Here is a 144,179-nt window from a genome sequence, read left to right as displayed (position 1 = left end):
TTCTAAGATGGAAAGGAAATGAGAGGTTCTAAGAGGTGGGCTAGCAGCTTGTAACCTACATGGAAGAGGTTATGAAATGACGACAGAATAGAAGGGGCCTGTGAGGTGGGAAGAAGATATTTTCCTTGTTCCAAGAACCATTTGCCTTGTGTGGGAAGAGATTGATAGGTGGAAGTTTCAGTGGGGGAGTAGATGGGAGTGACCAGATGAGAAGGAGAAAAACTGCTGTGAGGGATAGAACTTGGAACGCTAGCTGCTTTTTTAGCTACCATATCAGCATAAGCACTGCCCTGAGCAATGGGATCTGATGCGTTTTGATGGCCCTTGTAGTGAATGACTCCAGTTTCCTTTGGAAGTAAAGCGACCTTGAGAAGAGTATTTATTAAAGAGGCATTAATGTTGGAGGACCCTTGTGTAGTGAGGAAACCGTTTTCTGCCCATATAACAGCATGGTGGTGCAGGATATTGAAGGCATATTTAGAGTCAGTATAAATATTGATACATAGTACTTTTGCAAAAGTGAGGGCTCGAGTTAAGGCAATGAGTTCAGCTTGCTAAGAGGTAGTGGAGGGGGGCAGAAAGTATATGCATCAGGTATGAGGAAGAAAATAGATTTTGGAAGTTATGAGAACTGTAGAGAGTGAGGTGAGCCTAGTTTGTGATTTTGAGGGCCTCTAAAAGTATTAAGTCAGTGGCAGCTGCCGCACGCAGACATGAGGGCTAGGCTAAAACAATAAGTTCAAGTTCTTTGGATAAAAAGGCCACAGGGCACAGTCCCGGTCCTTGTGTAAGAATTTTGACTGCACAGCCCTGCACTTCAGCTGTGTGTAATGAAAAAAGGGTTGGGATGAGTCAGAGAGAGCTAGTGGGAGAGAATTCTCTAAAGCTGTCTTCAAGGAAAGGAAAGAGGAGTGGGGAAAGGATTTAGGATCTATGGGGTCAGCTAGGTTTCCTTTTGTGAGTTTATATAATGGTTTTGTTACGATGGCAAAATCAGGTATCCAGAGGCAAAAATACCCAACCATGCCCAGGAAGCAAAGGAGTTGTTGTTTTGTAGAAGGGGTTGGGATTTGAGAGATCAGTTGGACACGATTGGCAGGCAGAGCACATGTGTTTTTATGAAGAATTGTGCCGAGATAGGTAACAGATGAAGAAATTTGGGCTTGACTGAAGTAATGGGGGCTATGAAGCCTTGGGGCGGTACAGCCTAGGTAATTTTCTGAGTCTAATGGGTGTCAGGGTCAGTCCAAGTGACAGCAAAGAGAGGCTGTGATGAAGGGTACAAAGGAATAGTGAAGAAAGCATGTTTGAAATCCAGAACAGAATAATGCATTATGGAGGGGTTGTGGAGGGAGGTGGCTTTGGCATCATGGGTTGGATAGGCAAGACAATTTGGTTGATAAGGCGCAGATCCTGAACTAACCTATAAGGCTTGTCTGGTTTTTGGACAGGTAGAATGAGGGAATTGTAAGGAGAGTTTATAGGCTTTAAAAGGCCATGCTGTAACAGGCGAGTAATAATGGACTTTAATCCTTTTAAAGTGTGCTGTGGGATGGGATATTGGCGTTGATCGGGGTAAGGGTGATTAGGTTTTAATGGGATGGTAAGGAGTGCATGATTGGTGGCCAAGTAGGAGTAGAGGTGTCTTATGCTTGTGGATTAAGGTGGGGAGATACAGGGGAGGATGTGAAGGAAACTTTGAACTGGGGAAAAGGGTGGTAATGAGGTGTGGCTGTAGCCTAGGAATAGTCAGGGAAGCAGATAATTTAGTTAAAATGTCTTGACCTAATAAGGGAGCTAGGAAGGTGGGGATAACTAAAAACGAGGGCATAAAAGAATGTTGTCCAAGTTGGCACCAGAGTTGGGGAGTTTTAAGAGGTTTAGAAGCCTGGTTGTCAATACCCACAACAGTTATGGAGGCAAGGGAAATGGGCCCTTGAAAAGAAGGTAATGTGGAGTGGGTAGCCTCCATATTGATTAAGAAGGGGACAGACTTACCCTTCACTGTAAGAGTTACCTAAAGTGTCTGTGATGGTCCTGTGGGCTTCCGAGGTGATCAGGCAGTGTCAGTCTTCAGCCGCTAAGCCGAGAAGATCTGGGAAGAAGTCAGTCAGAGAGCCTTGGGCCAGAGTTCCAGGGACTCTGGGAATGGCTGCTGGGTTGGACAGTCCAATTTCCAGTGGGGTCCTACGCAGAAGGGACATGGCTTAGGAGGAATCCAGGGATGCGGGTATTCCTTGGTCCAGTGGCCAGATTTCTGGCACCTGAAGCAAGATCCTGGGCTAGGTGGTCCTGGAGGAATGCCTGGCCACTGCGGTTCATGTGTTTGGAAGTTCTTATGTGCTGGAGATGTGACTGGGGTTTGTCTCACAGTGGAGGCAAGGAATTGAAACTTGGAAATACATTGCTACTTGGCTGCCTCTACTCTATTATTGTACACCTTGAAGGCAAGGTTAATTAAGTCCTGTTGTGGGGTTGAGGGTTGGAATATGATTTTTGGAGCTTTTTTTTTTTAATGTCAGGAGCTGACTGAGTGATAAAATGCATATTGAGAATAAGACGGTCTTCTGGCCTTTCTCGGTCTAGGGCTGTAAAGCATCTCAGGGTTGCTGCCAAACGTGCCATGGACTGGGCTGGGTTTTTCATATTTGATGAAAAAGAGCCTAAACATGAACTTATTTGGGAGAGGTTGGACAAAGAGGAAGGAGTATTAACCTTCACTATGTCTTTAGCTCAGGCCACCTCTTTAAGAGGAAATTGTTGGGCAGGTGGGGAAGGGCTAGTTGTGGAATGAAACTGTAAGGTGGACTGGGTGTGAGGAGGCGAGGTGATAAAAGGATTATAGGGTGGGGGAATGGAGGCAGAGGAAGAATTGGGACCTGGCTCAGCCTGGTGAGGAGCAGCCTGGGGAGGAGGGGAGAGGTCAGATGTGTCCATAAAAAAGGAAGATTGGAAAGACTAGTGGCACTTGGGGTTGGGACTGAGGGGACAGGCGGGAGGGAAGGAAGATTTGGGACCAGTTGCATTGGGAACAGAGACTAGGTAGGGACTGATGTGTAAAAGAATGCCTGAGCATCAGGTACCTAAGACCATTTGCCCATTTTACAACAAGAATTATCTAGATCTTGTAGGATGGAAAAATCAAAAGTGCCGTTTTCTGGCTATTTGGAACCATTGTCAAGTTTATATTGGGGTTAAGCAGCATTGCAGAAGAAAATAAGGCATTTAGGTTATAGGTCAGGTGTGAGTTGAAGAGGTTTTAAATTCTTGAGAACACAGGCTCGGGGAGAGGAAGGAGGAATGGAGGGTGGAAAGTTGCCTATAGTGAAGGGGGCAAGTCCAGAGAAAAGAGAGTGTAGAGACATGGAGAGAAGGGGTGGCGGGGGGTGCTTGCCCCCAAGGAAAATGGAGAAGGGGTGGGGGGTACTTGTCCCCTAGGAAAGTGGAGAGAAAAGAGAGGGTACAGACATGGAGAGAAGGGGTGGCCGTGCTTGGCCCCCAGGAAAGTGTTGCTTGCCACTAAGAGTGAAGGATCAAAGCAGGCGTCCCCGTGGTGATCAGACACTTCTGAAACGTGGGTGAATAATCAAGCAGGTGTCCCTGCAGTGATTAAACACCTGCTTGATTATTCACAATCAAGACAGTCTTCCCGACTCCATGACTGGCGCCGGAGTTTTGGGTTCATGTATAAAACACGTCTCCTCTGTCTCTACCAGAAAAAGAAAGGAACTGAAATTAAGAGAAGGGAGAGATTGAAGTGTGGCGCCAGGTTTGAAAGGAGAAAGGGGTTGAGGGATAGTGAGAGAGGTTGGAGAAGACAGTAGGGAGAGGCCACTTAACCGATTTAAAATTGGTGAGATGTTCCTTGGGCTGGTTAGTCTGAGGACCAGAGGTTGTAGGTGGATCTTTCTCATGGAGCAAAGAGCAGGAGGAGAGGGGATTGATCTCCCAAGGGAGGTCCCCCCATCCGAGTCACAGCACCAAACTTGAGGCGCATCCATGTGAAAAGACCACCACACAGGCTTTGTGTGAGCAGTAAAGTTTTTTAATTACCTGGGTGCAGGTAAGCTGAGTCTGAAAAGAGAGTCAGCGAAGGGAGATAGGGGTGGGGCCATTTGACAGGATTTGGGTGGGTAGTGGAATTATAGTCAAAGGGGGTTGTTCTCTGGCAGGCAGGGGCAGGGGTCACAAGGTGCTCAGTGGGGGAGCTTCTGAGCCAGGAGAAGGAATTTAATAAGGATAATCGCTCAGTTAAGGTGGGGCAGGAACAAATCACAATGGTGGAATATCATCAATTAAGGCAGGAACGGGCCATTTTCACTTCTTCTGTGAATCTTCACTTGCTTCGGGCCATCTGGACATATGTATGTGCAGGTCACAGGGGATACAATGGCTTAGCTTGGGCTCAAAGACCTGACAGCAACCTTAAGAAACCTATCTTGCAGGTAGGTGTACAACAAATAATAAAAATTAAAGTATTAAAAGCGTTATTTTTAAAAAAGAAGATCTAATAGAGTTTTTAAATTTTAAACACATTTTGGAAAGCAGATGAATAGTTAACAAAAGTGTCATTCACTTGGCTCCATTACCTCCCAATTAAGTTTGTCTAAAGAAAGGGCAGAGAAAAGATAAACAGGCTCAGACGATTAGGGGAATCTCTGTTTATTATGTAAATAAAGTTTTATTGAAACACAAAACACACTCATCCATTTGTCTATGGCTCCTCTTTTGCTACAACAGGGAAGTTGAGTAGTTGTTAACAGAGACCAGTTGGGTTGCAAACCTTAAAGTATTTGCTATCTGCCCTTTACAGAAAAGATTTGCTTACTCCCGATCTAATTAACAGAAAAACATCTGGTTTGAGTCATCACAATGGAGAATCATGGCCTCTAACCCAGTTGCCAGACCTAAGCCAATTTATAGCCCCAGAGTCCCTTGGTTGATAGAATTGGACTCCGTAGCATTGTCACAATATATACAGTAAATATTACTCTGAGATTTTCCACAGAGAAGTCCTCTGTAGACATATACATTGTCTACAGAGAAGACATCTGTAGTCATTGACTAGAGTGACCAAGCCCTGGAGAAAAAGAATCACCCAGACTTCTAAAGGATTATGAGACACTGGTTCTAAATTGATGCTAATTCCTTAGGACCCAAGATATCACTGCATCTCATCAGTCAAAGTGGGAGCTTATGTTGCTCCTGTGATAGATGGCCTTGGCCAAAACTCCACTCACAGTGGACCTGTTTGGTTCAAAGACCCACCCTGTGGCTATTCTCCCAGATCCTAAATGTATAATCAGAATCAATGTACTCAGAAACTGGAAGAATCCCTGCGTTAGCTCTCTGACCCATATTATGAGGGAGATTTGAATAGGAAGAGCTAAATGGAAGCTCCTAGAACTTCCCTTCTCCATCAAGTTACTAAGTGAGAAGAAACGTCACATCCCAGGTGGAAATGCAGAAATCAGTGTCACTATCAAAAACTTGAAACAAGAATAGCGATATATTTCTTATCTCCATGCCTGTTGGGGCCATGCAAAAATTGGATGGATCTTTCGGAATGACTCTGGATTATTGTAACTTAATCAGTTGGAAACTTTGATTGCAGCCACTGTCCCAGATGTGATTGGCATATTTACTGGAGCAAATCAACACAGCCTCTGGCACTTGGTATACAGCTATGGTCCTAGTTAGTGTTGTTTTTGCCCTCCACAACAATTTGCAAAAGATAGCTATAAGTAGATTGCTTTTACTTGGCAGAGCCAGGTAAAAAGACAGTACACTTTCACAGTCTTGTCTCAGGGCCACATCAACTTTCCTGCTCTCTATCATAATACAGCCCAGAGAAATCCCAATCATTCAGCAATCCACTAAACATAACAATGGTTTACTACATTTATAACATTATGCTGATTGAATCTGCTAAGCAGGAAGTAGCAAATAATTTAGATAATTTTGTAAGATATACATGACCCACAAGCAAAAGATAAATACCACGTAAATTAGAAGCCCACCAGCTTAGTGAAGTTACGGGTAATCCAATGCTCTGCAGCATGTTGAGATGAAAGGCAAGATACTGAGCCTTGCACCACTTACCACAAGAGGAAGAAGCAAAATTCTTGGTGGTCTTCTTTGTATTTTGGAAGCACCATGCGTCCTGATTTTGAACTAAGTCACCCATTAGGCTGACAGTTTTGAGTAAGGATCAAAACAAGGGAAAGTTCTTTAGCAAGTCCAGACTGCAATGCAAGCTGCTCTTCCACGTACCTTGTTATCCAGTGGATCCAACGATTTTCTAAATGTTTGTGGAAAATAATGTGCTTACAGCCTCTGGCAAGCACCCATAGAATAATCACAATGCAGACATATCAGGTTTTTAAAATACATCTATGCCCTCTTCTGCAGATAATCATTCTCCTTTTTGAGAAATACTTTCTGGCTTGCTACTGGCTCTGGAAAAGATTAAACATCTAATCATAGTGTTATGGGATCTTTGAAGTGTCAATTTTCTTCCCAGAAACCTCTGTAGTCAGTGGTGCCTTTGCCCGAGTTCTTGTCCTGCATCTGGGAAGAATGAGGTAGCAGACAAGTAAAGGGTGAAGAAGATGAAGAGGAGCTTTATTTAGCGTTAGAACAGCTCAGAGGATACCTGTAGTGGGTATCTTTTCTCTGTAGGCAGGTTGTCCCATCAAGTATTCAGCTGTCAGCAGAGAGGAAGCCTTGGGGAGGGTGGCTGCTCTCTGCAGGTAGGTCATTCAGAGGTCTCTGCAGGTATCTGAAGCTCTCAGCAGAGAGGGCAGTTCCTCTATACAGCTGGTCATCCCATCATCTCTCAATCTTCTGCCCTCTGTCTCACTCTGGATGAGGCTGGGGCTTTTATGGACCTCAGAGGGGAGGAAGTGCATGGTCCCTGGATGGCCATGGGCAGCCTGAAATGGGCACCACAAGTCCCAACTCCACTCCTCAAGACTGGCAGCTTGGCCCCCAGCCTTCAGGCCCTCTCTGGCATGAAGGAGGTGCCTTACCAGGGACCTACCCCCTTCTATCCAGGAATCTGTCTGCCTCCCACTGCCATTCATGGCCCCCAGGCTTGGCCTTAGCCACACATGACATTGGAGCAAGCACTAGGAGAGCAAAGTGGCCAGGCAGTGGTAAGTAATATTCCTTTGATATAGCACCTCCTAAATTAACTCCTCTCCCTCAATTCAGGCCTGTGGCCTCATGGAGAGTTCCATTAGCCCAACTGCCTTAGGAATAAAGAACTACAGACTGGTTTACAGATTGGTCTGCATCATATATTGACCACACAAAAGTAGAAAGCTGCAGCATAGGAGGTTCCAAGATGGCCGAATAGGAACAGCTCCAGTTTACAGCTCCCAGTGTGAGCAATGCAGAAGACGGGTGATTTCTGCATTTCCAACTGAGGAACCAGGTTCATCTCACTGGGGCTTGTTGGACAGTGGGTGCAGCCCATGGACCATGAGCCGAAGCAGAGCGAGGAATTGCCTCACCTGGGAAGTGCAAGGGGTCAGGGAATTCCCTTTCCTAGCCAAGAGAAACCATGACAGATGGCACCTGGAAAATCAGGTCACTCCCACCCTAATACTGCACTTTTCCAGTGGTCTTAGCAAATAGCACATCAGGAGATTATATCCCATGCCTGGTTCGGAGGGTCCCATGGCCACAGAGCCTTGCTCACTGCTAGCACAGCGGTCTGAGATTGAACTGCAAGAAACCAGTGAGGCTAGGGGAGAGGTGCCCGTCATTGCTGAGGCTTGAGTAGGTAAGCAAAGCAGCACGGAAGCTCAAACTAGGTGGAGCCCACCACAGCTCAAGGAGGCCTGCCTGCCTCTGTAGACTCCATCTCTGGGGGCAGGGCATAGCTGAACAAAAGGCAGCAGAAACTTCTGCAGACTTAAACATCCCTCTCTGTCAGCTTTTAAGAGAGTAGCAGTTCTCCCAGCATGGAGTTTGAGATCTGAGAACGGACAGACTGCCTCCTCAAGTGGGTCCCTGACCCCTGAGTAGCCTAACTGGGAGGCACCTCCCAGTAGGGGCTGACTGACACAGCTGGATGCCCCTCTGAGACAAAGGTTCCAGAGGAACGATCAGGCAGCAACATTTGCTGTTCTGCAATATCTGCGGTTGTGCAGCCTCCGCTGCAGACACCCAGGCAAAGAGCATCTGGAGTGGACCTCCAGCAAATTCCAACAGACCTGAAGCTGAGGGTCCTCACAGTTTGAAGGAAAACTAACAAACAGGAAGGACTTCCACACCAAAACACATCTGTACTTCACCGTCATCAAAGACCACAGTTAGATAAAACCACAAAGATGGGGAGAAATCAGCACAGAAAAGCTGAAAATTCTAAAAATCAGAGTACCTCTTCTCCTCCAAAGGAATGCAGCTCCTTGCCAGCAACGGAACAAAGCTGCATGGAGAATGACTTTGACAAGTTGAGAGAAGTCTTCAGAAGATCATGACAACAAACTTCTCCAAGTTAAAGGAGGATGTTCAAACCCATTGTAAAGAAGCTAAAAACCTTGAAAAAAGATTGGACGAATGGCTAACTAGAATGAACAGCGTAGAGAAGACCTTAAATGACCTGATGGAGCTGAAAACCATGGCACGAGAACTACATGACACATTCACAAGCTTCAGTAGCTGATTTGATCAACTGGAAGAAAGGGTTTCAGTGATTGAAGATCAAATGAATGAAATGAAGTGAGAAGTTTAGAGAAAAAAGAGTAAAAAGAAATGAACAAAGCCTCCAAGATATGTGAAAAGACTGAATCTACGTCTGATTAGTATACTTGAAAGTGAAGGGGAGAATGGAACCAAGTTGGAAAACACTCTGCAGGATATTATCCAGGAGAACTTCCCCAACCTAGCGATGCAGGCCAACATTCAAATTCAGGAAATACAGAGAATGCCACAAAGATACTCATCGAGAAGAGTAACTCCAAGACATATAATTGTCAGATTCACCAAAGTCGAACTGAAGGAAAAAAAATAAGGGCAGCCAGAGAGAAAGGTCGGGTTACCCAGAAAGGGAAGCCCATCAGACTAACAGCAGATCTCTCGGCAGAAACTCTACAAGCCAGAAGAGAGTGGGGACCAATATTCAACATTCTTAAAGGAAATAATTTTCAACCCAGAATTTCATATCCAGCCAAACTAAGTGTCATAAATGAAAGAGAAATAAAATCCTTTACAGAAAAACAAATGCTGAGAAATTTTGTCACCACCAGGCCTGCCTTACAAGAGCTCCTGAAGGAAGCACTAAACATGGAAAGGAACAAACAGTACCAGCCACTGCAAAAACATGCCAAATTGTAAAGACCATCAATGCTATGAAGAAATTGCATCAACTAATGAGCAAAATAACCAGCTAACATCATAATGACAGGATCAAGTTCACACATAACAATATTAACCTTAAATGTAAATGGGTTAAATGCTCCAACTAAAAGACACAGACTGGCAAATTGGATAAAGAGTCAAGACCCATCAGTATGCTGTATTCAGAAGACCCATCTCATGTGCAGAGACACACATAGGCTCAAAATAAAGGGATGGAGGAAGATCTACCAAGCAAATGGAAAACTAAAAAAGGCAGGGGTTACAATCCTAGTCTCTGATAAAACAGACTTTAAACCAACAAAGATCAGAAGAGACAAAGAAGGCCATTACATAATGGTAAAGGGATCAATTCAACAAGAAGAGCTAATTATCCTAAATACATATGCACCCAATACAGGAGCACCGAGATTCATAAAGCAAGTCCTTAGAGACTTACAAAGAGACTTAGACTCCCACACAATAATAATGGGAGAATTTAACACCCCACTGTCAACATTAGACAGATCAATGAGACAGAAAGTTGAAAAGGATATCCAGGAATTGAACTCAGCTCTGCAGCAAGCAGACCTAATGGACATCTACAGAACTCTCCCCCCCAAATCAACAGAATATACATTCTTCTCAGCACCACATTGCACTTATTCCAAAATTGACCACATAGTTGGAAGTAAAGCACTCCTCAGCAAATGTACAAGAACAGAAATTATAACAAACTGTCTCTCAGACCACAGTGCAATCAAACTGGAACTCAGGATTAAGAAACTCACTCAAAACTGCTCAGCTACCTGGAAACTGAACAACCTGCTCCTGAGTGACTACTGGGTACATAACAAAATGAAGGCAGAAATAAAGATGTTCTTTGAATCCAATGAGAAAAACGATACAACATACCAGAATCTCTGGGACACATTTAAAGCAGTGTGTAGAGGGAAATTTATAGCACTAAATGCCCACAAGAGAAAGCAGGAAAGATCTAAAATGGACAACCTAACATCACAATTAAAAGAACTAGAGAAGCAAGAGCAAACACATTCAAAAGCTAGCAGAAGACAAGAAATAACTAAGATCAGAGCAGAACTGAAAGAGATAGAGACACAAAAAAACCCTTCAAAAAATCAATGAATCCAGGAGCTGGTTTTTTGAAAAGATTAACAAAATTGATAGACCACTAGCAAGACTAATAAACAAGAAAAGAGAGAAGAATCAAATAGACGCAATAAAAAATGATAAAGGGGATATCACCACCAACCCCACAGAAATATAAACTATCATCCGAGAGTACTATAAACAGCTCTACGCAAATAAACTAGAAAATCTAGAAGAGATGGATAAATTCCTGGACACTTACATCCTTCCAGGACTAAACTGGGAAGAAGTTGAATCCCTGAACACAGCAATAACGGGCAGGCTCTGAAATTGAGGCAATAATTAAGAGCCTACCAACCAAAAAAAAGTCCAGGATGAGATGGATTCACAGCTGAATTCTACCAGAGGTACAAAGAGGAGATGGTACTATTCCTTCTGAAACTATTCCAATCAATAGAAAAAGAGGGAATCCTCCCTAACTCATTTTATCAGGCCAGAATCATCCTGATACCAAAGCCTGGCAGAGACACAACAAAAAAAGAGAATTTTAGACCAATATACCTGATGAACATCAATACAAAAATCCTCGACAAAATACTGGCAAACCGAATCCAGCAGCACATCAAAGAGCTTATCCACCATGATCAAGTGGGCTTCATCCCTGGGATGCAAGGCTGGTTCAACATATGCAAGTCAATAAATGTAATCCATCATATAAACAGAACCAAAGACAAAAATCACATAATTATCTCAATAGATGCAGAAAAGGCCTTCAACAAAATTCAACAGCCCTTTATGATAAAATCTCTCAATAAATTCGGTATTGATGGGACGTATCTCAAAATAATGAGAGCTATTTATGACAAACCCACAGACAATATCATACTGAATGGTCAAAAACTGGAAGCATTCCTTTTGAAAACTGGCACAAGAAAGGGATGTCCTCTCTCACCACTCCTATTCAACATAATGTTGGAAGTTCTGGCCAGGGCAGTCAGGCAGGAGAAAGAAATAAATGGTATTCAATTAGGAAAAGAGGAAGTCAAATTGTCCCTGTTTGCAGATGACATGATTGTATATTTAGAAAACCCCATCATTTCAGCCCAAAATCTCCTTAAGCTGATAAGCAACTTCAGCAAAATCTCAGGATACAAAATCAATGTGCAGAAATCACAAGCATTCCTATACACCAATAACAGACAAACAGAGAGCCAAATCATGAGTGAACTCCCATTCACAACTGCTACAAATAGAATAAAATACCTAGGAATCCTACTTACAAGGGATGTGAAGAACCTCTTCAAGGAGAGCTACAAATCACTGCTCAACGAAATAAATGAGGACACAAACAAATGGAAGAACATTCCATGCTCATGGATAGGAAGAATCAATATCATGAAAATGGTCATACCGCCCAAGGTAATTTATAGATTCAATGCCATCCCCATCCAAGCTACCAATGACTTTCTTCACAGAATTGCAAAAAAACTACTTTAAAGTTCATATGGAACCAAAAAAGAGCCTGCATTGCCAAGACAATCCTAAGCCAAAAAAACAAAGCTGGCCCATCATGCTACCTGACTTCAAACTATACTACAAGGCTACAGTAACCAAAACAGCATGATACTGGTACCAAAACAGAGATATAGACCAATGGAACAGGACAGAGCCCTCAGAAATAATACCACACATCTACAACCACCTGATCTTTGATAAACCTGACAAAAACAAGAAATGGGGAAAGGATTCCCTATTTAATAAATGGTGCTGGGAAAACTGGCTAGCCACATGTAGAAAGCTGAAACTGGATCCCTTTCTTACACCTTATACAAAAATTCATTCAAGATGGATTAAAGACTTAAATGTCAGACCTAAAACCATAAAATCCCTAGAAGAAAACCTAGGCAATACCATTCACGACATAGGCATGGGCAAGGACCTCATGTCTAAAACATCAAAAGCAAAAGCAAAGAAACCAAAATTGAGAAACGGTATCTAATTAAACTAAAGAGCTTCTGCACAGCAAAGGAAACTACCATCAGAGTGAAGAGGCATCCTACAGAAGGGGAGAACATTTTTGCCATCTATCCATCTGACAAAGGGCTAATATCCAGAGTCTACAAAGAACTTAAACAAATTTACAAGAAAAAAATCAAACAACCCCATCAAAAAGTGGGTGAAGGATATGAACAGACACTTCTCCAAAGAAGACATTTATGCAGCCAACAGACACATGAAAAAATGCTCATCATCACTGTCCATCAGAGAAATGCAAATCAAAACCACAATGAGATACCATCTCACACCAGTTAGAATGGTGACCATTAAAACCAAACATGGCATGTTCTCACTTACAGGTGGGAATTGAACAATGAGAACACTTGGACATAGGGTGGGGTACACCACACACTGGGGCCTATTGTGGGGTGGAGGGATGGGGGAGGGATAGCATTAGAAGATATACCTAATGTAAATGACGAATTAGTGGGTGAAGCACACCAACATGGCACATGTATACATATGTAACAAACCTGCAAGTTGTGCACATGTACTCTAGAACTTAAATAATAAAAAAAAGAAAGCTGCAGCATAAGACTCCATTAAGGGATGATCTTTGGCAGGGTGGGCGGGGGAATAGGGAAGGAAAATTGTCCAAGTAGGCAAAATTTTGACCAGTATATTTGGTTGCCCAATTTGCTATACTAAGAGATGGCTAGAATTAAATATCTACATGACTCATGAGCAGTTGTTAACAGTTTGTCTGGATGGCACGGGACTTAAAAGGAACCAGACTTAATGATTGGTGGCAAAGAACTCTGAAGAAAAGGTATGTGGAAGGAACTCTCAGAGTCAGCACAGAGGATGAAGATATTTTTATCATACATGAATGCTCACCAAATCAGACATCCACTACAAAAGAAGCTCTCAAGAATTAAGTGAACAAAATGGTGCACCGTGTTGGTCAGTTAGCTATGTTCCTCAGCCAACCCATTGATTGCTCAATAGGACCCGTGAATATAGCAGCCATGGTGGGAGAGATAGAGGGTATTCATGAGCTCAACAATATGGACATCCCCACTGAACTGAACATGCTTCTGATGGGTGCCTAATCTACTAACAGAAGATACCAACACTGAGGCTCATATGGAGCTATTCCCAGGGACCAGTCAGCCACCTGATGGCAGATTGATTACTCTGGACTTCTCCCACCATTGAGAGATAGAGATTTTTCCTCACTGCAATAGACACATCTATTGGATAAGGATTTAACTTTCCTGCCTTAAATGTTTCTGTCAGCACCACTCTCTGTAGACTCATGAAATATCTCATTAACTGTGCCTGATCAAGGAGCGAATTTTACAGTAAAGGAAGTATAGCAATAGGCCGATGCCCATGGAATCCTACCACAATACCCCATCATCCAGGAACAGCTGGCTTAATTGAAAGACTGACTCACTGAAAATTCAGCTATGCTGTCAATTGGGAGAACACACCCTGAAAGAATGTGGTCTGTCTTACAAGCTGCAGTATGCTTTGAACCAGAGACCGCTATATGGTGTTATCTCCCACACAGCCAAAACATATGTATCTGGGAATCAAAGTTGAAAGTGAGAGAAGCACTTCATTATACCTAGTAAAACACTAGCAGAATTTTTTCATCCCATTCAGCAACCTAGAGTTCTTCTGGTTTGGAGGTTGTAGTTCCCAAGAGGAAATTAAAGGATATAATAATGGTTCCATTGATTTGGAAGACAGACTGCCACTTGACCATTTGTGGTAGGTTACACCACTGAACCAATATGATGAAAGGGTTACTTTACTAGCCAAAGTGATTGATCACAATTGTCAATGAGAAATAGGGTTGCTGCTACACAATGGGGGACAAGGAGAGCTATATCTGGAAGCCTGCATACTTTTCATGCCAAATAGTAAAGTTTAGTTGAAAACTACAGCAAGCAAAAGAAAAAGTCAAGACCCTTGGGGAGTCCCACCCTTCAGAAATGATGGTTTGGGTCACCCTACCAAGATAAGAACCCCATCTAGTTAAGTTTCTGGATGAGGACAAATAAATGAATGGGAAGTAGAGAAGGAAGACAGAGATAGCTACTGTGATCTTATAAATAATTACAAAGATTGCAGTAGATTTATATACTTTTTGTGTATATACTTATTTGTATACAGTAACTATTTTCTTCTCTGTTCTTCTTTCCCTGATTTTATACACAAGTTGTTGAAGGTTAACTTTACAATTCAGTTATCAGGTAACACATTTTCAGTATGACTGTGACTAAACTTGGAATTACTGAATATAATCAGCAATGAATAATGTCTTTTGGGAGTGATTGCCTCCATTTTGGGGAAAGTGTGAGAACTTCTTTGCTTGTACAAAGGACAGCTGGAGCTTGTTTCATTGTTGACTGTTCAAATGTGTGTAGAAGGACATATATGGAAGTCGAGTGACCAAAAATGTAGACTGCCAGTTATCAACATATTGCCTCTCAGCTCCAAATCTACCCTTTCTTGCCCTGTTTTGGATACTGGAACTGGACCCTGTAAACATTTCTCCTTTGTCAGATGAACTGATGTTAGAATTTGCCAATAGATAATACTGGAAGGACAGTAAGAGGTAATAGTAGAAACAAGGGAATTCCTTCCAGTGTGCTAATTTTTTAGGGCAGCAGTTGGTTCTCTGGTGTGCAGGACACTTGATAGCACTCATCTAAGTTGTTCTTGTGGACCACATCCCACCTATACCCTCTGGCAAGTTGCTCTAACCCACACATTCTGGCAAGTTTCCTAATCATCTGAATCCATGCCATTCTTAGTTCCTTCCTCAGTCCAAGATGTAGAAGCTGCTTCCTGCAGTTGCTACTTCTGGATGCCTTAAAGTCCCTTTTTTCCGCTTTGAGTCATTACTTTTTACTAGTTAAGTCTTTGTGTTACATTCTCCCTACTTAAATTACTGGTGAGGTTTCTGTTCTCACCAGATGATCTCCATTCAGTAGGGCCATTGAACACTGATCAATACACCATCTCAAGGTAAGGGACCTTGTTGTTCCCTCTGCCTGGAACAATCTTCGACTAGACAAGTAAATGCTCAAATATAGCTGCTGACTGACTGCTTTTGCTATCCAAACTGTCCTTCCTTTGTGGTTAATCTGAAGCATCTGAGGTAGCCTCCATCTATCCATTGAAACAAGATGGTACAGTCTCAATGACTGGGAACCATTGCCTGCAACCAGGAAAAACCCAGGGAGAGTGACTGTGAAAGGTTTACTTGTGATATAAACAAGACATTTGAGTTTGACTCTTAGTGAACTTGCCTGAGAATAGCATTACCATGACCTACAAGCCCTAGAAACATCAGGATTCTCTGAGAGCCTATGGTTACAGTCTGTGTGCCCCCAAAATATTTATTGAGCCCCTATTATGTACCAAAAATTAATTCTAGGCATTAGGTATATAGCAACATTTGGCTCTGATTCAGCCCTAAAGTGTCCCACAGCTCTGAGAGGTAACCTGTCTTCTACAGAACTACAGACATTCATTGGGTAGAACTTCACCCACAGGGTATTGGCCTTCCCACAAACCCAACTGAGTTTCAAAAAGAGGCCTCCCAGGGTCCTTCAGATAGTTGTGTGCAGCTTACTCAGTGCACAAAGATGCCTAGCCTAGGATGAGCGCTGAAGTGGCAGCAAGCAACTGTTGAGCCTTGTGCCTGCTGAGATTGTGGAGTCCATCAGGTCACTTACTTGTAATTGCATATGCAATTGATGGTTCTGGGACTTCAGGTCCCACCTTGCTGAGCCCAAATCCAAAACAGGATGGATCTATTCAGAACCATGAGCATTTTTCCAGGGCTGAGAATGCAGGAGCTTTCTTATCTAGGGAGAAGAGGCAGAAGCCACAGCAGCAGTGGTCTCTGTCTCAAGCACTCTCTGCTAAAACATACTTAGACCTCCTAAAGTATGGTTGGGCCAGATCCTGCAAGAAGTCAAGAATTGTCTCCATGTATGCCTAATGCTGAGGTTACTCAGCTTCCCTTGACTCTTGTACCATTGTACTGGCTCCAGAGTCAGTGCATTAGTTTTCCAATGCTGTGTAACAAATTTCCAAAAACTTAGCAGCTTGTAACAACTCATATATCATCTCACAGTTGATATGGAAGACAAAGCATGGGTCCTTTGTCCATGGTTTCACCAAACAATAATGAAGGTATACACTAGGCTGTATGGTGAAGGAAAGACATCCTTAGCCATATCCTATTGGTTAGAAGCAAGTCACAGTCTCTGCCCACACTCAAAAGGAAAGGAGTAGACAAAGGCATGGGCACAGGAAGCGTATACTCATCTGCAGGCTTGACTGGGGAAGAATCCACTTCAAAGTTCATTAAAGTTATTGGCTGAAGTCAATTCCTTTGTAGTTCTATGACCATCATCCCCATTTTTCTCCTGGCTGTTAGCTGGTGATCACTCTCAGCTATAAGAAGCTGCATGAACTTCCTTGCCATTGGCCTTCTCATGACATGGCAACTTACTTCTTCAAAGCCAGTGGAGGAGAGTCTTTTGCTCTGGTCTGCTGAAGTGGACTTCTACATAACATACTGGGAACACAGGAATGACATCCTTTGCCATATCCTGTTGGTTAGAAGCAAGTCACAGTCTCTGCCTGCACTCAGAAGGAAAGGATTAGACAAAGGCATGGACACAGGAAGCATAAAATCACTGGGTGCCATCTTGTGGTCTTTATGGCACAGTCAGCTTCAAGACAAAGACTACGCTAGAGGAAAATCCCAAATACATTCAACTAGGTGATCTGGGAATATCATGTTCACCTGGGCAGCACAGAGTGTACCCAGCAAGGCAGGGTTCCTGGGTGCCCCCTGCTGTACATCTCATCCCGACTCCCTGGAAGGATCCTAATCCTCAGGCACAGGATAGGCACTTAAATTACTTTTGGAGTTAATATACGTAGTACAGGATGAGGTGACTGACGATATTATCTTTGCAACATCGTCATTCTAATTCCCATCTTTGCCCCTATCCAAATGTGTGTTTTGAAAAAAAAAAAAAAAAGGTTTTAAGATTCCATAACAAGAACTTTGTACTTCTTTATCTTCATCTTCATAGGCCTCCTCTTCCTTATGGAATTCTTCATGGCTCAGTTTCACCGTAAACAGGTCAAGGGGAAGTCAGTGGATTTGGGGGTAGGTGAAGAGGGCGGCTCCATAGTGGTGATGCAGGAACACATCACTTTTCTGAAGAAATCCACCCTGAACTTTCATATGCTCTTGCTTTTGTACCTCCTTTACTTCCTCCTGCAGGTTGGCAGCTGGTGGGTGTTTCTGTTCTTTCTGTTTCAGCACCTGCTTATGGTGAACCAACCCAGAATCTGCTGCAGCAGCCATGGCTTCCCTAACCTCTATCTCTGCCTAATATTGGCAGCCATGGGGAAGCAGATGTCCGTCTACACCCCCACTTTGTCCTGTGTGACAATCCTCTTCTGCTCAGGTTTCTTCATGTACAGTACCTACCATTACCTGTTAACAGGACTTTCAAGTTTCAAGTTTTGAACTAATTGAAGTTTGGGAGGAGCAACACCCTTCTTAAAGTCTTTTCTCCCTCATACTATGATGTTTGTGTCCCTCTAAATATTGTCTCTGGGACAGGGCCTACTCCTGATTACCTTAGTTCGTTTTCTCGTTTAAAAAATAAACACTTGCAGTTGGGCGTAGTGACTCATGCCTGTAATCCCAGCACTTTGGGAGGCTGAGGTGGGCGGATCACAAGGTCAGGAGTTTGAGACCAGCCTGGCCAATATGGTGAAACCCCATCTCTACTAAAATTTACAAGAATTAGCTGGGAGTGGTGGCGTGCGCCTGTAGTCCCAGCTACAGGAGGTTGAGGCAGGGGAACTGCTTGAACCCGAGAGGCAGAGGTTGCAGTGAGCTGAGATCATGCTACTGCACTGCAGCCTGGGTGACAGAGTGAGACTCTGTCTCAAAAACAAACAAACAAACACTTGCTGTTCTAGTTTTCTCTACATATAGTGATGCTAAGGTTGTCTATGGGTGGGTGGCATGCAGTTGATAACATTGCAGAGCTCTTTCACACAGACTATGTAATTTGGCCCTCACCAGAAGACTGTGACATTGAGCTTTCTTTCAGTATCTTCAAATCTGGAAGAGTTTTCAGAATCTTAGAACTAAGAGTTTGAGAGTTATTTAATTGTACTCTGGTTTCTCCAGCACTAATCCTGAATACAGAGAAGATAATTCTTCTCCAAAGGAAAATTCTTAGCCAGACTTGCTGGGTAGGTTGACCTTGGTTCTGCCCTGTGGGATTCCCCAAGCTCCTAGGTGTGGGCTCAGTCTTAACACCTCACTTGAATCTCCAACGGGGACTAAAATAAATCTGGATGAGTCCCAGTGGGAAGAGAATGGTGTGGCCAGTGCCACTAGGAGAGGATGAGGTTCAGTGGAAACACACCACTGAGTTCCACCGTACCTAGAATCCTGCCTTGCTCCCAGAACTGACCCATCTATCTTGAGGTATGCTGCAGCCAGCCTAGGTCTACACGTAGAGGTCTACCAAGTCTACCACTCTTGGGGGCTCCCTACTGAGTCCTGTTGTTTGGACTTGTGAGCACAAGGGACTTTGACCAGACATGGCTAAAGCTCTTCAAATTTGGGGTGAATCAAAAATGGCTGAAGCTCTTCACCTTCAAAGCAGCAGGGGATGTTGCCATGGCACCAGAAATCTTCATGGATGTGAGTTCAGGGATGCTGACCACATGCACCACTGCTGCGCACATGGCAATTAAGCCAAATCACTGCCAAACTACTGCTACTGCCCAGTGTAGCAGCAGATTTGTCACCGTCCAAGCACAGCACAGGGATGGATCCAGCCACTGCTCCTGCAGCCATCTCCTGAGACTCTCAGGAGAGGAACACACTCAGACCAGGAGAACTCTGACAGCACCTAGGAGGGAAGGAAAGTCAGAAAATTTGGAGTCAGAAAGGGAGAATGGCTGCCAAGAAGCCTGCTCAAGATTAGACCCATACCGGCTCTCAGCTCCATATCCCTCCTTGTGTTCCCATGATGTGGTTCTTCCTCCTCTAGGTTTCAGCCTCTGATGAAAGTTCTCCACCTTTGGACACCACACAGCCCTGCTGTCCCGTTTCTCTGGGACTGGATCCTGCCTGGCCCACTGAGTCCCTGCCCCAGTGCTGCAGCTCTGAGCCTGGCGGGTTCCCTCCTCTCCCATGAGGCCTCGCGCCCAACGGAAATGCTCAACAGAAATCCTTGTCCAGTCCACTGCCTCTCCTCCCCTCAGACTCTTCCGGAGGGGTGCCATTGGCTGCACCCTCTGCCTGTCTCCAGGGTCTCCATGAATCACCAGTCTCAGAAAAGCAGGTGCAGGAGAATCTGCAGCCCAAGTCTACAGCAGTTTAGATGGCAGCTTTTCATGGGGGTCAGGAGACTGCTCTGAAGATTGGGCCAAGGCCCTGGGGATACCCATGGCCCAATCTATCTTTTTCCTTCAGTCCGCTCCAGGGTTCAGATTTCCAACCGTCTAAACTCGGCATAGATCATCAGCAGATTCAACAAAGGAGCATGGGAACCTTTGCTATCCCTTTCAAACCTCCAACCCCTCTCTCCCACACTCCCCTTCATCTCCTACTTTAAACAGAAAAAAAAATAGACGTTGTTAGCCAGGAAACACCTTCGTTTTCCTTCCAAATCCACAAACCTATTTTCATCTGTGTTTATCTTCCCTCTTGTCACAAGGCAGAAGGGCAGCGACTCTTCGCATGGGGGGAGGCCAGTCTTCCCGTGTGAGTTCCCGATCCCACCCCCAGGCCATCTCAGGGACCCTGCCCCACGAGTTAGCCCCTCTGCTCCCTGAATCCTGTTACTGACTCTCCAACGGGACCTTGCCTTCTGCATCCTAACAGTGTCTCCCTTCTAACCGCCCCTCCCCACCACAACACACTCTGTCCTCTTCACAGTCAAGCCCTTTGAAGAGCAGACACCTGCCCACACGTGCTACCTCCACCTCTCCACTTTGGAGTCACCTTGCACTCCTACTATTTGATGAGGTCAGAATTTTCATTTCAATTAGGAGAATGATGTGCATGCTTTAATCAAGCAATGAGAATAATTCACTATTTGTTTGTCTTGGCTGAAATCTCATTGCTTCATATTTAGTTAGAGTAATTCTATTGGACTAGGTTCATGGTATATTTATTTTTATTTTCTGATACTTTTAATTTTATGGTTTGATACTATAGATCATATTATAATCTACCATAAATTCTTTAGAGCTAAAATTTCTATGAAGACAAACACCTGGCTCAATTTGTGTTTAACTCAAAAAGCAATTTCAAGGAAATGATTATGTAAAGTATGGTAAAAAAAAAATTGTGAAAAAATGGTATGTACTTATTTAGCTCTAAATTCTCAGTGACCAGCATAGAGTAGATCTCAATAAGTGTTTGTTGAATGTGTGACTGAATGCTATAAAGCCAAGAGGTAAAGCTGCAAAATGCTATGTACTTGATAACCACAACATTGCTTATCTATGTATGCTCACCACCAGAAGCTAGAAATGAAAAAAAGGAAAATAAGTGAAGCATTGGGATGAGGGAGTTGTAGGTGGATTCTTTCCTTTTAATTTAATAGTATTACAGTGAATACAAACTGGAGGGGGCTCTACACTAGAGCTCTCTATAATACAATTCTACACTCTTCATGCTTAATTTGGCAGAAGATGTGGTTTTGGTTATCTATTGCTGCAAATCAAGCCATTTCAAAACCTTGTGATGACTTAGAACAGCAATGATTATTATGACCCAGTGATTCTCTGGGTCTGGGTAGGACCTGGTTGGCCTGCTCTGTCCCACGTGGCGTCAGGCTGGTTGTCTTATGAAATCATGGTGGAGGACAGCTGGGCTGAGCTGGAAGGTCATTCACACAGCAAGTGTTCAGCTTCCCACATGGCCTCCCTCACCGCATGTGCTGCCTCTTCATTCAGTCTTTTACCTTGAGCTTGTTCATCGCATGGCACCTGGCTCCCCTGGAGAGCACAAACACTATCATGACATTGCCTTGGAAGCCTACACAACATCACTTCTGCCATCTCAGACTCAGGGGAAGAGAAAGAGATGCCACCCCTCGATGGGAGGAAAGACAAGGTCTCCTTGCAAAAATCCTGCAAGGTGGGAGACAGAGGTATTGACATCTTTGGAAACAGTCTGCTGCTGGATGCCTTAATGATGTTTCATTCCTGAAGTTACAGAGAAGCCTATTTCAACGCACTCCTACTTAGCAGACAGCGTAGTGACTATACTGTAAGGGTAGAGTTTCCTATAAACCTGAATGTTCATTTTAAATATCTCAATTGAAATAAACTAAAAAATGAAAAGCAGTGTCTGGAGCAGGTGTGAGGGTTACCTGAGGCTGTCCAGAGGCAATGAGCCTGACTAAGGCAGGAGCCTTTACCTGACCTGCCCACCATGGGTTCCTGAATCTTGATCACAGTCACCGGCAGACACCCCACTGATCCATTTCTCTCTCTCTACAGTACTACCTGGAGGTTTTATTTTTTTCACTTGGAATATCATAAGCAATATTTTTAGTGTGGCCATTTTTATTGTGGTAAAATACACATAGCATACAATTTACCATCTTACCCGTTTTTAAGTTTACAGATCTATGACATTCACCACCATATGCCTCTAGAACATTTTCACCTTCCCAAACTGAAACTCTCTACCTATTAAACATGAACTCCCCATTCTCTCTTCCCCACAGCCTTTGGCAAACATTGTTTACCTCTCTATCTCCATGAATTTGACGACTCTAGGAAGCTCACGTAAGAGGAATCATACAGTGTTTTTCCTTTACTGCCTGGCTTAATTCACTTAGCATAATATCCTCAAGATTCCTCTATGTTGCAGTGTGTGCCAGAATTTCTTTCCTTTCTAAGACTAAATAATATTCATGTATATCCATAGCACACTATGTTTATCCATTCATCCATCAGTGAGCTGTTGAGTTGTTTCCATCTTTTAGCTATTGTAAATAAGGCTCTTGTGAACATACATTCACAAATATTAAAAATGATTTTAAAATGATAATTCATTCAACCAACATTTATTGAACATCTGCCATGTGTCAGGTGCTGTGCTGGGTGCTGGGGATACAACAATCAGTAAGACTGCAGACAGACACAGCTGCCCTGCCTCCCAGATCTTAGTGTCTAATGTGGGAGACTACAGGCAACTTCAGTATAGTGGAATAACTGTCAGCAGAGGAGGAAGAGGCACCTGTGAGCACATGGGCTAGATCCCACCCAACCTCCAAAAAGAGGTTTTCCAAATTGTGTGGCTTGTAACCTGAGCTCCGGAAAGTGAGTCTGGTGTAAGAGTGTGGGAGCAGACCGGAGCAGGCAGAGCAGCATGGGCAGAGACCCAGAGCCATCTGGGTCAGAGGATAAAAAAAGGTAGAGTTGGCAGGCACTCAGGCAGAGGGACATGCAGGAGCTAGAGCAGACAATGTTGGCCCTGTGAACCTGTTATCAAATTTGGATTTGTCTTAAAAATAGGAAGTCACTGAAACCCTTCAAGTAGGAAAGTGACAGGATCTAGTCTACATTTTACACAATCGGCCTGTCTGTAGTGTGAGAGTGGATTGGACTGGACAAAGATGAGAGATCAAACAGGAAGCTACTCTTCAAATCCAAGCCATCAAAGATGGAGGTCTGAACTAAACAGATAGCCGTGAAGGCAGGTAAGGCACATCTGGCGGCTGATTGAAAGTAGGAAGAGAGGGAGAAGGTGGCATCAAGAAAAGAAAACCACAGATAGTTATTAAACAGTGAATTCAAGTATAACTAGAGGTGCAGCAAAACATGGATACTGCCAAGTAGGGGTTCTGGTGTTGACGTTCAGTCCTTCTCCAGAGATCAGGGGATTTACCTTTGTCTTGGTCTCTTCAGATTTTCCTTCGTCAGCCTGATTGCTGCAACCTTCTTGACCTCATTATGACCCACATCAAAAGTGCTACCATCTTCAGAGCATGATCTATGTTCTGCCATCCTCAAAATACTGTTATGTATTTTGTTTTTTGTTTGTTTTTTTGAGATGGAGTTTTGCTCTTATTGCCCAGGCTGGAGTGCAATGATGCGGTCTCAGCTCACTGCAACCTCCTCCTCCTGGGTTCAAGTGATTTTCTTACCTCTGCCTCCTGAGTAACTGGGATTACAGGCATGCACAACCATGCCCGGCTAATTTTTGTATTTTTAGTAGAGACGAAGTTTCACCATATTGGTCAGGCTGGTTTCGAACTCCTGACCTCATGTGATCACCCACCTCAGCCTTCCAAAGTGCTGGGATTATAGGTATGAGCCACTGCACTGGGCCTATTATGTATTTCAAATTCATATGTTGAAGCCCTAACCTCTAATATGACTATTTGAGATAGGGTCTATAAGGAGGTAATAAAGGTTAAATGAGGTCAGAAGTATTGGCCCTTAATCTGATAAGGCCTCTTAATCTATTGGGCCTTAATCTGATGTCTTTACAAACAGGGGAAGAGGCATCAGAGATCTCTTTTTCTACCTGTGCACAGAGAAGAGGCCATGAGAACACACAGCAAGAAGGCAACCATCTGCAAGCCAGGAAGAGAGCCTTCACCAGAATCCAACCCTTACAGGACCTTGATTCTGGACCTCCAGCCTTCAGAACTGTTGTTTAAGCCACTAGTCTGTGATATTTTGTTCTGGCAGCCCGAACAACCTAATACACAGTCTTAAGAGGTAGATGTCATCCCCATTTATATTTGAAGAAACTGAGGCTCAGAGGGTTTGACAGGCAGCAAGCCACTCTAAGCACGTCTTGGATGTAGTGCCATACCCTGTAATGCACCATCCAATGAGACCAGGACCCAACTGGGCCTTCACTTGACCAAAGGATGATATATAGGCCTATCATTGATATGTTAGTGTGAGCAACAAATGCCAGAACCAAATGATACCCGTTGCAAACAGTAGATCATAGCCAGGAGAGACCATTTCATGTCATGACATCACTGTCTTGTTTGAGTGAATGCTGCAGCTACCATTGTGGGACATTGTTAGGGACCGTGTCCTGGCATGTGGGAAACTACAACTATTGCCCCAGTCAAGGAACTTAATTCATCCTCCTCAATGTGCAGGATTGGCTGCGTCTCTGGACACAGTCTGGACTTTCTACCATTGTACCATCTATAAGAGGCAGTGGGGCAAATAAAAGATAGAAATTAAAGAGAAGGCCAAAGTATCACTTGACATTAGCATAAAATAAGTCAAATCAATAAAAAGGCAACTCATTTAAAAATAGGCAAGTTACCTGAATCTATACTTTATTCCTTTGAGACAAGCACTTTATAAAATATTACATTGCTCAGTTATCAAAATGGCTATATGAACCTGGTATTGTTGTCATCCCATTTTTCCAGAGAAAACTGAAGTAGAGGGAAATAAGTCCCTGAGTGCATGTGGCCAACAAGAGAACCAGGATCTAGAAATGAAAGACACAGAAGTGCAGAGCTCATGCTTCTAACCTTTAAGGACTATGAAGTAGCAGAGAGGGATTGGGATGAGGTAGTCACAGGAGTGGCTGAAGGAAGATAAAAGACGGAAAAATTTCTCCTCTAAAGGAGTAGAACAGCGTTGCTTAGATCTTAGCCCTGACTACACTTCTCTCATTACTCTGCACTTAACCTTCCTGCTTAGTTTCACCTCTTATCTTGCCCTCAGACTGGTCCGTTACCAACTGAGTTGACAAATTCATGTCCACTCAGAACCTCAAATGTGACCTAGTTTGCAAACAGGGTCTTTGTAGATGTAACCAAACTAAGGGAAGTTTATAGTGGATTAGAGTGGGCCCTCCCAAATCCAATGTTTGCTGTTCTTAAGAAAACACACATACACACACACACACACACACATGGCACACACACACGGAAAAATGTGTCATGTAAAAGTGGAGGCAGAGATTGGAGTGATGTATCTACAAGGTAAGGGACACTAAGGGTTGCCAAGAACCACCAGGATCCAGGAGACAGCTATGGAACAGAATCTCCCTCAAAGCCTCCAGTAGAAACTAATCCTGCTAACATCTGGAGTTTGTACTTCCAGCCTTCACAGCTGTGAGAAAATAAATTTCTGTTGTATTAAGCCAGCCAACTGAGGTGTGTTATTACAGGAGCTCTAGAAAACCAACCCACTGATTTCAAGTGCTCCTTGAAAGTATGGCATTTTCACAATATTGATTCTTCTTATCATGAGCATGAAAATTTTTTTATTTGTTTGTGTCCTCTCTGATTTCCTTGAGCAGTTGTTTGTAGTTCTCCTTGAAGAGGTCCTTCACATCCCTTGTTAGCTGTATTTTATTCTCTTTGTAGCAATTGTGAATGGGAGTTAGTTCATGATTTGGCTCTCTATTTGCCTGTTACTGGTGTATAGGAATGCTAGTGGTTTTTGCACACTGATTTTGTATCCTGAGACTGCTAAAGTTGCTTATCAGCTCAAGAAGCTTTTGGGCTGAGAAGATTGGGTTTTCTATACATAAGGTCATGTCATCTGCAAACAAAGATAATTTGATTTCCTCCCTTCCTATTTGAATACCCTTTCTTTCTTTCGCCTGATTGCCCTGGCCAGAACTTCAATACTATGTTGAATAGGAGTGGTGAGAGAAGGGATCCTTGTGTTGTGCTGGTTTTCAAGGGGAATGCTTCCAGCTTTTGCCCATTCTGTGTAATATTAACTGTTGGTCTGTCATATATGGCTCTTATTACTTTGAGGTATGTTCTTTCAATACCTAGTTTGAGAGTTTTTAACATGAAGCGATGTTGAACTTTATCAAAGGTCTTTTCTTCATCTATTGAAGAAAGATGTGGTTTTGTCTTTAGTTCTGTTTTATGTGATGAATCACACTTACTGATTTGGGTATGTTGAACCAACCATGGGGAGAAAACCAAGCTGATCATGGTGGATATGCCTTTTGATGTGCTGCTGGATTCAGTTTGCCGGTATTTATTGAGGATTTTTGCATTGATATTCATCAGGGATATTGGCCTGAAGTTTTATTTGTTGAACTCTGCCAGGGTTTGGTATCAGGATGATGCTGTCCTCATAAAATGAGTTAGGGATGAATCCCTCCTTTTCATTGTTTTGGACTAGTTTCAGTAGAAATGCTACCAGCTCTTCTTTGTACCTGCGGCAGAATTCGGCTATAAATTTATCTGGTCCTGTGCTTTTTGTGGTTGGTAGGCTATTTTTTACTGCCTCAATTTCAGAACTTGTTATTGGTCTATGTAGGGATTCAATTTCTTCCTGGTTCAGTCTTGCCAGGGTGTATGTGTCCAGGAATTTATTCATTTTTCTAGATTTTCTAGTTTATGTGCATAGAAGTGTTTATAGTATTCTCTGATGGTTGTTTGTATTTCTGTGGGGTCAGTGGTGATATCCCCCTTATCATTTCTGATTGTATTTCTTTGATTCTTCTTTCTTTTCTTCTTTATTAGTCTGACAAGCAGTGCTTCTATTTTATTTATTTATTTATTTTAAAAAAACAGCTCCTAGATTTGCTGATTTTCTTGAAGGATTTTTTTGTGTCTTCATCTCCTTCAGTTCTGCTCTGACCTTTGGTTATTTCTTGTCTTCTGCTAGCCTTGGGGTTTGTTTGCTCTTGGTTCTCTAATTCTTTCAGTTATAATGTTAGTATGCTAACTTGGGATATTTCTAGCTTTTTGATGTGGACATTTAGTGTTATAAATTTCTCAACATTGCCCCAGCTGTGTCCCAGAAATACTGGTATGCTATCTCTTTGCTCTCATTAGTTTCAAAGAACTTCTTGATTTCTGTCTTAATTTCATGGTTTACCCAGGAGTCATTCATGAACAGGATGTTTAATTTTCATGTAGTTATGTGGTTTTGATTGAATTTCTTTTTCTTGATTGTGCCATGTCTGAGAGACTGTTTGTTATGATTTTAGTTCTTTCGCATTTGCTGAGGAGTGTTTTACTTTCGATTATATGATCAATTTTAGAGTAAGTACCATGTGGTACTGAGAAGAACGTATATTCTGTCGTTTTTGGGTAGAGAGTTCTGTAAATATATATCATGTCCACTTGATCCAGAGCTGATTTCAGGTCCTGAATATCATTGTTAATTTTCTGTCTTGATGATCTAATTTTGTAAGTGGGGTATTAATGCCTCCTACTATTGTTGTGTGGGAGTCTAACCCCTTTGTAGATCTCTAAGAACTTGCTTTATGAATCTGGGTGTTCCTGTATTGGGTATGTATATATTTAGGATAGTTTGCTCTTCTTGTTGAATTGAACCATTTACCATTATGTAATGTCCTTCTTTGTCTTTTTTGATCTTTGTTGGTTTAAAGTCTGTTTTGTCAGAAAATAAGATTTTGACCTCTGCTTTTTTCTCTTTTCCATTTGTTTGATAAATTTTCCTTCACCTTTTTATTTTGAGCCTATGTGTGTCTTTGAATGTGAGATGGGTCTCTTGAGAACAGCATACCGATCAGTCTTGGCTCTATCCAGCTTGCCATTCTATGTCTTTTATTTGGGGGCATTTGGCCCATTTACATTTAAGGTTACTATTGGTATGTGTGAATTTGGTCCTGTCATCATGATGCTAGCTGGTTATTTTGCAGACTTGTTTATGTGGTTGCTTCATAGTGTCACTGGTCTGTGTAATTCAGTGTGTTTCTTTAGTGACTGGTACTGGTTTTTCCTTTCTATATTTAGTGCTTCCTTCAGGAGCTCTTGCAAGGCAGGCCTGGTGGTGACAAATTCCTTCAGCATTTTCTTGTCTGAAAAGCATCTTATTTCTCCTTCACTTATATGAAGCTTAGTTTGGTCAGATACAACATTCTGGGTTAGAAATTCTTTTATTTAAGAATGTTGAGTATTGGCTCCCACTTTCTTCTGGCTTGTAGGGTTTCTGCTGAAAGGTCTGTTGTTAGTCTGATGGGCTTCCCTTTGTAGGTGACCTGGCCCTGCTCTCTGGCTGCCCTGAACATTTTTTCTTTCATTTTCATCTTGGAGAATCTGATGATTATGTGTTTTGGGGTTGATTTTCATGGAGTATCTTGCTGGGGTTCTCTGGATTCCCTGAATTTGAATGTTGGCCTGTCTTGCTAGTTGGGTAAGTTCTCTTGGATGACATCCTGAAGTATGTTTTCCAACTTGGTTCCATTTCCCACCCCCCACCTCTTTCATGTACCCTAATCAGTCACAGGTTGGGTCTTTTAACATAATACTGTAGTTCTTGGAGATTTTGTTAATTTCTTTTTATTCTTTTTTCTCTATCTTGTCTGCCTGGCTTATTTCAGATAGATAGTTTTCAAGCTCTGATATTCTTTCCTCTGCTTTGTCTATTCTGCTATTGATATTTGTGGTTACATTTGAAGTTCTCCTGTTGTGTTTTGTCAGCTCCATCAGGTCAGTTATATTCCTGTCTAAACTGGCTATTCTGGTTATCAGATCCAGTATTGTTTTATCATGATTCTTAGCTTCTTTGCATTGGGTTACAACATGCAACGTGCTTCTTTAGCTCATTGAAGTTCATTATTACTCACCTTCTGAAGCCTACTTCTGTCAATTCAGCCATCTCAGCCTCAGACCAACTCCGTGCTCTTGCTGGAGAGGTGTTGCAGTTATTTGGAGGAGAACTAGCACTCTGCCTCTTTCAGTGAGTTTTCAGCGTTTTGGTGTTAATTCTTTCTCATCTTTGCAGGCTTATCTACCTTTGATCTTTCAGGTTGCTGACCTTTGAATAGGGTTTTTGTAGAGTCTTTTTGTTGATATTGTAGTTGTTGTTGTTTTCCCTTTGTTGTTTTTCTTTTAACAGGAAGGTCACTCTTCCTTAGGGCTGCCGTGGTTTTCTGAGGGTTTGCTCCAGACCTTTCTTATACTTGGAGGTATGACCAGTGAAGGCTGCAAAATAGCAAAAGTGTCAACCTGCACCTTCTTATGAAAGCTCTGTCCCAGTGGGTATGACATGCTGCTGGCCCAAATGCTCTTGTATGAGATGTCCAGAGACCCCTATTGAGAGGTCTAACCCAGTCAGGAGGAATGGGATCAGGGACCTGCTTAAAGAAGCGGTCTGGCTGCTTTTTGGTAGAGCAGGTGTGCTGCATTTGGGTCAGGGGGCACTTCTCCTCATCTTGACCACCTAGACTCTCCAGAGCTGGAGGGGTGGAATGGCTGAGTTGACCAAACCACAGAGATGGTGGCTGCCCCTCCCCATAGGAACTTGGTCCCATCTTAGGGAGTCTCTGGCCTGTTGCCACTGGCTGGCTGGAATTCCAAGCCAGCGGGTTTTAACTTGTGAGGTTCCCTGGAAGTAGGGCCTGCAGAATGACACTGCTTGGCTCCCTGGATTCAGCCCCCTTCCTAGGGGAATGTATGGACAGATCTCCCACCTTGCCAGGATTCCTGGGGCTGGAGTACGTAAAACTCCTGGGTCTCTGTGTGTGCTTGTGCAGCTGCTTTGCTGAGACTCCACACAACTCTGTGTATCAGACCCAAGGACCTGGTGATGTGGTCTCATGAGGTGATCTCCCAATCCACAGGTTGCAAAGATCCGTGGGAGAAGCATGGTTTCCTGGGTGGGGTTGCACAATCACTCACTACTTTCCTTGGCTTGGGTTGGAGGTTCCTTTGGCTTTGTGCCGCTGCTGGGTGGGCCGTTGCCCCACCCTGCTTTTCTTCGTTTTCTGTGGTTTGAGTTGTTTGCCTAGTCAGTCCCAATGTGGGAACTTGGATATTTCAGTTGAAGGTGCTGAATTCACTCGCCACTTTCATTCCTCTCTGTGAGAGCTGTGGACTGCAGCTACTTCTAATAGGCTATCTTGGCTCCTCCTCACTGGGTATAAGAGTTTGATAACAGCACGAGCAACATAGTGAGACCCCATCTGTACAAAAAATAAAAAATTAGCTGGATGTAGTGGTGTGTCTGTAGTCCTGGCTACTCAGGGGGCTGAGGTGGGAGTATTTCTTGAGCCCAGATGTTCAAAGCTGCACTGAGCCATGATCGTGACATTGCACTCCAGACTGAGCAACAAAGTGAGACCCTGTCTCCAAAAGAAATAATAAAAACAAGAAAAGGCACTTCTTTCTTTCTGGGGCTTTGACACCGGAGCTTTGAGGAAGCTACTGATCATTTGGTTCAGCCAGGAAGTAGGGGCAAACTAGGTGCTAGCATCCATGTCAACCTTTTTTCAGGATGGCATTGACCAAACATGGGATAGGCTCTAGAGAATCATTCTTCACACCTTCAGGAGCTAAAACCAGAAGAGGGTCAACTCAGACTACAGAACCCTAAAGACTAACTATCCAACCCCATTCTGTAACACCCCACATATCAGGTCATTATTGTAGAATTCCATTGAGAATAATTTTTGACACTACAAAAGTAATACTTGTTTCATTGTATGAAATATTTAAAATACAATTTTTTTTTTAAAGGAAGAAAAATCTTTCACTCCCAGAGATAACACTGATATTTTGATACCTATCCTGGTAGTATATATTTTTTAAATACCTAATATAGGCAGAATTTATTTTTACAAAAATAAGATTAACAATTTTTTTCTTCCTGTAAAATATTTCTCTATACAGCATAATCACCAATCACAGGATTCTATCAGTTTTTTATTTTTATTTTTTTAAGAAACAGGGTCTCATTTTGTCACCCAGGCTGGAGTGCAGTAGTGGGATCATAGCTCATGGTAGCTTTAAATTCCTGGGCTCAAGTGATCCTCCCACCTCAGTGTCTAGAGTTGCTGGAGTTCCAGGCCTGCACCACTGTTATCAACCACTGTTTCTTAGGCTCGTATGCAATAAAAATTGACATGAGGCTCAGAAAGTTTCCCAGACAAGGCTTTATTAAGACTTATGCTCAAGCACAAGGGAGACAGCATAGGAGCAAGAGTTCTCTGGCTGGCTTTCTGAGGACAGGTCTTTGTGGTGTTTTAGGAAGGGCGACATGAATAAACATGAGGTATATGAGCATCATTACATTTGCAGGGCAGAGTGCAGGGTGCATAGATGCAGTGGGAAGTCACGTTAGTATGTACATTGCAAGATCAAATAATGGCAGAAAAGCCCCTCCTGGGGTGAGGATTTTATTATAATGAGGCAAGAGGTTAAGATCTATAATTTTCCTGGACTTACATACATGAGGGCAATAGGGTTAATTCCCTTCAGTAAGATTTATGGTGCAATGCTTCTTATTTCAGTTTTCTCACATAGTTTGTAAGGTCTTGTGATCAGCAGGTATGGTGCCAATGGGGTAGTGCCAGGTCTGGTGGTTAGTCAGTATGTATGGAAAGGTACTGTAGTAGGAGTGGAGCTGAGTCCCATCCCTGCTGTCTCACTATCATGCTTGGCTAATTTTTTAATCTATATGTTTTGTAGAGATAGTGACTTGCTACATTGGCCAGGCTGGTCTCTGTAAACCAAATAAAACTCTAAGCCCTCCAACCAATTGAATGGACTCCCCTCTTGGCCATTGGGATCCCTAAGAAATCTGAGAAACCAGTTCAGGCCATGATAGGAAGTGGGTGTTGGTCATGACTCGTTATACCCTCCTCTCTTTTATGTTTAGTCACAACTGACTTGAATTAACATTAAAACAGAGATAATAAGACTGACAAAATAGACTCTATGTAGCAGTAAGATACCCAGCTCCAACATGACTCTGGTATAGAATCACACGACAGATAGCAGACCCTGAAAAAAATAAAATATTTTACCCCCAAATATACTTTCTTTGGCATATTTTGAAATGGCCCTGCAAAGCCATCTCTTGTGGAGGAAATTTCATTCTTCATAAAATCTCCTTCCTTTACTAGTTCTTTTCCAGACAGTCTGACACCATTTAAGGTTGACAAGAGACAACATCTATTCTCTCTGAAGCCTGTTAATTAGAGGCTTCATCTAAATAACTAGAACCTTGGCTTCCATAACTCTTTTTATCTTAACTCAAACATTTCTTTCTGTTGCCTTCAACTCTTTAGGCAAAGCTTAACTCTTTCAACCAATTGCCAATCAGGAAATCTTGGAATCTGCCTTTGACCTAGAAAACCACCCTCCCCGCCCATTCATGATGTCCCACCTTTCTGGGCTGAAGCAATGTATACCTGACATGTGTTGATTTATGTCTTTGCATATAACTTCTGTCTCCCTTTTATGCATACATTTGATGTATAAAACCAAGCTGTAACCCAACCACTTTGGGCACATGTTCTCAGGACCTCCTGAGGCTGTGTCACGGGCCATGGTCACTCATGTTTGGCACAGAATAAACCTCTTTAAATATTTTGCAGAGTTTGGATTTTTTCATCAACATATTAAACTCCTGGCCTCAAGTGATCCTTCCACCTTGGCCTTTGAAGTTGCTGTGATTACAGCTGTGAGCCACTATGCCTAGCCAATTCTGTCATACTTTTTTTGATGAACCCCCATTAGTGAATAATTAAATTGCTTACAGTTTTTCTCTGTCATAAATAATAATCATGAATTCCTCCAGCAACTATTTATTGAGTACTTACTATCACTAGGCACTGTGCTAGGTTCTGGGATATGGGGTGTACTAGAAAGACAGACTCTCCACCCTCAAGAAGTGAATATTCTGCTGCAGGAAAGACAAACAAGTAAATACTAATTACGTACAAAGAAGAAAACTGAACTGACTACTGAGAGAGAGTAACCGGGAAGTCTCCTTCAGACAGGCTGGCCAGGGAATGCCTCTCTGAGAAGGTGACATTCCAGCTAAGATCCAAAGGGCAAGAGCTAGCCTGAGAGCCAGCCTTGTGTAGGGTAAGAGCAGAAGCCATTCCCATAGGAAAGGGGTCTCTTCATGTTGGAGAAAGAACCAGTATGGCTGTAGCTTCCAGGGACATAGAAAGTGATGTAGGCTAAAGGTGCAGAGGTCCTCAGAGGCCTTGGGGGTGAGTATATGGGACCAGATTTAGACCCTAAGAGCAAGAGGAAGCTATTAAAGCATTTAAAGCAAGGGGTGGCATGGTCCAATGTACATGTTTTAAAGAGAGTCTGGTTGCTAAGTGGAGCATCAGGTAGAGAAGAGGAAGAGGGTATTGGGAAGTCATTAAAATGGTCCCATTAGGGAAGGGTGAGGGTTTAGATCAGGATGGGAGCAGAAGGGATGGAGACAGGAGATTCCTTAGCATGGAAAATATATAGATAACAGGAAGAATCAGGGCTCAACAAAAATCTTTTCACTGTGGGCCTTCAAGCCCATCAAAGTCTATAGCATAATGCTGACTTTATTTACATTTAGAACAGATAACAAGAACTGGACTTAAGCTCTAACAGAAAAGATGTAAGACATTTGAAAAAGCATTTCTTGGTCATAAGGTTTCTTGGGCACTAGATATGCGTGTAAGTGTTCCTAGAATTTCCTTCCTGAGGAAAGACTTCCTGCTATCTGGGTGATTTAGACAGTCTTTATTAGAGGTTGGGTGGGATGAGGAAAGGAAGATGAACTCTTTGGTAGACTGAGGAATCTAGGATATTCAGCAGGGACCTCAGTTTCAAAAACAAGGAGGGAAGTGTTCAGAGGTACGGAATGGCAGGGTCAGTATTGAAGCCAGGGTTAGAGCCCAAAGGGGACAGATACCACTGCCCAGTTATTAGTGTTCTAGAGGGGGCATGGCCACACTCAGGGAAACAGCTAACAAATTTGGTTTTCCCTGACCACAGCTATAAGGACATTCCCTACCTGCCACCCTCAATCGCATCCGTCACCCTCACCCAGAAGCTTCACTCAATGCAACACAAATGTGTTCTAGGACATCCATGTGCTGGCCAAACCTCAGTGCTTTATGGGCATTTTTATTCAATACTCAGAACAACATGCAAGATCAGCACTATTTTCCTCATATGCAGATGCAGAAACTGAGGCATAGAGGTTAAAGTGACATACCCAAGTTCCTAAGACTCCCACTTATAGAGCTAATATTTGAGGATGGTCTGGCTGATGCTGGAGCCCACACTATTTCATTACACTGCTGACACTGAGGAAAGAAAGAACCTTTAAACATCATTTAGTTCCACTTGATTTTCTAGATAAAGAGCTGTGAAGGAACCATAAAAATAATGAGTTGTTCATTTCCTGTTGTCTGCTAGGCATTTCCTCTGAGGTATCATTCACCATGAACTCAAAAGCGCCATATCCAAAATATTATCTCTGATCAGGCACTGGGATACTTTAATGGGGTTCAAACCAGAGTCAAACACCCTGAGGACAAATATTTACAACACTAAAATGGCAACAATAGCAAAGCTGTAATGTTCAAGTCATGATAGTCAAATACACACATACATTCTTCAATACAAAATGACTTAGAAGCATGATCTGTAAAAGCAAACATTCTTTTTCATTTGTCTACATCAAAGAAAGGAAATTATGGCATGGAAAATAGTGAAGAACAAATAATTCAATGGTCATTTCCATTTGCTACTAAAATGAACAGCCCCACACTTGATCACAGGCACCCTTCACCCCACTCCCCCCACTTAGAGGAGTTAAGAACTGTGCTTCAGGGAGGTCCCATGCCACTCAAAGTAAAATCCTAAATCTTGACCATGCCTAGAAGAACCCAAGATGATTCTGGCTTCACTGCTATTCTCTAATCTCATCTCCTGTTCTTCCTTTTACTTTCTCCATGATCATCACACTGACCTCTTGTTCCTTGAACATACCAAATCTTCTTCCTTTAGACAGTTATATGGTTTATTTCCTCACTTCCTTTAAGAGTGAAAAACATAAAATAAAATGTCAGGACCCTCAAAATTTGTTATGCCAAGGAAGAGATTAAGCCCTGGATCTGAGCCACACAGCATGTTTGCAATTCTGCTTCTTACATTGTAGATAACTCTCTTCCTCATTGTTCTTGTTCTGTAAATGACTAGGAGAGATCAGAGACCATATCTTCCCCATTCCAATCACTGATCTTTGTTACAGATTAACTGCTTCCTCTGTTGTCCTATACAGAACTCAGACCAGATGGTGCCCAAGACCCCAAGACTGTTGTATTTTCAGTGTGAAATGTTAAATATACTTTTCCCAAAAGAAAAAGACCACTTTGACTAATTAGATTGTTGTAACTGTGTGTTAATCCTTACATATAAAGATGCTGAAATTTTTGTCTGTGTAAATGATCCTAAAGTTTTGTCTATGTAAATGATCCCAAACTTCTACACTTTGGAACACTGACTTCCATTCTTTGAAATCTGTGCTTCCTGGGTGGCCTGTTCTCAACCTCTGTGCTTGAATAAACTCTCTTCAAGCTGGATTCTGACCTTTTTGACTCTTTCAGGTTGACACAGGTTTCTGTTTAAATGCTGCCTTATCAAAGAGGCCTTCTCTGTCATCTCACCCTCATAAACTTCTTATCCCTTTACCTTGCTTTATTTTCTCCATGGCACTTATCTAACATATATGTATTCTTTTTAGGGCAGGTTTCCTCTCCCCCACCAGAATGTAAGCTTCATGAGGTTAAGGACACGAGTGCAGTATCTCCAATGCTTAGAAAAGTACCTGATACACAGTAGGTTTTCAATATAAAATGATTTTCATATAAGCAGCAAGGGTAGGGAGTTGGCAGAAGTACATTCTATATCAAACATAGATATTGATGTTTGGCTACTGTAGCTAACAAAGGCTGTGAAAGGTGAGGTCAATTTTTTCTTCTACTATTCTTTGGAAATATCTGCTTTTCTTTCTCTGTAGCCTCAACTCCTTACCTCTTTTCTTTCTCAGGACAAAAGTTGTTAAGACTAAAGAACAATGTAGGGAATGTGGGTTACAGGGAAGAGCTCTCAATTGGAAATCCTCCTCCTATTTCTCCCAGTAATTCACTCTATGACCTTGGACAAATGATTCAGCCTCCGAAATGAGTTGAAATGTAAATTAGAACTAGTAAATGCTTCTTTGAAATGCTCCTAATTTCAGAGGCAGAAAAGAGTAAACCAGCAGCCTTAAGGGTCTGGATAAATGGCCTCAGGTTCCTCTGTTCTACACATTTTGGGAACCTCTTTTATCTTTAAAATTCATGCATAATTTGTATTTTAATTTGTAGTATGTATAGTATAATTTTCTAATGTTTTAATTTTAAAAGAGTATGATTTGGAAATTTGTATGAAAATATTTATAGAAAAAAAAAAACAATATAAAGTCTGGTATTTGATTTAAAATAATCCTGGCAGGGAAAGGGTGTAGAAAAAACAAGGATGGTCATGAGTTGTTGACCATCCTTGGTCAACAGAAGTATACAGAAGATGAGACTTCATGATACTATTTTATATACTTCTGTAAAACACTAAAAACAGTCAAAAAAGTGTTTTTTTTTTTTTTTTGGTTTTATTTTGTTTTTGAGAAAGGGTCTCACTCTGTCACCAGGCTAGAGTGCAGTGGCATGATCATGACTCACTGCAGCCTTGACCTCTTGGACTCAAGTGATCCCCCTGCCTTAGCTTTCCAAGTAGGTGGGACTACAGGCATGAGCCACTATGCCTGGATAACTGTCGAATTTTGTAGAGACAGGATTTCACCATGTTGCCCAGGCTGGTCTTGAACCCCTGGGCTCAACTGATCCTCCTGCTTTTGCCTCCCAAAGTGCTGGAAATACAGGCATGAGCCACTGCACCCAGCCACAGGTAAAAATCTTAAAACAGCCAGAGAAAAAAGATAGATCACCTAAAAGGGCCAAAATTTAGAATGACTTCAAGTTTCTCAATAGTGACAAAGAAAGCCAGAAAACGGTAATGTGGTATCTTCAGGGTGCTAAGAGAAATAATTGTAGTTGTCTAGAACTGTGTCACCAGTAAAGCCATCTATCAAGAATAAGAGTAATATAAAATCATTGCAAACAAACAAAAACCAGGAGAGTGCACCATCAAGATACCAGCACTAAAGATATTTCTAAAAGTTGAATTCCAGGATGAAGAGAGATGATCCTCAAAGAGAGTGAGAGATGCAAAAAGGAATTGATGAGAATGTATGTAAATCTAATGAGTTTGTAGAAAATAACAATAATAACAGCATCTAAATTCTGGGTTAAAGAAAGACAAATGAAATATTGGCTAGCAAAAGCCTGTAAGTTAGGAAGAACAGTGGTGGGAATTAACATCAAGATAGGAGGAGGGATGGTTAAGATGTTTTACTTTACACTCTATTAAGCTTCATTTGCATAACAAAAGTCTACTTTTTGGTATCTAGCCTGGAGAAACTTTTACAAATGTATATAAGGTGGTATATGTAAGAATGTTTGGAACTGGGCAAGATGGCCCACTAGACACTGCCAGGTGGGACAGCTGCCACCGAGGGACTGGGCTAACTGGCACACCCTAACAGACCTTCAGAGGGAAGGCACTGAGAGTGGGTGGAGTGAAGTCACAGAAGCTGAGCTGAAGGGGAAGCTGGGAACCCGGCATGGGGCTACCGCACACTGGAACTCATTCCTGGCCCGCAACGACCCCAGGAGGATGGGTGAGTTATACTGGCAAGGAGCAACCTGCTCTGGCCATGGGCCTCTGGAATCCCAGCAGGAGGAGACCCCTTGACCACCACGGACACTTGAGTTGGCAGGAAGAGCTGCTTAGAGGAGTGGTAAGGGCAGCACTCCAGCCAGTGTAGATCCCAGAGTGTTTGGTGCCAGAGCGTCTGTAGTGGGGCACAGCCAGGAATGGCCATCCTCCTAGACTTGACTTACTCCTGTAGGAGACTTTAGTCCTAGGGGAACTGTTGCACCTGAATTCTGCAAGGCGGTCTTGCCCATCAGATGAGGCCAGACATTTGCCAAATCTAAGTTATATATTTTTTAAATCATTACCAATTTGATAGGTGAAAAATAATATCTTGTTACTGTTTTGATTAATATTTTTCAATCATCAGTGAGGTTAAACATTTTTTCTGTTTATTGGCTATGTGTATTTCATTTTTGCTAATTAATTGCCTCATGCCCTTTGTCCATTTTTTGATTGGTGTAGGAACCACATACAATTTAACATGTTGGGCTGATGCTCTATTTCTCACCTCTGACAATGATTTTTGGATCACAGCTACTCTGAGGGGTGTTCTTTTACTAAGTCACTGACATCTAGGCTACAAGGAATCTTGGGAGTAGATAATGATTCCATCTTTGGCAATAAGCATCAAAATCCTTAAAATGTTACATATCCTTTGAGTCCAGTGGCTCTACTTGAAATTTATCTTAATGAAATAATCATCTTGGCATGCAAAGATTTAACCACTGCATCCCTGTTTATAAAACAAAAAGAGGAGAATCAACGTCAGAACCAACGTCATTATCAGTATGTTAGCTTTTTATTTTTCAATGAGTGGCTCCTACAAGAACTTCTGTTGAGAGTAAGTGGGGCAGTGTATGCTACATCTGTATACAGTAGGAAAGGCATGTGGGACCTGCTCTGTGTGCTGCTTCAAGTAGTTAAGTCTCCTTTCTTCTGCTCTTTGGTTATCTCAGCCTTGCACCAGTCCCTTGCCCTAACCCAGAACCATTAGTTAAGCTCCCAGAGTCCATCCTCAGCCCCAGCCTATATTGTTCTCACCTGATTGTCAGGACTTAGGGGCATACATCATTGATGAATGAATGTAGTTGCTTGGAGATGCTGCAGAAGAACAGCTTGATGTCCTCTTCCTGCCTGTGGCAGATGATGTTCCACAGGTTCTTCACTACCTGCATCGCCATCCACACCTCACTATGTAGTTTTCCTTGCAAGGACGGAACAATGCTCTGCCTATCTGGAAGAAGGTAGAGGTGACTCACCACCCTGGGGATCATGCAACACTCTGGGAACAGGGTTTTGAGAGCATAGATGGTGCCTAAGAGAAACTGACATGAGCAATCTAGGGGCTGGACTTGCTGCAGAGACAGCAGGCTCAGGACGTTCTGGCCACTTGCAGATGGATCTACATAGATCTACACACTGGATGCTGTAATGCCCCCAGAATGAGGAGTTAGGGATATAATAAGGCCTGGCTAACCAAGAGACCCAAGGGAGGGAAATAAAGTGCTCCAGGGACTCACGTCACATTTGGTCCTCCCCATACTCTTACATTTCCTAGGTGGAGTTCCAGGTTACTGAATCTCAGGAGACCAATTTCCTTCATAATGAAGTTGGCTCCTTTGTACATTTGAGTAGATTTCCCAGAAGTCTTGCCCCAGAGTCTGTATCACTGATCAATGTCAGAGGAGCTGTAGAAACAGCAGACAATGTCCATGAAAAGAGGAAAGGTCATGGGAACCCAGCGCTCCTCTAGGACTTCCTCAGGCCTCATGCTCCGGCAAAGACTGTGTCCAGCTGAGAGCAATGGCAGATCTGCTCACATGGGATGGAGATAAAGGAGAAGGAATTGGGGGGTAATTCTGACAAGGCTTGAATTTCAAGCCAGATGCTGGGACCATGGATCATTTCGGGAGGACTAGACCTGCTTACCTCCTCCGCATTCTTTCCTATCCACCTTTAACCAGGCCCCTGAAGTTCCAGGAAGGGAGCCCTATCTTTTTATCTCCTTTCTGGTGCAAGTTAGTCAACATCCTGTTAACCAGTTAGTTCCTCAGCTACAGGAAATGAATGGCTGGAGCTGCTGACCTCTCCCCTACTCTTACCTGTTCATAGAAGACCCTTGCCAGGATCTTCCTACACTCATCCAAGCCATACTGCAGGTTGCAGATACAGTTTAGGATTCAGTGCAGAATGAAGAGTTCACAGTTCTTCACAATATCACTGGGATGGGGCACAGGAAGCCAGGAGTTGCAGTGGGGCAGGTAGTCACGAGAGATCATTTGCACAGAACAGGAAGATGTGAGAGCTGAAGAATCAAGAGACTAGAGGGCTAGGTGATGGGGAAGGGAGAGTTGAATGCTGGGACCTGGGAGACAATGTCAGGGGCCAGAGTGGTGCCAACATTACTGGAAAAGAGGTCCCACCTTATCAGGTTCATGTTCTCTGTGTAGTAAGATCTGGAGGTGGATGGAAGTTCCCAGCAGTGATGTTACCTTGTATAGAACATCACTTTATCATACAAAGCTGCCAGTAGCACCATCTTCACTACTTCCAGGGCACAACTGAAGGCCACCTCCATTGGGTTTGTGAAAAGGACAAAAAGATGGACCAGATGTTATGCCCTGGTTTGCACCCTTCTGCTGGCAAGCTAGGAGACAATTCTCAGCCCTTTCATGATTGGGTTCTGCTGTCCTGATGATAGAAAGTAATGGCTCTACAGGAGCCATCTTTAATTACCAATCCACTCACCCTTTCACCCTGCCCCTCATCCAGCCACAGAGTGGGCTAAGAGGGGCAATGGAGGTATCCTAGTGCCATGGTTTTCAAATTCTGCTCTCTGGGGCACAGCAAAAGGGTTAGAATCTCTCTTCACTTCCACAGCCACCTAATCAGAATGTCTCTGATTTATTGGTTCCATTCATTTTCATTTTTATTCAAGGTTTCATTTGAATTGAATGTTCTGAATTTTTTTTTTTTTTTTTGAGACAGAATTTCACTCTTGTTGCCCAGGTTGAATGCAATGTTGCAATCTTGCCTCACTGCAACTTCTACCTTCTGGGTTCAAGCGATTCTTTTGCTTCAGCTTTCCCAAGTAACTAGGATTACAGGCATGCACCTCCCTGCCTGTCTAATTTTTTTTTGTATTTTTAGTAGAGACGGGGTTTCTCCATGTTGGTCAGGCTGGTCTGGAACTCCCAACCTCAAGCGATCCTCCCACCTCAGCCTCCCAGGGTGCTGGGATTACAGGCATGAGCCACCGCACCTGGCCCAAATGTTCTAAATTTTAAAGAAGGAGTGATAACCACTTATTTAGGACTCCCATTTTACAGATGAGGAAATGGAATTCTATCAGCAACTCATATAAGAAGATGCAGCTAATGGCAAAACCAAGCCAGAGGCCAAAAAGGCTGACTCAAGTGGCCAAAACTTCATGGAGAGAATGACACAGCCTTGCCCCTGTCTAATTGAATCTCTTATGTGTAGAGTTATGAACATGGATTAAAAACCATTGTGTGGGTCAGTAGAAGAGTGAATGTAATACAAGGATTCATGAAATTGGTCCACTGCCCATACCACCCTGAACATGCCAGATCTCATGATTTCGGATGCTAAGTAGAGTCAGGCCTGGTTCGTCCTTGGACGGGAGGGTAATGGGATTCATGAAATTGGAACACCTGTGAGAGTACTCCAGTGTACGATGGTGCAGCACCCATGCCATAGCCCACTCTTCTCTTCCTTGCCTCCCTGAGGGACCCACATCTGGTTGTCCAGGGCCCTCAGGAAATTGCCTCATTTCCTTTCTCTATTCCCTGGTGGTTAGGCTTACCTAATGGGGTCAGAGTTGATTTTGCTTCCCAGGGGCCCCTCCTTGTTGTGTTCTGTCATCTTCTGGAGAGAGCATTTTGCTAAATCACCCAGCAAAAATGACAAAGCACAGTCAGCAGCAGCTGTAGGTAGAGCTCCTGGACTGCCTCCTGGCACAGGAATCCTGACAACATCTGACACAAGGCCCACAATACCTGGGAGGAGGGAAGTGGAGTTGAACAGACCTGGGCCATGATCCCTGACACTGGAAGCCCAGGCTAGAATCCCACCCTGTCTTCCCAATAGGCACAGCTCACTCTAGCTCAGTCTGGTAAGAAACATCCAAAGACTGAAAACCCACACCTTATCCCTAGGGAAATGAGGAGGGTATGCACATAATCTGCTTTCTCTTCTGTTGATTTGACATTCAAAAGGAAAAGGGGACCAGCTGTAAGTTTTCAGTAGAAGATGATTTCTGGCATACTTTTGTCTGTCCCAATTCCAGGCAACTAAACCTCCTCCCTTCCCATCCCCCATGTGATACTACCAGGCCTTCAATAAAATGACTCCAGCCCCAGAATCAGGAGAGGAGACAGCTGATTGTTCCTGCATGCCAGTTGCCTTGTTAAAAAAAAAAATGGGATTGGTCCCTGCCCTTTCTCCACCATGCAATTCTTAGATCAGTTCTTAGCTCTGGCCTGGGCTCCTGGTCAATCCCTCTCCCGCTACCAGCCTGTCACCCACACCATGTGAAAAACCCAGCCCTTCCAGGTGCAGCCACCCTGTCTCCAGGGACAGGACAGAAACTTCCTATCTAGGCTGCAAGGTGAACGGGATACCAGGGCTGGGTCTGGAGGGGATGTGGGGCTGGGGAGGCTGGCTGAGGCCAGTATTTGTCTGCATTTCCTGAACTAGGGGATTAGAGGCCATGCTGTGACCTTATAATTTGTACTTTTCTGTGTCTATATCTACGAAGAAAGATAATTTTTAAACAGTAAAATGACAGATTCTGGATCTGTCTGGACCTTTAGAAGTCATAAGGGCCTCTACCAATTGATTATTACAAAGATTGAAGGACATGCAGACTTTCCTTCTGGAACATACATGTGTGTCTAAGGGAGGAATGAATGAATGAGTGACCCAAGGACAAAGTCATTGTTTGCTGACCTTGAGGACAACATCTAACAATGTGGGTGCTGCATGTGGTTTTCCCAGTGGAGCTTAAAACCCCAGTGAAAAAGCCACATTTCCTGGGAAGTGTTATGGATTCTAAGATAGCGTTACATTTTATAAGCTATTAATACCCAATTCACCATGTTCAAAAACAGAGTTCTTAATGATTCACTCCTCCACTCCAAACCAGCTTTGCCTCTCTTCTTCATCTAACTAAAGGATCCCACCATCCACCCAGAGTTGCTCAGCCCAAAATCCTAGAGGTCCATCCTCAGTTCCCTTCTCCTGCCTAACTCACATCCAATCCACTATAGCGTCTGTCAAGATGACCTCTGAAGCATTTCCCAAACGGATGCGGTTCCCCACCTCTCCACTATGTCCAACCTGGTCAAAACTACCATTATTTCCTGTCTGGAGTACTACAGAAGCCTCTTACTTGGGCTTCATGTTTGTACTCTCTTCCCCTTTGGGTGTTCTCCATAGACTATCTGGAGTTATCTTTTTAAATTTAAGTTGATCACATCACCGTCCTGGTTAAAACTTACCAAGGGCTGTGCATCAGATTTGCAATGGAATTCGGACCCCTCTCCCTAGTGGTTGCAAAGGGCCTGAGTCCTGCCAACCTCATCAGCACCTGCTCTTGCTTCCCCCACCTTCCCGCCTGGATGATTCAGTCATGGTTGCCTTTCTGTCTGTCCTCCAAGTTTGTTCCTACCATAGGGATCTGCATTAGCTTTCTTTTCTGCAATGCATGCCACCAAAGACAATGGACTTCTTTTAATTGTGTGAGTTCCACCTAAACATCATCTCTTTACACCCAATCTAAGGGTTCCCCCACAATTCGATCACATCTCCCTTTTATACTTTCCATATGTTATGTAAAAGGCAATCTAAAAGTCTTCAAGCATTTCTGTGCATGTATAGAAATGGCCAGCGATGAAAGGTTCATTGTCCTATTTCCTCCTAGCCTGGAACCCAGGCAAGGATTTGGGGTAATTTCCTTTTTTATGTTTTTTTTTTTTTTTTTTTTTTTTTTACAAATGTACTATGGAGCCTTTTTTCCAGCTGTTCTGGGTCAAGGAAAGTTGTATTTCCAGATGCCCCTGTCCTGCATGCAGTGCGGCCTTGGCCTTCATGCCTGGAAACCTGGCATTATCTCCCCTGACTCTGTCATCTTGCTTTTTGTACAATTTTGGCCTGCAGACCTCTAAGGGTAGGGGGCCAGGGAGGACACTTGGTGCAGGTAACATACTCTGTATGTCCCCGTGTACCATTGTTTAGCTCCCAATTGGACTGCTGTAAAGATGGTATTTCACTGTGAATTTAGTTTGCATTTCTCTGATAATTGGTAGTGTTGAGCATTTTTTCATACGTTTTTTGGCCACTTGTATGTATTCTTGTGAAGAGTGTCTCTTTATATCCTTTGTCTTCTTTTTGATGGGGTTATTTTTTTCTCATTGAATTGTTTAAATTCTTTATAGATTCTGGATATCAGTCCCTTGTCAGATGCATAGCTTGCAAATATTTTCTGTCATTCTGCAAGTTGTTTACTCTGTTGATTTCTTTTGCTGTGCAGAACCTTTTAGGTTTAATGAAGTCTATTAATCTATTGTCTATTTTTGTTTTTGTTGTGTTTGCTTTTGGGGTCTTAGTCATAAATTATTTGTCTAAACCAATGTTCAGTAGAGTTTTTCCCTAGGTTTTCTTCTAGAAATTTTATAATTTCAGGTCTTACATGTAAGTGTTCAATCCGTCTTGAGTTAATTGTTGTATATGGTGAGAGACAGGGATCCAGTTTCACTCTTCTGCCTATGGTTATCCAATTTTCCCAGCACATTAATTGAATAGGGAGTCTTTTCCCCAGTGTATATTTTTGTCAGCTTTGTTGAAAATCAGTTGGTTGTATGTATGTAACTTTTTTTCTGAGTTATTTATTCTGTTCCATTGATAGGAGTGAGATCCTCTATGTTAGGTTGCCTGTCCCTGAACCATTTAGAGTGTAATGACAGGCTAATTTCCTCTCTCTGCATTCAAATACTTACTTCTTTACTGATTATCCCCACTCTGCTCTGAGAGGCCCATCTCAACCTTTTCCTGGGGCTTCTTGCTACTCTTGATACTTTTCTTCCCTATTTGCAGAATCCTCTCCACCTGCAGACCAGTGTGAGCTGGCTCTCTCCCTGCACTGCCTCAGCCCCCCAGCCTGACTGCCGGCAGAGTCTCACTCTGGCTGCACTGCCTCAGCTGCCTGCTGTTCTTGGCAAACATCTGCCCAGGTTGCCTCCAGCCTGCCCTGGCCCTTGAAGGGTTCTGGGACCCTAGTCCACAGCCTGCAGAATTGTCTAACCCTCTTTAATTCCAGGGGTTTCAGTCAGGCTTCTACTGGAAGCAGAGTCCCAGCTGTGTGACAAGGAGGCTTCTTCTGCCACCTACCAGTGCCTGTTGGAAAGGTCAGATTCCCCCCAGGGACCCCTGAGTAAATGCCAGAGCATCTTTTGGGTCAGTTCAACCTTTGATGAAGGCTGTTTGTGGGGATGGGTGGGCATGGATTACTATCAGAAAATGTTCCCTTTCTCTCCTCTTTTATTTGATGTAACTAGCAGGGTATTCCGCCTCCCCCGTGTGATTTAAAACAGAATACTAGCTTTTGTTTTAAAAAAAATTCAGCCAAATTAAATGTAAAGGAGTTTAATTGAGCAATGAACAATTTGTGAATTGGGCAGCTGCCAGAATCACAGCAGATTCAGAGACGCTTCAGCACAGCCACGTGGTGGAAGATGATTTATGGACGGCAAAAGGAAAGTGACGTACAGAAAACAGAAGTGAGGTACAGAAACACTGGATGGCTTACAGCTCGGCATTTGCCATATTTGAACATGGTTTGAACAGTTGGCTGCATTTGATTGCCCAAAACACAGTGATTAGCACAGATGTGAGCTACAGTTGGTTTACATCTCTGCTTGTTATGGTTTCCGATGTACAGGAAAACCTTTAGGCAGAACTTAAATATGTAAGGAGGCAGCTTTAGGCTAACTTGATTTAACTTTTTGGAATGGCATTGATCCACTGCTTCTGAAATAAACATTCAGCCATCCTGACTAGCTCCTTTGGTGAAAAAAATAATTTCACAAGCATGGCATGACCTAGCCACACAACCCCTTTCTGAACCACATGGAGTGAAGTCCTGGGATTCTTGCTGATGGGTCCTGAGGGGTCCACAATGGCCACTCTGGGCAGCCCTTGGGAACCACAGACAAGAAAGCACTCGAAAGGCTAGGGGGTGACCAGAGCATTTCACTTTGTATCAAGATGTGAGAGCAGAGCCTCATTTTTGTTTTCCAAAACAGACACTTTGTTTCCATACACCTGAATTATGGACCAGTTTATTATCTTCTAAAAGAGTAGATACTTGTTATCAGAGCTACTAAGTCTTGGTTTGTAAACATTTTAATTTTATTGGGGACATTACATTTATTTTGTTGGGGGACAACTCTAGTCTGTTTTTCATTTTGACTACTCCTTTTTCATACCTTCTCCAAATGCACCATGCTGATTCACACCTCTGGGCCTGGGCTCATGCTGTTCCCAGTGCGGGGGCACCCCCTTCTCCGAGAGTGCCTCTCCCACTCAGAAGCCAAATTCCCGCTCATCCTCCAACACTCAGCACAGACATACCTTTTCAGGAAGTCCCCCTTCTCACCTTTCCTCATTCCACTCCTCATGCAAGGCCCCTCCCCGCAACCTCTTATATTCATTCCGTGCATGTATCTCCCTTCTTCCTAACTGCATTTCAACCAAAAATTCAGTTGTGTCTCTCCTAGACAGTCAGCTTTTGGGGAATAGTGAATTTTAGACATGATTACATTCCTCCCAGCCATCACAAACTCTGACACAACACTGATGCTTAAATTGGAGTTGTTAGGCCGGGTGCAGTGGCTCACACCTGTAGTCCCAGCACTTTGGGAGGCCGAGGTGGGCGAATTGCAAGGTCAGGAGATAAGACCATCCTGGTCAACATGGTGAAACTCCATCTCTACTAAAAATACAAAAAAAAAAAAAAAAAAAAATTAGCCGGATGTGGTGGCATGCACCTGTAATCCCAGCTGAGGCAGGAGAATTGCTTGAACCCAGCCAGGAGGCGGAGGTTGCAGCGAGCCGAGATCGTGTTACTGCACTCCAGTCTTAGCGACAGAGTGAGACTCTGTCTCAAAAAAAAAAAAAAAAAAAAAAAAAAAAAAAGGCGTTGTTTACCCCTGCACTCACCCTTTTACATTATCTTATTCTAGGTACTTTCCTTTCTTGAGAAGAAAACTACATGTCCTTGGGCACACCTGCACCATCTTTTCTTACTTTTATAGTGGCTAATATGCAGGGTTGGGTAAACGCATTATTTAGTTTTGAACTCTTTGTGCCCTATTGTCTGCATCAGGAGTTAAACTTTTTGACCTCACACCCCTATGTAATATTTTCTCTTCTTTTTGGAGACAGGGTTTTGCTCTGTTGTCCGGGATAGAGTGCAGTGGCATGATCATCATAACCTTAGTTCCTGGCAACTTCAAAGTTGTGAGCTCAAGTAATCTTCCCATCTCAGTCTCCTAAGTAGCCAGGACTACAGGCATGCACCACCACCCCTGGCTAATACATTTTTTTATAGAAGTGGAGTCTCACCATGTTGCCCAGGCTGGTCTTAAACTGGCCTCAAGTGATCCTCCTACCTCCTACCATTCCAGAGGGTTGGGATTACAGGTGTGAGCCTGGCCTAAACTCATCATTGCAATAACTACCATGACCTTGACTTCATCCTTGTTATAGCAAAATAAAAAGAAAAAGATTTCAAAACCACACAGAGTAGAAAATTTGGAGAATATAGAACACCAATACAGAAAATTAGAAAATAAAAATCACCTGCAATTGCACCACTCAGATTTATACCCTATTAGTTTTTGGTTAGCTCTTTAAAATTTGCCTTTTTCCCCCTACTCAGCAACATTTTAATCACGTAGCCTCCAACTTACTGGGGCTTGGGGCTCAGTGCCTCAGTTTTCCTGTTTGGAAAATATCATATTAGTAGTTACGTGCTAACAAAATTACCCATCTGCTTTCATGTGGTTATCTCATTCCTGTGTCCAGGAAAGCTGCATTTTTTTCCATCCTAGGCAGTGAGGAAAAGAGAGCTGGGTGATGGGTGCAGAGCCATGCCACAGGCTGATGGGGGCCCAGGGCTCCTCATTCTTAACCAAAGTGGGTGCCAGAGAAAAACTTCACCTCAGTGAGAGGAGACACAGACCCCAGGCTGCCAGGGCCATGCCCCACAGATCAGATCCATCCAGGACCTTTCGGAGAACTGTGCTTGTGCTTCTGTGATCCAAAATAGAACAGCAAACAATCCAAGAGAGTTTACTCTTGTTTTCCAGTCAATCACAAATTTGGACAAAACTTCCTCTTTCCCACAGTGTGTCTGTCCTGTTCACCTTCAATTCAGAGAACCGTCTTGACCTTTCTTAATGAAATGCGATCCTACTCTTGTTCAGCAAATAATAAACTCAATCTCTGCTTGAAACTGTTTTTATCCTTTGTGTTATCCCTGGTGTGGGTCTCATTTCAGTCATCCCTGTGGCCAGTGAGTAGTTACTACCTTTCCAGTTGCTATCTCTGAAATCCCAAGTTGCTCAGAGGGTGTCCACTCAAAAATGATGGGCCTCATTGGATTGGTGCTCATTCACTGCTTTTCTAGTTGGGACTTTTTCTTGGCTTAAATTGTTTGTGGATAGTTAACATAGCAGAGGAATTTGTTTCTGTCAACGTGATGCTGAGGGTAGGGCAATGGTTCCAACTCTTGTCTTTCAGCCAGATACCTTCATTTCCCAAACTGTTCTGGATTTGGCCTTATTTTGGAAATCAGAGCCTGGTTTGACTAACTAGAAATATCAGAACTTCTGGGTAAGTTTGCCAAACATTCACTGTTTGGAGGGAACAGCTCCGGACTTGGGTCCGCCACTGTCCTTCCGTGCCCCGTCCCGGATGGAATCGTTTGACACTCTATCCCTCTCCATCCCCACCTCCTCATTCTTCTCCCATGGTTGAAAAAAGCTTTTTCCTGACTATCAGGCAGGATTTCAAGTCAACATTGAAAAGTCTGATTTCCTGGATTGTGGGGAAGCTCCTGTCTGAGCATCTCAGTCGAACATAGTTAGAGTACCTCTCCCAGCACTGTTTAGCCAATCAACGTGCTCTCCTGAAACCCTTCTGTGACAGCAAGTGCAGTCATTCTGTTTTCTCTTACATAGTTGGAATCAGGGCCTACTGAATCCTATCTGCAAATGTATGGAAGCAATACGCAAAAATTCGTGACAAAAGTTGGCAAAGGAAGACCTTTTGCAAGTGAAAGGCAGCTAACACCTAATGGCTAGCAGAGGGCTGTGTGGGGGTGGGGGCACAGGTAAGAGCTGAAGCAGAGGTGTGGGGGTGTTGGGGGGTGTCTTCAGCAGTGATGGAAGATGTTAGGGTCTTCCTCCTCCCCTGCTTTCCAGAGTGGGAGTAGCCAGTGAAGCAGTAGAGAGACTCCGGGGCTCCTTGTCTTTTTTCTACCATGGAGGTTTCTTCAGAGCTGGAGTGAGGGTGGAATTCATTAGCCTCCCTACAGGCTGTTCCAGGTGCCCCCACATCTGGTGCTGAGAATGAGTGTGAGAGGGCACCTAGGCCCTCCGACCTCCTTATGCCGTTATATTCACATCCAACTGTGCCACGTTATCATTTACTTCCAATGAAAACTTTTTAATTTTCCTCCTGGGAGGTTAAGTTTTGTGGGTTTTACTTTTTTACAATCGCTCTATATCATAATACCATTTAAACTTTAAGTCTTAAAATTGGAAGGTTCTCTGGTGATCATCTGGTCCAATCTCTCCATTTTACGCCTTGGAGACCAAGACTTGAAGAAATGGTGCATCCCAGTTCACAGACCTAGACTCTAAATCACTCATACCACCTCTCTGAGTGACATTACTCATTGGATAGCAGACCTTCAGCGATCTAGGTGCCACTTGAGATATCATGGGAGCCAAAAATACTTGTGTTCTTTTAAAGGGTAAAGAGTTATTTTGTAAATACATACCCCTATCATTCCCAGGAAATTATGTGGGCTTAGGGACCTCACTGGCTCCTAATTAGGTGTTTTTTTAAAAAGCCAGGGCATTGGGAAGGCCTCAGTGGTTGCTCCTAGACTTGTAAATAACTTCTAGGCTGTCCCAAACTTTCCAGTTTTGTGATTATTCTACCCTCTGTTCATAGGCAATAATGCAGTTGGAAGTTATAGGGAAGAAGAGAAAGAAGGGAATTAGCAGGATAGGGTGTATGGGAACAGAGATAAACATTTATTGAGCACTAACTCTATTCCTGACATTAGGGTTAGTGTGTTACCCAATATTATCCCCATTTTATCCACTGAGGAAATTGAGGTTTAGTAACATTGAGTAATTTGCTCGAAGTCTCACAGCTAGCAAGTAAGAAGACTGAGATTTCAAACTTCGGGCTTTCTGATTTCAGGGCCCAAGCTCGTCACCATCATACTCATGGGGCAATGGTAGAACCAGATATCCAGGAAACTCCTTTTACATCCCACTCTCTGGCTAACTGGACTTGATGAAATTTTTGGCATCACAGTGGAAGAAAGGCCAGGAAAGAAGGAGAGCAGTTTCCTGTGTTGGTCAGGACTTGCCTCATCTTGCCTACATTTTCCTGGGACTGATGGATAGGAAGTCTTCCAGCAGATGTGGCCTAAGGGCGTTGGGGCTTTACTTTTGTGCTGATGCAGGCAGTTTCCAGGCTCAGACAAACACTCAGCTGTTTATTTATCCATCCAGCAAGCAATTCTTAAGACACCTCCTTTGTCAGTTCTTGAGCCAATAAGCAAGCATGGTACCTGACCCCAACAAATCTAGCTCAGATTCAGAGATGCATAACCTGATTCCAGCAAAGCTTTTTGTGGATTATCTGGGGCAGTGTTTGTAACCTTTATCTTTCCCACTTCTCAACTGTTTCTTTACCAGCAGGAGCCTCTACCTTTGGGGAGTTGGGAAAAGGTGAGCAGGTGGGCTGCTGGACACTTAGGCTGAAGCTGTGGGGAAGGATATGGGAACCAAAGCCTAACAAGGAGTCTTGTGAAAATCTGCTCTTTCCTCTCTCCCTGTAGTTCTGTTTCCTTAAGGTAGGCTTACAATCTAAGGGGCAGCTGTTCACTTTACAATCGATTCCAGCATCCTCAGCTCCAATAATTGCCAGTTGCCACTTCCCTGCCCCAGTAGAATTAATGGAAGCTGCCAACAGCCCTCCCCTGACCTCACTGGACATAACTGTGTCCTCGGCAGACGTGAGTTCCTCCTCCGTCTGAGGCAGCCTCCTTCCTCTCTTAGGAAACCCTCTCATGTGGAGTCCAAGCTGCAGGCAGTGAAGGAGCATGGGTCATTTATTCGCATCAGTGTCAACCTAAAAGCAAGAGGCAAGGCACAAAATCTAACTTAATTTACTTGAGCCAGAGTGAGGACGGCTGCCTGGAAGACTCAGATCCAAGGAACCTTGGCTATGTGCTCTCTCCAGCCTTTGTTACAAGCAGGTTTTTAAAGAAAAAAAGAGGGCGAGAGGGGGACAAGGAGCAGGCTGGTACACAGTTATCAGGAATTCTTAATGGCTGACATATTGACTAGTGTATGGCAAGTGCACCAGACAGTAATAACTTAAGCATTCCCTGAGAGTGACCCTGTGTTCTAAGAAGAGTGTTGATTTGGATTCCTGAGCTAAGGAATTGGGAGTGACCAACCAGGAGATTCACTCTTTTTCTATGAAGTACATCTGAACCCCCTGCCCATCCCTTGGAAAGCAGGTCATACAGGGGATCAAGGTCCTTTGTTTGGGGTTAACTGGAGGTTTCTAGGTGGAGGGAACTAATTGAAAATGCTATGTAAACTGCATGCTTTTTATAAATGATAGCAGCTGTCCCATCCAGCCTGCTGCCACAGGATCATCTCTGTATGAGAGTCCTCCTTAATAAACCCTATCCTTCACTGTCTCTTCTTCAGCTTCTTGGACATGATGCCCTCCCTGTTAGAGTCAATAGGGATCCCAAATGACAATTGGTGATTAGCTGTACATTGTTAAACAATAGGATGTGGGTTATAGTGTCCAGTGAAGCATTATTAGGTTAATTTAAGAGCTACTGGTGGCATTAGTAAGTAATTTCAAGAGATGAACAAGTAGCTCGAAGTGGGGAGAGTAGAAAGTAATTACTGTCTCCTTTTGATGTCTCTCTGGACCTGATAATTGAAAAGGACTCTCTTTCTTCAGATAAAAGTTCTTTTCTCATCAGAAACCCCGTTTTCTGCTTTATTTGCGTGTCCCATGAGGAGCTGCTGGTGGGGGCAGACTGAAGCCAACAAGAGGCTGTGCAAGGGTCAACAGTCCCCTGCCTCCATCCAGCGTTAAAAAACACTTTCACTTCAGGCTGAAAGTGGTAGAAATCAGTTTAAGTCATGCAAATGTATTGATTAGGCAGACCTGGTTAGTCCTTTCCCCATAGATCTTGTAGCATAACTTTAGGCAGATGGAAAAGACATGGAAAGCATAAATCACTGCACATGTTTAGGGATCACTCCCTTTTGGCAGGCGGTGAGTGGTGAGAAATGTGTGTAGAAAGAGTGAAATCAGCAGAAGAAAAGCCCTAGGATTCAGGGTTTTGGAGACATCTGGAAGGATGGAGACGTAAACCTAAGTCATAACTGGTCCTGGAAGTGAGACTTCATGACTGAAGCAATAATAATGTTACCCTGAGATTTTTTTTTTTTCTGGCTCTTGACTTCAGATTTAAGGTTATGGCTGATGGGTGAATGTCTATACATACAGGCAAGCACATGTATATGTCTTAGACTTTTGGAAGGTTTTTTTCTGGGTTGATGATTGTTTGTTAGGTTAAAATATCAAGGAACATTAGATTTTTTTTTCTCCCTGTTGTCAACAAGTTGGACCTTCATAAAACTCTAGTGGGGGCTTGCTGCTGCATAGAGGGAAAAACACTGGATTTAAATTTTGTTCTCAGCTCTGCTGAGCTCTGTGCTCTAGGACAAGCCATTTAATCTTTTCAGCTATGCTCTAGAGAGAGTCACACCTATCTTGAAGGACATTTTTTAGAAAATTATTTATTTTAGAGAGAGTTTTGCTCTGTCATCCAGGCTATAGTGTAGTGGTATGATCCTAGTTCACTGAAGCCTAAAACTCCTGGGCTCAAGCAATCCACCTGCTTCAGCCTCCTGAGTAACTGGAACTACGGGCAAGTGCCATCATGCCTGGCTAACTTTTTTATTGTTTGTGGAGATGGGGCTCTTGCTATGAGCTCCTGGACTTAAGTGATCCTGCTGCCTTAGTCTCCCAAAGCATTAAGATTACAGGCATGGGCCATTGTGCCCAGGGCTTTTAATAATTAAGAAGGAGAGCAACTGGAAAAAAGTGATGTGAACTGTAAGGAGCTATCATTGCCTTGCAATGGTAATGATGATAATCTTTATCCTCCAGGGATGGTTGGTGCACATTCTTGCCTAGAGCAGTCATATGCACAGAATAAGCCTTCCATCTTTTGGATTCTCATGGTAAGGTTAAAGGATACTTGATAGTACTTCATGCTTAACATAACTAGACCCACTACCATGCCTTATGAGGATCTTTGTTACAAATGAGTGGAATCCAATCCCACAAATGCACACGACATCCCTGTTAGGTTTTGAAGGGAAGGTGAGGGCTAAAGAAAGACTCATAGTGAGAGAGAGGGCAATTCTACAGCAAATGCAGACATTTATGTCCAGCATAAACCTGCCGAGGTGGGGGATCAGCTTAATGCCAGTGCCCACTGCTGCTTACAGGCCGGGGTACTTATCGGTATAGGTGGAAGGGGTCTGGGCAATATGATTTACTGCCTGGGAAGATGTTGATAAGACGTTCCTATGATGAGGTAGTTTGGCCTTTGATCCTACAAGATGTGCAGTGACGCTCCTTGGACTTTCTCCCAACATATGATAGGGATATTCCTTTAGTTGGGTCTTTGCCCAGCAGGGTATGATAAGGAAGTTCCTGTGCCTTGTGGTCAGGTGGTTAGGCAGAATGTTTCTCATGGCCCGAACCACCGTGAAATGTTTCACTTTGACCAAGGTCTGCGAAATGGTGGGGGGCTTACAAAATGGTGGAGTGTGGACTAACAATCCCTCTTCACCTAAGACATGGTCTCTTCCTTCTAGAGAAAATGATACCTTGACACAATAATGGGTGTTCATAATAATGACCCCAAGTCATCATGAAAAGGTTAACTTATGACATTTTCAAAATGCTTAGTTGTATGAAGGCAAAGGAGTAGATCATAAGTAAGAAATGTATATAAAACGGTTTTCACATTGCCAGCCTTTTAAGGAAATATTGAAACCTCTGCTGTCAGATTTCAATTAGCTGGAAAGATATTATATGTGGAATGGCTCCTTTCCTAGAGAAGCCAAGGAATGAGATGCTGCCATGTATGTGGAAAGCAAACATCCCCATAGCCCTCAGTAACACTTGAGAGGGGGTGATTCAGAGGATGTCAAACCTGGGCATCTGGGGCCTCATTGCAACTGCACCAATTGTATTCACTTTTGTTACATTTCCAAAAGACTCAGTGAACTTCTTCGGGGGCTCAGCGCTGATCTCAGGTGGAAGGAATGGGGATGGATGGGAGGGGCTTGCATGCAGGGGAACAGAGAGCAGGGAGCGGGTCCCTATTTGAACCTGTACTCTTTCCCCAGACTCTCTGTCACTTTTTTTTCTCAGTAAATGGAAGATTCATGTGCTCTATACCTCCATGGTCTGCTGTGAACCTGTTGCTGGCGTGAATCTGTCCACTGGAGTTTGTTTGATTGGGGGCCATGTGACAGGTGTAAAGGGAGCAACCATTGTGAAATGGCATCTCTCAGAATGCAGGAGCGAAGTGCCATCACAAACCATGGCTTCTGTGGACAGGGTGTCTAGGGGTGGCTTGGGAAGAAGGCTTAGGGATAGAGGGAGGGAACCAAAGCCCTCTTTCAGCTAAACTTCAGCCTGGAGAATTTAGATCTTTGCTTTAGCTCTAAATCACCACTTCCACAGTTGGATGATTTCAAGGGACCTTAAGTTCCCACTTGCCACAGTCTTTGGGACATGGAACCTGCTTTCTAAAATAAATATTTTGGAGTTTTTTAAGATGTAAGTTCAAACATGCTCCTGAAAACAACTAGTTAAAAGAGACAACTCCCACTCCACTACCGTGGCTTTCCATCAGGGCCATGCTTGACAGAACCTGGGAGTTGAAAGGGAAGAGATGGTGACCCATGTCTTGAGTTCTGGCAGACTGGAACCAAGTGGAGCTGGGCTTGGGGAGCAGAAGGAACTGTCCTGCTTCATGGAGAACCAAGTGGTACTGATGGAAGTACCTGTTTCAGTGATTGCACTTTGAAATTGGATGGAGACCCAAATCCTTAATTCAGGGCTTACCTCTGGGTTGGTGCAATCTGTAATTCTGGCAGGAATGAGAAGGGCAGGCTGGAGTGAAAAAAAGTCAAAAGTGGGAATGTAGTGGCTCACTCTGCTTCCAGCCCTCCCTGACCTGTTGTCTGCAGACCTCTACACATTTAGAGCCTGTGTATCACTCAGGATCTCTCAGGGCCACAGAGACCCTCTCAAAGGGTTACCTTCAGCAATTGGGATTTATTGTAAGGATATCTCTGGAAACTGGGAGACCACCCAACCTGAGGGTTCCGTAAACACTGTGGGCAGATTGGCCTCCAGAGCCTGGAGTAGGACTCTCGGTGTCCAGTGGCTCTGGGGATCTGGTCATCTCACCAGCTCCAAATATTCACAGTGACACATCACTGGTTTGTAGACAGATCCAGCTACTTCAGTTAGATGTTGTGGTCCATGTGCCTTTTATGGTTGACCTTGTTCATACATTCCTTATTTTTCAGAAGGAGGAGCATTGTTTATGTTCACCCTCCTATGGTGCCAGTTGTGCAATAAATTTTGAAGGTCTTGGAGCCAATTCCAGATTATTTTCTTTTTGACAGCCTTAAAAAGGTGGTGCTTCTTTCTTTCCAGGACTTTGATCCAGAGGCTTTGACAAGGCTACTGCTCATCCAACTCAGCCAGAAAGGAGGGTAAATTGGGCACTGGTATCTGAGTCAACTTTTTTCAGGATGGTATTGAACAAAGACTGGATAGCTTCCAGAGAATCATTCTTCACACCTTCAAGAGCTGAAACCAGAAGGAGCTCAACCACTCAGACTCCAGATCTTTCAGACAATGGCTCACAAGCTTTCCCTTGCCTCTTGGGTTCCTCTCTGGCTCGCCATCCACTGGTGATCTTGTTGATGCATCTCTTTGGTTAGTTCCTAACTCCCTACAGCCCCATGTCTATGGCCAGAAGAAAGCTCAGGAGCAAAGCCCAGGAGTACTGTCTGCCTTGTTTGTCATCAGTGTGTGACTAGCACAGTGTGTGACACAGCAGATGAAGTGAATGAACCAGTAGTGGAATAAATCTCTCACCTGCTTTCAACTCACCCCTAAGACCTCTGTCTATGAGCACTTTACCCTGCTCTGGCAGGTGCTGTTGATGCCCTGCCCAGACCTGAGGTTCCTTCCTTTTGACTGGCTGCACCCTTCTCAGGAGCATTTCCCTGAGCTATCTGGGGCCTCCTTTCCTGGTGGGCCCTGAAAGTTGCATTTCTCTTTCTCCCCTTTGTGCGTTATGCCAACCATGGAAGCCAACAATGGACAGATGTGTGAGGCGGGTTAGGTACAAAAGTCCCCATTGCTTGTCTCAAGGCAGGAGAAGCTCTGTAGTGCAATTTCCCTCCAGAGCTCCCCATGGGATCAGACCAAATCTTTGCTTAGTTTCTCCCCTTTCCTATTCTGCTCCCTTCACTGAATTCCAGTTTCTTCTGAGCATGCTCCTTTGAAAAATCACTTGCAAAAGAATCCCCACCTCAAACTTATGTATTTCATGCAATCTAAAATAAACATATATTACTTTGTCATTTAAAAAATATTATTTCCTAAGTATGTTCTCTTTAAAATGCATTTAAATTTTGACAAATTAGAAAACGATCTATTAAAAGCAAGGAAGTTTATAGATAAAGCAAAATTTAGGTGAGTTCAACAAATATTTTTTGAGTATTTTCTGTATGCTGGATATTGTGAGAGTACTCTATATAAATCTAGTATAAATGCTGAACTCGAACTTAGAGTGAGAGTAAAACAATAACAAATAATTATAATATAGGATAATACATGAAATATTATAGGCTTCTGCAATGTTCTGAAAAAAATACAGAGGAAGGCATAATTAGCTCTGAAAGAGTTAGAGGAAGATTTCAAAAAGGAGGGTCTAGTCAGCCAGGCTTTTCAGGGTGTAAAGGAATAGAGGGGATGTTGTCGAAGGAGAAAAAAATCTCTCAAAGACAACAGAATAAACAAAAAGCACTGAGGCATGAATCAACAAGACAGGCAAAGGAAAGTAGAAATAGATCTGTTGATATAATTTTTTTATTGTTATACTTTAAGTTCTTGGGTACATGTGCACAACGTGCAGGTTTGTTACATATGTATACGTGTGCCATGTTGGTGTGCTGCACCCATTAACTCGTCATTTACATTAGGTATATCTCCTAATGCTATCCCTCCCCCCTCCCTCCACCCCACAACAGGCCCTGGTGTGTGTGATGTTCCCCTTCCTGTGTCCAAGTGTTCTCATTGTTCATTTCCCGCCTATGAGTGAGAACATGTGGTGTTTGGTTTTTTGTCCCTACGATAGTTTGCTGAGAATGATGGTTTCTAGCTTCATCCATGTCCCTTCCTACAAAGGACATGAACTCATCCTTTTTTATGGCTGCATAGTATTCCATGGTGTATATATGCCACATTTTCTTAATCCAGTCTATCATTGATGGACATTTGGGTTGGTTCCAAGTCTTTGCTATTGTAAATAGTGGCCACAATAAATATACATGTGCATGTGTCTTTATGGCCACATGATTTACAATCCTTTGGGTATATACCCAGTAATGGGATGGCTGGGTCAAATGGTATTTCTACTTCTAGATGCTTGAGGAAGGTAATATAATTTATAATGTCTCCAAATGATGAAAGTATCATGCAGCTATTAAAATTGACATCTTAATGGGCATTTAATGATTTTAATATTTGGAAGAATGGCCTTGCTTGCTGTGCTGGGTGATAAGAAATCTCTGAAGAATTTAAGTGTCAGAGTAGCTGTAATTCAGAGAAATCATTCTGTTGGTAATGTGGTGTGTGAATTTAAGGGTGAACAAGACTGGAAACAGGAACAAGATAGTAGCAGTGGAGATGAAGAGAAAAGAATGGATTGCAAAGACCACCAGACTGCTCTGGTGGTTAAAATAGGCAGAACTTGGCAATTGATTAGAAAAAGTGAGAGGAGGGACCAAGGACCAGGAAGCCTATAGGATCATACCAGGTTTTAGGCTGGAAAGAGGAGCCCACTTGAGTAGAGTGGGGGTAATGGGGCACGTTAGGACATGATGGATTGGGAAGTTCTTTACATATCTAAGTGGAAAAGTCTTGGAAGCTTTAAGATATACTAGAGCTCTGTGAGGGTAGGAGATACAGATTTTGTAGTCATCAGCTTACAAGTGAATGATTGAAACCATACTCTCACTTTAGGATAGAATAACCAGAGGAAGGGCTGAAAATCCTGGAGAACACCAGCATTAACAAGGTGAGCTAAAAGAATTCAGAGGCGGGGGTAGAGTGAAAATTAAATGGAAGATGGTGCTATAGAGATAGCACAATGATTAAGAGCTTGGTCCTTGGAGTCATATCACCAGAATGCTAGTTTCCTTATAGGTAAATAAGAATTACAAACAATATCTATCCACTCATGAAAAGGAAACTCTCAACAAATAAGAAATAGGAGGGAACTTCACCAACATGATAAAAAAAATCTGTGAAAATCCTACAGCTAACATATTTAATGGTGAAAGATTGAATATTATCCCCCTAAGACTGAGAACAAGATAAAGATGGTAACGTTTATTAGTCTATTCAGCACATACTAAGGTTCTAGCCAGGGCAATTAGGCAATGAATCTATAAAAGGATTCAGATTAGAAAGCAGGAAGTAAAACTATCTTATTCACAAATGACATGATCTTATATATAGAAAATCTGAAGGAATCCACTTAAAAAAACCCCTAGAATTAATAAATGAGTTCAGGAAGTTCACAAAATAAACATACAAAAATCAATTGTATTTATATACACTGGCAATGAAGAGTGTGAAAATAAAATTAAGAAAATTATTTCATTCACAACAGCATCAAAAAGAATAAACTATTAGGAATAAATTTAACAAAAGCAAGGTGTGTATACTAAGAACTTCAAAACATTGCTGAAAGAAATTAAAAGACTTAAGTAGATGGAAAGGCATCCCACATTTATGGATCAGAAGACTAAATATTATTAACGTGGCAATACTCCCCAAATTCTTACAGGTTCAACACAATGCCTGTCAAAATCCCAGCTGGCTTTTCTGCAGAAATTGACAAGCTGATCCTAAAATTCCTATGGAAATGCAAAAGACACAGAATAACCAAAACCATTCTGAGAAAGAACAGGATTGAAAGACTTACGCTAATTTGAAAACTTACTACAAAGATAAGGTAATACAGAGAGTATGGTACTAGCATAAGGACAGATGTATTGGTCAATGGAATATAATTGAAAGCCCAGAAATAACTCCTTTCATTTTCAGTCAATTGATTTTTGACAAAGGTGTCAAGAAAATTCAACGGGAAAAAAATTCTATTTTCAACAGATGGTGCTGGGGCAATTGAATATCCATCTGCAAAAAATTAATTTGTTTCCCTACCTAACACCATACACAAAAATTTACTAAAATCTTTACTAAAAATTTACCAAATCTCTTAGAAGAAAACATACGAGTGAATCTTTGTGATCTTGTGTTAGGCAATGATTTCTTAGACACAACATCCAAAACACAAGTGAGAAAAGAAAAACAACCCAGTAATTTAAACATAATCCCCAATTACAAACTTTTACACATCAAAAGACACGGGCAGGGAAAGTGAAAGACAACCCACAAAAGGGAAGAAATAAGTCAGATATCTAATAAGTGACATATCCAGAAGAACTCTTCCAATCCAATATTAAAAGATAATCCAATTTAAAAATGGGCAAAATACTTTGAATAGACACTTCTCTAAAGAAGATATGACCAATAAGCACATTAAAAATGCTGAACACCATTGTTACTAGGAAAATGCAAATCAAAACCACAATATCACTTCACACCCACTAGACTGACTATAAACAATAAGACAACAATAAGATAACAAGTGTTGGAAAGGATGTGAAAAAATCAAAACACTCATATATTGCTGGTGGGAATGTAAAATTGTGTAGCCACTGTTTTTGGAAAATAGTATGATAATTTCTCAAAATGTTAAATATAGGGTTGCCTTAAACCCAGCAATTTCACTTCTAGGTATCTACCCAAGGGAAATGAAAACATATGTCCAACCAAAATCTTTTAGGTAAATGTTCATAGTAGCACTATTCACAAGAACCAACAGATGGAGACAAACCCAACAGTCATCAACTGGTGAATGGATAAAGACATGTAGTAGATCTATACAATAAAATATTGTTTAGCAATAAAAAGGAAGTTCTGATACACGCTCCAAAACATTGATATACCTCAAAAACATAGTGCTTCTTGAAAGAAGCCAGACACAAAAGAACACATATTGGAACAGAATCACCTAATATATATATGCAGAGAAAAGTAGATTAGTGGTTGCCTAGGGCTGAGTTGAGAATGAAAAATGACTCGATGGACACAAGTTTTCTTTCTGGGATGAGGAGAATGTTCTAAAAGTAGATTTTGGTGATGGTTGCACACCTCTGTAAACACACTAAATATACTGAAAATCATTGAATTGCACACTTAAAATGGGTGAATTTTATGGTATATAAATTATACTTTAATAAAGCAATTAATTTTTCAAAAGTTTTAAAATTATAATATTTATCCCTAACACCAAGATTGTGGTCTCCAAATACCATCTACCACTACAAAATCCCCAAAACTTCTTGGAGAAAATTGCTTATTTCAGGTCTGGGCCAGAAATGCATAAGATAAGCCTAGAACACATTGTCACTCTAGATAGCAAGGACTGTATCAAAGATTGTTAGAATGATATCAACAAGACTCAAGAGGAAATTTAAAGGGACTCATTCTGACCAAAGATAGGATATTTTATATATTGATAAGGATAATAATTGCAATGGATAGAAATACCTCACATATGCTTAAACTTCTGTATTCATAATAATTCTTTTTAAAAAATAAAAGTTGTCACGATTGAAGGATATACATAAGTCAAACCATCATTTTGAGAAAAAATATTGAAAAGAAAAATTCAACAACTATCTGGCCTTTTCTATGTAAATTGTACAACTGGGTAAAACAATAATTTATAAAAAGCAGTATCTACAGTATGACAGCTAATAAATGAAGAAGGAAAGATATAATAATACCATTATTTTTCAATTCATAATTGATCAATGGATGCTAACATCACCAAAAGAAGACAGGTAGACATTACATTTCTCCTGATGGAAGAGCCTAGCACAGTTTTTTTTTTTTTTCCTGCTCTTCAAATCCAACCTAAATCTGATCAAATATTTGGATCAAACTATTAATTTATAGTAAATACAGAGAACAGAAGAAAGTAAGGAAAAAGTTGAAGAACTTCATGAGCATACAGTCAGAAAAATCTGAACTCTGAGACACGGCATAATGAGGATGTATTTAGCAAAATTCAAAATATAGGAAAACAACCTGGTTTCTTCAATAAACAAATTGCAAGGGAGAAAAAAAGAGATGAAAGGAGAAGCCTGTAGATCACAAAAAGTTAAAAGACAAACAATCATAAAGTGGGATTTTATTTGGATCCTGATTCAAGCAAGCAAAAATATATAAAATTAATGGATATTTAGAGATAACAGGATATTTGATATTAAAGAATAGTTGTGCTGAGTGGTTGGTTTAATGATGGTATTGTGAATTTTTTTTAAAGATTTTTTTTTTTTTTTTTTTTTTCCCCTGGGTGTAGTGCCTCATGCCTGAAATTCCAGCACTTTGGGAGGCCAAGTTTGGGGGGGTATTGCTTGAGGCCAGGAGTTCGAGACCAGCCTGAGCACAATAGCAAGATCCCGTCTTTACAAAAATAAAAATAAAAATAAAAAGGTGTAGTCCTAGTTACTCAGGAGGCTGAAAAAGGAGGACTGCCTGAGCCTGGCAGGAGATTGTTGCTGCAGTGACCTATGATCACGCCATTGCACTCCAACCTGGGTGACAGAGTTGGACCCTGTCTTAAAAAGAAAAAAGTAGAGTTCTTATCTATTACATATGCCAAAATATTTATGGATGAAATTATATGATATCTGAGATTTGCTTCAAAATAACAAGGGAGAGGAGAAGTGGGTGGAAGCATACATTAAACAAGATTGCCCGTGAATTAATAAATGTTGAATCTGGTGATGAGTGTGTGAAAACTCATCACACTAGTGTCTTGTTTAAAGTTCTCCATAACAGAAAGTTTTTCTAAAAATCAACTTTATGCATTTGTAGTTAGTATTAAATAAGACCATGTATATAGAGTGCTTTATCACTATGGCTGACAGATAGCACTCAAACATTGTTTTTAGCTTTTTACAGTCCCTTTCAATTAATCACACTCCAAAGAGGTATATTATTTAGATGAAGGACCCTGTCCCATATACCTTTGTCTGCCTCACAGTAATGTATTGAAATTCCAAGTTTAGAAGGAGGAAATGACAGTCTTGAAAGTCCCAAGCCTATCATGCAGCAGCAGAGCCAACGATCCCAAATGCCTCCCTAGCACTCCTAGTAAACGGGACCACTTTCTTCTCATCCTTTCTTTTATTCATTATTTTTCATTCATTTATTATGTGCCAGATATTCGATGCTGGGTATACAAATATTAATACACTAGACTCTAAATTAACTGAAAGCATCCAAAGGTGAATATTCCTGAGGGTCAAACAAATTCAAGAAACAGTGCTAAGGATCAATGGCCTCGATCATCACTAAGTCCTTCCTAACAGCCAGATGTACTGGGCACGTAAAAATGAGTGGAGATATGGAATTTGCCCTCACAAAGTTGAAAACCTGATAGGGTACATGAGACAAGAACCCAAATAAACGACAACAGAAAGCTGAATGTGTTTAAATAGTCCCAAAAAGATTTGGTCACCAAGGTGGAGAAAGTATGTTTGACAGGTGTTAAGGAGTCAGGTTTGGCTGAAGCATTTAACAGGTATTCAGTGAGACGTGGAAACTAAGGCTGGAATGGTGCAGTAGGTTCACATGTGGAGAAGGTCAGGTTAAGGCATGTAAATGTCATCAGGTAGCAACAGAGAGTCACATAACGTTGCAGAGCAAGGGATAACATGCTTAGAAATGACTGGGGAAGGGTCCTCTAGCAGCAAGTGGCAGAGCCCATAGACCACTCATAGAAGACCAATCCAAGCCTGGCACCACACTTTAAAGCTCATAGCATATAACCATATACATGTTAACAAGCTTAGTGACTAATAGATTTACAAGACCTGAGATGGAATTGAGTTTTTGGAGATCCAGCTTCAGAGGTTAGCCTAACCTATTCAGCACATACAGACCAGGCCTGAACTATTTCTAAGAAAGCTGACTGCTATTTTAGAGTGGGGCTCAGCAAACCTTTTCCATAGAGAACCAGAGAGTAAATGTTTTAGGTTTTGCAGACCATATAGTCTCTTGCAACTATTCAACTTTCTGAAGCAACAATAGACCATACATAAATGGAGCATGGCTGTATTCTAATCAAACAGGACTTGGCTGTAGTTTGCTAACCTCAAGTGTAGAGTTTGTAGTCTATTCCCAGAACTTAAGTGAGCCATCCAGATACAAGTCAGTTCCAACTTCTACCAAGGACCCAAGCCTCATCTGTCAAAGAGTAAGAAGGCTCCTTTAGGTGTATGGCCTGAGGGTCCACCCACCCACTGGAAGGCTGGTGGGACTAATTCTCCATCGAGCTTTGTGAAAGCTAAACCCTGGTGTTTACCTGCTCATAACTGCAAAGTTTGATGCATGTTATAGCAGAAAGGTATGGATATGGATGCCATAGTGATGTACAATGAAGTGACCTGCTTTAGCCTGAGAGGACACGATTTATTGCTTTGGCACAGTGTCTAGCAGAGTAAGGATTTACACATTACATTATATTTGAGTAAGGAGTAAAGACAAAATTTCAAGGAAGTTCTCACAAATTTAACGCAATTTATTTACTAAATAGAGGAATGTGAAATGTACAGGGAGTATTAGTAAGCAATGATAGTTTAGAAGCGAATGATTTGATTAGAAGTGATTTTAGAAGAAATCCAAAGCCCTTGCTCATAACCTTTCAGGTACCCCTTTGGAATTCTGATAAAAAAAAAAAAAAATGTTGCAGACAGTTGAAATGGGACCCATGAAAAGCCATGTAGCCCCAGTTCATGATCAATGTCCCCAGAACTGAAGGCCTTTACCTCTAATGCCTGCGTAGAGTTAGCTTCTTTTGAGCCCTTAAACTAGTATCTGTTTTCCAGGAGATGCCTAATAGGAGAAATATCTAAAGCAAGACAAATCCAAGATGTTTGAATATTCGAAAATCAAATCGACATTGTAAATCAGTAATAATATCCCAACAAAAATTTATCTTGATTTTCCTATGAGCGAGTAAGCTAAGTTTCTTTTTGTTATAAACAGAAACATGGGAATGGAGACAAATGACGGTTTCTGCAAAAAGCATATTCTTTCCGTCTAGTTCTGCAACTGAGAGAAAAAGTAATAAGAAAGCATATGGAACAAGCGTTGAAACCCAGAAGAAGAAAAATATTTTAAAAATAGCATTTATTTCTTTTTCACTAACAGAGAATAAAAATAATCTCTGTACCATCTATAACAAAGAGAAATAATGAGTATAAAGGTTAAAAAAAAAGGTGTTTCAATATTTGCGGAGAAATTTTAGACTTTAACATGCCGTTTTAAGGATATAGACTTTGGAGTCAAGTAAAATAAAGTACATTGGGATGAAAAGTTTTGGGAAAAATTTTCACAGATACACCCCCACACTCATTAACAAAAAAGAGAAAAATAAAACCTGGAAAAAAATCAAAGAAATTCCCCCAAATGCCTGAGACTGTCTACCTTTTTTCTGTTCTTTCTTTTAGAGAAATTCAAATGTTGGATGGTAATGGGGCCAATCACAAATGGGTGACACTTTGTAGCTATTCACCTGCTTTCCAAAATGTGTTTAAAATTTAAAGACTTTTTCAGATCTACTTTTCAAAAAATAATGTTTTTAATAACCTAGTTTTTAGTTCTTTACTGTACACTTACCTGCAAGATAGATTAGTTCATTTTTACACTGCTGATAAAGACATACCTGAGACTGTGAAAAAAAGAAGGTTTAATTTGACTTACAGTTCCACATGGCTGGGGAGGTCTCATAATTATGGTGGAGGGCAAAAGGCCCTTCTTACATGGTGGCAGCAAGAGAGAATGAGGAAGAAGCAAAAGCAGAAACCCTGATAAACCCATCAGATCTCATGATAATTAGTCACTGGACTAGCAAGAGAAAGACCAGCCCCCATGATTCAGTTACCTCCCACCGGGTCCCACGTGTTGTGGGAATTCTGGGAGATATAATTCAAGTGGAGATTTGGGCAGGGACACAGCCAAACCATATCATTCGGCCCCTGGCCCTTCCAAACCCATGTCCTCACATTTCAAAACCAATCATGCCTTCCCCACAGTGCTCCAAAGTCTTAACTCATTTCAGCATTAACCCAGAAGTCCACAGTCCAAAGTTTCATCTGAGAAAAGGCAAGTCTCTTCTGCCTATGAGTCTGTAAAATCAAAAGCAAGCTCTACTTCCTAGATACAATGGGGGTACAGGTATTTGGTAAATACAGATGTTCCAAATGGGAGTAACTGGCCAAATCAAAAGGGTAACAGGACCCATGCAAGTCTGAAATCCAGTTGGGCAGTCAAATTTTAAAGCTCCAAAATGATCTCCTTTGACTCCAGGTCTCACACCCAGGTCACACTGATGCAAAAGGTAAGTTCCCATGGCCTTGGGCAGCTCCACTCCTGTGGCTTCACAGGGTACAGCCTCCCTTCCGGCTGCTTTCATGAGCTGGCATTGAGTGTCTGTGAATTTTCCAGGTGCATGGTACAAGCTGTTGGTGGATCTACCATTCTGGGGTCTGGAGGATGGTGGCCCTCTTCTCACAGCTCCACTAGACAGTGCCCCAGTAGGGACTCTATGTGGAGGCTCCAATCCCATATTTCTCTTCTGCACTGCCCTAGGAGAGGTTCTCCATGAGGGCCCCACTCCTGCAACAAACTTTTGCCTGGGCATCCAGGCATTTCCATACATTTTCTGACATCTAGGCAGAGGTTCCCAAACCTCAATTCTTGACTTCAGTTCTGTACCCGCAGGCCCAACAAGACATGGAAGCTGCCAAGTCTTGGGGCTTCCACCCTCTGAAGCCACAGCCCAAGCTGTATGTTGGCCCCTTTCAGCCATGGCTGGAGCAGCTGAAACACGGGGCACCAAGTCTCTAGTGTGTACACACCACAGGGACCCTGTGCCTGGCCCAGAAAACCACATTTTCCTCCTAGACCTCTGGGTCTGTGATGCAAGGGCCTGCCGTAAAGGTCTCTGGCATGGTATTGAGACATTTCCCCATGGTCTTGGGAACTAACATTAGGCTCCTTGCTACTTATGCAAATTTCTGCAGCTGGCTTGAATTTCACTTCAAAAAAATGGGTTTTTCTTTTCTACTGAATTATCAGGCTGCAAATTTTCTGAACTATTATGCTCTGTTTCCCTTTTAAAATGGAATGCCTTTGTTTTGTTTGTTTGTTTTGTTTGAAACACAGTCTCACTCTGTCACCCAGGCTGGAATACAGTGGCGCAATCTGGGCTTACTGCAACCTCTGCCTGCAGGGTTCAAGTGATTCTTCTGCCTCAGCCTCCTGAGTAGCTGGGACTCCAGGTAAACACTACCACACCCGGCTAATTTTTTTGTGTTTTAGTAGAACCGGGGTTTCACCATGTTGGTCAGGCTGGTCTCAAACTCTTGACCTGATGATCTGCCCATCTTGGCCTCCCAAAGTGCTGGGATTACAGGCGTGAGACATCGCACCCTGCCGGATGCTTTTAACAGCACCCAAGTCACCATTTAAATGCTTTGCTGCTTAGAAATTTCTTCCTCCAGATACCCTGAATAGTATCTCTCAAGTTCAAAGTTCCACATATCTCTAGGGCAGGGACAAAATTTCGCCAGTCTCTTCGCTAAAATATAACGAGAGTCACCTTTGCTCTAGTTCCCAACAAGTTTCTCATCTCCATCTAAGAGTAGCTCAACCTGGACCTTATTGTTCATATCACTATCAGCATTTTTGTCAAAGCCATTCGACAAGTCTCTAGGAAGTTCCAAACTTTCCCACAGTTTCCTGTCTTCTTCTGAGCCCTCCACACTGTTCCAACTTCTGGCTGTTACCAAGTTCCAAACTCGCTTCCACATTCTCAGGTATCTTTTCAGCAATGTCCCACTCTACTGGTACCAATTTGCTGTATTAGTCTGTTTTCAAGCTGCTGATAAAGACATACCCAAGACTGGGAAGAAAAAGAGGTTTAATTGGACTTACAGTTCCACATGGCTGGGGAGGCCTGATAACCATGGCAGGAGGGGTAAGGCACTTCATATATGGTGGCAGCAGGAGAGAATGGGGAAGAAGCAAAAGCGGAAACCCCTGATAAACCCATCAGATCTCATGAGACTTATTCACTATCACAAGAATAGCATGGAAAGACGAGCCCCCATGATTCAGTTACCTCCCCCTGGGTCCCTCCCAAAACATGTGGGAATTCTGGGAGACACAGTTCAAGTTGAGATTTGTGCGGGGACACAGCCAAACCATATCACTGTGGTATTGTAATGATATGATGTACATAAAGCATGAAATACGTGTAAAGTATAAAATGCCTCACCATCATCATGTATAGGAAAAAAATGATATGAAAAGATAGATAATCCTCTTTAACAGACATGAAAAATTTAAGCTGCTAGAAGAAGGGTCAATGGTAAGATGTGATAAGCCCAAGGGAGGTTATTTTGATAAGTTTTCTGCAAATGGGAAAGATCCGTCACTGACATAGAGTTCAATGACATTCCTTTCCCTCTTTTGTGAAGCAGTTTATAGCGGATTTCCACTCTTCTCATTTTTCCACACCCTTTCTAGGGAGCAATGTTCTTTAATCAGCAGCTGCCACAATCTAACTGGTTTTCATATTGAGCTCCAGACACAGCCTGTACCACCGTGCCAGAATCTGCAGGAAATCTCCAGGCCTGTCAGGACACAGCAGATCCTTTCTAGGTCATTTTGGCAGTTCTTGGTCCAAGCTGCATGCCAATTAGTCTGCTGGCTGCTCTTTCTTTTCAGTCATTGGAACCATGCTCCCATTTCATTGGAACCATGCTCCCATTCTCTCAGAAGCCCTGTGACTGGAAAACCAAATGAGGAAAATGCTCAATGTTTGTTATCAACCTGGATCTCAAATATGCTTGGCATAATCTACCTGAATCCTTAGAATGTTATTTTCAGGATAGGAAATAAAAACGTGAGTATTTTACAAGATAGAGAAGCAACTACGTTCATGCTGTGATTTAGAAGGGGAAATCATAGGGGATTATTGAAATAAAACCAGGTTTATTGATTCCAGAGGCTGCATTAGCATGATACATTTCTATTCTCTCAAACTTACTGAAACTGGTCTGCATATTTCATGTTGTAATACCAAAAATTTAAATGCATTGTTCTAGGATGTTTGTGTTATTGGTTTAATTCAAGTTGCAAACTGCAAATGGGACTATATTTCTAACATTGCTATAATGAGTGAGGAGGACTGAATTTTTGGAGCAGATGTGGGAGATATTCAAAGATTTGGGTCCCCGAGGCAGGACTTTAAAGAGATGCTGAAATTTCTAACGCGCTGGGGAAAATGTTCCCAGAGTCACTTTACAGAGAAGCCCTGCGTCAGCCGTTCATCCCTGGAAGGCTCTTTATGAGAGGACACTTGTGTCCAACATCATGTGGATTTCCCCTCAAGTAAATTTGATCTGGAAGAAAATTCCCCAGATTAACCAGCACATTCATTTCAGATCATTCATCTTACACCAGGTGAAGCCACTACCAATACTATTGTGCTGTGTGTGCAAACTACTTCTTAGGTAAAAATGCTGGCAAAAATATTAAGGTGTCCAAAGAGGTTAACACCTCAAGACAAACGTTTCACTCTATCATGCGCCCAACTTTAATAAGAAACACTCTTTTTCTAACCCCACTTCCTCCTTTTAAGAATGAACTTTCTCGGCCAGGCGCGGTGGCTCACGCCTGTAATCCCAGCACTTTGGGAGGCCGAGGTGGGCGGATCACGAGGTCAAGAGACCGAGACCATCCTGGTCAACATGGTGAAACCCCGTCTCTACTAAAAAAATACAAAAATTAGCTGGGCGTGGTGGTGCATGCCTGTAGTCCCAGCTGCTCGGGAGGCTGAGGCAGGAGAATCACTTGAACCCGGGAGGCAGAGGTTGCAGTGAGCAGAGATCGCGCCACTGCACTCCAGGCTGGTGACACAGTAAGACTCCATCAAAAAAAAAAAAAAAGGAAAAGAACTTTCTTCAGGTCCTCAAGCCTCAATGGGGACCACAACAAAAGCTCATGCCAGCAGATGCTGAGCAGGATGACTTCCTGATTCTGACACTCAGGGAGAAGAGAGAACCCCTGGAAATGTCCCTCACCCTGAAGAATGGTGCTGTCCCGGTGTCATTCTGGCTGTTTCCACTACCTACCTCCATTAGCAATGTCTTCTTTTAAAGAAGGGCATATGTCTCTTACATCCTGAAGTTAACAATGACCCCCTTCCCTGGAGGGAAACAACCTCCCAAGGTGCCAAACTGGGAGGTTATGGTTCAAAATATGAATATATGATTCAAAATATTGGTGGATCTGGACAAAGTGGACTAATAGGGACCAGACATATCCTCTGCCTGAAACAACAGCAAAATACATTAATCAGCAGGTGATCTCTGAGAGATGGGAAACAAACAAGATAAACCCTACAACTGCTCCAGCTAACAGCCTTGAGGGAGTTCCTAGGCTGCGATGCTGGAGGCAGAACTGAGGTGGGTTCCCCAACGTGAGGAGATCAAGCTTGGTCCTTTGGGACCTGGGCAGCGAGAGTTCACAGGGTAGAGTGCCAGAGAGGAGAGAGCTGCACAGATAGACAACTCCAGAGATCTGCAGAGGAACTCTGATGGGAATCAGAACATGAATGTGAGGAAGCTACCCAGGAAAGAATCATCAAAAGAGGAAAAAGAGACTGCTTATGCTGGGCTGGAAACAATGCGTGCTCCCACCAAGCAGACAGGAAAAACAATGCTTAAGGCTGTGGGCAGAGTTCTCAGGAATATTTGCCTCACGCATGAGGAATAATTAACCTTAGACTGGGCTCTGTTTCAGAAATGCCTAAAAATCACAAGAGTAAGACCTGAAAACAGCAAAGTGTTACAAGTAACTTAATGGCATAGTAAAACAAAGCTCAAGAAAATCTATAGAAATACAAAAATTTTCATCACCCAACAATATCTGTTATGTAATAAAAGACTACCAGGCAGACAAAGAGGCAAGAACACACAACCCCTAATGCAGAGAAGAATCAGTCAATTAAAATCCACCTAGAACTGATCCAGATGTTAGAATTAGCAGAGAAGGATATTGAAAGAGTTCTTATCTACCAAAAACTTGTAGAAAAATATTCCTTGAAGCTTTACTCATGATTGCTAAAAACCAAAAACAATCTATGTGCTTATACATTTGAACAAAGAGAACTACTTCATGATAAAAAAGATTTTCTAAGAAGCATATCAACATTAATGAACCTCAAAAACATCATGCTAAGTGAAGAAAGCAAAACATTAAAAATTGCATATCATATGATTCCACTTATTTGAGATTCTTGAATGGATAAAATTGATTTATGATGGTAGAAATCAGATAGATCAGTGGTTGCTTTTGGAATGAAAGAATCTTTTGAGAAATAATGTAAGGAAATTTTAGGTAAGGAAATAGTTTCTAAATTGGTAGGCGTGTGAGTTACAGGGGAGTAGGCATGGTAAAAATTGATTATACTGTACAAACTGGGCATTTCATTCAATAAAAATTTTAAATTTTCACAGTTCAGTAGAAAAATAGGCACTTAAAGTAGTGCAAGTTAAATAGCCAATAATAAAGAAAAATATGCTCAGCATCATTGGAATTCATGAAAAAAATAAACTAGAACCACAGTAAGACTCCATTTTGTACCCACCAACTTGGTGATATTTTAAAATTTGACACCATTTGATCACATATTCTGCTGATCCAATATATATTGGAGCAACTGCCTTGGGAAACATTTGGCTTACTTAGTAATAAAGAAATCCATTCCCTGTTCCCTGAAATGTCACTCCTTGAAATATTTCTTAGAAAAAAAAAATCTTAAGCATTAAAGACTTGTGGATCTTTTTTTTAACAGCAGTGTTTGTGACAACAAAAATTTGAAAACCTGAAGATTTGCTTATAGAATTGTAAGCCAAAAGTAAAATTCTAAGCCTCCCAATACGCCGAATGGACCCTTCTTCCTGGTCAAGAGCATTCTAAAGTAAAGCCGAAATACTAGCTCAGGCCATTATGGGAATGGATGGTCGGACATACTTCGTTATACGTTTCTCTCTTTGAAATTCAGGCACAGCTGACTAATATTAACATTAACATTAACATTAACACAGAGACCTTAAGACTAACAAAACAGACTCCTTGTAGCAATATGATACCAGCCTGACAGAAAGTAGGCCCTAAAAATATCAAGCATCTTTTTACTGCAAAATGTATTTCTTTGACATATTTTGAAATGGCCCTGTAAAGCTTTCTCTTATGGGGAAGATCTACATTCTGTAGAGTATTCACTTCCCTTTCCAGGTCTTTTTTTCTGATTCAGGAGAGAATTAATTAAGAGTCTGACACCTTTTTAAACCTGATAAGAAACAATTACAATCTATTCTTTCTGTGTCCTGCTACCTGAAGGCTTCATCTGCCATAAGAACCTCGGTTTCCACAGCTCTTTATCTCAACCCAGCCACTCCATTCAATTGATTCCAGGTCTTTAGTGAAACTTTTTCAACCAATGGTTAATCAGAAAATCTTTGAATCCACCTATGACCTGGAAGCCCCAGCCCCCACCCAGCTTCAAGGTAGCCTGCCTTTCCGGCCAAACCAATACACATCTTACATGTATTGATTGAAATCGTAGATCTCCCTAAAATGTATAAAATCAAGCTCAAGCTATAGCCTAACCAACTTGGGCACATGTTCTCAGGATCTCCTGGGGCTGTGTCACTCATGGGTCATGGTTCTCATATTTGGCCCTTCAATATTTTACAGAGTTTGACACTTTTAATCAGCAATAATTATGGATAAATAGTGATATAGTCAAACATGGGTTGAATACATTCATAAGGAAGTAGGATTTAACAAATTTCAGCTACATAAATAGATACATGAATCTCAGGTGTATAAAGTTGAGTGGGAAAACTAAGTTTCCAAAGTATGATTTCATCTGTATGTATCTCAAAAACACGCATAACAAAACTGTATAATGTTTAGAGTCACAAACACATGTAAACAATAAAGACAAGAAAGAAAATAATTAACACAATCATAAACAGAGTTTGAGAAGGGAATAGAATTGGGGAAGGACATAATATAAAGGAGTCCACTCTATTGTGTTCTTTAAACTTCATATATAGTCTACTAAATTATTTCTTATCCACTTAATATTTATATGGTTTGGCTGTGTCCTCACCCAAATCTCATCTTGAATTGTAGTTCCCATAATCCTCATGTGTTGTAGGAGGGCCCTGGTGATAGGTTGAATCATGGGGATGGTTACCCTCATGTTATCCTTGTGAGAGTGAGTTCTCATGAGATCTGATGTTTTCATAAGGGCTTTTCCCCCTTTGCACGACACTTCTCTCTCTTGCTGTCTTGTGAAGAATAATGTGTTTACTTCCCCTTCTGCCATGATTGTAAGTTTCCTGAGGCTTTCCCAGTCATGTGGAACTGTGAGTCAATTAAAACTCTTGCCTGTTTAAATTATAGTCTCAGGTATTTCTTCATAGTAGCATGAGAAGGAAATAGTACAATAAATAAATAGTACAATAAATAATGCAATAAATAGTACAATAAATAGTGCAATAAATTGGTAGCACATAGAGTGGGGCACTGCTGTATAGATACCTGAAAATGTGGAAGTGACTTTGGAACTGGGTAACAGGCAGAGGTTGGAACAGTTTAGAGGGCTCAGAAGAAGACAGAAAAATGTGGGATGGTTTGGAACTTCCTAGAGACTTGGAGGGCTCAGAAGACAGAAAGATGTGGGGAATTTGGAACTTCCTAGAGACATGTCGAATGATTTTGGCCAAAATGCTGATAGTAATATGGGCAATGAAGTCCAGGCTAAGGTGGTGTGAAGTAAAGAACTTGTTGGGAACTGGAGTAAAGGTCACTCTTGCTATGCAAGAATGAAGATATTGTTTGGAGCTGGAGTAAAGGTTACTCTTGCTATGCAAAGAGACTGGTGGCACTTTGCCTCTGCTCTAGGGATCTGTAGAACTTTGAACTTGAGAGAGATGATTTAGGGTATCTGGCAGAAGAAATTTCTAAGCAGCAAAGCATTCAAGAGGAAGTGGAGCATAAAAGCCTAGAAAATTTACAGCCTGATGATGCAGTAGAAAAGAAAAACCCATTTTTCTAGGGAGAAATTCAAGCCTGCTGTATAAATTTGCATAAGTAATGAGGAATCAAATGTTAATCAAAAGACAATGGGGAAAATGCCTCCAGGGCATGTTAGAGAACTTCATGGCAGCTCCTCCAATCCTGGAGGCCTAGGAGGGAAAAATGGTTTTACGGGCCAGGTACAGGGCCCCCTAGTCTATGTAGCCTCAGGACATGGTGCCCTTTGTCCCAGCTGTTTCAGCTCTGGATGTAGCTAAAAGGGAGCAACATACAGTTCAGGACATTGCTTGAGAGGGTGCAAGCTCCAAGCCTTGGTGGTTTACATGTGGTCTTGGGGCTGTGGGTGCACAGAAGTCGATAATTGATGTTTGGAAACCTCCACCCGGATTTCAGAGGATGTATGCAAATGCCTGGATGTCCAGTCAGAAGTCTGCTGCAGGGGTGGAGCCCTCACGGTGAACCTCTGCCAGGGCAGTGTGGAAGGGAAACACAGAGTCCGAGCCCTCACATAGAGTCACCACTGGAGCACTGCCTAGTAGAGCTGTGAGAAGAGGGCCACCATCCCCCAGACCCCAGAATGGTAGATCAACTGACAGATAGAACAGTGTGCCTGGAAAAGCCACAGACACGCAATGCCAACATGTGAAAGCAGCCAGGAGGGGGGCTGCACTCTGCAAAGTCACAGAGTTGGAGCTGCCCCAGGCCATTGGAACCCACTTCTTGCATCAGAATGCTGTGGATGTGAGACCTGGAGTCAAAGGAGAACATTTTGGAACTTCAAGGTTTAATGACTGTCCTATTGGAATTTGGACTTGCATGCAGCCTGTACCCACTTTGTTTTGGCCAGTTTCTCCCATTTGGAAAGAGTATATTTACCCAATCCCTGTATTCCCATTGTATCTGGGAAGTAACTCACTTGCTTTTGATTTTATAGGCTCATAGGTGGAAGGGACTTGCCTTGTCTCAGATGAGACTTTGGACTTGAGTTAATTCTGGAATGAGCTAAGACTTTGGGTGACTGTTGGAAAGGCATGATTGGTTTTGAAATGTGAGGACATGAGATTTGGGAGGGACCAGCTGTGGGATGATATTGTTTGTGTCCTCAGCCAAATCTCACCTGACTTTTAGTTCCCATAATCCACATGTGTCATAGGAGAGATCCAGTGAAAGGTAATTGAATCACGGGAGCAGGTACTACAATGCTATTCTCATGATAGTGAGTGAGTTCTCATGAGATCTGAAGGTTTTATAAGGGGCTTTTCCCCCTTTGCTCAGCACTTCTTTCTCCTGCCACCTTGTGAAGAAGGATGTTTTTGCTTCCCCTTCTGCCATGATTGTAAGTTTCCTGAGGTCTCCTCAGTCAGGCAGCACAGTGAGTCAATTAAACCAATTTCCTTTATAAATTATCCAGTCTCTGGTATTTCTTTGTAGAAGCATGAGAAGGAACTAACAATATTTAACACAAATTTACCAAAATTGTGTACCAAAAAGAATATAGAAGTGTAGACCAAAGAACCTGAGATAGAATGCTGTATATGTAACTTTTTATTATCAATGACAACCTCAAAATCTTTATAAAACTTAATTATAAATCTACCAAATTCTTAATGTAGAAATTTCCCATTTAGAATTATAAGATCACCTTGTAATAAACGCAGAACTGGAAGGCTGTTAGTGAATAATACTGTTTATAAAACAATGCACCCAGATAAATGTCAAGGTATTATAAAAAGTATTGTTTATTATCAGCTCATAATTAATTGAATGCCCTGTGGAGGGAAGCCACTCTAGTATAAAGGTTTTTTTGACATTTCTATAAAGATGTTCATTTGATCTGCTGTTTCACAACATTCTGCTATTCTACTTGGTTATGTGCAAGTAGAATTCATCTTTCCTGCATAACCTTTCAAAGTCATCAGAAGTAAATAGGGAATGACTTTGGAGGGACAGAAAGCAGCATATAAAGTCCATTTTTAAAATACTATTCAAATTCAAAATGTTATTCCTTTCTTTCTGAGCACTAATGTATGCTCAGTTCATGCATGTATACAAACATGCAAGAGATATCTGGAACTGTATCTGAATCTGAATAATATGTTGCCTGCAAAGGGAGACAAGTTCTATTCCGGCCTTTTAGCCTTTCCCAAGACCAAAGTCTTCATATGGAGAGCTACCTAGATTCAGGATCCCACAGCCTGACTGACCTGCCAAGTATTGGCCCAAAAGAAAAAGAAAAACTGTACAGTGTTGTCTGGTTTGCCTAACACTGCTCCAGGGACACCCCCATCCCTGCAAGCCTGGGAGAATAGCTGCCTGCACTCTGAGCTGCTGAGCAAGGATGGGTGGATTTGGGGAGGAGAGATGTGACCTGTCTTATGAAATCAGCTCACATTTCTGCCCTAAATTTTGCCTGTTCAATAGATTTTTTGATTTTTTTCTATAATTCAAAAGCAGTTAACATGAAGGCTGCATTCAGAGACATAGAGGCTATTTAAATACATTATTTACTCTGTTACTAACAGGGATTCTACTGCCTCCCCTATCTTCACATAAGTCCAGAGATGTTCTCCCTAGATGTGTAATGAAGCCCCTTCTCCTCCTTCTGATCCTGTCATCTCAAGAAGGAAACAAATCAGATGGCCAAGACAGGAATTAAAAACAGAGCTATGGGCCAAGGCTGTTCCCCCATGAGAACAACAAATGCTTGCTACTCTCATGTACATTTGGAAACCTTCTCTTTGCTCTGCACACACTACTAACATCACAGAGATTTTTGAAACCATTGAAGCTTTTAGCCCTTAAATCCTAAAAATCCCAGCCTGGTTAAGTGCTGGGCATACAACATATAGTGGTTCCAAGCTATTTTGAAAAAAATATCTGAGCACTGGCAGCATGTAAGGAAATATCCCTCAGAACAGGACAGAAAGATCTAGAAACCAAGTCACTTAAGGCAATATCACTAACATAGAAACACTTAAAGAGGGGAAATTGGTTTCTACCGAGAAATTAAACGTAGACTTAAAGGATTATCCCTTTCCAAAAATCTCCTTTCGTATAATTACTACCAAATATATTAAGGAGACAATAACTTAAGTAAACAGGCTAACAGGCCAACAGGCAATCTGCTGTATAATCTTCCAGTAGACACTATTAAACACCACAGGAGAGCAATGCTGTACTCCTCAAAATAAACAAGGATTATTTCTAAGTGCCATTAAATTGCACAAAATATCAAATACAGCAAGGAACCCATAACCCATATTGTCACAGGATCTCTGTATCTGAAGAAATTTGCTGCTTCATTTATTGTTTGTGTCATGAGCAAAACAAAAGACCCTGCATGATCAAAACAAACAGATAACAGAGAGAAAAACAGTTCAGTATTATGCCTGACCAACTGGCCCCAGACAAATTACCTGAAATACAAAGTCTGAAAGTTTGCATATTGCATGTACAGCTGTGGCTTACAGTGAAACAAAAGTCCCAACTCCTGGCACAAAGTTTGGCTATTTGTGGAGTGTAGCAGTAAAGCTTTATTTGAAGCTTATCTTATGAGTGCATTTATCACTTTCCATTTAAATAGTGAGCTGCAAGCAGAGTATTGTCTGACCACACAGACAGCGTTAAGTATTTTCGTCCTAGTTCAAGAGTAGAAAATCTTTTAAATGATTCTAGAGGCTTCATCACAGAAACAAAAATAATTTCTCATTGAAATTCTAGGCACACAGTAAGAAAATGACACAATATAGTGACTTAAAAGTCAGGCTGCATTTTTACATCTAGCCCCTATTAAGCTGTCTCAGACAATAAAACTCCACAAGAGAAAAGTGGGTGGAGGCAGATTCCCAAAGACTTTCTAGCCTTGGAAGGAAAGAATTGATAACAGAGCAGACATTGTGAGTTCAGGTGGAGGTGGAGAGGGTTAAGACAATGAAAACCTCAACAATTACAGCCAAAGGCCCACCCTGCCTGTCTGAAATTGGAAAGAATGGGAAGGAGGCTTAAAATTCATCCAATGCACTCATTTTATAAATCAGGATAAAAAAATACTGAAGGGATTAACTGACTTTCTAATCCCCAGGATTTTGACATAGATTTTCTTACTCCAAATCCTTCAGACCCACTTTTAATCCATCCCAACCCAACAAAACACAGATGCTGGAGGCAAACTGCAAAGGTTGAAGTCCTGACTCTTTGACTTGTTAGTTGTAGGCCTTAAGTTGCTTAGCTCTCTGTCTCTTAGTTAAATAATAATACCTAGCACATAGAATTCTTGTGAGGATTAAATGAGCAAATGTAGGGAAAATGCTTTTATGGTACTGGGCACATAGTGTTATAGTTTACATGGTTAGCAATTATTACCTTTAATATCATTATTAATTATAGGGACATAAGGAAAATGGCAGAAAAGCAAATTATGATTGTAAACACTGCTTTCAATTTTAAAAGTGGTAGAGAAGCCGCCTTCACCAATAAGGCCAAAGCATAAAAATATGACCACTCAGCTGGGTGTGGTGGCTCATGCCTGTAATCCCTGCACTTTGGGAGGCTGAAGCAGGTAGATCACCTGAGGTCAGGAGTTCAAGATCAGTCTGGCCAACATGATGAAACCCCATCTCTACTAAAAATAAAAAAAATTAGCTGGGTGTGGTGTTGGGTGCCTGTAATCCCAGTTACTCGGAGGTTGAGGCAGGAGAATCACTTGAAGCCAGGAGACAGAGGTAGCAGTGAGCCAAGATTATGCCACCTGCACTCCAGCCTGGGCAACAAGAGCAAAACTCTCTCAAAAAAAAAAAAAAAAAAAAGTGACCTCTCTTCAATTCTTTACAGTTGCTTGGAGATAATAAGTTATTATCTTCCTGCCAGAAAACCACAGGCATTTATTAAAAACATTCATAATTTCAAGACCAGGGGTTGGGGAAAGAGAAGGGAAACAAATTGGCAGTGTTCTGTAAGACCAAAGATGACAGTCATATGAAGCAGTGAGAAAACTTGATTTTAGAATATGCTGGCTTTCCACAAAGATCATTGGTAGGTTAAGGACTGTGCTGACTTTCCTTCAGAGATTCATGATGAAGGTATTTCCTAGGAGAGAGGCACCTTTCAGTAGAGGTCATAAAAACTGCCAGAGTCAATAGCTTTCTATGTTAATTCACTTGATTGTGGTAATCACATCACAGTGTATACATCTATCAAACCATCACATTGTACAGCTAAATTATATAAAATTTTTATTTGTCTATTATACTTCAATAAATCTGGGAGGAAAAGACGGCATTGTGTCAATCACATTACCTCATATGCACTTTGTAGATTCATTTTGGTGTTATCTGTTCTTTTACTTGAACAATTATTATAATCTAAATATTTTACCATATAATTATTATTCCAGAGTTTGTTATCTGATGGAACTGCAGTGTTATAAAACTAGAGTACAAATCAATACTTTGAAAAAAAAATTTAAAATTGAGAAAACTTTTACAAGCAGCTCTAAACTATTGTCATGATATGCCATGCTGTTTTTTATTTTTATTTTTTATTTTTATTTTTATGGGTACATAATTGGTATATATATTTATGGGGTGAATGAGATATATTAGTACAAGCATCCAATGTGTAATAATCACATCAGGGTAAATAGGGTATCCATCACCAGAAGTATTTATCCCTTTTTCTTTTATAAATAATCCAATTATACTCTTTTAGTTATTTTTATATGTACAATTTAATTATTATTGACTATAGTCACCCTGTGGTGCTATCAAATACTAGGTATTATTCATTCTTTCTAATTTTTTTGTACCCATTAACCATCCCTACTTCTTTCCCAAGCTCTTACTACCCTTCCCAGTACCTGGTAATCATCTTTCTATTTGCTATCTCCGTAAGTTCAATTGTTTTGATATGTAGCTCCCATAAATAAGTGAGAGCATACAAAGTTTGCCCTGCTGTGCCTGGCTTATTTTGCTTAACATAATGACCTCCCGTTCCAACCTTGTTGTTGCAAATGGCCAAATCTCATTCTTCTTTATGGCTGAGTAGTACTCCATTTTGTATATGTACCACATTTTTTTAATCCATTCATCTGTTGATGGACACTAAAATTGCTTCCAAATCTTGGCCATTCTAAATAGTGCTTCAATAAATATAGAAGTGCAGATATCTCTTCGATACACTGATTTCCTTTATTTTGGGTATATACCTAACAGTGGCATTGATGAATTGTACGGTAGCTCTATTTTTAGTTTTTTGAGGAGCCTCCAAAGTATTCTCCATAGCAGTTGTGTTAATTTACAGTCCCACCAACAGTGTACAAGGGTTCCCATTTCTCCACATTCTTGCCAGTATTTGTTATTGCCCAACTTATTGACAAAAGCCACTTATTAATTAATTAAGTTTCGGGGTACATGTGCAGGACGTGCAGGTTTGTTACCTAGGTAAACATGTGTTTGGACAAAAGCCATTTTAGCTGGGGTGAGTTGATACTGTGGGTTTGATTTGGATTTCTCTGACGATTAGTGATGTTGAGCACCTTTTCATATGCCTGTTTGCCATTTGTATGTCTTTTGAGAAATGTGTGTTCTGATCTTTTGCCCATTTTTTAATTGGATTACTAGATTTTTTTGCCCCTGAAATTTTTTGAGCTCCTTATATATTCTGATATAAATATCTTGTCAGATTGGTAGCATGCCAATATTTACTCCCATTCTGTGGGTTGTCTCTTCACATTGTTGTTTCATTTGTTATACAGAAGGTTTTTAACTTGATGTGATCATATTTGTCCATTTTTGCTTTGATTGCCTGTGCTTGTGTGGTATTACTTAGGAAATTTTTGCCTCAATCAACATCCTGAAGAGTTTCCCCCAGTGTTTTATTTTAGTAGTTTCATACTTTGAGGTCTTAAATTTAAGTCTTTGAATCCATTTTGATGTGATTTTTGTATATGGTGGGAGAGATGGGTCTAGTTTCATTCTTCTGCATATGTATATCCAGTTTTCCCAGTACCATTTATTGAAAAGACTGTCCTTTCCCCAATGTATGCTCTTGGCATATTTGTCAAAAATGAGTTGACTGTAGATGTATGAATTTGTTTATGGTTAATCTATTCTGTTTTGCTGGTCTGTGTGTCTGTTTTTATAGCCAACACTATGCTGTTTTGGTTACTATAGCTCTACAGTATAATTTGAAGTCAGATAATGTGATTCCTCTAGTTTTGTTCCTTTTGCTCAGGAAAGCTTTGGTATTCTTGGTCTTCGTGGTTTTACATACATTTTTGGATTGTTTTTTCTATTTCCTTTTTTTTTTTTTTTTTCTGAGATGGAGGCTTGCTCTGTTGCCCAGACTGGAGTGCAGTGGTATGATCCTGGCTCACTGCAACCTCCACCTCCTGGGTTCAAGCAATTCTCATGCCTCAGCCTCCCCAGTAGCTAGGATTACAGGCACACACCACCACACCTGGCTAACTTTTGTATTTTTAGTAGAGAGGGGGTTTCACCGTGTTTTCCAGGCTGGTCTTGAACTCCTGACCTCAGGTAATCTGCCCACCTCTGCCTCCCAAAGTGCTAGGATTACAGGTATGAGCCATCATGCCTGGCTGTTTTTCCTATTTCTATGAAGAAGGCTATTGATATTTTGATAGGGATTACATTGAATCTATAGTTTGCTTTGGATAATATGGACATTCTAACAACATTAGTTCTTTCAATCCATAAACATGAACTATCTTTCTATATTTTGGTGTCCTCTTTAACTTCTTTCATGAGTGTTTTATACTTTTCTTTATAGTGGGGCTTTTGCTTTCTTGGTTAAGTTAATTCCTACATACTTAATTTTATTTATGGCTATTGTAAATAGGATTACTTTCTTGATTCTTTTTTCAGATTGTTTACTGTTGGCATAAATAAATGCTAATGATTTTTGTATGCTGACTTTGTATCTTGCACCTTTACTGAATTTGTTTGTCAGTTCCAACAGAGTTTTGGTGGAGTCTTCAGATTTTTCTAAATATAAGATTATATCATCTCCAAACAAGGATAATTTGACTTCTTCCTTTCCAATTTGAATGCCCATTATTTCTTTCTCTTGTCTGATTGTTCTAACTAGGACTTTCAATACTATGTTGAATAACAGTGGTGACAGTGAACATGCTTGTCTTGTTCTAGGTCTTAGAGGAAAGTCTTTCAGTTTTTTCCCATTTGATATGATACTAGCTACAGGTCTGTCATACATAACTTTTATTATGTTGAAGTGTGTTCCTTCTATATCTAGTTTTTTGATGATTTTTGTAATGAAAGATATTGAATTTTATCAAATGCTTTTCAGCATCAATTGAAATGAGCATATGATTTTTGACCTTCATTCTGTTGATATGATGTACCACATTGATTAAGTTGAAATTGTATTAGCCCTTTTTCATGCTGCTGATAAAGACATACACAAGACTGGTTAAGTTGAAATTGTATTAGCCCTTTTTCATGCTGCTGATAAAGACATACACAAGACTGGGAAGGAAAGGAGGTTTAAATTGGACTTACAGATCCAGCTGACTGGGGAGGCCTCAGAATCATGGTGGGAGGTGAAAGGCACTTCTTACATGGTGGCAGCAAGAGAAAATGAGACAGAAGCAAAAGCAGAAACCCCAATAAACCCATCAGATCTCATGAGAATTATTCATGAGAATAATATTATTCATGAGAAAGACCAGCCCCCATGATTCAATTACCTTGCCCTGGGTCCCTCCCACAACACATGGGAATTCTGGGAGATACAATTTAAGTTGAGATCTGGGTGGGGACACAGCCAAACCATAGCATTCCATCCCTGGCCCCTCCAAATCTCATGTCCTCACATGATGGGTCAGCACCCATCAACTCGTCATTTACATCAGGTATAACTCCCAATGCAATCCCTCCCCCCTCCCCCCTCCCCATGATAGGCCCCGGTGTGTGATGTCCCCCTTCCCGAGTCCAAGTGATCTCATTGTTCAGTTCCCACCTATGAGTGAGAACATGCGGTGTTTGGTTTTCTGTTCTTGTGATAGTTTGCTAAGAATGATGGTTTCCAGCTGCATCCATGTCCCTACAAAGGACACAAACTCATCCTTTTTTATGGCTGCATAGTATTCCATGGTGTATATGTGCCACATTTTCTTAATCCAGCCTGTCACTGATGGACATTTGGGTTGATTCCAAGTCTTTGCTATTGTGAATAGTGCCGCAATAAACATACGTGTGCATGTGTCTTTATAGCAGCATGATTTATAATCCTTTGGGTATGTACCCAGTAATGGGATGGCTGGGTCATATGGTACTTCTAGTTCTAGATCCTTGAGGAATCGCCATACTGTTTCCCATAATAGTTGAACTAGTTTACAATCCCACCAACAGTGTAAAAGTGTTCCTGTTTCTCCACAGCCTCTCCAGCACCTGTTGTTTCCTGACTTTTTAATGATCACCATTCTAACTGGTGTGAGATGGTATCTCATTGTGGTTTTGATTTGCATTTCTCTGATGGCCAGTGATGATGAGCATTTTTTCATGTGTCTGTTGGCTGTATGAATGTCTTCTTTTGAGAAATGTCTGTTCATATCCTTTGCCCACTTTTTGATGGGGTTGTTTGTTTTTTTCTTGTAAATTTGTTTGAGTTCTTTGTAGGTTCTGGATATTAGCCCTTTGTCAGATGAGTAGATTGCAAAACTTTTCTCCCATTCTGTAGGTTGCCTGTTCAATCTGATGGTAGTTTCTTTAGCTGTGCAGAAGCTTTTTAGTTTAATGAGATCCCATTTGTCAATTTTGGCTTTTGCTGCCATTGCTTTTGGTGTTTTAGACATGAAGTCTTTGCTCATGCCTATGTCCTGAATGGTACTACCTAGGTTTTCCTCTAGGGTTTTTATGGTATTAGGTCTAACATTTAAGTCTCTAATCCATCTTGAATTAATTTTCGTATAAGGAGTAAGGAAAGGATCCAGTTTCAGCTTTCTACTTATGGCTAGCCAATTTTCCCAGCACCATTTATTAAATAGGGAATCCTTTCCCCATTTCTTGTTTCTCTCAGGTTTGTCAAAGATCAGATGGCTGTAGATGTGTGGTATTATTTCTGAGGACTCTGTTCTGTTCCATTGGTCTATATCTCTGTTTTGGTACCAGTACCATGCTGTTTTGGTTACTGTAGCCTTGTAGTATAGCTTGAAGTCAGGTAGCGTGATGCCTCCAGCTTTGTTCTTTTGACTTAGGATTGTCTTGGAGATGTGGGCTCTTTTTTGGTTCCATATGAACTTTAAAGCAGTTTTTTCCAATTCTGTGAAGAAAGTCATTGGTAGCTTGATGGGGATGGCATTGAATCTATAAATAACCTTGGGCAGTATGGCCATTTTCATGATATTGATTCTTCCTATCCATGAGCATGGTATGTTCTTCCATTTGTTTGTGTCCTCTTTTATTTCACTGAGCAGTGGTTTGTAGTTCTCCTTGAAGAGGTCCTTTACATCCCTTGTCAGTTGGATTCCTAGGTATTTTATTCTCTTTGAAGCAATTGTGAATGGAAGTTCATTCATGATTTGGCTCTGTGTTTGTCTGTTACTGGTGTATAAGAATGCTTGTGATTTTTGCACATTGATTTTGTATCCTGAGACTTTGCTGAAGTTGCTTATCAGCTAAAGGAGATTTTGGGCTGAGACAATGGGGTTTTCTAAATATACAATCATGTCATCTGCAAAGAGGGACAATTTGACTTCTTCCTTTCCTAACTGAATACCCTTGATTTCTTTCTCTTGCCTGATTGCCCTAGCCAGAACTTCCAACACTATGTTGAATAGGAGTAGTGAGAGAGGGCATCCCTGTCTTGTGCCAGTTTTCAAAGGGAATTTTTCCAGTTTTTGCCCATTCAGTATGATATTGGCTGTGGGTTTGTCATAAACAGCTCTTATTATTTTGAGGTACGTTCCATCAATAGCGAATTTATTGAGCGTTTTTAGCACGAAGGGCTGTTGAATTTTGTCAAAAGCCTTTTCTGCATCTATTAAGATAATCATGTGGTTCTTGTCTTTGGTTCTGTTTATATGCTGGATTATGTTTATTGATTTGTGAATGTTGAACCAGCCTTGCATCCCAGGGATGAAGCCCACTTGATCATGGTGGATAAGCTTTTTGATGTGTTGCTGAATCCGGTTTGCCAATATTTTATTGGGGATTTTTGCATCGATGTTCATCAGGGATATTGGTCTAAAATTCTCTTTTTTTGTTGTGTCTCTGCCAGGCTTTGGTATCAGGATGATGTTGGCCTCATAAAATGAGTTAGGGAGGATTCCCTCTTTTTCTATTGATTGGAATAGTTTCAGAAGGAATGGTACCAGCTCCTCCTTGTACCTCTGGTAGAATTCAGCTGTGAATCCATCTGGTCCTGGACTTTTTTTCGTTGGTAGGCTATTAATTATTGCCTGAATTTCAGAGGCTGCTATTGGTCTATTCAGGGATTCAACTTCTTCCTGGTTTAGTCTTGGGAGAGTGTAAGTGTCCAGGAAATTATCCATTTCTTCTAGATTTTCTAGTTTATTTGCGTAGAGGTGTTTATAGTATTCTCTGATGGTAGTTTGTATTTCTGTGGGGTCGGTGGTGATATCCCCTTTATCATTTTTTATTGCGTCTATTTGATTCTTCTCTCTTTTCTTCTTTATTAGTCTTGCTAGTGGTCTGTCAATTTTGTTGATCTTTTCAAAAAACCAACTCCTGGGTTCATTGATTTTTGGAGGGTTTTTTGTGTCTCTATCTCTTTCAGTTCTGCTCTGATCTTAGTTATTTCTTGCCTTCTGCTAGCTTTTGAATGTGTTTGCTATTGCTTCTGTAGTTCTTTTAATTGTGATGTTAGAGTGTCAATTTTAGATCTTTCCTGCTTTCTCTTGTGGGCATTTAGTGCTATAAATTTCCCTCTACACACTGCTTTAAATGTGTCCCAGAGATTCTTGTATGTTGTATCTTTGTTCTCATTGGTTTCAAAGAACATCTTTATGTCTGCCTTCATTTCGTTATGTGCCCAGTAGTCATTCAGAAGCAGGTTGTTCAGTTTCCATGTAGTTGAGCGGTTTTGATTGAGTTTCTTAGTCCTGAGTTCTAGTTTGATTGCACTGTGGTCTGAGAGACAGTTTGTTATAATTTCTGTTCTTGTACATTTGCTGAGGAGTGCTTTACTTCCAATTATGTGGTCAATTTTGGAATAAGTGCGATGTGGTGCTGAGAAGAATGTATATTCTGTTGATTTGGGGTGGAGAGTTCTGTAGATGTCTATTAGGTCTGCTTGCTGCAGAGATGAGTTCAATTCCTGGATATCCTTGTTAACTTTCTGTCTCGTTGATCTGTCTAATGTTGACAGTGGAGTGTTGAAGTCTCCCATTATTATTATATGGGAGTCTAAGTCTCTTTGTAAGTCTCTAAGGACTTGCTTTATGAATCTTGGTGCTCCTGTATTGGGTGCATATATATTTAGGATAGTTAGCTCTTCCTGTTGAATTGAACCCTTTACCATTGTGTAATGGCCTTCTTTGTCTCTTTTGATCTTTGATGGTTTAAAGTCTGTTTTATCAGAGACTATTATTGCAACCTCTGCTTTTTTTTGTTCTCCATTTGCTTGTTAAATCTTCCTCCATCTCTTTATTTTGAGCCTATGTATGTCTCTGCGTGTGAGATGGGTCTCCTGAATACAGCAAACTGATGGGTCTTGACTCTTTATCCAGTTTGCCAGTCTGTGTCTTTTAATTGGAGCATTTAGTCCATTTACATTTAAGGTTAATATTGTTATGTGTGAACTTGATCCTGCCATTATGATATTAACTGATTATTTTGCTCGTTAGTTGATGCAGTTTCTTCCTAGCCTCGATGGTCTTTACATTTTGGCATGTTTTTGCAATGGCTGGTACCGGTTGTTCCTTTCCATGTTGAGTGCTTCCTTCAGGGTCTCTTGTAAGGCAGGCCTAGTGGTGACAAAATCTCTAAGTATTTGCTTATCTGTAAGGGATTTTATTTCTCCTTCACTTGTGAAACTTAGTTTGGCTGGATATGAAATTCTGGGTTGAAAATTCTTTTCTTTAAGAATGTTGAATATTGGCCCCCACTCTCTTCTGGCTTGGAGAGTTTCTGCCAAGAGATCTGCTGTTAGTCTGATGGGCTTCCCTTTGTGGGTAACCCGACCTTTCTCTCTGGCTGCCCTTAAGATTTTTTCCTTCATTTCAACTTTGGTGAATCTGGCAATTATGTGTCTTGGAGTTGCTCTTCTCGAGGAGTATCTCTGTGGCATTCTCTGTATTTCCTGGATTTGAATGTTGGCCTGCCCTACTAGGTTGGGGAAGTTCTCCTGGATGATATCCTGAAGAGTGTTTTCCAACTTGGTTCCATTTTCCCCCTCACTTTCAGGCACCCCAATCAGACGTAGATTTGGTCTTTTTACATAATCCCATACTTCTTGCAGGCTTTGTTCATTTCTTTTTCTTCTTTTTTCTTTTGGTTTCTCTTCTCGCTTCATTTCGTTCATTTGATCCTCAATCGCTGATACTCTTTCTTCCAGTTGATCGAGTCGGTTACTGAAGCTTGTGCATTTGTCACGTATTTCTTGTGTCATGGTTTTCATCTCTTTCATTTCGTTTATGACCTTCTCTGCATTAATTACTCTAGCCATCAATTCTTCCACTTTTTTTTTCAAGATTTTTAGTTTCTTTGTGCTGGGTACGTAATTCCTCCTTTAGCTTTGAGAAGTTTGATGGACTGAAGCCTTCTTCTCTCATCTCGTCAAAGTCATTCTCTGTCAAGCTTTGATCCGTTGCTGGCGATGAGCTGCGCTCCTTTGCTGGGGGAGATGCGCTCTTATTTTTTGAATTTCCAGCTTTTCTGCCCTGCTTTTTCCCCATCTTTGTGGTTTTATCTGCCTCTGGTCTTTGATGATGATGGTGACGTACTGATGGGGTTTTGGTGTAGGTGTCCTTCCTGTTTGATAGTTTTCCTTCTAACAGTCAGGACCCTCAGCTGTAGGTCTGTTGGAGATTGCTTGAGGTCCACCCCAGACCCTGTTTGCCTGGGTGTCAGCAGCAGAGGCTGCAGAAGATAGAATATTGCTAAACAGCAAGTGTACCTGTCTGATTCTTGCTTTGGAGGCTTCCTCTCAGGGGTACACTCCACCCTGTGAGGTGTGTGGTGTCAGACTGCCCCTACTGGGGGATGTCTCCCAGTTAGGCTACTCAGGGGTCAGGGACCCACTTGAGCAGGCAGTCCGTCCCTTCTCAGATCTCAACCTCCATGTTGGGAGATCCACTGCTCTCTTCAAAGCTGTCAGACAGAGTCGTTTGCGTCTGCAGAGGTTTCTGCTGCTTTCGTTGTTGTTTATCTGTGCCCTGTCCCCAGAGGTGGAGTCTACAGAGACAGGCAGGTTTCCTTGAGCTGCTGTGAGCTCCACCCAGTTCCAGTTTCCCAGCGGCTTTGTTTACCTACTTAAGCCTCAGCAATGGCGGGTGCCCCTCCCCCAGCCTGGCTGCTGCCTTGCAGTTAGATCGCAGACTGCTGTGCTAGCAATGAGGGAGGCTCTGTGGGCGTGGGACCCTCCCAGCCAGTTGTGGGATATAATCTCCTGGTGTGCCTGTTTGCTTAAAGCACAGTATTGGGGTGGGAGTTACCCAATTTTCCAGGTGTTGTGTGTCTCAGTTCCCCTGGCTAGGAAAAGGGATTCCCTTTCCCCTTGCGCTTCCCAGGTGAGGCGATGCCTCGCCCTGCTTCAGCTCTGCTGGTCGGGCTGCAGCAGCTGACCAGCACCTATTGTCCGGCACTCCCTAGTGAGATGAACCTAGTACCTCAGTTGAAAATGCAGAAATCACAGGTCTTCTGCGTTGCTCGCGCTGGGAGTTGGAGACTGGAGCTGTTCCTATTCGGCCATCTTTTTGAGAATGATCCATGTACTGAGGAAAAGAATGTGTAATCTGTAGCTGTTTGATGAAATGCTTTGTAAACATATATTAAGTCCATTTGTTCTACAGTGCAGATTAAGTCCAATACTTCTTTTTTTATTTTCTATCTGGGAGAGATGTCCAATGCTGATGGTTGGGTGTTGAAGTCTCTCTCTAGCTATTATTTTACTGGGGTCTCTCTCTCTTTAGCTTAACCAATATCTGCTTTATATATCTGGATGCTCCAGTTGTGTGCATATGTGTTTACAATTGCTATATCCTCTTGCTGAATTGACCCCTTTATCATTATATAGTGACTTTCTTTGCGTCTTCATGTAGTTTTTGTCTTGAAATCTATTTTGTCTTATACAGTTATAGCTACTCGTACTCTTTTTTGGTTTAATTGGCATGAAATACCTTTTTCCATCTCATTATTTTCAGTCTATGTGTATCTTCACAGGTGAAGTGTGTTTCTTGGAGGCAATAGATTGTTGGGTCTGTTTTTAAATCCATTCAGCCACTTTATGTATTTTATTGGAGAGTTTAGGCCATTTACATCCAATGTTATTATTGATAAGTAAGGACCTACTCCTGCCATTATGTTATTTGTTTTTTCTTCTTTCTTTTTTTTTCTTTGCGCGCGCGCGTGTGTGTAACCTTTTCTTCCTTCTTTCCTTCCTTCCTGTCTTCCTTTTGGTGAAGGTAATTTTCTGTGGTGGTGTGTTTTAATTTCCTGCTTTTTATTATTTATGTATCTGTTGCTTTTTGATTTGAGGTTACCACGAGGCTTGCAAATACTCTCTTATAACTCATTATTTTAAACTGATAACAAGTTAACACTGATTTCATAAACAAACAAGCAAAAATAAAACAAAATGCTTCACTTTAACTTCATCCTCTGCTTTTTAACTTATTGTTGTTTCTTTTGATATACTGGAAATTTTGTTTTTAATTTTTTATTTTTTTATTGATGAGGTTTCACTATGTTGCCCATGCTGGTCTCCAACTCCTGAATTCAAGCAATTGTCCTGTCTCAGCCTCTCAAAATGCTGGGATTACAGGTGTAAGCCACTGTGCATGGCTATATTTATATGTTATTTTACTATGTCTTGAAAAGTTGTCATAGTTATTATTTTTATTGGTTCATCATTTAGTCTTTCTACTTAAGAGTAGCTTATACACAACAATTACAGTGTTATAATATTCTGTGTTTTTCTGTGTAGTGACTATTATCAGTGAGTTTTGAATCTTCAGATGATTTCTTGTTGCTTATTAATGTCCTTTTCTTTCAGCTTGACAAACTCCCTTTAGTATTTTTTGTACGTCAGGTTTGGTGTTGAGGAAATCCTTCAGCATTTCTTTGTCTGGGAAAGTCTTTATTTCTCCTTTATGTGTGAAGGATATTTTCACTGGATATGGTATTCTAGGGTAAAAGTGTTTCATCTTCAGCACTTTAAATATGCAATGCCGCTTTCTTCTGGCCTGCAAGGTTTTCACTGAAAACTTTGCTGCCTGATGTATTGAAGTTCCATTGTATGTTATTTGTTTATTTTCTCTTCCTGCTTTTAGAATCCTTTCTTTATCCTTGATCTTTGGGAGTTTGATTATTGAATGTCTAGAGGTAGTCTTCTTTGGGTTAAATCTGCTTGGTGTTTTATAGTCTTCTTGTACTGGGTTTGGGAAGTTCTCTGTTATTCTCTCTTTGAATAAACTGTCTACCCTTATCTCTTTCTCTACCTCTTCTTTAAGGTCAATAACTCTTGGATTTGCCTCCCTTGAGGCTAATTTTTACATCTTGTAGGTGTGTATCATTCTGGGCATTAAAGAGTTATGTATTTATTATAGTCTTTGCAATCTGGGCTTCTTTGTACTCATCCTTCTTGGGAAGGCTTTTCAGATATTCAGATGGATTTGGGTGCTGTGATCTCAGCTCCAGCTGCATTAGGAGGCATCCCAAGTCCAGTATTGCTGTGCTTCTTGCAGACTTCTGGAGGTGTGACCTTGGTGGACTTAGATAAGATCCAGAAGAATTCTCTGGATTACCAGGCAGAGACTCTTGTTCTCTTCCCTTACTTTCTCCCAAACAAATGGAGTCTCTCTCTCTCTCTTTGTGCTGAACCACCTAGAGCTGGAGGAGAGGTGACAAAAGCTCCCCTGTGGTCACCACCACTGGGACTGTTCTGGGTCAGACCCAAAACCAGCATAGCACTGAGTCTCACCCAAGGCCTGCAGTAACCACTGCCTGGCTACCACTTATGTTCGATCGAGGCCCCAGGGCTCTATAATCAACAGATGGTGATTCCAGCCAGGCTTGTGTACTGCACTTCAGGCCAGCAAGTTCCTCAGGGCCCCGGGTAAGTCCAGAGATGCCATCTAGAAGCCAGGGACTGGAGTAACAATCTTAGAAATCTACCTGGTTCTCTATTAGCTTCTGCTAAGCTGGCACTCAAACCACAAGACAAAGGTCTTCCCACTCTTCCCTCCCCTTTCCACAGGCAAAGGAGCTTCTCGCCACAGGCCACCACTAACAAAGAGCCATTGCAAGTACTGCGCAGCTACTGTTGATGTTCACTTAAGGCCCAAGGGCTCATCAGTTGGCTTGTGGTGAATGCTGCCAGATTTGGGACTAACCCTTCAAGACATTGGGCTCCCCTCTAGCCCAAAGCAGGTCCAGAAATAACATCCAAGGCCCAAAACCTGTAATCAGGGACCCAAGATCCTGCTTTGTGCTCTAGCCCACTGTGGCCAACCTGACACCTAAAGTGTGAGATAAAGTCCCCTTTACTTTCCCTCTGTTTTCTCAACGGAAGAAGTCTCTCACCATAGCCACCACAGCTGGGAATGTGTTGGGTCACACCTGAAGCCAGCATGTCTTAGAGTCTCACCCAAAGCCTGCAGTATACTACCTGGCCATCACTGCTAATTATTCAGGGCCCCAAGGCTCTTTTGTCAGCAGATGATGAATTCTGCTAGGACTGGGTCCTTCCATTCAAGGCCTTCATTTCTTTCTGGCCCAGATGTGTCTAGAAATGTCTGGGAGGTAGGGCCTGAACTGCGGGCCTCATGACTCTGACTGGTACCCTATCATACTGTGGCTGAGTTGGTATCTAAGATGCAAGACTAAGTCCTCTTTCCTCTTCCTTCTCCTCTTCTCAAGCAGACATGGTGAGTCACTTTCATTGCTGTGAGCTGTGCTGCCTGAGGTTGGTGGAGGTGGGGGAGTGGCACAAGCACTCCCTTGACTGCCCCGCTGGTGTTTCACTAGGTCATGTGTCCTCTAAGTCCACTGGCTGCAAGCCCAGCACAGCACTAGGACTTGCCTAATACTTGAAGTCCTTGTGGCCTAGACTAGACTGTCTTTCAAATTTATTTAGGACCCCTGAGTACTTCAGCGTAGAGTGGTGAGGCTTGTAGACCCTCAAGTTCTGAGTGCTGGAATGGGTGATTCCCTCTGGCTAAGGCTGGCTTAAATGCACCCTCAGTGAGCACTGGCTGAGTTCAGTCCAGTTTTTCTTTCCCCTGTGGCAGGATAGATCTTAGCTCCAATGCAAAGTCCTGTAGTTACTGTGCTCTCTCTCCACCAAGCATACAGATTCTCTCTCTGCACCGTGAAGCCACTGTCAGGGGATAGGGAGGGCTGGTGTCAGTGATTCAAGGCTGTCTTTCCTATACTCTTCAGTGCCTCTTTCAGTAATATGAAGTTAAAACCAGGTACTGTGATCACCTCACCTGGATCACCTGGATTTTTGCTTCCTAGAAAGGTGTATTTTTGTGTAGATAGTTACAGTTGATGTTCCTATGGGGAGGACAATTAGTGGAAGCTTCTATTTGGCCATCTTGCTCTACCTCCTCTTTGCCATGCTATTAATTTAAGAGTCAGCACTCTGAAATATTAGAGCTCATGAAAACCTATTAAAAATAATGGTGAAGCTTTTATATTTTAGTATGTTTTGTTAGAATTTATAAGAACTACTTATCTGTTGAAAGTTAATTTCATGTCACTTGTAAATTTAAAAACAACAATTACAAAAAAAGCTAAAAAACCAAAAATCTATGACCTTATTTAACCTAATTCCCTTGCTTTTCAAGAACTGTAAAAATGTTTACATATATATATATATATACACACACACACACACACACACACACACATACCTGCTCTTGGGAGTATAGATTTTTCAATGCTTTTAGGGCATGATATAGTATCTCCAGAAAACTATAGAAACTTCCTAGCCCCCATCAATCTCTGCAGTCTTATCTTCTCCCACGCAGACAGTTCTGGATCACCTGTTAAGCCCACATTTGAAACACCAGCAATGCAAGCCCCATCCTACCCCAGACCACCTTGAAAATGAGAAAGTTCAACGGAATGAATCTATCCATGACTTTATAATTGGATAAGTCTAGAAAAGCTGTTTGCATTTCCACTTTCAGGTAGGTATTGTGTTGTTTTGAAAAATAAGATTTTTCCATTCTTAATGTCTTTTATTTCTTTTCCTTTTTGAAGAAATTGCTAGCTAGGTAAAAGTAAAATGTCATTTATAATTACACATGGTGGAGCTCATACTTGGGGCTTCTAATGGTCATAGATAACTGCAATCATTCAGAATTATTTATAATCCTTTCGATGTAATGTTCTTGCAACTCTACAACTTTTTTTTACATGCAGCATAAATGTTCCTCTTCAAATTATTCACCTAGAAAACTCCAACTCATTCAAAATTTAGGAATTCCTCCTTTAATTCCATAACCCCATTTACTCCTGTGTTAGATAGTGTGTCAGTTATCAATTAGATGCTTCTCAACTTGAATTGTGCTCTTCATCACCCTGTGATTTTTGCATATGGACCCTGTAAATATTTTTTGCCACCTGGCATATTGTTCGTCTTTGTCAGTGGAGGACACTGGAGGGAGATTGCAGGAGGAAGGGGCTTCTTTTTATGCTTCCCTGTGCTTGCCTTTCTTCTTGCTCCTGTTGCACTTAGACCTTGAGCAGGATCCTCAGCCGAGCTAATTCGGAGCTTTTACATCAGCACCCAATGGGTGGATTTCTGGCACGTTTTGTCAGCACCTCCATGAACGTTTTCCTGTTTTCCAGCCTCAGCCAGTCATACATGCCTCAGTGAACTCCTCTGCCATCAGTGGCCGTATAACGTGGCCGTATAACGTTACTTCTCCAATGAGGTGTGAATCTCAGCCTTGAATGGAGGGCTTTCTTCCACATTTGTTTCTGGCTTGGGTACTCTGCTTCAGCCTAGGGGTAGAAACTGCTGTCTATCTGCCACCGTGTCTGTGATTTCTGTATTCTTTAGAGTTCTCTTAATGCCTTATAGCTAGCTACCTGCCTGTTATTAGTTAAGAATTCTTTACCCTAACCTTTCTCTATTCAAAATATTGTGTAGTGTTTGTTCTCTGACTGGACCCTGATGATGCAGGTATCTTGTCTGTTGAATCCAGGAGCATCCTGTCCTTGCCCCTAGAATAGCTCTAATTAAGCTTTATAGGGAAGTGCCTGCTTATGCCCCATCTCCCTGTCCACACTGGAAACTCCCTCCTGGATATCTTTCCTTTTCTCCTCTAGGTTACTCTGCACCCTTCCCCAGAGACTGGCCATTCTGGTGTTCACCACAGGTTCTCATGAACTTGGTTAGATTCCCAGCAGGAATCTTAAGAGTAAGTTAGAGTGAGAGAGGGATGTGATGCCAAGGCATTTGCATTTATTTCTCTGCTCATTCCCTGAAAAGGACCTCAGCTATCTGGGTTCTTCATTGTCTCTCCCAAAGCAACATTCTCTACACAAACTTCTTCCAGGTTGTGGTAACCATTCCCTCACCTTTTCCCTTTGTATCTAGGACAGAAAATAGCTCCTTTGTGCGTGAGCTTACTGCATTATCCCTTGGGTTACATCTATGATCCCTTTCAATTCATGTGCGTAAACAGTTCATCTGTAAATACACCCTCCAATAACCTCATTTGAGTACTTTTTCGTTCTTCTTTTTTTGAGACAGGGTTTTACCCAGGCCAGAGTGCAGTGGTGCAATCTCAGCTAACTGCAACCTCCACCTCCTGGGTTCAAGCCATCCTCCCACTTCATCCTCCCAAGTAGCTGGGACCACAGGTGCGCCCCACCATGCTCAGTTTTTGTAGTTTTTGTACAGATGCAGTTTTGCCATGTTGGCCAGGGAGTCTCAAATCCCTGAGCACAAATGATTCACCCACCTTGGCCTCCCAAAGTTCTGGGATTACAGACATGAGCCACCATGCTTGGCCACTTTTTCCTTCTTATTGTGATTCTAATCCAGACCCTTTGTTTCTGATCACTCATTCAATAACAATTTTGCCTGTCTATTATATTCCAGAAACTGTTAAGCATGCACAATTTTAGGTTCCTAAAAGAGAGAGATTTAGAGAGAAAAATTCCTGTATGATTGGAATTGACATTTGACATTTTAGACCCAGGTTCTAGGCAGAACAGGTGCTATTCCGAAGGGATAAATATATTCATCTTTGCATTAAACTTTCTTATTCAATGACATCTTAAAAGTGCTTGCCAGGTGAGTGAGCAAAAGCCTACTGGTAACATACAGAATATGTTACTGAAGGGAGTAGGAAGAGGGTGAGCAATAAGTCATACAAGAGAAGATTCCTAAATCCGGTGCCTGCGGGCCTCATAGAAGGGTGCAGCAGCAACAAGAGCTATATTTATTTCATTGTAAGTCTACTTTTTTATTAAATAAATTGAAAGACACCCACAATATTTTCCCTGAAAACTTGAGATCTTAAAAATAGACACAGAAATTTGGGTTTTTCAGCTTTTCCATCAGATCAAATTACTGCATACAGTATAACTTCCACCTTCTGTCTAAGAACTACACCAATATCCTAGCTGGTTTTTAGAAAAAAAGGATATTTTATGGAAAATAGTCACATTTCTTAGAAGGCAGATGGGTTAAGCTAAATGTCTTATCAGTAATATGTGTCAGTTAGTGTTCTGAGCCCTGGTACCATGCAAAGCCATCTTTTTACATCTGTCTGAAATTTTCATCAAATAATACTCATGCCAAGAGACCAGAAGAGTCTGTGTCCTGTCTCTGACTCATCCTTTAGAAAAATAATTCAGATTTATCACAAGCAAGCAGCGATTCTACACTTAGACCATCTCTGAGAAATATCAACAGAGGATCATGACAACATTGCCATCTGCAGTAAAGCATGATGGATATCAATACCAAGGTAATTTAATTATTTTTTGCAGCTAACACAGATTTTTACCTGCTCTTTCTTTAACTATTTAAATTAGAATACATTTCACATATTTATAAGAGCCAGTAGTAATAACAGTGGTTCTTAGGCTCCAACATGTGAAAGATAAAATATGAATAGGTTCATTTAGTGTGGATTCTGGGACATTCAAGACCACTCTCACTTCCGATCCCAACTTCAAGTTAGGGTTCCCAAGATCACCTCCAGTTTTAATAATTCTCTAGAAGGATTCACAAAACTCACAGAAAACAGTTAATCTTGGTTGCAGCTTATGACAGTGAAAAGATACAGCTTAAAATCAGCCAAGGGCAGAGGTGCATAGGGCAGAGTTCAAGAAACATCCACATACACACTTCCCAGTGGAGTCATGGACAGTGCTAACTTTTCAGGTAATGTTTGTGACAGTACACATGGAGTTCTGCCAACCAAGGAAGCTGACCTGATTCTTAGTGTCCAGAGTTTTATTGGGGGTCATCACATAGACATGGTTGGCTATCCATGTGGCTAACCCGAGTCTCCAGCCCCTCCTGAGGTCAGCTGGTACCATGGGCCCCAAATCCCTCCTGACAAATCACACTGTTAAACTATCTGGCCGGGCCCAAGGCCCCCAGTAAACAAAAACACTGTTATCAGGCATGATATTCTAAGGGCTTAGAGATTACCTCAACAGCTGAGGGCAGAGGCCAGACCTGTCTTTGGGCAAGGTTAAGTAAATACTTCACTACCCACTTGGGGGATTAAAAAGAGCAGGATCATAGTCAGATTTGATTTAGTATTATTTCTAAATAAAATTACATTCCATTTTCTTATTATTAATACAATTTCCTTTTAATTTCCAGCTTTATTCTTGGTAGAGTAGCATTTACATCCACATCTACTTTCTAAAAACATCTGGAAGCAAGACAGAGAGATAATGATGAAAGAAAAAAGTTCTGGGATATTTCTAGACCTTAAGGCCCATCTCTGTTAGTAATAAATGAAAGAGTAGATTTTACATGTTCTTGAGGAATATCAGAATTGACATTTGGAGAAAGGAGGAAGGAATATAGAGAAACTAATAGCAACCTACTTTCTATAGTTTTCTATGATTAACCTCTAAGTTTGCACTGAGAGCATTTAATTCAATAAAGACTGAAAGGGGTCAGATAATAGCCTAACAGTCTAACAAAATGATTTTTTGTTGTTGTTTGTTTTTTTAAGACAGGATCTCACTTTGTCACCCAGGCTGGAGTGCAGTGGTGTGATTTTGGCTCAATGCGGCCTTGAACTCTCAGGCAAGTGATCCTCCTGCCTCACCCCCCAAGGAGCTGGGACTACAGGCATGTGCTATCACGCCTGGCTAATTTTTTGTATTTTGAGTAGAGATGAGGTTTCACCATGTTGGCCAGGCTGGTCTTGAATTCCTGGCCTCAAGTAATCCTCCTGCCTCTGCCTACCAAAGTGCTAGGTTTAGAGCCATGAGCCACCACACCTGGTCAAGAGGATTTTTTAAAATAAGAAAATAACCAAAGAATAGGAAATAGCATTAAATTCTTGAAACCACCACAAACAAAAACCTAGGAAAAGATTTAAGTCCATGTAACTGTTCAAAAATACCCGTTCCTTGTGCAACCAAACGCTGTTAAAAATATATGGTAATGTTTCTTATTCTTATCTGTTGGAATAAAGTCAGATAAATATCAATATAAATTATATGCTGCTTGGTAACAAATCCACAAAAGTCACACAAAGAAAATAAAATGCTAATTACTAGTTCTTCGTAGTAGAATTACATATTCACATTAGCTGAACTGCTTATGAGCTACTTTCCTAGTTGACCCCTCACTCCCTATTCATACTCCCCTGTTTCGGTGCCAACAGTAATTGCTCTGTCTTCAACACCTCCTGATTTTTTTTTTTAAACATATTTCAATATATCTCTGCTTGCTCCATTGTTTGTCTTGGGGAATGTCTTCCCTCCCTGCCTTTTTTTTTCTTTGACAAATCCAGGGATTTTCTTTTATATTGCCATTTCCTTAGAACATTGAGGTCCTTGAAGGTGCTCATTTATTTTTCTTTGATGACATATATTTAGTACTTAACTAGGGAAAATAGACTTCCTTTTCAACTTTCTTTTGAGAGCCAGGCTCCAGTCTTTGTGCCTTTTTTATACCGTGAAGACCTGCTGTTCTTTTATTCTACTTAAGTGCATAAGCGTTACTGTATATGTTGAAAAACGTGTTGCCTCACAGAGCAGCCAGAAACTAGCTGCTAAAACCAGGATTCGTTCTGCTGATCCAGGATGACATTTTGTCTTTTTTTTTTTGAGATGGAGTCTCAACTCTATCTTTTTACTCTTCCACGTGACTTCTGTATTTCAGGAGAGAGGAAGTGTGCTTCCTAAGGAGATGATTTGATTCTTCTCAAACACCAGCTCAACCTCTCTCTAAGGCCACGCACCGATGCTGAGCTGACGAGTGACCGGATCCGAATTTTCCCCTGAGTTTTAGGAAATGCAGAGTATTTTTCCTATGAATGAACTCTGGACCCCTTCCCAGGATATTAGTCCTTCTAATTTTCACTCATTTTTGTCATACTTTTCCTTTGGATTGCCTCAGTAACCTGATGGGTGACCTGCACCAGTGGGCAGGAGAAACACGAGCTTTCTTGGTGATTGTAAACATCTAACTGAAAAAAAACTGTGTCATGGAACACACTATAGAATTACCTGATGAATTAATCTTTCAGAATACACCTCATTCCCCATGCTATTTATGCTGAACTACCACTAGCAACTTTTTATGATTTCAATTTTTTATTATCATTTTTCACCTGGGACCCCCAGGTTATTTCAATTCTGAGATTACTTCAATTATGTGTAAACACAGAACATAAGGTGGGTAGAACGGTTTGTTTGACCTCAGTATTTGGATCCTGTCACAAACATTCATTTATCCAAAGCAATTAAAAATGATGAATAATAAATCACCAATTATATCACAACTGTGATCCCATTATATTCCAGAATTAAGTGCCTGAATTCAGTAAGCAGAAGTAAAGCCCATGAGAGTAGAAAAGAAGGCTACTCAGAAGGCTAGAAGCTCTCAAATGGGGATGAGCCCTTAATGTTCTACAAGGAGGTACCATTTTAGATGATGATTCTGATCCTTGCACATTTCTCTTCATAGGGCCATACAACAAACCGATTAAAGGCAAGGTCCCTGGAGCCAGGTTTGATATTTCAGTTTCATAATTTACTCATAGTCTCAACTCCAAAGAGTGAGTGTGAGGATTAAGTGAGTTAATATAAGTAAAACACTTAGAACAACGTTTGAACATTATAATTACTCAATACATTTTATCTATTATTTATTATTACTAATTATGTACAGCATCCCTAAATATTCCTGGGAACTTTTAAGAATTGAGGTATAATTTACACACAAGAAATGTGTATCTAAGTGTACCATTCAATCAGTTTGATAAATGTGTATTAAGACACAGAATATTTCCATCGCTCCTCTCTCCTCTATTCAGATAGCACCTCCCAAGAAGCAGCCAATGATGTAATTTTCATTGCAATAGATTAGTTTTCATCTCTTGTAGAATTTCATGTAAATGGAAGTGTATGGTATGAACTTTTTTGTTTTTGACTTCTTTCCCTTGGCAGAAGATTTCTGAGATTTACCCATTCTGTTTTAGCAGTAGTTTGCTCCTTTTTTGAGTGAACAGTATTTCATGTGTGAATATACAAGGTTATAGACACGTTGGTTGTTTCCAGTTTGGGGTTATGATAAATAAAGCTACTATAATCATTCATTTACAAAAATTTTATAGACATGTTTTCTGTTGTCTTGTATAATTACCTAAGTGGGAAAATGTTGAGTCATAGGGTAGGCGCATGTGTAACTTTTAAAGTAACTGACAAATGGTTTTACAAACTGGTTGTGCCATTTTATATGTATAAAAATTCCAGTAAATTCAAATTTTCTTGACATTTGTGATTGTCAGTCTTTTAAATTTTAGCCAGTTTGGTGTTTATATAATGGTTTATCATTATGGTGTTAATTTCAATTCCCCTAATGACTAATGATATTTAGCTCCTTAGTATGTGTTTATTGGCCATTTATTATATTTTCTGTATAGTATATGTTCTAGTCTTTTGCCCATTTTTTAGACTGAATTTTCATCTTTTTTATCATGGTGTTGCAGGAGTTCTTCACACATGTTAACAAGTCCTTTGTCATATATATATGTGTTGCCCATAATTTCTCAAAATCTATGACTTGTCTATTTATTTGATGGCGTATTCCAGAGCCAAAGTTTTAAATTCTGATGAAGTCTTATTTATCAGTTTTTTCTCTTATGATTCAACTATGGGTTTTCTAAGAAATATTTGCCTGACACAAATTTGCAAAGATATATTTTTCTAAGTGTTTGTTCATTAGCTATATTTTGTAGGTTTTTACCTTTAGGAATATTATTCAATTTGAATTGATTCTTTTTGTGTATGATGTGAGGTAGGGGCAAAGTTTGTTTGATTGTTTGTTTTTAATCCAGTATTCCAGCATATTTGTTGAAGAGATTTTCCTTTCCCCATTGTGGTGCTTTGGTGCTCTTGTTGAAAATCACTTGACTATATAAGTTGGGCCTCTTTGTAGACTCCTCATCCTATTTAATTGATCTATTTGTCCTTTTGCCAATATTATACTGTTTTAGATATAGTAGCTTTACGATAAATGCTGAAGCTGGGTAGCATAAATCCTTCCATTTTTTTTTTCTTTTTGAAGATTGCCTTCATTATTCTTGGTCTTTTGTTTTTCCAGATAGTTTCAAATACATGTTTATGTTAGAAAATATTTTGATTTACAAAAAAATTGCAAAGAGAGTAAAAAGATTTCCCATGTACTCCGCACTTGGTTTTTTCTATTGCTAATATATTACATTAATGTGGTACATCTGTCACAACTAATAAATCAATATTGACACATTATTATTAAAGTTCATACTTTATTCAGATTTCCCTTTTCTTCCCTATGTCATTTTTCTCTTTCAAATACCATTCAGGATACCACATTGCATTGAGTTGTCATGTCTTCTTATGCTTCTCCAGACTGTGATAATTCAGTAGTCTTTCCTTATTTTTGATGACCTTGACTGTTTTGAGGGGTACAGGTCAGCTATTATGTGCATTGTCCCTCAATTGGGAGTTGTCTGATATTTTTCTCATTAGTAGACTGGATTTATGGTTTGGGGGGAGAAAGATCACAGAGGTAAAGTGCCATTTTTATTGTATCATATGAAGGATGTATGCAATCAATATACTTATTATTGTTGATTATCATCTTAATCATCTGGCTAGGGTAGTATTAGTTTCTCCACAATAAATAATCAAGTTACTCTTCCCTTTCCCTTACTCTATACTGAAGAAAATCTCTATACACAGCCCATTCTTAAATGGTAGAAAGGTGGTGGATACTTCCTAAAAAGGGAGTATCTATGTAAACTATTTAGAATTTTTCTTTTTTTTTTTTTTTTTTTTTTTTTTTTTTTTTTTTGAGACGGAGTCTCGCTGTGTCGCCCAGGCTGGAGTGCAGTGGCGCGATCTCGGCTCACTGCAAGCTCCCCCTCCCGGGTTCACGCCATTCTCCTGCCTCAGCCTCCGAGTAGCTGGGACTACAGGCGCCCGCCACCACGCCCAGCTAGTTTTTTGTATTTTTAGTAGAGACGGGGTTTCACCGTGTTAGCCAGGATGGTCTCGATCTCCTGACCTCGTGATCCACCCGCCTCGGCCTCCCAAAGTGCTGGGATTACAGGCTTGAGCCACCGCGCCCGGCCTTCTGCACTGGAGATATTCTATTATTTCCTGCTTATTTACTTATGTATGTATGTATACACTTGTGTATATGTTCAGTCAACTACACAAATTGGTTGAAATTCTTCTGTTTGGGATATTTGTCTTTCTCCATTTATTTATTCAAACTTTTATTTACATCAGTATGGAGCCAACCATAATGATTTTATATTTCATGTTATAATTCAATGGCATACTATTAATTGCTCAGATTTTTTAAGCATTGGCTATTAAGAGGCCTTTCATATTGGTCCTGTATCCCTTTGGAATATTCCTAAAATTGTTTTTGAGCATTTTCTTTCTTTTTGGTAATAGAAGATGCTCCAGGTTGATATTGTATATTCCCTGCATCAGTCCTAAAATTAGTCATTTCTCTGAGAAGTTCTGGTTCCTTTTATTGGAGAATGGCACTGGAAACTGCGATCTGGGCACCAATGTGCTCATTGATTTAGAGTGTTATTGTTTCTAGGCCCTTTCAGCTCATAGTACAAGCAAATATTTGTGTGTACACTTATCTCTCTCTCTGTGTGTGTGTGTGTGTGTATGTCTTCAACCTTTTTGTGCTGCTATGATAACAGTGATTAGGTAATTTATAATGAACAAAATTGTATTAGCTCACAGCTCTGGAGGTTGGGAAGTCCAACATTAAGTTGACAGCATCTGGCAAAGACCTTTTTGCCACATCATAATGGGCAGAAGCCATCACATGATAGAAGGGTGAAGAGAGGGCAAGAGAGAGCAAGAGGGGATGAGCTCACTACTGTGATAAAGAACCCATTCCTATAATAACAGCGTTAGTCCATTCATGAGGGCAGAGCTCTTATGACCTAAACACCTCTTAAAGGCCCCATATCTTTGTACCATTAGAACGGCAGCTAAGTTTCAACATGAGTTTTAAAGGGGACAAATATTTAAACTATAGCATTATAAATATTTAATACACATGCTATTCAAACAAGACTGTGTAAAAAAGAAAAAAAATTGGCAGTTCAACTGTACAGAATTTTGGGAATACAGTAGATTTTCAAAAGTAGTCAATGACATTGACCCGCTCCCATTTTATAGGCAAAAAAATGGAGATCAAGAAATGTAAAATAACTTGCCCAAAGTCACATGGCAAGTCATGATCAGGGTGGAACTGAGTGGAACCCAGGTTTCCTGACCTCTTGGCACAACTCCTTTCTCCACCCAGTGTTTCCTCTCTTTCTTTGCCTCTAGCACAACTTGGGACTATATTCTCTATGTCCTGGCTTTCAACAAAAGAGCAAAACAAATCCATGGCTTGACAATGTTCAGATTTATAAAAAGAGAAATGAGGAACATTGGTATATGTTTGAATTTCAAGACATTCCATTATTTTAGCCATCAAGCTTTATCACACCTGTATCTTTTGCTTAAATAAAGCCTCAGTTTCCCAGTGTGTTTGCCTGTGATCTAGAGCTATAAATCACACAATTTATGAAATATCATTGGACAGAAACAATTTTCATTGTGGAAAGTACCTAATATCTCATTAACTTTACTAAAACCCAAAATTACTGTTGTCAAGTTAAATAAACAACTTTTTTCAACCAAAATGTTTTCTCCATTGTAATTGCCATGTAGCTCATAATTCCTTTTGTAATCAGTCATGAAGAAAAAATTCTTATGAAAGTAAAATGCAAAGTATAAAAATAAAACTCTGTGATACTGACATAATTGTCAGAAACAAAACAATTTACCAATCAATAATTGAAATATATTAGGTGTTCATTGGGTAAAAAGTGTACATGTAGCTCTTAATATAAGATATACAAATTAATTCTTTCCTTAATCTGAGTAAGACAGGAGTTATGTGTGTATGTGGTGTATGTATTGTGTGTGTGTCGTTGATATAATAATTGCTTCCATTCCTTAAAAATCCATACTTATATTCTCTTTAAACACTTTGCCAGTGCATTTGGAGATTAGATCTTTAAGAAGGAATCTCTAATGTCAGTCCCCTCATGGAAATTGCTTCTTAGCATGATTTCAAAATTGATATAAACTTATATTTAAATAATGATAGGTCAGGCATGGTGACTGACCACCAGCACTTTGGGAGGCCAAGATGGGAGAACCTCTGAAGGCTAGGAGTTCAAGACCAGCCTGGGCAACATAGTGAAACCCATCTCTACAAAAAATAAAAAATTCAGCAGGTTATGTTTGTGTATTCCTATAGTGCCAGCTACATTGGAATCTGAGGTGAGAGGATAGCATGAGCCCAGATGATTGAGGGTACCGTGAGCTCTGATTGCGCCACTGAGTACCAGCCTGGGTGACAAAGGAAGACTCTGTCTCAAATAATAATAATAATGAATGTTCAAAAATAATGTCCATGGTTTGTCTAGATGCAAAAAAATCCTAAAAATTTGTAAGGTCTTATCACAAGCACATATCTTCCTAACTGATTACAAAGTTCATCTATCTTAAGATCAGAAATTATAGTGATGTTCATTTTTTGGTTTTCAACACAACTGCTTATTTATTAATAATAGATGCTTATCAGTAGAAACTACATACATTAAAAGGAATATTTTGAAAGAGGTCATATTTTAGTTTCAGAAAAATAAGAATGTTCATTAGAAAAAAATGTCTTCAAGGCACGAACAATGGGTAAGGAGGGTGATATTTGTCACTGAAATGATTGAAACTTTGGTGAAGAATGAAGTGTTAATAGAGGAATTATATTGTCATCTAGATTATTTAAAAGGAATGAAATAACATAAACAAGAAAAGGCAAGACTACACCACTTAAGAAAATAATACAACGAAGCGAAAGGAAACATTGTAGAAAGTGGTTATAAACAAGAATTTTTTTAGCACAGGCTTTGCCATAAAATAAATCTTGGGGAAGAAACCCAAGATCCACCATTTACTAGCTATGACCTTAAACCAATTCCTCAATTGCTGGAAGTCTCAGATTTTTCATCTGTAAAGGGAGTTCATAATAGTTAGTACTGAATGCTTTACTATGTGCTAGGCACCATTGCAATAATTTTTTTTATGTTTTAATTTTTTTTTTTTAAATTTTCTTTGAGACCGCAGTCTCGCTCTGCTACCCAGGCTAGAGTGCAGTGGTGCCATCTCGGCACACTGCAACCTCCGCCTCCCGGGTTAAAACGATTCTCCTGCGTCAGCCTCCCGAGCAGCTGGGATTACAGCCGCACGCCACCACGCCTGGCAAATTTTTTTGTATTTTTAGTAGAGATGGGGTTTCACCGTGTTAGCCAGGATGGTCTTGATCTCCTGACCTTGTGATCCACCCGCCTCGGCCTCCCAAAGTGCTGGGATTACAGGCATGAGCCACCGCGCCCAGCCCATTCTAATCGTCTTTATGTGTTATCTTCCTTATCTTCCTTATGTTCCTTATCTTCCTTATGTTCCTTATGTGTTATCTTCCTTGTGTTCAACAAGTCAAGAATTTGGTTCTATTATTGCTGCCATTTTACACATAAGTATAGGCACAGAGATGTGAGGCACAAACATTTGCAGAAGATCATGCAGCTGCAGGTAGGGGAGCAAGATCAGAACTCAAACACTGGTTTGAATTCGTGATCTTCACCAGCATGTGACCTGACTACATCAGAGGCTTTTGTGAGAATTAAAATTTCAAACTATATGTAAAATATGAAGAACAGGTCCTGCCCTTAGTGAGCAGCTATCAAAGAATAAAACAAAGAAAACTTAAATTAAAGGAGACCCAATCCAAGTTTATTAACTTGTTGGGGAAAGGAAAACACACTAGTGAAGCCATTTATTGACTAGTTGTACCGAGGGACAAAATCCTGGTTAAGTGCTAGAAAACAGAAGAGGATGTGTGTGTGTGTGTGTGTGTGTGTGTGTGTGTGTGTGAGCTCATGGTGTTATTTTAAATAAAGATTGAACACAAGTGGCCGGCAAAGGAGGAGACAAGTTCATAAGTTTGAATGTGATTGGATAAAACAGGTCTCCATGTTCATCAATCAGGAGAATTTTTGGATGGAATTAGTAACAGCATGGCATCTTAAGTCACTCAAAATTCATGTTTTTTGTTTTTTTTTTTCCCAGCTTCAGTTTGTTAGAACCAGTTGGGATGCAACAGGATTTTCAGTTTTGCTGTCTTCCATGCATGAATGACTGTGAGTTGAAAATTTCCTTTTATCCATGATGATTATCACAATAGTGATCACGATGCTAATTATGACCATGAATTTGCCACTGGATTGTAAACTGATTTTGAAATTATACTTGTGCAATCTCATTTTCACTCTTTTGGGCATAGGCTTCCAAATTGTTAGTGATTTATTTTAAAGCATGTGTATTTTGTGGATTTGGTCCTCATGCATTCTACAAAGAATAGTACCAGTCAGTGTTCAAAATATATGTCTTATAATTGTCAGAGTTGCAGACTTCACTAAGTTGCTTGAGATCACAGGGTTAGCTGCCTGGTGTAGAATGATGTTCTCAAGAAAAACATATTAATGTGCCAACCTTATACTTACAATATAAAGGCGATTCTTCTATTATAACTCTACAATCACTCTAATAGCCTCATTTTTGAAAAAGAAGAGAAAACAAAAAATAAAGACAGGAAGGAAAAATGAAAAGAAGAGAAAGAAAGAAAAGGAAGGAAGAAAGAGAAAAAAAGAAAAAGAAACCTAAACATGGGCATTAGTAGCATTAAGTACAAAGCAAAGGAACTACAAAGTAAATTCCCTTACTTTGGCGTAAGAACCCTAGCTGTACTCTGCAGAGGAAATGAAAGAAGTTTGAGAGACTGCCATAGGAGCCAGAAGTTGAGAATTCAATTCTGACCACATGAGAATTCCATATGGTGACTGCTAAGTGGATGGAAGAACTCAAGACCTGAGATGTTATCTGAAGAATCATTTATGACAGTAACTGACTTGCATGCCAGGGAGAAGTATCTACCTGTTGATAGTTTTCTGTCTCAACATATGCCCCAGTACCTCCAACTGAAAAGCAGATTAGCCACCACCAGAAGTTCTAAAACTTTTTGCTGCTCTCAGTTTCCTTTATACTCCTAAAAATTATTGAGAACCCCCAAAGCGTGTCATATCTAGCAGCGTTTACCATACTAGAAATTTAATGGGGAATTTAAAAATATTTAATTAATTAAAAATAATAATACAACCATTACATATTAACACAAATATCTGTATTTTAAAAGTTATGGTTTCCAAGAACAAACCAAAAATTTAGAGAGCAATGAGGATTGTTCTGCAAATTTCTTTAATGTCTGGCTTGATTGATGACAACTAGATTTCCATATCTGTTTTGCATTCATTCTATTGTAATCTGTTGTCTTGGTTGAGATACGTGAAGAAAACCCAGCCTCGCACAGATGTGTAGTTGGAAAAGAGAGGGGTATTTTCTTGCTCTTTTAGATAATTGTGGATATTTTTCTTTGATGTTACACCAAAAATGGATAGATGGTCATTGCTTGAAGATTAGTTGCAATTTGGACTCTAAAACCTTATCAAATAAGCGTTTGGTGTCTGGTTACATTAAAACACTGTATCCTTTTCTAAAGCATGATTTTGTTACATCATACATTAATTATCTCTAAGTTATTGATTCACTGAGTTTATTGAGATCTTCCAAATGATGAGCCATTTCCCTATATGATATCAAAAAATTGTATTCATTACTATCTAACCTATGTTGTCAGAAAAGACTGTAAGTCCTAGAAAGTTCATGGTTCAGGTGTAGATTTTTCAAAATTCTCATTTTCAGTTGTGTATCAGTCAGGGTTCTCCAGAGATACAGAATCAGTAGAATGCATGGAAGAGGGTTTATTAGGGGGAATTTGCTCAAAGGATCACAGAAGCAAAGTCCCTTCATAGGCCATCTGCAAGGCTGGAGAAGCACAGAAGCTGGTAGCGTGGCTCAAGCTAGTAGTATGGTTCAGTCCAAATCCAGGAGCCTTAGCACCAGGAAAGTTAACAGTGCAGCCCCTACTCAGGCCCTAGAGCCCCCATGAAGCTGCTCGAGTAAGTCCCACAGTTCAAAAGCCAAAGAACCTGAAGTCTTATGTCCAAAGGCAGAAGGAGAAAAAGTGTCCTCCTCAGGAAGAGAGGCAGAGAGTAGAGAGAACATGAGGATCCCTCTTTTTCTGCCTGCTTTTTCTGCTCCTAGCCCTTTGGAAGCGCCAGTCAGCACTGATGACAGGTCTTCCTCTCTCAGTCCACTGACTCACATGCCAATCGCCTCTGGATACACTCTCTCAAACGCCCAATCATGATGCTTCATCTAGGCGTCCCTCAATCCAGTCAAATTGACACCTATATTAACCATTACAACTCAAAAGCACCATTTTTACCTCTGACAGCAAATACCATTAGTTGTTTTCCGTAAAGTGCTGGCTAACTTTATTCATTTTCAAGAAAAGTCTCACAAATCCCCATATAAATCTGGGCAACTAAATAAATGGCATTCAGAGGAAACTACTTTTTTCTTATGTTTGGTGACATATGTAAGCAACATTTTACCTGCTCATAATTTAAGCCAGATTTGTTTCAGCCTGGTGTCAATGTCCCCATAAAAATTCACATGAGGTTCTTGTTACAAACAGCTCTCAAAGTTGAACAACAACGAAATCCTCACACAACCTTCTCCCCAACTTGTAAAATGTGGATCCACTGTTATTATTTACCATTATTACCATATTACCATTATTTACCATTATCCACCAGTAATGGTGATGAAGATGGTAGCTACTATCCTGTTAAGGGTTTATTACATGTGCAGTCTCATTTAGTCCTTGCATCTACTCTGTCGGGATGATATTATTATTGTCATCATCTTCATCCCAATTTTTGAGAGCAGGAAACAGGAGACTAAGAGAAGTTAAATAACTTGCAAAATATCAAATATGTGGTGGAACCAGAAGTCAAGGTTCTGCGCCTCTGACTGCAGAGTCAGAGCTCTTGCATCATAGACTATACTGCCTCTTAGGGGTTGGGGTAAGCTTACCTCACCCACGTCCTGCCAAAGGGACAAGCATAGTTCACACAGATAATTTTAATATTGAGTCCATTTATATATATATAAAATAGATTTATTCTCAAAAGAAATAAAGCTGTCCTCTTCATTCACAAGCATTAATTTGGTAAATATCTGGTTGATTTCAGCAGTGCTGTGTGTGCTGTCTGGCCAGGCTCCCTCTTTAAATTAGCCCAGGGGTTGGCGATTTAAACAGAGGTGACTCTCAAAAGTTTGTCATTTATCTTAATGTGTTAGAAAAAATGTTCCACCTAGAAGTACATCAAGAATCATGTAGTAAATGGCTCTTTTAATGGACACAAAAATGACCCCAAGAAGTTCCTTACCTTTGGGAGTTTAACAGGGAGACCAGGCACACATACAATTGGGATAAGAGCCTTCTCACTGAGCTTAGCCCCTACCAGAGACTCTGGACTCCAATCTCCCGTGACATCACAAGTGAGAAAAGTGGGGTTCAGAAGTCAAAAAGACTGGGTTTCAATCTTGACATTCTCACTTACTTTTAACTTGGTGAATGAGGGCAATGTTATTGAATATCTCAGATGTTCAGTTTCCTTCAGGTAAAATGGCAATTATATATTTACCCCAAAGTAGAGTTGCCAGATGAAAATATAGGGGATCCAACTAAATTTGAATTTTGTATAAGCATTAAATATTTTTAAAAATATAAGTATGTCCCAAATACTGCATGGGGCATATTTACACCAAAATTACTAAATGAGGCCACAATGTTAAAATAAATATTTTGTTATCTAAAATTAAAATTTAATTGAGTATCCTGTGTTTTGTCTCCACCTCAAGGGCTATTATGATGTTGAGATAACAACTATCAAGCCTAGCCCACTTCTTGGTACATAATAGATAGACAACAGATGTTAGTCTCCTTCCTCCTGTCGAAGAAACTTTGCCATCAATTATTCCTTCCTGGGCCAGCTTCTTCATCTCTCCTCTCTAGAGTTATCTCTTCTGTGACTACAAATATTCAAGTATCTCATATCTGTTAAATTTAACACGCACAAAAATAAAAAATCCAACATGTCTGCCATTTAGCATTCTTTTTCTCCCAATGCTTTCATTCCCAAATTTACTAAAAGTCTTTCTCACTGAGCTCCAATACCTCTTTGCCTTCTGCTCTGTCATTGTTCACTTCACAAATGATTGAGGAGCACCTGCCATTTGCCACACACAGTGACTGGAACTGGGGACACACTGTGAGTGAAAACTGACACTATCCCGCCTTCCTGGTGTTCACCATCTTCTTGAAATGTGACTTCTGACTCATCATTCTATTGATATCTTTCCTTCAAAAGTCACCACGGCTCACCTAACTCCTCATTTTTCTCTTTACTGCCCTTCTACAGAAACACATAAATCCCCTTTCTCTCTCCCTTGGGACACCACGACTTTTTGAGTCTTTTTCCTTCCCTAACCACCTACCCCAAGCCAATTCCTCTCTAATCTTTCTCTCTCAACAAAGAACTTGTTCAAGCTAAAAACCCAGACACTCTTGATTCCCTCTCTCCTCTTTCATCTCATCTACCAGCAGGTCCTGTTGACTCTACATCTAAAATATACACCAAAACTGTCCGTGTTCCTTCATTGCCGTGGTTACTGCTTTGCCTTAAGAGCCTTCCACCTCCCACAGAACACTTACAGCCTCCTGACAGGGCTCTTTTCATCACACAGCCACAAGCTTGAACTTTTAAAAAAGCAAACCTGATCATCTCGCTCCCACACCACAATAAAACAAAACAAATAAACAAACCAGAAGACTCCAATGTCTTTCCATTGCACTCAGAATAAGATCCATACTGGCTTCCCAGTCAACACCGCCCTTCATTATCTGTATCCCGCCTGCTCTCTGCCCTCACCCTGTCTCTCTCCACTTGTTCATCACCTTCAAACCTGGAACCCTCTGCCAGATCCTCGCAGCAAGGGCTCCCACCATCAATCGGGTCTCAGCTCAGACATCCCTGGCACAGGGAGGCTGCCCCCACTCTCTTTACAACACTCACATCATTCACTCAGTCATTGATGGTTCATCATCTGTCTTCCTCATTAGAAGGGAAGCCATCCAGGAGCAAAGACCTTGTCTTGCATATTCACCGGGAGATTCCAGGTGACTAGAACAGTGGCTGGAAAATGGTAGATGTTCAATAGATATTTGCTGATGAATGAATGAATCAGTGAATGAATGAAAGAAGCAGATGAAGAGCAGGAGGAAGTGATTAGGAACAAAGCCCCTGTGTTGGTAAATCTATGTTAAACTTCATAGCTGAGTCAAAGAAGACAAAAACTAAATTATAAAGGCATTGGAAAATCTCTTGCTTTAAAAGCATTTTCTTGCCTCTTTCTAAACATTTCAGAGAGAAAGTGTCCCCTGAGCTCCCTCCCATACCTGTTCTGTAATAAGTTTACATCAAACACAAAGATTAAGGAGGAAGAGGGTGGGGAGAAGGCTCTCCTCCTCAGCAAACTTAGGGTGCCTCTTCTCTGTGCACAGGACTCTTCTCCCAGGGAAGGGGTAACATGTTTGTTCTTCTTAAGGCTTCTCAGACCCACAGCTCATCACCTTTCTTCCAAATGATGGCATCCAGCAGGGTTTCTGCTTGGTTCCTAACTACTCTTTTCCTGTCTATTCTGACATAAGGCAGAAATAGAGGGAGGGAAGAAAAAAAGGAAGGAAAGAGGAAGAGAGGGAGAGAGAGGGAGGTCATAAGAAGCTGAACTTGCTTCTCCAGGCATCACAGACTGCACTAGGTGATGCTGGACATTGAAAACACACAGGGACAAGGACCCACACACGCACACACACACGACTCATGGGGACCCGGGAATCTGTGACCATGGTTCCCATGGCAATGAGGAGTGGAAGATTTTCAAGTGTTTGTGCAGCAACTGCTACTTCTGATTTTCTTAGTGAGGGTGGCTGGCAGTGAGGAGGTCCAGGAGCTCCTAGGCTCCTATGTACTGTGCTGATGGAGGGCCTCACTGGCTCCCAATATACATGGAATTGAGAGAAAACAAAGTCAAGTAGAACATAAGGATTGCAAAAAAGAAGAGCCATACCCTGCCCCGCCACTGGTCCTAATCCCAGGAAGCCACCATTCTCATCTTTTAGCTCTTTATTTTTTCCTTCAGATATTTGCCTCCAGGTTTCTAGATAATATGATTATATTAAAATTTCCTGATTTTTCAATTATAGACATTATTAACTTCCTACTAAAAAGCATAAGACTTAATCTCTTTTAAGTGAGTATTATCCCCATCACCATACAACTACTGTGCCCTAATGCACAAACATAAATGCACACACAGCCACTCTTTCCATACTTTGAGTTCTCTTACAATTTTTGATTAAATCAGTACTTAGTGTTCAATTTTTATGACCTGGTAATTATGGGTTACAGGTGAGCCACACACTGAACTGAATCAACTTTATCCACATCAGACTAGCAAAAGTTAAACAATCTGATGCTATTGAATTTTGGTGAGGATGTAGAATAGTGGGGGCCTAATTGCTGGTGTGACTATGAATTGCCACACCCGTTCTGAAGAGCAATTTCTCTGCACATGGTACCTCAGCAACTCCAATTATAGGTATGTACCTTAGAGAAGCTCTCATCTACATGCACATAGACACTATACACTCCTGTAGCATAGTTTGTAATAGCAAAAATGTGGAAATAACCCAGATGACTCATGGGAGAATGGATGAACAAATTCAAGACATGAAACCTTGTACAAGACTTAAGCTTAATGAATTTAAGTTACATATATCAACATAGGTAAATCTCAAAAACCTAATGTTGATTAGGAAAGAAAGCTACACAATTATAAATAGAATGATAATATTTATTCAAAGTTTGAAAATAAGTCAAATAATGCCATTTATTATTTATAGTATTATACTTTCAAAGTAATAATTATACAATGTACATAGGATAGGAATGATAAATACCAAATTTGGGATCAAGGTTACTTCTAAGGAGGGAGGAGAAATAGAAAGTAGTAAAATATTTCAAATGTGCCTATAATTTGTGGGTTTTTTTTTTTTTTTTTTGAGATGGAGTCTCACTCTGTTGCCCAGGCTGGAGTGCAGTCGTGCAATTTCAGCTCACTGCAACCTCCATCTCCTGAGTTCAAGTGATTCTCCTGCCTCAGCCACTTGAGTAGCTGGGATTACAGGCGTGCACCACCATGTCTGGCTCTTTTGTAATTTTTTTTTTTTTTTAAATAGAGATGGGGTTTTACCATGTTGGCCAAGCTGATCTCAAACTCCTGACCTCAGGTGACCTGCCCGCCTAAGCCTCTGAAAGTGCTGAGATTACAGGTGTGAGCCACCACTCTCGGCCTATAATTTGTTTTAAGGAGATGAATATGGTACAATGTCAAGGTTTGATAGAGCTGGGTGGTGGAAACAGGCATTCATTATGTTTTCTCTATGCTTTATGTTACGGATTATATATAAAAATAATTGTAAAGTAAGAAAAAGAAAAGCTTCCATTACAAATGTTGCCTCTTGAGAGGAGTCTGGTAAGGAAATCCTATTCCAATCTTACAGCTTGAATTTAACATAGGAGTAAAGTTATATTCACTTGTGGAAGTCCATCTAACATTTGTTTTGTTGTTATTTTTCTTTGGCCTGAATTATAAAACTAAAGGCTTCTAAAATTGTTCAGTGGCCAGATGCTTTGTCTAGAATCAGCAGATCAATTTGAGGGGAGTGGTGAACACTAGGATTTGTCATAAACTTGTGTGTGTGTGTGTGCGCACATGTGTGTGTATGTGTGTCTGTGTGCATTGCTCTGAGAAGAGGATCCATTGCTCCCATCCAGTTTTCAAAGGTCTGCTGTGGAACAAACTACTCCAAAATCTAGTAGAATTAATCAACAAGGATTTAATTAGGCTCACAACACTGAGTCTGGAATTCGAACAGGGCACAGAGGGAATGACTTGTGTCTGCCCAGTGATGATTGGGATCTCAGCTTGTATGGCTCAAATAGCTGCATGTGCCCAGGGCCTTGGTTTTGGCTGTTGACTTGTGTCTTCAACTTTTCTCCTTGTTGAGTCTGTTAGGCTGGAATGACCAAGATGGTTTTTTCACTCGTTCTTGGAACCTGGACTATGATGGCTACAGCAGCTAAAGATGCCAGGTATCTATCTCAACATAGCCACTCCACATGGCTAGCTTGAGCTTCCTCATAGTATGGCAGTCTCAGGGTAGTTGGACTTCTTACATAGTGTTTGGCTTCCCCCAGAATGAGTGTTCTAAGGGACCAGAGTTGCAGGTTCCTTAAGACATGTGTCTAGAAACTAATATAATGAAACTCCTGTCATGTTCTGTTGGTCAAAGCAGTCACAGAGGCTGCTTGGATTCAATGGATGGAAACACAGACCTCATCTCTCTATTAGGGGAATATCTAAGTGTTTGTGGCCACAGGGTATCTTCTACGGGGCCCATGGCCCTTCAGACATTAAGAACGTTTGATCTAACAAGTGTCAACCCTAAATAATGAGATTTAGAAAATATGATTAAGTATAGAGTTTATTTGAGGGCAAAGCTTGAGGACATCCACCTGGAAAACACACACTCCAAAGGAATGTAGTCAGTGATCCAAAGTGGAGAAGTTAAGCTTCTTTTTTTTTTTTTTTTTCTGAGACAAAGTCTTACTCTGTCACCCAGGCTGGAGAGCGGTGGTGCGATCTTGGCTCACTGCAACCTCTGCCTCCCGGGTTCAAGCAATCCTCCCCACTCAGCCTCCCAAGTAGCTGGGATTACAGGCATGTTCCACCATGCCTGGCTAATTTTTGTATTTTTAGTAGAGACGATGTTTCACCATGTTGGCCAGGATGGTCTCGAAATCCTGACCTCAAGTGATTCACCCTCCTTGGCCTCCCAAAGTGCTGGGATTACAGGTGTGAGCCACCATGCCCAGCCGAAGTTAAGATTTTACATGACAGAGACAGATAAGTTTAGCAGGGTTACAACATTTTCCATACAAGGTTAATACATACATTACAGTGAATTGATGTGTTACAGCTTGCTATAGCCCAGGAAGATTGCTTTAACATTTTAGAAGGAGGGATAATGATCTCAAGGGGTCCTATCTCTGGCAACATCTTTTAGTCTTTTCTCATTATTACGTGAAAAAACAAAGCTTCAGCTGACACTACATGACTTGGACCACATAGCCACGTTCCTCTCAAGGCTCAAAATAGCTTTAAGTTCCAACACCTATATTTAATTTCACATAACACAACTGGTTCGTGGTACAAAGGGGAGCCAGGCCTTGGCAGCAGATGTGCTAGGAGGTCTCCTGAGACTTGTTCTTTGTTCCTCTGTGGTAGGTGGGGATGCACACAGGTTAATGATATAGTCTCTGGAGTCATACAGACTTGGGTCTAAATTCCAACTTCATCCCTTATTAGCTGTTTCACTTTGGGCTGGTTATTCTTTGGACCTCAGTTTCTTCTTATATAAAATGAAAATAGTAATGGCCCCTATCTCATAGAGTTGTTGTGAGGCTTGGCAGGTGCGTATTTAGTGCTTAAGAAACATTAATTTTTGTTGGCCTGAAACTCCCCATATAAACTTTAAAAAATTAGTCAAAATTAATCAGGAAACAGGGAGAGGGAGAAACCAACATAAACTCAGCCTGTAGCACATTCAGTATTAATTATGAAGTTAGCTCAGTCTCTGACCTGCTTCCTCATAGTTGTTTGTTATCTGCTGTCCTAGAATCATGTAGACCCTGTTATAAGATTATACTTCCCCTTAACTCCTCTGTAGAAAAGAACTTGAACATTATGAAACATTAAGAAGCTTTGCCTTTGAGATAGTCCTTCAGGTTCTGCATACTGATGAAACTACTACATCAGCAGGTCCAAGGGACCCCACTGACTCAACTGGTCTGAGGGACCTCATGAGAAGCCTACTCACCAAAGAATGCGGTTTCTAAATCCTGAACAGTTCACCCCCCTTGCCCTGACCAATTAACAACACTAATTCTCCAGTCCCTTGCCCTCCATGATCCTCTTAAAAACCCTAGCCCAGAATTCCTCAGGAAGATGCATTTGAGGGTCTCCTTCCAACTCCTCACTCAGCACCCTGTGGTCATTAAACTTTCTCTGCTGCATCGCTGCTGTCTCAGTGTAATGAGTCTGTTATTGTGCAGTGGGCATACAAACCTCTTGGTCTTATATCAGGCAAGTCTCCCTGTCACATATTTTCATGACATTCTGAACTTGCCATTTGTAGCATTATCACAATTGTAATCAATTATACTCTAACCACTGTGTTTTATCTGCCTCCCTCATCAGACTGTAAGCACTTTGAGGGCAGGAATCATATCTATCTCGTTCTTGGCTTTATATCTAAGGCCCAGTAGAATGCCATACACAGGATACATATTGAATAAATAAATGAATGAATGCTTTCATGTATGGAGATTTTCTGGGTGTAAGAGCTAAATGTTTTTAAAAGCACAGAATTTGAAACTATTAGTTATGGGGTTTCTATGCTACACGTCAGCAGAATCAGTCCTCCTATAGAACTTCTGCTGGCTTATTATGAAGAAGGTTAAGTAGGATTCTTCAGAGAATAAAAGAGACAGTAACCTTCTTTGAGAAAAGCCTGGCTCAACAGTGACAGGATAAAGTGGAAAGAAATGAATGTAGGCATCTGTGGGTTGCAAAGTCACAAGACCAGAGGAGACATGACTACAATGATGACATTAAAATAGTTTTGGACTGAACCAAAGGGAAGGGTCCACAGTCAGTTATCACATCCTTCTGTTGTCAATAAGGTAAAGCACCACAAGTTAGGAGGCAGGTACAAAGAAGATGCAAGGAGAAAGTGGAAAGCAAGAGAGATTTATAGATGGTTTTCTAGAAAGTAAAATGGGCAATGCAGTTATTCCAATTGGTTGAGAAGAAAGAGAGGAGAGACATCCTCAACCTCATGTAAGCCAAGAGTAGGTCCTCTGGCTCATGGGTTTTAGGGCACTATTGGTTCTTTGTGGTAAAACATGTGCCTGACATGAGCTTGGGTCAAATTGATGGTGGACTCCTTGTCTTCGTTTCACACACTGGGATTTACAAAGAGCCAATTGAGCACCAGGCTATTAGACAATCTGCAAGGATCACACACCCAGACAGGAAGGAGATCAGGATGTCATGACTTGTCTCAGCTTTTTACCACTCAGTAGTCTGTCTTCACATCAAGGAGAAAAAAGGCATAGGGAATTTTTTTAAATACAAAAAAGACTCGTTTTTTTTTTTTTTAAAGTTAAACTTTTTCATCTGACAAGGCAGAGAATAAATCAATCACAGAAAAGTAAAGTTCAAAAGAGAGAGGGCCTTGTAATTACTGCCATTAAAAGCTTAAGAGTCTGCATGTCACATGGCTGCTATTTATGGATTTAATAGGGGAAGAAAATCTCAGTATGTGCTTAAATTTCTAATATGCTTCAGTTTTTCTTACCATTAACAATCTATAGGCAAAAATGCATATGCTCAACTTCTTTCATGAAAATAGGTGACTAAAGTAGTTCTTTGAATATAACATGTTACTGATCATCATCAACTGATCTTCCTGTGTGGTTTGTGGAATTCTAATAGACTTAATTACTGGTGTCATTAATTCTGATAGGCTTAATGACTGGTGTCTCTAGCATTAACAACAAAGTGCCTCATTGCTTTGCAGTCAGACCAGAAGTACCTGCCAAGGAGCTCCACAATAGGAGGAACTAGGAGGGTTTGAGAAGGCTGTAAAGAAAATATAGGTCATTGCTGGATTATATAGTAATTTTATTTTTAGTTTTTTAAAGAAACACCATGCTGTTTTTCAAAATGGCTGTACTAATTTATTATATCATCAACAGTGTACGAGTGTTTCCTTTTCTCCATATCCTCACCAACACCACCGTTCATCTTTTTGATAATAGCCATCCTAACAGATGTGAGGTGCTATCTCGTTGTGGTTTAAATTTGTATTTCTCTTAGAGATTTTGAGTATTTTTTTCATGTATCTGTTGCCTTCCTTGGGGAAATAGCTATGACCTCATTTATATCCAGAATCTAAAAATTTCAAACTCATAAAAGCAGAGAGTAGAATGGTGGTTACCAGAGGCTACTGGAGGGGGGTTGTGGATGGGAAACGGGAGGTGTTGATGAATGGGTCTGTATTAGTTTATTTTCACATTGCTGATAAAGACATACCTCAGACTGGGCAATTTACAAAAGAAAGAGGTTTATTGGACAATAAAGACATACCTCAGACTGGGCAATTTACAAAAGAAAGAGGCTTATTGGACTTACAGTTCCATATTGCTAGAGAGGCCTCACAATCGTGGTGGAAGGCATGTCCCACATGGCGGCAGACAAGGAAAGATAGCTTGTGCAGGAAAACTCCCATTTTTAAAGCCATCAGATCTCATAAGATCCATTCACTATCATGAGAACAGCACAGGGAAGACTCACCCCCATGGTTAAATCATCTCCCCCAGGTCCCTCCCGTAATACATGTGAATTATGGGAGCTACAAGATGAGACTTGGGTGGGGACACAGAGCCAAACCATATCAGGGTCCAAAGTTTCAGTTAGATAGGAGAAATGTTCTGGTGTTCTATTGCACAGCATGATGACTACAGTTAATAATAGTATATTGTCTATTTCAAAATAGCTAAAAGAGAGGATTTTTAATGTTCTTACCCCAAGAAAATGATAAGCGTTGAAAATTTGAGGTGATAGGTATGCTAATTAACCTGATTTGATTATTCCTAAATGTGTACATCTATCAATACATGACACTGTTCTCCAGAAATATATACAATTATTATTTGTCAACTAAAATATAACTTTATAAAATAGATAAAAAGATAAAATTTAATTTAATTAAAAAAGAAAATATAGGTAAGATTATGGGAGAATGAAAAGGCCTGGGAGTGGGGAAAAAGAGCTTAGGGCAAGGGTTGCGTGATACTGTCTCACTGGTATGTCTTCAGCTATAAAATTTATGGATGTGATTGTGGCATGTGGCAAACACAAGAGTTTTCATTCTGTGGTCATTTGCCTAAAACCAAATAACACAAGATACAAGATGGGTCTCTGAAAGATATGATTACACTTAATCTTTATGATTAATTACCACCAAAATAGACCTTGGGAAAATAGCCACCTGTTGGGAGCCAGCATCACCAGTCTGGGTAGTCTTGGGGTATCATCGTTACCCACCTCACATAATCTCAGATCACTGCTCCTGTCAATGGGACCAGCTCTAAATGTTCTTTTTCACTGCTTCGCTCTTTCTTCTCTCTCCTCAGGCTGTGTGTGACCCAGCTTTTACCAACATCTGTAGACCCAGACAAAGCTCACTGGCAACCACACTGAGGAGATTGTGCACTCTAGAGTTAACAGGTTTTTTAAAAATATATTTTTTGATTTCAGGAGCTTTGTGGGTACAAGTAGTTTTTGATTATGTGAGTGAATCTTATAGTAGTGAAGTCTGAGATTTTAATGTTTTCGTCACTCGAATAGTGTACATTGTACTCCAAATGTCATTTTTTAATCATTTTCCCCCTTCCCACCTCCCCCTTTTGAGTTGCAATAGTCCATTATAACACTCTGTATCCCTTTGTGTACCGACAGCTTAGCTCCCACTTATAAGTGAGAACATGGTATTTGGTTTTCCATTCCTGAGTTACTTCACTTAGAATAATAGCCTACAGCTCCATCCAAGTTGCTGCAAAAAACATTATTTCATTCTCTTTTGTGGCTGAGTAGTGTATAGGTACTGAGTAGTGTATATGTAGTAGTGTATATTCCATGGTGTATATATACCACATTTTCTTTATCTACTCATAGGTTGATGGGCACTTAGGTTGGTTTTATATCTTGACAATTGTGAATTGTGCTGCAATAATTATACATGTGCAGGTATCTTTTTGATATAATTACTCGTTTTCCTTTGGGTAGATCCCCAGTAGTGGGATTTCTGGATCAAATGGTAGATCTACTTTTAGTTCTTTAAGAAATCTTTTTTCATAGATGTTGCATTAATTTCCTTCTATTCCTACCAGCAGTGTATAAGAGTTCCTTTTTCCCCATGTCCATGCCAACGTCTATTGTTTCTTTGACTTTTTAATTATGACCATTCTTGCAGGAGTAAGGTGGTATCTGATTGTGGTTTTAATCTGCATTTCCCTCATGATTAGTGATGTGCATTTTTTCATATGTTTGTTGGCTATTTGTATATCTTCTTTTGAGAAATGTCTGTTCATGTCATTTGCCCACTTTTGGATGGGATTATTTGTTTTTTCTTGCTGACTTGTTTGAGTTCCTTGTAGATTCTGGATATCAGTCCTTTGTTGGATGTGTCATTTGAAAATATTTTCTACCAATCTGTGGGTTGTCTGTTTACTCTGATGACTATTCCTTTAGAGCTGACAGTTTTAGAGGGAGCTCATAAAGACGGTCAAACAGTCACTGAATCTGTCACCAAAAATCACCAATCAACAAGCGGCATGATTAACATGAAGAAACCATGGAGAGGTAAAATTAACCCAGGACTCAAAGTCTAATTCACTCAGACATTCATTCATACACGGTCACTGTCTAACTTAATTGACTTAACCTCAAAGACTCTCAGTGTCCTCATGTAAACTGTAAATGAAAATGTGTCATTGGTGAGAGAGGTACAAGTCTGGCTGTGTTTTTCTTTTCTTTATAGCTCAAGCCTATCCATGTCAGTACATGTAAAATTGTTCAAGCAAGTATATTGCTATAACATACATGTGCTGGATGCTAATGGAAATGGGTGACAGGCAAAAACTAGACACATCTACTCCACGAATGTTTGCACTGCAGGAACGCTATTTAGTTTTTCAATAACCAAAATAATTAGCATGATGCATTTCAATAGTATTCTGTTATAAATACTTGCAGTATTTATGTTTACTTATGTTTACAGTTGTTTATGTTTAAGTACACAACTCTGAACCTAAAATTTTTTATTTAATACTTTTACAAACCTAGCATCTGTTTAATTGAAAAATGTTCAGAAATTCATAAGCTATAAAAATGCTATTATTATTTGGCAAGTACTTTTCTGTGCAGATCAAGAATTTTCTCAAGACTGTACAACTGAAACAAAAAACTGAAATAAACTGCATGTAGATATAAATTTGCAGCCAACTGGTGTTTTCCTGTGCCAAATTTTTTGTTGATTTTATAATAAGTAAATGTTAAAAGTTTTAGTTTTTAAAATAAATTTATACTAATAAAGTAAATGTTATTTATTATGATGGAGTGCCATATGAGATCACCTTAGAAAAAGTCCTAGTACTACTTTTTAAAGTGACAGTTTGAAGACCAGTGTTTTAAGAAAATTTCTCTGAATAGCCTTTCTGCTGCTTGATATTAAAACTTTTAAAATGACTATGACTTTGACTTATCTTGCTTGTGGAAAAGGAAAAAGAGGTATAAACCAAGCACACTCCAAACACCGTGATGCCTGTCTCTTTCACCAGCATCACCCAGGTCCCCAGAAACAAACAGAGCAGCAAGAAGAAGAGAGAAACCCTTGGAGAAAAATATTCCTCGACACAGCCCTGATTCAGCCTCCTGAAAAACAAGTTAGAGATCCTTTTAATCTAAGAAGGATTGATTGCCATGGGAAGTCAGAGAAAGGGAATAATTTTGAATGTAGGGTCCGGGAAGGCTGCATAGAAGAGCCAGCCCATGAATGAAGATTTGAGGACAATTGAGGAGGATTTCAGGAAATAAAAGTGAAGGAAATATGCATTCAAAGTCAGAGAGAAAAAGTGTATTTGAGGCAGAGGAACCAACAAGAGTGACAGAACAGGTGTCTAAAACAATATGGAGTGTTTTCAGAAGGGGAGGCATAAAATCACAAGAATGGAGAACACATATAAGTATGGAAGGGATAGGGGAGGGTGATGGCAAGATGAAGCTGGAGGTTAAATTGGGATGAGAAAATGAAAAACCTTGACCATCATCCTAAGGCGGGCAGACTTAATTCTGTTATAGTGAAATGCAAAACTGAGATACTGAGAAATTCAAAAAGGACTTGGTCAACTCATGGTCAACGAAACATTCATGCAAATAGGCAACATATATTTTGGCTTCAAACTGAAGGCTGCCATGCCAGGAAGGTGAATGGAGCTAGAACTTCAGATACCATCAACACTTTCAGAAGTTCCCTGGAACCATCATCAAGCATTCTATGCTGTCACAAAATACGCATGTGAATATTTGTAGAAAGAATGAGTAAATGCACAAATTCTTTTCTGCCTACCCAAGTTAAAATTAATTTTCCTCCTGGCTAAGTTTCTTGTTTGGATCTCAATACACCACTAGTTCTTGTAGTTATTTTTATGTTCTTTTGCTTTCCCATGAGATCTAAACAACTCATGGCTGGGGACCAAGGTGTGTCTGTGTGTACCAACAGAATGCCTTAGGCCCAGTAGATGCTTATTAAATATTTATTGTGTGTGATTCATATGGCAGATGAAATACTCTAAGTCAAATTAATGGCAAAAAAGTAGTTTCAAAATGTTTTTCTTCCTTTCTTTGATCAGTTACGGTGTATATTTTGTTCCTAATTCAATGAACGTGTGCTAATTCTCATTACCCTTTTGTCTGCATGTATAAGTCTGTTCTTACGTTTCTGATAAAGACATACTAGAGACTGGGTAATTTATAAAGTAAAAGAGGTCTAATGGATTCACAGTTCCATGTGGCTGGGGAGGTCTCACAATCATGGCAGAAGACAAAAGGCATGTCTTACATGGCAGCAGGCAAGAGGAAATGAGAGTCAAACGAAAGGAGAAACCCCTTACAAAACCATCAGATTCCATGAGACTTATTCACTATCGTAAGAACAGTATGGGGTAAACTGCCCCCATGATTCAGTTATCTCCCAGCAGGTCCCTCCCACAACATGTGGGAATTATGAGAGCTACAATTCAAGATGAGATTTCTGTGAAGAAAAACCATGTCACTGCATAATCTTAATTTTTAAAATATAATTTATCTTTATGTTTTGCACAAAGCACATCTATTTCTTTTTCTGTCTCTTTGTAGAAAGCTGAACTGAGGTCTTGTTTTTAAAATTAATCTTTTTGTTTTTCATTTTCTATGGTAATTTGCTTTATCAAATAATTTTCTCGACTTCTTCCTATACATCTCCTATCTTCCTGTGAATGCAAATAGCCTTCTTTAACATCCTTCCCTAAATGAATATCTGCTTTCAGACTCCTTTGCCCCTTTTGTCTTGTTTCCATGGCTTTTTTGCATTTAGTATCAAAGCCTGCTGAAACTTTTTAAAAAGTCATTTTACTAATAGAACTTTCCTTTTTGCTTAGAATTCAACCTAAGCTTTATCAGCTTATGATCACTATGCCCAAGGTCACCTGCAGTTTCATGTACTCCCTCTCTGCAAGCATTGAATGAAGATGGTTACCTGCCTTGCTCATTTGTTCCTTCTTCCGATCATTGTCTCCAAGGTACTTTAAGTATAGATTTTCAACTAGACTAAAAAAATCACTTACTAGAACTATAATGCTGACATTTAAAGCAATGTAACACACTGCCAGTGACCTATTGTCAGAGTTCTATAGAGTTCACAGTAGTGGCATTTTATCTTTTTGCCTCATAAAAGAATTTTAAAAAATTATGTGTCCTCTCTCATCTTTTAGGTTAATATTTAAATTTGCATCATAATTTTAAATAAAAAGATTTTCAGTTCATTGTATATACTGACATTTTAAAATAAAACCTTAATATCACTGCTTTAAATGTGCCCAGTGGAGTCTAAATGCCATAGCAATGTGAAACTCCATCATTTTTCATTTATACAAACATGAAGAAACTCTTCCTTAAAAGCTATTTTACATAATTCCTTTCTCCCTGAAAGAAATATTTCTGTTCTATTTTACCCACAGCATTTTAACTTACTGTAATATATATTTATGCTTCAAAATCTCTTATTAATTGATCCTTCAACATCATAAGTATGTGTATACATTTAAATTTTTAAATGTATTGTAATCATATGGTTTAACATGCCAAAAGTTCAATTTGCACTGTTATTAGCTTTATTATTAATTCAGACTTGATCAAACCACACAAATATGTGTGTGTGTATATATATATGTGTATATATACACACACACACACACATCTGTATAACACATTTTGACAATTAAATGTTAAATGTAAAAATGCATTTTTGGGGGCTATTGTTCTTGTATCTGAATATTACCTATTGCTAGAGCAACATCAACAGTATTCCCAGTTTTTTCTTTATGGATAGTTCATATGATAATAGGAAGAGTTGTCTCATAGGAATGATTCAGTTCTATGAATTCCTTTCAGAATGCCAAAATGCACATAGTGATTTATCATCAAAAATTATCTTTAATTTTGTATCAACTGAAAACTCAATTCCTTTGTGAAAGCAAACAACTGGAACCCACCTGATGCAAAGTGATTTGTAACTCTGTCATTAGAATCATGTTTTACTCCTCTACTTTCTGAAAAATGCACCAAAAGCCTGGTCCTTTATTAAAGGAGTTTTTTTTTATATTTGTTACTCTTTCAGCTAGAGGCACCCTGCTCAATCCAATTAAGTTATGAAGTGAACATTCTGTCAATTTTAATACACGTTTGCAAAAAAACTTTTTTTAATATATCAATTTTAAAAAATAGAATACATGTATTATATATTTGCATACAAAATAATATATGTTTTAAATATTTTCATTAAAATGGGGAGATTTAACTCATTCCATTTATGAAGGATGTCTACAATTTAGCTTAATTGGCAAAATCAGTTTTCATTATCAAACCAATTGCAAATCAGACTAACTCTCTGTCAGAAACTATCGTTTCATGTTTTTAATTCAAATAAACTGATGGTACCTATTTTGATGAGAACCCTTCTGAATTCAGAACATTGCAACAGAGATCAAAATATGCTATTTCTAATGTCATGCTTTACTCTTTAGAGAAAGAGACTGGGAGAAATTAGGAAGTGGACTTTGGCTTTATTGAGCCTTAATTAAAGGAGGTTTTTGTTGACCCCAGCACTTCAATTGTCCATTTGCACTACCTCAAGTTTCTACACCAGAGGTGTAAGGAAGGCATTAGTAAGATTCTGGAGCAGTGAGAATCATGACTTGTAAAGACAAGTTCACTGTGAACAGGAAAGAGAGGTGAAGAGAATCATCCTGGTTCCATGGCCACAGCACATTCTCAAGCACATCTGTTCTAGGAAAGTAAACAGGTGGAAGTTAAGCCTCTGGGAACTGGGCTGTTAAGAAAATGTTTTGCGGCCGGGCGCGGTGGCTCAAGCCTGTAATCCCAGCACTTTGGGAGGCCGAGACGGGCGGATCACGAGGTCAGGAGATCGAGACCATCCTGGCTAACACAGTGAAACCCCGTCTCTACTAAAAATACAAAAACTTAGCCGGGCGAGGTGGCGGGCGCCTGTAGTCCCAGCTACTCGGGAGGCTGAGGCAGGAGAATGGCGTAAACCCGGGAGGCGGAGCTTGCAGTGAGCTGAGATCCGGCCACTGCACTCCAGCCTGGGTGACAGAGCGAGACTCCGTCTCAAAAAAAAAAAAAAAAAAAGAAAATGTTTTGCCCATGTGTCCCTTGAAAGCTTTTGTCTAGACTGAGAGAAACAGGTGCCTACTGCAGGTAGACTACCTGTGGTTAACTGTGATGGGGCACAGGGGACCGGACAATTCCAGCTCTTTGCATCACGAAAAGAGGACTTCAAAGCCTGGATATCTCTGCCTTATAAATTCATAACTTTCATTTTGTTCCCATGGAGACACTAGACTTATGAAATAACTTGGAATATAATTTATACATATATATGTGTGTGTTTATATAGATATATAAATATCTATAAATATACATACATAAATATATAAATATACACATTTTTCACATAGCTTGTCATTCTAACTTGAAGAACGTTATGCTAACTTTCATACAGTCCTTTCAAAGCATTCACAGTTCTGTATCATAAATACTATGCAGAAAAAACAAGATGAGGAAAAGGTAAACCATACATTTGGAGTAAGAATAAAGCGCCAGCATGATAATAGGCACTTCATGATGCTTGCTGCTTGAAAAACATTACATATCAATTTACTGCAATAAAAGACTGTGGGCCTTTATTTGTATTTATAATGATAATGATGTTTAATAATTTAAAAAACTGTTCACTGGGATGCTTAATAAAGTCCATTGTGATTATACACAAAGGGAAATTGTCATGCAGATAGTTGGTATAAACTTTATAAAAATGAAGACAATATGTTAGTGGTTTTTGAAGTCCTGCTTACCAGCTATTACTTGAAATCAAGTAGAGAGAAGAAAATTTAGCTTATACAGTCATGTATCACTTAATAACAAGGACATGTTCTGAGGAATGTGTCTTTAGGCGATTTAGTTATGTTGTGTGAACATCATAGGGTGTACCTACACACACCTAGATGGTATAGGCCATTACACACCTAGTCTACAAGGAATAGCCTATTGCTCGTAGGCACCTGCACAGTGTGCCTACACTGTGCCTGTACTGAATACCATAGGCAATTGTAACACAATGGTAGGTATATGAATGGAGCTTGCAGCACGAGAAGTTGCCCTGGGTGAGTCAGTGAGTGGGTGGTGAGTGAATGTGAAGGCCTAAGACATTACTATGCACTACTGTAGACTTTAAATTAATGTTATCTATTGTAATTTACTTATTTCATAGACTTTAACATTTTTAACAAACCTTTTTACTTTTTTGTAATAACTGCTTAAAACATAAACACACCGTACAACTGTACAAAATGATTTTTGTTCTTTATACTCATTCTATAATGATTTTTTATTTTGAAAATCATTTTTAACTTTTTACTTTCCAAACATTTTTGTTAAAAACCAAGACACAAACCCACACTTTAGCCTAGGCCTACGTGGGGTCAGGATCATTAATATCCATGTCTTTCATCTTCACATCTTTTCCCACTGGAAGGTCTTCAGGGACAATAACATGCGTGGAGCTGTCTTCTCCTATAACAATGTCTTCTTCTAGAACATCTCCTGAAAAACCTACCTGCAGCTGTTTTACAGTTAGCTTTATTTTTTTTAATAACTAGAAAGAGTACACTGTAAAATAACAATAAAAAGTATAGTAAGTATGTAAACACTAACATAGTCATTTATTATTACTATCAAGTCTTATGTAACATATATTATTATATGTGCTCTATTTTGCAAGACTTGCAGTACTAGGTTTGTTTACACCAGCATCACCACAAACCCATGCATAAGGCATTGCGCCTTGATGACAAAACAACTATGATGTACTAGACATTAGAAATTTTTCATCTCCAATATAATCTTACAAATCTACCCCATATATGCAGTTATACAGCACATGACTGTACTTAATTTTCAGTCTATTACTTCATCTAGGTCCTCAGTGTGAATAGGATGCACAGCAAAAAGTAGCTCGTAACAAAAGCAAGTCTGTGATTCGCAAAGACAGCTTTGTCACAGGTGTACATCAGCTTAAAAGCCACTTGTCAGTATAAAATTATATTTACTGCACGGAAACAGAATGAGTTCATGCCTGTCAAAAATATGGTCAGCCAGGAGGAAAATAAACAAAAGTAATGTCTCTGCATTAGTTACAAAGAGACTACAGATACCATTAAAATAGCATGAGGAAAAGCAGAGAAAAATCTGTCATTTATAAAGATAAGCTATTTGATTACTTAGTTAAAAATGTGTCCCAACACGTAATTATTCTATAAATTTGAGTCTGCATCATTTTTCTTTCTTCCAGAATTATGATTAAAGAACCTTAAATATAGTAAAATTATATTTTAAAAAATTTTAGTGTCATGGAAAAGACTAGAAGGTAGGTGCTAAGCCCATTTGTCTCCTCACTCCACACAGAAGGCAATCCAAGCCCAAAATACATCATTCTGGCTGCTATGGTCTTCCCTGAACAAATGGTGATCCAGAGGCAAGTCCCAGAGGGCTGGAGGCAAGAGTCCCCGCCACTAGAGATGATTTCCCTTACGATCATATCCACAGTTGGGAAAAACCAGGAATGAATGTTTTTTCTCCACCATGGTGCCACCACAAACCAACCTCCCAAACTGTGCACCTGGAAGCACCATTAGTGACCACCTCACAAGGGACTCTTCAGGGTATCAGAGAGCTTATTCACAGCTGCTGCTGAAATAAATAGAATGAAGAAAAGCATAAGTTTTAGAATGTTTACTAAAAGCCCTCTTACAGAAATTCCCATTCAACCAAGACTCTGTATTGTAAGACTATTATAGTTAAACTAAAAAAAAATCCTCCCCAAAAAGAAAGAAAAGAAACATACTGTTCAATCTCTTTAAGTATTTCCTGAGATAGAAATCCCGAAAAAAACAGACTTCTAAACTTTATCTTAAAATAAATCTTCTTATAACTAAGATAACAATCCCAATTGAGTTAATATTTTTACAGGGAAAAGTAGAGTAGAGAGCATGGTTGGGGGGCATACATCCTAACAGATATTGCCTGCAGATGTCTACACAACTAAAGTATTTTACCAAAACACTAGTCCAGTCTTTATCCTGTACCTTAACTTGTTTTTGTTATGCAAATGCTTCCTCTTTGGTAAGTCAGTTGACAAAAGTAAGGTCTAGACCAGCACTATACAACAGAAAGATAGTGCATGCCACATATGTAATTTTAGATATTTTAGTAGCCATGTTTAAAAAAATAGGTGAAACTATTTTTAATAATATATTTTAATTATGCCAATATATCCAAAATATTATCTTCTCAATTGGTAATCAATATTCAAAAATCATCAATGAGATATTTTATATTCTTTTGCTTTTGTTTTTAAAATTTTATTTATATATTACACTTACTACATATTTCAGTGTGGACTAGCCACATTTAAAGTGCTCAAAAACTCACATGTGGTTATTAGCCACCATTTTGGTATAGATGTTATGGAATTCCCAACACCTGATTACATGCAGAATTTATAAACCACAGATTTTTAAACAGTTCTAGTTATATTCTGGCAGATCAATCTAAGGAATAGAGAGCAGAACTTGTTGATCGTTCCTTTTTTTGTTCCCACTGGACTATTCAGAAATAATTATGGCAGATTTCTAAGTTGGTAATGACAGGCTAATTCCAAATACCTGATATATACACAACTTACAACCTATGGGATTCTGAATATCTCAGACTATAGTATGACAAATAAAATTGGAACAGGAAAGAGATGTTGTCCACTTCATTTTCATTCTCGCAGGGAAAGAAAATTGAAGTAATCTTTTTCCCACCAAAGACCAGAAAAATGAAGTATTGGGTGGATCTGACTCCAGTGCTCTGAGGTGAGACTTGACCTTATGAAATAGTCCAATTGTTATATGCCCCACCCAGAGGAAATGGGGAGAGGTCAGTGGACTAGACCAAAGGACCCCAGTTACCAGGCCATGGGTCAATACTGGTACGTGGCCTGTTAGGAACCAGGCTGCACAGCAGGAGGTAAACAATGGATCAGCAAGTGAAGCTTCATCTGTATTCACAGCCACTCCCCATTGCTCACATTACCACCTGAGCTCCATCTCCTGTCAGATCAGCAGCAGCATTAGATTATCATAGGAGTGCAAACCCTATTGTGAACTGCACATGTGAGGGATCTAGGTTGTGCGCTCCTTATGAAAATCTAATGCCTGATGATCTGTCACCGTCTCCCATCATCACCATCCAATTGGGACTATCTAGTTGCAGGAAAACAAGCTCAGAGCTCCCACTGATTCTACATTATGGTGAGTTGTATCATTATTTCATTATATATCACAATATTTTTATTGTAATATTATTTTATTACATTAATAATTACAATATGTTTAATATGCAAATAATAATAGAAATAAAGTGCACAATAAACGTAAGGCACTTGAATCATCCCAAAATCATTCCCCTGCCACCCCGGTACATGGGAAAATTTTCTCCCATGAAACTGGTCCCTGGTGCCAGAAAGGTTGGGGACAACTGGACTAGACTACTGGGAGGAGCAACTAAAACCTCCACTTTCCTGATCTGAGGATCAATAAAAAAATCAGACAGATCCTGGAGAGAAGGGCATGAAGGCTTCTGTCCTCAGAGAAGAGAATCTAGGCTCAGTGTCCTCAGGGTGGCCAAATTTACAGTTTCATACTTCTTCAGACTCAGCCTTCCTGACCAACTAAGTCATTCATTAAAATTGGGTGATCAGAAGAGGAAAGAGCCAATCTCAAAGGCTCAAGTTTGTTGTAAAAGGTTCAGTGTAGACAAAATGAGAGATGGAAAGGAGGCAAATTCCTCAGGGTCAGGATCGTTATCATATTTTTAGTTTTAGCTTTATACGCAGTGCATAATGGTTGACTCATATGCACTCAATAAATATTGGAAGGAATAGACGGATGAAAGAATGAATGAGTGAATGAAATACTGAAGGAGTACATTTGTTCTGAGTAACAATCCAAAGAAATATCCTCTTTGGAGTTACAAAGATCATTGTCTGTTCAAATGTAGTAAATAGACTGCCATGGGCCAGGATTAGTCTGTGAACTTATTTGATTAGCTGTTACATGTTTAACATCCAAACATGAAAGTTTTGTGTTGGCTTTTCTTGAAATATCAGAGGAATTAGTCACACTGGGTCAGCCTGCATGGATAATTTAGGCGTCCATTTAGATGAAGCAGGTGTTCACAATTTGCCATAGTCCCTCACAATCCTCACTGCGTTCCCAAACTGAAGCTGTCATTTATCATTATATATGCATTACTGTGTATCTTATGGTAAAGAGAAGAGTGGATTTTTTTTTGTCTATATTACTATTAGACATGGGATATTAAACACAGGCAGAAATGCACATTTTAAGAAGAAAAATAGAAGAAAACAAATCTCCTCTGAAAGAAGAAAGCATTTTCATATGTTTAATATGCAAAGTGCCCCTGAATCAAATGGCTATAACCTTATACCCAACTCTCTTCACTCAGTTAGTAAGCCTGCCTGACCCTTTGGGCATATATACTTAATATACAATATTAGTAACTAAGAGACAATTTCAGCTCAGTCTGATATTTTAGAACTGAATAGTCAGAAATGTTCAGGCAAAAGTTTGATAATAGTCCATCCAGAACACCATCCAATGGAACCAGAGGCCATATCTTAAGTGAAACACTCAGAAACAAAGAGTCAAATGCTGCATGTTCTCACTTATAAGTGGAAGCTAAATAATCTGTACGCACGGACACAGCGTATGGAATAATACACTTTGGAAACTCAGAAGGGTGGTGGAGAGGTGAGGGATGAGAAATTATTTAACGGGTACATGTACATTATTCATGTAATGGTTACCCTAAAAGCCCAGCTTCACCACCACACAATATATCTGAGACAAGCAGGCTGGCTGGCTTTTTGTTTTGATGTGGTCTAGAGAAAAAGCACAAAAGTCCCTTACTCAAGCTATAGCTTACCTAACTTCCAGCCAATCAGCAACAAAAGACCCAAGAAGCTATTAACCACAAGTTCCTGCTTTATGGGGCTAAGGAGTTCCCCAGGACCCCATATGTGCAGTTAAACTTCAACTTATACTTACCCCTTCCTCATTTTATTGCAAAAAATGTCACCCAGGGATAGAGATTTAAAATGCTAATGCTATGTTCAATGTCTAAAGAAGCATGCCAAGCCACTGCACAAGGGCTAGAGAAACCCCTCCTATTTGTGCCCTGACAAAACCCTTCCCTATAGAAAAAATCCTTTAAAGGTAACCCCCATACTATCTTCCAGGGACATACCCACCCCTCCCCACGTTTTCCTTCCACAGTGCTGGCTTCCTTGTGCACAAGCTAAATAAATGTCCTCTTTGCTGCTATGTCTTGTGATCTCTCTTGATTTCTATCTTGAGAGATTACAAGAACCCAGGGTGCCAGTAACATATCCATGATATAACAGAACTGCACTTCTGCTCCTTAAATGTATGCAAATTTAAAAAATTAAAAATAAAAACAAATCTTAGGTGTCATATACTGAATGTATTTCCGTTATAGCACCTAACCAATTTTTAAAACTTCTTAACTGCCTTTTAATAGATCATGAACAATTTTTCCTTAGTCTGTCTTGCTTATCCTTGTGTCCTCCACATTCAGTAGATAGGCTTCAAAGGAAAGTTCACTGAATGAATCAATACTTATTGTATTGAGCTGGAAGTTGACAATTATTTTCTGTCAGCTCTATGAGTCTCTAATTATATTAGGCTTAGTTTTCATTTCTCATTAAAAATGAAGCAGGTAATAGGAAAAGAAAACAATCTTTTTTCTGAAATAACCTTAATAATGATCTCTTATAAGCTGAGAACCTTCCAGACTGTGGCAAATACGAATACAAATAATCTTTGCTGCATGTGAAACTCCCTTTGGCTCCTTCAAAAACAGACCAGGAGAGGAGAGGAGTAATGGGCTCACAGGGGCTAGAGAGCACCATCCCCGAGAGAGGGTGCGCTTCCCAGGAGAGGCCTCAGGGGCACACAATTGGGAAAGCAAGAAAGTCATGGGAAGGCCGTAGCCAGGCAAGGGAAAAGAGACATGCATTGTCTTGTTCACACACTCAGAAGCCAGGCACTTTAGATATGGTACATCTTTCTGTTCTAGCGCTCTTTGAAAGATAGCTCGCATTTAAGTAAAAGAAAAAAACTGTGGTCCTGGAAGAGAGCCCTATACCAGGGAACAGAAAAGCAGCCACTCCTATGGGGATGAGAGAACAGCAATGTGTTTTTTATAGGCTCTTTGGTGTGATAACAGCTAAGAATATGCTCCTTAGAAAAAATGCATATGTACTTATATTAACTACGTTTTGCCTGTGTTTTCAAGGAATTCAAGACGGCACTGCACCTCCTGTTCCCTGAAGCACCACCACTAGATCCCACACCCCAGAGTTACCAAGCAATGGGCTCACTGCTCAACACATATAGAAAACAATAATATGGTACTGGCTTTTAAGGAGAAAAAAAAGCTTTATTGCAAGTTAATTGGCCAGGAGACAGGGAGCAGTGCTCAAGTCTGTCTCCCAGAGCTGGGGACTGGGGACAGGTTTTATAGGCAGAGAGTAGCTATGAGGAAGATAGGAAGATGCAAAGAGGTGTGACCTGATTGGGTGATACAAAGATGTGGTGTTGGGTCATTGGCTTTTAACTTCATACTGCAACAAAACAGGGCACCTCTCCCTTCTTAATTGGGCCTGGCCTCTTGATCTGAGTACTTAGGTGCTGCTTACGGACGACTTTTTCCTTCAGGTTAGCTCCACAGTCTCAAATCTGACATGCTTGCTTCATCTGGGCATGCTCTGGTTACTTGACTTGCAACCTGGGGGTCTGTTGCAATTGAAAAACAACCCATCACTTTGTTAAATATTGTTACAGACAACACTGAACCAGACTGAATTGGTTCTGTGGTTACACTGAGTTTATAAGAAGCCCTGATAAAAATACTCTGAATTTCCCTCCACATTAATGTTCTGCACCATCCTGATGTACCTAAATTTTAATTTCAGGCCTGAAATTGTAGGTTTTAAAAAGGATAGTTTGTAAAAGCCCCACAGTATCACACATTCAGTGGCCAAGGACGCCTTCCTCTCTCCCTCCCTCTTTACCCTCTCCCCTGCTCTTCTCCGGGGCTCCTCCTCAGAAAACTTTCTTCTTTGTGCAGGGAGAGCTCAACACAGCATCAATTCATCCTTCCCCAGGGAGCCTGCCCAGAAGAAACAGCACGCGTCTAGAACAGTGTGCCTCTAACTCACTTCAATTTATTTACAGTCACTTGGAGACCATTTCCAAAGGGCCTGTGCACTGTAAACACTGCAGGTAGTTACCCTTCTCGAACAGGAACTGTGCGTATAAACACACGGCTCTCCAGGGGCTTCTGGTAAATCCATATTAACACACGGGAAGAACATAATGAGTCCATGTCTCTCTGGGGGAATTTCTAATGATCCCAATCAACACAGAGGTTTCTTTCCATCCCGGGGAAAAGGACATAAATATAAACTGAGTGGAGCTTTAATGCCTTTGTGGATGATTAGAGAATCTCTGTTGAAGTTGTGGGAGAGAACACTGCTGAGGGTGGGAATCAAGAAGGTTCAAATCAGAGGCAGGACAGGTGTGTTCCTGGGAAGCTTCAATAAAAGACACCAAGAAAGAAGCCAAGGGCATGCCCAAGTGAGGGCCAAATGACTCAATGCGTCCTGAGGTTATACTGTGTTGTTATGTTGTCCTGTGCTTCATTGTTCAGTCATTCATTTCAAGAAACGTGCTATGCACACTCTTCGTTTCTGTGTTTTCTAGGATATTGTGTATTCTCTCCATGGTCTAGAAGAGTAGGCCAGTAGACTCCAATCCAAATCAGCACAATTTCAAAAACAAAACTTGGGGTAAAAACAAGGGATTGACTTTAATTTTTTTTTTCCTAATAAAGACACTAAAACAAAACAATTTTCACATACTATCACAATCATTTTGCAAGATAGTGTAATATCCTGAGATGAAAAAGGACTGCCAAAAGACAAAATTACAACAAATTTAGTTATAGATCTAAATGGTATATATATTTTTTAATTTTTGATACAGGGCCTCACTCACTCTGTGACCCAGGCTAGAGTGCAGTGGCAGTGGCGTGAGCATGGCTCACAGCAGCCTTGACCTCCTAGGTTCAAGCCATCCCCTTGCCTCAGCCTCCTGAGTAACTAGGACCCCAGACCACCACAATACCCACACCTGGCTAATTTTTAAGTTTTTTTTTTTTTTTGTATAGGTGGGTGGGTCTCACCATGTTGCGCAAGCTAGTCTTGAACACCTGGGCTCAAGTAATCCTCCTGCCTCAGCCTCTCATGGTGCTCAGATTATAGGCATGAGCCATGGCACCAGACCTAATTGGCTTTTATTCACCATTCATGAATGGGGCAGCCTCCATTCTATAAAACAGAATGAGAGCTCCCACAGGGCATGGCAGAACTCAGCCTCCTGAGTAACTAGGACCCCAGACCACCACAATACCCACACCTGGCTAATTTTTAAGTTTTTTTTTTTTTTGTATAGGTGGGTGGGTCTCACCATGTTGCGCAAGCTAGTCTTGAACACCTGGGCTCAAGTAATCCTCCTGCCTCAGCCTCTCAGAGTGCTCAGATTATAGGCATGAGCCATGGCACCAGACCTAATTGGCTTTTATTCACCATTCATGAATGGGGCAGCCTCCATTCTATAAAACAGAATGAGAGCTCCCACAGGGCATGGCAGAACTCAGCCTCCTGAGTAACTAGGACCCCAGACCACCACAATACCCACACCTGGCTAATTTTTAAGTTTTTTTTTTTTTTGTATAGGTGGGTGGGTCTCACCATGTTGCGCAAGCTAGTCTTGAACACCTGGGCTCAAGTAATCCTCCTGCCTCAGCCTCTCAGAGTGCTCAGATTATAGGCATGAGCCATGGCACCAGACCTAATTGGCTTTTATTCACCATTCATGAATGGGGCAGCCTCCATTCTATAAAACAGAATGAGAGCTCCCACAGGGCATGGCAGGACAGGGGGCTTTATAAGGTGGGAACAAGGAAACAGAGCAATAGAAAAAAAAAAAAGCTGATTGGTTAACATCAGGTAACTTCAGATTTCTTCCTTTTTTTATTTTGGGAGGGTTAAAGCAGAGGAGACTCATTTATTATGCTAATGCAGGCAGACCGGAATCTCCTGTTGTCAGAACAATTGGTGTGTTTGGGGATCTATCTACTTTCTGAATGCTTCAGTTTGATTATGTGGCACTTAGTATGAGTGACTCCATTGTGGTTTGGTCTGGTCTGTTGGTGCCTAGTGCAAGAGCTCAGTAAAAATCAGGGCCTCCTGTAATTTTTTTTTTTTTTCTTTTTGAGACGGAATTTTGCTCTTATTGTCCAGGCTGGAGTGCAATGATGCGATCTCAGCTCACTGCAACCTCCGCCTCCCAAGTTCAAGCAATTCTCCTGTTTCAGCTCCCGGAGTAGCTGGGATTACAGGTGCCCGCCACCATGCTCAGCTAATTTTCGTATTTTTAGTAGAGACAGGGTTTCATCATACTGGCCAGGCTGGCCTTGAACTCCTGACCTCAGGTTATCTGCCCATCTCGGCCTCCCAAAGTGCTGGGATTACAGACGTGAGCCACCGCGCCCAGCCCACAATGTATTTTTTTAACAGGACATAAAATAAAAAAGGATAAAATGAAAAAGTCACATAGGATAAGTTTTAACAACCTGGGAGCTGTAGTCAGACTCCCATGGACCACTGCATAAGCCTCCTGGCCAGTCTTTTGTTTCTTTTCTTGCCACCTACAATCCATTGTCCACTTTGCAGCAGGACAGCATTTAAAACTTAGATCACTCTATTCTTCTGCTAAAAGCACTTCGATTGCTTCCCACTGCAAATCAAACTGCCCTGCCCCGGTGTACAGAGCTCTGCTTCTGGCTGCAGGCCACCTCTCCGCTCATCTGCAGTACTCTCTTTCTGCCTCTCTGCACTCCAGTCACACTGGTCTTTCTGTTTCCAAACCTATCATAGTTGATCTCACCTTCACACTGCTATAAAGAACTACATGAGACTGGGTAATTTGCCAAGAAAAGAGGTTTAACTGACTCACAGTTCCACAGGCTTAACAGGACGCATGACTGTGAGGCCTCTGGAAACTTAGAGTCATGGTGGAAAGTGAAGAGGAAGCAAGCACTTTCTTCGCATGGCGTCAGGAGGTCAAGAGACAGAGTGAAGGGGGAAGTGCTGCACGCTTTTAAACCATCAGATCTTGTGAGAACTCACAGTCATGAGAACAGCAAGGGTGAAATCCACCCCCAGGATCCAATCACCTCCCACCAGCCCTGTCCTCCAATTCAACATGAGATTTGGGCATGGACACAAATCCAAACCATATTACGGCCCTTACACTAGGTGCTTTTCTTGCCTAGTATGTTCTTTTCCACTTGTCACTCAGATCTCATTTAATTGTCACCTCCTCTGCACAGAGGCTTTGCTTGACCACCTTGTGTTAATAGACATTGCATCATATCAGCCTATTTTAATTCTCTACATAGTGTTTATCATTACTATTTATTTATCTTGTTTAACATATTTTTATATTTGTTTATTCTTTATCTCCACTTGCTGCTAGAATACAACCTCCCCATGGGTAAGTCTTTATTTTTGATATTTTAGAAGTGCATCTCAGTGCATCATTGTGAATATTAGTTTTCTGTAGTATATAATATGAGTTGAAAAATATGGACATAAAGGCTGAAAGAACAATCCTGGATAACAGACTACAAAGCAAACCAAAACCAACCCAGATAACTTACAGTATAAGACTCACTATTAAACAAACACCAACTTGGAAAAACTTCTATGAAACGCTTTCTTGGCGTCCAGTCTGTTAAGCCTGGTTTGAACTTGTTTTTCAGGTAGGCAGTTTCAATTTTTCAAGAGCAATGAACATTCCTCATGAAAGCACCTTCCTATTTCAAATGCAGAAGCTCCTTTCAGACTTAAATATCTCAGCCTTTTATTCTCAATGCAAAAAGATATAAGCCCCATGGTCAAGTTAGCACAAATCTAGGACAAATTTAAGGTGTTCAAATCACTACATGCTCACACCTGTACACAGAGGGCCTTAAATCATTCATTCACCTCTGTTTAAAAACAAAAAGAAAGGATCATTCCACTTTACATAAAAGAGGAATGGAACCCTTCCTCCTTGTAGTTCTAGCCCATGAGACCAACAGGACTTCAAAGTTAACCTTTCTCAAAGAGGCAGCTTCCTGTGGGCATTAAGAATGTGGACTTAGGAGCAGACTGTCAAGTGAGGGGCAAATCCTGGCACTAGTGCTTCTTAGTTGTGTCAGTTGGGAAACGACTTAACCTTTCTTTGTTGCAGTTTTCGTTTTTGCAAAACAGTGGCAATAATAACACCTAATTCTTATGGTTGTTATGAGGATTAAAATGATTACATGTATAAAACAGTAAATGCTACATAAATGTTAGTTATTACCACACCTGGTGGTTCCCAACTTTTGTGTATAGAAGAATTGCCTAGTGTGCTTGTTACCAGTGCAGATTTCCTGACCCACTCCCCAGAAATTGTAATTTACTAGAGCTGGAGGGAGTCCAGAGATTGGAAAATTTTAGGGCAGAGAGCAGAGGGCCAACTGCTACATCTTCCAGCCAAACCTAGCTCTCTCTGGTAAGTCAATACACATTCACTTACAATTTAAGATAAAATCCAAGGAAGAAAAAGAATTAAATATACTCCTTTGTCATCTGTTTCTGGTGTCTCCGATGTTGGGTCTGTAACACTTTCCTGGTGAGTTTCCACAGCCCAATACACAGCACATTCTCCTGTCTTCTGCTCTAGCCAGTTATCTTTCTTCTTCCCCTTCCCTTGTCATAATTACAACCCTCAAATGCTTGTAAGTGGTTTCTATAGTCTTCCTAGATTATTTAGCCAATAAATAACAACATCTGCTTCTTCTTATTTTTCCTCTAGGGTGAATCCCTTGAGTCTTAATCATTTTAGTTACTGTTTTAGCACATTTTCACCAATACCAGGAGCAAACGAACTAATCATCATCACAATGTATCTGAAGTACTGAAGGATGTAATTCCAGGAACCAATGCAAACACAACGGTGCACTTGGAGGTGAAAGCAGAGTTCATGGTTCTGATCTGAGCTTAATGCAGCACGTTATCACCTAGCTTTAAAGAAAACTATAAGAAGAAGGCATGGGAAAAGAGGAAGAGGAGCTGGGTCCATGAAATGAGCTGACATGAGAATACTGCAGCAGTAGAGAGATGGCGGAAACCAGACGTGGTCCTCTTGCATCTTCTGAAGCACAGAATGCCAAAAAGAATGGTCTGTCTGCCAGCAAAACCGACAGAGATTGCAAGTGGCTATGGGGCAGATTTCCATGGAGGGAAGGCCCTGAACATAGCTGGCAAGTGAAACTGATACTGATAGCCCTGGGGGAGCTACACCTGGGTCTTGACAGGATTAGACACTGACTCTGGAGTCGGCTTTGTTTACCTCGTGATAGGTGCAAATGCTTAGAATGCTTTAAAGAACCCAAACAGAGGATGTTACACCAGTATGGACTGCCAAATCTTATTTCTTCAGATCAAGGAACAGACTTTACAGCCTGTAATGCCTAACAATGGGCAGAGACATCCTCCTCAGAATCATAGTGTGCCAGAGAAGTGCAATGGGCAAATGACACATTGGTTGTTTAAGCAAGGGGAGATAAAGCCACAAAGGGCTGGTGTACATGCCTCTACAGTGTGTGGGTCACACTCAGTATGAGTGGGACTAAAGGCGTGTCCCCACTAGATAGATTCTTTCTTTATCTTGTGGGTCTGGGGAAGAGGGAATGGGGAAGGGTGGTGGGATGAGTGTGCGATTATTGTCAAGAGGGGTTGGGGAAGATGCTGGTAATGATGACTATACTTTTTTCTGTCTTCCCCACATCACCCTGACTTGATTGTTTTTCCCTATCTTATTCAATGGTCAGTGATTCAATACAGAAGCAAGGCTGCAACTGCAAGTGCTGGAAGCAAGGGTGATTCCAATCAAGAAACTCTAACGATGCTTTAAAACCTGTATACTAGAATTCCCTAAAATCCTGATTTTAGGGAATCAGGATTTTAGGGAATCAGTAACTGTATTGTCTGGTGGTAAAAAATATCCTACTAGTTCTGTATCTCTCTAACCCTACCCTATATGAATGGGAGTGAACTGAGAGGGAGGCTCTTGCTAGACTAGTATTATGCCTGTAATCTAGACCAGCACAGTCACCAAGCCTAATATCCCTCACAAAGGTGAAAAATCTTGGTTACAATAAAGAGAAGGAGGAATTGTAGCTTAGGGTAAAGGAATAAACAAATGAGTTATGCAATAAAGGAAATATAATGTTACATTAATACCTTGAAAGAGGTTCAGTGCAAGAGATAACATTGTCTCTTAGCTCAATTGTACCAGATTCCTGAAAGGATGAAGATACACATTTGTTGAGACCAATCCTGGTTTTGGACCCTGATGAGATTGAATGGAAGCCTGCGAACCTGAGCGGCCTGGCCCTAGGAGACATGCTCATGCAATGTGATGTGATGATGCCTTGGAGTGACTGTTAATGACTGAATGGAACTCTAGTAATGTGCCCGTATCTATTGAGCTCTATTTTGTTTTGCCATAAGAAGTGTATGGCCAGAGACCAGAGGGTGGACTCCGAAATAATAAGAAATGTATATATTTGGGAGTCCGAGGAGGGCGGATCATGAGGTCAGGAGATCGAGACCATCCTGGCTGACATGATGAAACCCCGTCTCTACTAAAAATACAAAACATTAGCCGGGCGTGATGGCGGGTACCTGTCTTCTCAGCTACTCAGGAGGCTGAGGCAGGAGAATGGCGTGAACCCGTTAGGCGAAGCTTGCAGTGAGTCGAGTTCCCGCCACTGCACTCCAGCCTAGGAGACAGAGTGAGACTCCGTCTCAAAAAAAAAAAAAAAGAAATGTATGTATTCGGTCTATCATCAGTCTTCTGCACACAGTTCCTAAAACCCTTGGTATCTTCAAAAGTGGTAAGTGTTTCTTGCATCAATGACATGAGTGATGGTTGAGGGCTCCTGCATAGCCTTTAGATGGGGGCTGGTTGCCGGAGGAATCAACCATGTGATTAGAGGGTTTGAACCTTCAGCCCTACACCTCAACCTCTGAGAAGGAGAAAGAGACTAAGGGTTGAATTAATGATGAATGGCCAATGATTTAATCAATCATGACTATGTAATATAATCTTCATTAAAAATCCCTAAATAACAGAGTTTGGAGAGTTTCCAGGTTGCTGAGTACATGGAGGGTGGCACAACCTGAGAAGGCATAGCAGTTCAGTGCCCCTTCCCAGTACCTTGCCCTATGAATCGATTCCATCTGGATGTTCCTGTGTTCCTTTTGTAATAAATGAGTAGTAGCAAGTAAAGTGCTTTCCTGAGTTCTATGAGCAGCTCTTAGAAAATTTTGAATTTGAGCAGGGAGTCATGAGAATGTTTGATATGAAGCCAAGTCAGACAGAAGTCATGGGTAATCTGGGAACCTACTGCTTGTGATTGGCATCTGAAGTTGGGAGCAATCTTGTGGCCCTGTACCATTAATCCATGTGAGGGGGGTCCATGCAAACTTGGGTTACTGTCAGAATTGAATCGCAAGACACCCAGTTAGTGTCTGTCAAAAAGTGGAGAATTGTTTAGTGTGTGAGAAAGCTCTACACATTTTGGTGACCAGAAGTGTTGTGAGAGTGCATAGAGAAAAACAGTTTGTCTTTCCTGTACCTCTGGTGCCAGAAGTCACCTGTAACAGTGGTAAGAATACAAAAGGAAAAACATTGCTTTTCCCTATACCCTCAGAAGCAGAGGTGCTCTCAGTATCAGAGCCTGCCGGTAATCAGGACCCATCCACACTCTCTGCGTGTGTCCAGGGAACTCAGGCTGCTTCTGCTTTCTCTTGTAGCAAGAGAGAAAAAGGTAAGATGTCAAGAAATGAGACCAAAGAGACGTAATTCCCACATTTAAAAGCATCATCTTAAAAAGTGTGTGAAAATTTGCTTACCATTTCCCTAATTTATTAATTTCCTGAATACCTACTTTGTGTAGCAGGTAGTTTAGATGGTAGGAGCTTGTGCTGTGGCTGGGGAATAATAAAAAAATAAATGTCTAATGCCAGAAAGTGATGAGTGCTGTTAAAGAAAATGCAAAATAAGAGAGTATTGTTGAGGTCAGGGAGGTGTGCTTGCTGCTTGAGCTAGGATAACAGGGAAGGATTCTCTGAGGAGGGACTTTCAGCAAGCCTGAGCAAACCATGTGAATATCTTAAAGAAGTGCTTTCTAGGGCCAAGCGCTGTGGCTCACGCCTGTAATCCCAGAACTTTGGGAAGCCAAGGCAGGCGGATCACGAAGTCAGGAGTTCAAGACCAGCCTGACCAACATGGTGAAACCCTGTCTCTACTAAAACTATAAAAATTAGCTGGGCACGGTGGTGCATCCCTGTAATCCCAGCTACTCAGGAGGCTGAGGCAGGAGAATCACTTGAACCCGGGAGGCGGAGGTTGCAGTGAGCGGAAATGGTGCCACTTCATTTCAGCCTGGGTGACAGAGTGAGACTCTGTCCCAGAAGAAAAAAAAAAGTGCTTTCCAGAAAGAGGAATAGCAAATCAGAGGTCTTAAGGTGCCAGTGGGTAGCGTGTGCGCCAAGAATAAAAAGTGCTGGTTTGGAGTGAGTGAATAAGGTGGAGATGAAGCTGAAAAAATAGCTAGAAAACCTCTGCTGTCAGTAGGTGCACAATTCTATTACTTTGGCATGATCAGGCATTCCCCATTTTAAAATTGGGATGACAGGGTCCTCAAAGGTTGGAAAAATATACAGGTAGCTCCAAAAGAAGATAGAAAAACATTTATTGATTAAAATAAAATTCTTCATAAGAAATCTCCAGACTTCATTCATGGATTCATCTACATGATATGCACAAAACTCTCATGGCCCAGGACTGTGACCCTTTGTTATCCCCTCACACTTTCACACTCCAGTGTAAAGCTTAAGTTATCAGCCTTCCTTCATTCATAGCCTTCTCTTCTCTGTGTAGCTAAGATAAAACATGTTTTGCAGATAATTTTCAAAGGCCAGTGTTTTATGTTCTTTGTAAAATAAAAGGTCTGAGGCTCGGCATCTTTAAACTGAACACTCCACTCTAAAATACTTTTTGGCTCCCCCTTACACTTTAAACTATTCACATCAGAAACAGCTCAAGGATACTCAAGGAAAACCACTTCGCCAGGATGCCAGGAGGGTTTTGATTGCTGGTGGCTTTGTCAGGTTGGAGGCACCTGGGGCAGCCAAGGGTGGAGATCCACTCTTCCCTCCTGTTGGGGAGAAATTCTCCATGCCATTTCCACACCTTTTCTTACAGCTTTTGTCCTGGATGACTTCAAGGATGTTTGTGTAGCAAACAGTCTTCAAAGACAGAGATAATGTCTCCCTTTGGAGCAGAAGCCAGATTTGTTTCCTGACCAGGATAATAATGTATCCTCTGGGGAAAGGCAGTTTGGTGTATGTGTGTGTGTGTTTGGTGGGAGTGGGGGTTGGGGGCGGTTGCTTGCTGAGAGAACCGCTTTAAAAGATTGAGGATCACCTGCTGTGACATAGATGAAGTATCCATTTGGGTCCACTGCTGTATCACCTATGGGACTTTGAGGTGCAAGAAGAACCAACTGAACCTGAAGCCCATGCTGCCTGTTCTGTCCTGAATAATAAAATAATCAAGTACTTTGTCGCTGGCCCAGGCTTCTCCTGTCTTCTACCAGCATCTATAAAATGTTGGCAAGGTAACCATTCGCTGTAAGCAGAGTAGAATCTCAGATCCTTCCGTTTTTGATACCTTTTCTGCTTCTCACCCTAATCCACCTAGCATCGGCAGATCCTAGATACATTCAAGGGGGCTCACACAGTCTCCCCACCTGCAAAGTTGCCCACAAGACTGAGAAATTATGGCCCTGAAAACAGCATTTCCCCCGCCCTTTCCACACACCACACCTCTGGGGGCAACTGTGTAGGACTGGTTGCCTTGCTCACCCAGAGGGACTGGCGGGAGGGGAGTGCCCTGGCGGCTCCTCCCGCCCACTCCCAGATCTGTTCAGAGAAAACAAACAGCCTAGAACACAGGCACCTCGGGAAACTGGGGAAACTCTGGAAACTCGAAGGGAACTCCCCAGCGCGAGCCTCCCGCCTGGCCCAGAAACCCAGATTAGCCTGGAGAGGACCTGGGACCTGGTGGCGTGAACAACCGGAGTCGGGGAGGCAGGGAGGCAGAGAGGCCAACGCGTGGTGAGAACTAGAAACTCCCTTCAA

The 144,179-nt window shown here is 40.9% G+C and overlaps 1 long non-coding RNA gene across 1 annotated transcript; it reads left to right on the top strand.

Annotated features, from left to right (window-relative positions):
- Window positions 1–51,330: 51,330 nt before the first annotated feature.
- Window positions 51,331–116,274, top strand: LOC135966088 (uncharacterized). The gene is made up of 5 exons (XR_010579193.1): window positions 51,331–51,420; window positions 58,791–58,845; window positions 106,178–106,248; window positions 114,215–114,291; window positions 115,987–116,274. It is a non-coding gene; the product is annotated as an uncharacterized lncRNA (long non-coding RNA).
- Window positions 116,275–144,179: the final 27,905 nt, after the last annotated feature.

The sequence above is a fragment of the Macaca fascicularis genome, chromosome 11, assembly GCF_037993035.2.
Source record: "Macaca fascicularis isolate 582-1 chromosome 11, T2T-MFA8v1.1".
Taxonomy (NCBI): domain Eukaryota; kingdom Metazoa; phylum Chordata; class Mammalia; order Primates; family Cercopithecidae; genus Macaca; species Macaca fascicularis.
Note: the sequence above shows the minus strand (reverse complement) of the source record. Positions and strands in the feature narration are given on the sequence as shown.